At 37.4% G+C, this 144,179-nt stretch overlaps 1 protein-coding gene across 1 annotated transcript; it reads left to right on the forward strand.

Moving 5' to 3' along the window:
- Positions 1–6,496: 6,496 nt before the first annotated feature.
- Positions 6,497–97,315, forward strand: LOC118856468 (synuclein alpha interacting protein). Its single transcript, XM_036766771.1, has 9 exons — positions 6,497–6,563; positions 45,040–45,905; positions 48,531–48,710; positions 58,338–58,451; positions 76,851–76,976; positions 78,320–78,489; positions 84,613–84,705; positions 85,981–87,043; positions 96,700–97,315. The coding sequence occupies exons 2-9, from the start codon at positions 45,351–45,353 to the stop codon at positions 96,703–96,705; spliced, it is 2,307 nt and encodes a 768-aa protein (XP_036622666.1). The 5' UTR covers positions 6,497–6,563; positions 45,040–45,350; the 3' UTR covers positions 96,706–97,315.
- Positions 97,316–144,179: the final 46,864 nt, after the last annotated feature.

Genomic DNA, 144,179 nt, shown 5'->3' on the forward strand with positions numbered 1-144,179 from the left:
CATCTCTCAATAATCAGCTAGCTAAAATTATCTCCCTTGTTGAACAACATGTGGTAATTTGGCATTCTTGACATTTTTTTTCTGTTTCTACTGCCATCCTTCCTCTCTCCCTTTTTAAATGAGGGCTATTGACTTCTGAAAAACATAGTGATTTAAATGTGTGTTCATTTAAAAAATAACATTTGTGATTGTCTTAAGGACTCTATTTATGGAAAACTGTGTTTTATGGGTTAAACCACGGAGATGATTGAAGGAAGAAATTCTCTATACTTAAAAGGAAAAATAGTATCTTAATCAGATACATATTTCATCCTAACCATCTTTTTCCTATTTTATAGAGTCTTTGATTATAGGAGTAATCCAAATGACTGACATCAAATCTAATCCTGATAAATCATACTGTTAACATGAAAATCTATTTTAACTTTTTATTTCTGGGGAAATTATTCCCAATATCTTATGTTTTATTAATTATAACCCAATTCTTCTAGTAATTTTTATTTAAATTTGGTATTTTTTCACCCCAGTTTTTTTTAAATGAGATATTCATTGACTTTTTTTAAAAAAAGCTTTATTTTTTCTCTTTTCGACCATGTCCCCAAAATACCCTCAAGAGAATCTTTCCTTGTAACAAAGAAGTACAGTTAAAGAAAAAACAAACTTGATCATGACCGCATATACCTCATTCCCTACCATTGTCATCAATTCTTTCCCAAGAGGAGGAAGGCATGTTTTATAGTCAGGCCTCCAAAGTTGATATTGCTCATTGCATTTCTCTAAATTTTGATGTCTTTTACTGTTGTCTCCCTATGTTATGTCCATTGATAATTCCATATATCACTGTATTTAACATATTTGCTTCACACTGCCTCAGTTCTCACAAGCCCCACTTTTTTTCTTATGGAACAATGATTAGCTAATATATTCATAAACTAGAGTTTGCCCAACCATTCCCCAGCCTGTGGGCAACCAATTAATTTTCAGGTCATTTTGCTAACATTAAAAGGAATCCTTTGTTTCTGAAATTAGTATGAATGACTCTCAAATATTTATTTCCAATATCATAGTATGTCATATTTTTCCAGCTCTTCCAAAGAACATCTGTACCTGGATGACCTGCCAGTAGCTCAAATTCTACACTTCTGAAGTGGAACTTTTCATCTTGTCCCTAAATTCTGTTGACTCCCCAACTTCTATAATACCATCCTTCTAGTTACTCAGACTCAAAGCCTCAACCGTATTCAACTCCTAACTTTTTCTCATCACTCACATTCTCTCAATTCTCAGATCTTGTTGATTTTACCTTTGAAATATTTCTATACTCATTATCTGCTTTCTACACCCCCACCCTCTTCACCTTTCATCTTGACAACTGGAAGGAATCCTAACCTTTCTCACTCTTTCCAGTCTTTCCTCCTTATAATTGATTCTCCATACCACTACCATCCTAATGAACAGGTCAGACTGTGTCACTCTTCTGTTTAAGAAACTTCAATGGCTCACTGTTACATAAGGAATAAAGCATAAAATAGGTCCTCTGAAATTTGAGGACATACACAGACTGGTTCCAACTTACCTTTCCAGATTTATTTCACAGAATATTCCCCACCATGCACCATATACTCCAAACAGCTGGTCTGTTCTCTGTGCCCTATGGCTGTCCTTTTCACGGAAACACAGAATTTTAGAGTTGAAAGGGTGCTTAGTGGAAAAATAGTTGAACCAATGCTACAAAGAAATTCCAGTTATACTCAACAAATGCTTATCCAATCTTTGCTTGAAGACCTCCAATGATGGGGAGCTCACCACTTCCCAGAACATTCCACTTCATTTTTTTGTAGCCTTCCAGACATCAAACCTAAATTTGCCTCTTTGCAATTCCCAACCATTTTTCCAAAGGTTCTTCCTTGTGGGACCAAGAAGAACAATTCTAATCCTTCCCACACAAGACAGCCCTTCAGATATTCAGAGACAGCTCTCATTGTTTACCCAAATCTTTTCCTCCTCAAGCTGAACATCACCATTTCCTTCAAAACCATCAGCATGTGACATGAACTTAAGGCCCTTTTGCCATCTTGATTGCCTTGATTGTCTAGGAAATCCTGGACACTTTCCAGGTTATCAATGGTCTTCTTAAACTGTGGTTCTCTGAACCTGACAAAATATTCCAGACAAAGTCTGATCAGGACTATAAAGAGATGATATTATCCTCTTATTACCTAAAGCTATTCTTCCATTAATGCAAGTCAAATGTGTTTTATTTGGGTGTGGGGGGGCAGTCCCTGACACACTGCAAATTCATTGGGCTTGTAATCTACTAAAGCCTCCAAATATCTTTTGGACAAATTGTTTTCTAACCATACCTCCCTCATCCCATGCCTGTGAAGTTGATTTTTCAAAACCAAGTGTAAGACTTTACATCTGCCCCCTCTGAATTTCATCCTCTTAACTTCAGCCTAATGCTCAAGACTGTCAAGATGTTTTCATTTTTGTCTAATGTGCTAGTTACCCCTCTCAAATTTGTGTCATTAGCAAATTTGATGAGAACATTACCTATATCCAAGTCACGGATTAAAATGCACAGTGCCAAACACAACTCCCTGGAAGACTTGATTGAAGACCTCTAGCAAATTTGACATTTAACCAGTAATAAGGATTCTTTGAGTCTGGCCATTCAACAAAATCTGAATCCAGCTGTGAAAAATATGGAGAGATGTGAACTAGAATATTGTATTATCATACAATACATTATTGCATTTTCTACAAGAATAGTATAAGATGCTCTATAAAATACTTTTCCAAAATCCAGGTAAGCTATCACTACAGCATCCCTCTAATCCAACAGTTTAGTAAACCTGTCAAAAAAGAAAATAAGATTTGTTTGGCATCATATGTTTTTGATAAAGCCATATTTGAACTTTATAATCCTTGCTTTCTTTTCTAGAAATTTTTTCCATCAGCTCTTTAACAATACATTGAATTAAAGCTCACTGGCCTATAGTTTGCAGTCTGTATTCCCTTTATTTGAAAATTCTGACTGTACTTGCCCTTCTCAAGTCCTGTAATGTCAATTTCCCATTCTTCCAAATATCATTGGCAAAAACAAAATAAATAAAAAATTTAAATTGAATTTAAAAGAGACTGTCTCTTAAATTTAATAATTTTGAAATGGGAAAAAATAAAATTTAAATTAAAAAATAAAAGAGAGTGGTTCTGAAGTCACATCCACCAGTTCTTTCAATACCTTTATCCCAGGTGACTTGAATTGATCCAAAACAGATAAGTATTTTCTTACTACCTTACGTATTTTAGATATCAATTTCCTCTTAGTCATTTTTGTTCAGTCATTTCAGTGCAAAGACCATTCTTCTTGGAAGTGAAAATAAAACTACTGCAAAACAAAAATCAAGTAGCTCTGCCATCTTTTTATTGATACTTTTCATCACAGCATCTACCCCACCCAGGAATATTATTACTTCCCTTTCTCCCAATGTAACTAAAAAATCCACCCCACCACTTTTTTGTTTGAACTTTCCTCAGCTCATTCTGTGCTTTTTCAAGAACTTTGCAATTCTCATATAATCATCCTCTATTACCTGTCTTTGTTTCCATTTTAATCATCTTTTTATTGTTCTGTGTTTTGGAAATATTTATTTTATTCCATAAATTTAAAATAACATTAAAAATAATTCTATATAAAAGAGTTGGTTGGTGAATTCCCTGTCTATACACTTTAGGCATTTCAGATAACTCCCAATTTCTCTAATTATTAGAATTGCTTCCTTTTATGTGTTCATTCTTGATCATCTCCCATCCCTCCTGGGCTGACTGCTCTTGTAGAATTTAGTCCTTGAGGTCCTATCTATTCTTTCTAGTAAATCTTTGAAATCTGTGTTCCCAATATCTAGGTGGTATGTCAGACTATGTCACCTTCTTGCCTTTATCATAAACTCTAGGAGAAGGTGGTTACTATCTTCTAAAGGTTCCCATAATTTCCATTACATCAACCAGTTCTTCCCTGTTAGATCTGATTTAGAAATTTCTCTTTTAATTCCTCTATCTTTTGAAGGATGAATATCATTAAGGGAAGTCAAGAAGTTATTAGATGATCTGCTTGGAGCAGAGAAAGAGGAGAGAGGAGAGAGAAATGGGGAAGGGAAGAGAGAGATTGACAGACACACACACATGCACACGCACACACACACGCACACACACACACACACACAGAGAGAGAGAGAGAGAGAGAGAGAGAGAGAGAGAGAGATTTAGTAGATGTCTGGATAATTGAAGTCTCCCATCACTTTTGTGTTATTCTTCTATATCAACCTTGTCAACTTATTTCCACAACTTCTCATCTGTTTCTATTTTGTCTCAGTTGTCTGTTCTGTATTCTAGTGATAAAAAGTGATTTTATTTCATTCCTTTGATTTTCACCCAAATGCTTTTCATCATGTTTTTCTTTTGTTCCTAGATTTCCTGATGAGGACACTTTCTAAATAGATAATGATGTTCACCCTCCCCATTTTACCTGTCCTATTTCTTTGAATAAGTATACCCTTCTATAGCCACATTCCAGTCACAAATTTCATTCATCCCTTCAAATCTCAGTGATACGTACCTTGTGAGGTCAAATTTTCCTTCTTGTACAAAGTCCTCTAGTTTATTAACTAATCTTTTGGCATCCCTATATAGAAATCTGAGGGCACGGATTTTACAATTATATCCTTTCCTGGATTGTCACCTGTGAACTTTTTGGGAGACTCAACAGTTATTCTTCTTTACTAAACCTACCTTCTGTGGTATCCAGCTTAATAGATAAACATAGACAACTCCCTCTAGCCCTATCCTTCTTAGTTGTAAGCCCTTTTAATTAGATTTGCCGAACACATGGCAAAAACAATTTTTAAAACTTTCTGCCAGTTTTTGTTAGTTGCAGTCCATTCCTGACCAGGAGTTTGTCATCCCTATATTCTAAGTCATGGTCCAATAATCCAAATTTTATTCTCAGATACAACGTTATTTACAAATGTTCATTTCCTTAGTCAATTTTTTTTTCTTTTCAGTACCCTTTCCTTCAGTGGACCACAACAAGGAATATACAGCCTGTGCCCCTATGGTCTTTAGTTCCTTGCCCAACACTTTGTGATTTTTGGCTGTACTTTTTGTGCTCCTTCTGGCAGTATAAGTGTGCCCATATGAATCACCAGAAATCAGTAGTAGTCATCTGTTTTGATAAGTCTTGGATGGTTATTTGTTATGGCTCAGATGCATACCCTAGGAAGACAACAGACTTCTCAAATGTTCTAAGGTCAATAAACAGATGCCTCATTCCCTATGAGCAGTAACTGACCAAGCACCGCTGCTCTGTACTTTTTCCTGTGACCTTTATTTAATGATCTCATCTCTTCTTTTTCTGTGTCTTTGCTCACACTTATTTTCTGTAGATTCTATTCCCTTTCGCATTTCCACTTGTTGAGAGTTATACTTGTAATGCTTAACTCAGTTTCTCCCTCCTTCCTGAAGCCTTCATTCACACACACGCGCGCACACACACACACACACACACACACACACACACACACCACCCCCACCTCCAAATAAAAGTGACAGTCTCTCTTCTCAGAGAATTTTGTTTTGATCTCTCCTTTGCATTTTTTACATTCTGTCTTGGATTATATCTCTTCATCTACATTTCTTACACCCCATTCAAATAAGAATATAAGCTTCTTGAAAGTAGAGGCTGCATTTTAGTTTATCTTTTTGTGTGCCCGGTGCCTAGCATATTTCCTTGAATCTAGAAGATATTTTTTAAAATGAAAAAAAAATTAACTCAGTTAATTCTAATATTATCTTGATAGCTGGTCACTGAGTTGATTCCAGGCCCTGGCCTACCATATAACTACTTAAAAATATGAAACCTCCTTCATGTGTTATGAAACAGTTCAAATAGATGTTAGTGCTCTGTAGCCTTCATCCTATTGAATATTTTGTTTTACTTTTACAGTGGAGTTTCTCTCACAGGTTAAGACTATACAGCAGGACAGTTTAGAAAGTCAATGCCAAGATGGATATCTAGACTGTCCATAGTCCTTCATGAGGTATCCTAATTCTTTATTGTGCATGTCACTTAAAGTTTCTCGTGAAAGTTTCCCAACTTACCTTTTGGTGGTTGGTATTTTCTGTGGGAGCATGAGACACAGAAATACTCAAAGCTGAGCAGCACCCAGATTGGATTAGGTACAGAGGCAATATTATTTTCATAGGCCACACTCTGGAGCAAAATGAAGTCAGACTTTTGTTTCTCTGTCCACCTCTGTGTTTTTTTAACACTGAAGATTCTGCTAAATCATCCAGGTGATCTGAACCACCCCATACAGGGAATTATGTATCACTATTTTTGTCCTGATTTGTGGCACTATTTGAGCAAATAAACTAATCTACCTTTTTATTATCATTTTACATGTCCTTTTTCCTCTGGTTTCCCATTTAGTACTCGGTAACATCACTCAAGACCATCCCAGAACTGTGCCGGAGATGTGATTCACAGAATGAAGACAGATCAGGTATGCCCTTCAATCTCTTGTGCTCCCTCCCCTTTTATTCTAGATGTGCTTTAGTCAGTATAGGCTTCTGGCAGCTTGCTGTCTTCCCCTTGTTACTTTCTGTTATTTTATTTTTGCACTGCTTTCCTCCCTAAAGGTTCCCCATTCCTTTCCCTCAGTTGTTAGGTCATCAGCAAAAAGCGAAGGGATGGGCAGGACCTAAGAGAATTGGCCATGTATTTATAAAGGTAGGAGATCATCTCATCAGCTCCAAACCACAGTATATGTAACAATTTACTGAAAATTGGAGAAACCATTGGTGACAAGACATAATGATACAGGCGCCAATGAAAAAATGTTGGATGCATTTACTACCCATATGGTAATGGACAGTTTGAAAGATGGGGCTTTGCCAAAGCCTGAAACCCTATCAAGGAGCTACATGATAGAATCTACTATAAGGCATACTGTAGCAGTTAAGATTAAAGCAAAGCTTTTGAGTCTAATAGTGTAAACTAAACAGAGAATCATGGCACATAGATGAGAACCAGCTGGATGAACTCTCCTCCCTGCTCTGCCTCCCTCCTCTGACAAAAAGTACATACAGTGTTGTTTTTCACTCTGTAAATCAAATTAAGCCTCTTTGTTTTTCTCTCTCTGATGGGAAAAAAAGGATCGGTGGGGTGTGAGTGTAGCATTGAGCTATGACATATTTATTTTTTTTTCATGTGATGATTTGAGAGCATTGTTAAATCTGGAACCTCAGTGGTAGCCATCTGAATCCTTAAATCCATGGGCGATGTAAGACTTGAAATTATGTTCAGATTATTTGTATCAGGTTTGGCATTGAATAAATTAAAGTTCTTTACATATAGTGCTACTGATATATTAGTTTATTCATATTAAAATGATTTTTATAAATCCTTATATATTTTTCCACTACACAGAGAAGAAGGGTGGTTAAATTCCTGGATGTGGAGTCAGGAAGACTTGAGTTCAAATACCTCCTCACTTAATAACTATTTGACCCTGAGCAAATCACTTAACTTTTTGGTGCCTCTGTTTCTTCATCTGTAAAATGAAGAAGTTGGAGTTGATGGCCTCTAAAACCTCTTCCAGCTCTAAGTCTATGATCTTATTATGTTATGGGCTGTTTATTTTTGACATTTGTTTACCTTAGGTGAACTTGTGAAAGTGCTTAGTATTTCTTGGTTTTGATTATTACTGTAGACCTTGTGATGAGAACTGGTTTGGGTCAGAAACAACATGGACAGATATACTCAATTCAACTAAAGCAATTTTTTATTTAAGCTTTTTTTTAAAAAAAAATCACAAAAATGGCTTGGATTGTTTAATGGAATCTCTTGGTTACAGAGTCTCAGCTTGAAACTTAACATCACACACAGTTGGCCTGTCCTTTTAAGAGATCACCTGGGGTGAAGTTGAACCAGTAAATCACTAGATGCATAAATCACTTGAGTGAGGAGAGGGTAGGAAGGAGGCTGTAGAGACAGTAGAGACAGCTTCATGGTGATACCATATCTTAAGCCCTACCCCTCAAACATGTTCAATTCCTCTCAGGGGTTCAGAAGTAAATTTCATTTATCTATTTATTTAATAAAATCTTCTCTCAATTACTAAGGTAAATAGCTAAACAGAAGATTCCAAACAACTTCTCCCAGTATATTTGTTACTGGTTCAAAGCAAATGCTTTAACCTTCTATCCAGAACATTATCAAAAATCACTAATTTGAGACAATTAAAAATGAATGTATTTGGCAGAGGGAGTTTCCCACCCAGTCTAGGTGATGAAATCACAGATGAGGCAGAGATAATGAGGTGCCAATCTAGCAATTCTGTCGTTATCGAAAATGAATTACGTCTTCTCTCTTTGTTTACCCTCAGTGGTTCTTGGTGATCACCACTTCATTCTCTAAATATTAATATATAACATATCTATAATTTTGCCAATATTTGAAGTTTAAAGGCCTATAATTTGAAGTATCCACTTTCTTGGTGAAAAATAGGGCATCATCTGCTCAACTCTAGTCCTATAGCATCTTTTCTTTCCTTTTTTTTTCCCTTAATAGTATTTTATTGTTTTCCAATTACATCTAAAGATAGTTTTGAAAATTTTGAGTTTCAAATTTTTCTCCTTCCCTTCCTCCCCTCCTCCTTCGCCAAGACAGCAAGCAATCTGATATAGGTTATACATACATAATCAAGTTAAACATATTTCCACATTACTTATGTTTTGAAAAATTGAATCAAAACAAAAGGGAAAAAACACGCATCTCTCTTTTTCTTAACAATAGTTCACATACCACAACCCTGTGCGGTAGTTTATTCAGTCCTGGTAGCTTGAACTCAATGAAGACAGATAAGCACTCACTTTTTTTTACCTCTCTTGAGTCTTAGATCCCTGTTAACTGTTTTTGTTTTCTACTTCCCATTATGCTATATCATTATACATTATTCATTAAATGATTCTGTAACACTTCTTAGTACCTTTTCCTTTAAGTATCATAATCCATGCCCTTCATTCAGAAGCTTAATATTTAACATTTAAATCTAAATCATCTATACGTTTGTATTTATAAGTATTTCTATAGTGATGTATATGTACATATACATATATGTACATATATGTGTGTATGTATAGACTTGACTTTAACTAGGTGCCTAGGATACAAAGATAAAAATCAACATAGTTTCATCCTTGTATATGTGTGGTATGTGTGTCTTTCGTGCATACATAATACATACACACGTACATATACAGGCATATGTGTGCATTTACACACTTAAATATATATATATACATCTTCATATATACACATATGGATATACATATATGTGACAAACATGACAGTTGACCTTTGGAAAGTGATTGTTTTGAGAATATGAGTCTAGATCCAATTGTCAAGCAGCAGCCTAAAGCTGGAGTAGGTTTATATGAGATTTCAGGGTTTCAGGAAGACCCCACCCTACCTTAAAAATCTCTCCCTGATTAACAGTTATCTTCCCAAATGACTAATTATTTGGCCAAAATTCCACCATAAGATTTTAAGGCTTTTGCCCAAGGGAGAAGTAAGACTTTAATTTGTTGTCAGTTTACTGTGAATAAGTCTCCAGTCTTTTTAGAGAAGGAAAGTTTGCTTGGGAGAAATATGCCAAGTACCTCAAGGTTGTATCATCAAATGAGAACAGGATATATAACTAGGAAACTGAAAAGCCCTAAGGACAAACTTCACCTGCTTCATACTTTTGCTTAGAATCATGGCTGCAGAGTAGGCTCAGGGGCCCCTGAGTTATTCACTCATTCTACAAACATTTATTTGTTTAAAAAAAATATCAGTTCTGTGCTATGCACTGTTCCAGGCTCAGCGTAAGGGAGAATACAAAATTTGGATAAAGCATTGGCCCTGATCTCATGGAACTTTTCAGTCTAGTAGGGGGCCCAAGTAGACTTGTAAAAATTTGACCAGCTTAGAATCCAAGCAACATAATGAATAAGACTAGTTCTGGGTCAATGAAAGCTGTAAAAGTAAAAGAATAATGATTTGCAGTGAAAAGTTTGATTTCTTTATGGGTATTGCTAAATACTTGCTATCTTAGACCTAGTAACCCACAAAGTAGTGTACTATATTTCACTTTGTGAAATTATAAAGTGAAATTATAAGTAAACATGCTATTCAAATAAAATATATTCAATTTAATTTAGTTTGGGAATCATTTTGTTGGCTTCCACATATTCAGGTATGCATTCATTTTAATCTAAGTTAAGTTCAATTGATTGTTATCTTTAAAAAGTAGCTGCTAAACTTGTATGCATTTTTTCATAAAACAAGACAAAATATTTTTTGATGCAAAATTCAATATCATGGCTGAAAACTTAGATACACTGAAGTAGAAAAATAACATGACAGTTTGTATGTAAATGTTTTTAATTCATTTGTTTAACAAACATTTATTAAATGCCTATTATGTGTCAGGCATTATGCTAGACATTAACTATACAAAGAGAAAAAAATTAAATAGCACCTGCCCTCGAGGAGCTTGCATTCTCTTATGAGTAAACAAAACATAAGCAAAAAAGTATAAAATATACACAAAAGCAGTACTAAATAACTTCATGGCACTAGCTGCTGGAGAATTTAGGATAAACCTCCTGGAGGAGGTTTCATTTTAGCTGAACTTTGAAGCATATAGATCATAGAAAGTAATACTTTTTCTCAGTGGACCCAATTACAGCAAATGGCCAAACCATAAGTGTTTATTTGCTTTTCAGTAAATGCCATCTTGGAGGTATATTTATACTCTTGGCAACTGTGTTGTGCTTATTTCCAAGTATTTGCCAATGTTGTGACGAACCTTGAACTTATAAATTTGAAATCTATGGTTTCCAAAGATTTCTGTAGGCTTTAAGCCAGCACTTAAAATAATAAATTGACATGACAACCTTATAGGAAACACTGACATAGCTGATGATGCTAAATATATAAATCTTCTGTTTTCAATTTAAATAAATATTTAATGGCAAATCACATAAAAAGAAGGTTATGTCTCTGATTCAACTGAAAGTACTTCATTTTCATTCATTATTGCTGATAATCCATTTATTGTAAGGTTCTAATACAAACTTAATCCCAATGGGTTTACTCCTAATTCATTAGTCAAGAATGTGGCCTAGGGTTTAGTCCCATTTACAATCTGGCTATTAGAATAGTTTCTGCATCTTTCTGTTCCACTGAAGAAAGCAAGAAAGAGAAAAAAGGAAATATGCAGGTTTTCAGGGTCCACCCATTCCAGTACACCATACTTTAAGTGCCTTTATTTCTATATCTCCCAGACACAAAATGACTGTCTCCCCCTTTCCCACAGACCTTCATAAATATGTCCTCTGTCCTGGATTCTCTTCCCTCAAATTGAAAAACAACAGTAACAGTAAAAACAAACTTAAATAGATACGAAATACCGGGAATCAAATAAAGGTTAACATTAAGACTTTGGGAAATAAACAAAGAATAATAAAATGTCTTAAATGGTCAACATTTCATGGGTCACCTGTGGCCAGAGCAATAACAAATTTGGCCATAAAAGTGGGTAGGCACATAAATCATGCCTTCAGTTGAAGTGAAGTATGGCATCCTGTACTGCTTGGTTCCTATTTTAATTTATTATTCCTGTTAAATAGATGCTAACATTTGTTGTTTCTGTGTTGAGGAATTACTTTAGGTGCTGGCATAGCCTTCTAAGTTTGGTGTTGGCTAGGTTCAGCACCCTGGGCCAAAGTCCTAGATATCCCACCTCAGCTTTGTTTTGTCTAGTGGGGCTTCCCAACCAAAGCAAGAATTCTTTTCATTGCCTCCCTCCCTAACCTAAATTGCTACTACACCTACTAAATTAAATCTCATTAGATTTCTGCCTAATGCACTATTATGTGGAGATCTTTGGGGATTCCCACTTTCATCCATACGTGCATACATAATGCATATATATGTATATATTATACATATGTGTGTATTAATACATGTGTAGAGAGAGCAGTAATACATACACACACACATACATACATATACACACACACACACACACACATATACCTTCACCACCTTACCGATATTTTTCTTAAACTATCATGACCAGAACAGAACCCAGGACTCCAGGTAGTCTGATGAAGGCCAAGGAGAGTGGGACTGTCACTTTGTTTCTGGAAGTTATGTATCACTTAATGTAGCTCAAGATCAAATTAGCTTTTTTGGCGGCTGCATCATATTGCTGTCTCATATGGAGCTTGTAGTTCACAAAACCCACCAGTTGTTATCAGACAAATTGCTGTCTAATCATGCCTCCTCTATGTTATACTTGGGAAAATGATTTGTATCTAAGTATAAGACTTTATGTTTTAACCCTACTGTATCAGTAAGGCAGTAATAACAATGTAGATGATAATTGTCAAGATGCCTATGTAGTTCTATATCACAAAATGTGCGAGACTCTCCACATAGAAGTTAGAAATTAACCATTTATTCAGACACCAGAGAACCACATCCCACAAGCCATTTATCCAGTCTATCACAGTAGCAAAACATTCCATACACAATGTCACAACTTGGAGCCTCACCATCCCAAAACCTCTCCGACCCCCCTGCTGGGGTCTTCCCCAAACACAAACTCACAGTATAGCTAAGTCAGCCTGTTCAGTTCTAACTAGCACGACAGTGGCCATTAGCAACCATAACTCTCTCTCTCTCTCTCTCTCTCTCTCTCTCTCTCTCTCTCTCTCTCTCTCTCTCTCTCTTTCTCTCTCTCTCTCTCAGCATTTCCTGTGAAATAACTTCTTCTTCCTGTCAGGAAGCTCCTCCCATTACATGCGACTTAGGCTTCCTGTGTAGTAAGCAGGTCACACGGCCTATTAATGGGTGGGAAAGATATTTAAATCTAAATTGATACTACACCTACTAAACTAAATCTCTTTAGATTTCTGCCTATTGCGCTATGGTGTAAAGATCTTCGGGGACTCTGACTTTCATCCAGTTTGCTAGCTGGATTATAATGAAGCCTGGTAGTATGTAGATAGACTCCAAGATAGGTCTTGGAGTCAGGAAGACCTAAGTTAGAATCCTGCCTGAGACACTTCCTTGGCTGTGTGTGCCCCTAGGCAAGTCACAGCTTCTCTCAGCCTCAGTTTCTTCATCTGTAAAGTGGGAATAATAATACCACCTACCTCATGGGGGCTGTTGTGAGAAACAAATTAAGATAACATATGTAAAGTGCTTCTCAAACCTTAACAAATCAGACAAATACAAACTACTAGATATTATTAGCTCCCAGGCTTTCTATCATCATCTGCAATTTGATGAACATGCCATATAGTCTTCTATTTTGGTCACTGATAAAAATGTTAAACGTCATATATCCAAGCACAGATCTGTGGGTCGGGTACTTTACTGTACCTGTTGACCTTGAATCACCCACAACTACTCTTTGCCTAGTTATCTTTGTTCTGAATCACTTAATTATGTTATTGCCTAGTCCATCACTCTATATTTTCCTTAATAAAAATGTGAGATCCTTTATCAAATACTTTATTAAAATCTAGATAAACTAGATTACAACATTCCCTTCAACTCTGGGCTTAATCATTCCATTTAAAAAAAAAAGGAAGTGAGGTTAGTCTAGCACGGCCTATTCTTGACAAGGCCATGCTGGCTCTTTGTAATTACCACGTCCCTTTCTAGATGTTCACCAAACATCTCTTTAATTATCCACTCTTGGATGTTTCCAGGAATTGAAGTTAAGCTCACTGAGAGATAGTATACATGAAGTATTTGTAGTAAATTATAATGAAGGTGACCAGATTTTTTTTTTACTCAGACATATGATTTCATTAGTGTAGGGACCTTCTGTATGGAAACTACACCCACAGATTCAGATCAAAAACATCCCTGAACCATATGGTCTTTGAGAGTTTTCAAGAATCCTGAAAATCTGACTGGATTGTCTGTAGTTACACATTCTACCAGCTGCTGTATGTACCAAAGGCAGGACTAGAATGCAGAATTCCCTGACTCCAAGATTTGCTCTCTATCCAGTAAGCCTTCCATGATCAGTTGAGGACTTGATTTAAATGAGAACATATATTTAAATTGAGCTTGCCTTTGCATGAATATTTCTGTAGGTAAGGAGTTCATCATATTTCTTACATCTGTGATGGTACTTGGTAATTCTGCTAATTGCTTTCTTACCATCATCATCTCTTCAATTCAGCTCAATAAACACTTATTAAGCACCACCGTGTGCCGGACAAGACTATTGTAATAGCCTCCTCATTGGTTGTCCATATACCCTGGAAACTGTTAGAGATATTTGATACAAATTTTTTTTTTTCACAGTTGACCATTTCTCTCTTTATCCAACTTGCATTAATTTTTTCATGTACAAGCTTTTGAACTACATTCAATCAGAATTAACTGTTTTATCATCTGTGCTTACTTCCATTTCTTGCTTGGCTAAGAATTCACTGTCTAGTCATAACTATGAAAGATACTTGATCTGTTTCTGTTCTACTTTTTAAAAATATTATGACCTTTATTGTTATCAAGTCTCCATTTTGAATTTATTATGGTGTATGAGGTTAGTCCAACCCTAATTTCCGTCAGTCTGCTTTCCAGTTTTTTCAATGGTTCTTGTCAGTTAGGGCATTTTTCTCTAAGTTCTTTATGTTTTCAAGTTTTCCAAACACTAGGTTATTGAAATCAATTGTTTCTCTAGGAGCTTTGATGATTGTTTTTTTTTAAATATAATTAGAAGTGTGGAAGTGCTTTTTTTCTTTTATTTTGGTGTTCTCCTGTCCTCAACCCTGATATTATAGATGTTTTGTTCCTCCAAATGAATTTTTTTATTATTTTGACTAACTCTATTATCCCTTTGGTAGTTTGATTAGTTTAGTACTAAATCTATAAAGTAATTTAGGTAGCATTTTCATTTTTATAATATTAGCATGGCCTACCCCTGAGTATTAAATATCCCTCCAGTTAACTATCTGGAGTGGTGTTTTGGTTTGTTACCACCACCCTCCCACCCCTCCCCCAACCCCAGCTCTCTAGCAGAGTCTCTGTAGCAAGAGGAATGGAGTCCTAAGATAGGCTCAGCACATGCTTGCCTTTTAAATTGTGTTCCAACTGTGTATACATGGAGGTTGGTGGAGGTGAGGTGCTGAATAAATGTTTTAAGGTTTAGAATTAATTTGTAAAACTTTTTCCTGCCTCAATACTAGCCTCCTAGATAATCCATGAATATCTTTCTGCTTCATTTTCTCCATCTATAAAGTGGGCATAGTAATAGCACCTATCTTAAAGAGTTGTTGTGAAGATCAAACAAGATAATTTATGTATGAAGAAGCTTAAAGCACTATTTAAATATGATGATGATGATGATTATAATGATGGCAATGGTGACCATTATCTCTGTAAGGGTTCTCTCTTTTGTCTCCAATGGATTTAACTACAAATATGCTGTATCTGACAATTAATCTCCCCTTTTTGGAGGCTAATAGAGTTGAAGGGGCTCAGAGAAAATGAGACATCCACCATCTTGCTTTTCATATGACCTGGAAGTCTTAATCTGATTTCTGCTGTTTTCCACTTTTCCCAGAAGTTCTTATCAAAAAAAGGAAGTCCTTTCCCCAGACAATTTATGTTCTTTGATTCATCAAACACTGGACAAAAGTTTTCAATTGCTTGTATTTTTGTTCATTTAATCTGTGCTACTCTTCTACTTTTCTGGGTTTTTAAAAAGGAAAACCATATAGTTTTGATGACTGCTGCTTTAAAATGTAGTTTAAATTCTAAAAATGTTGTGCCTTCTTCATGGATACATTTTCTCATTATTTTTCTTGATATTCTTGATTTTTTCCTGCCAAATGAATTTTGTTATTATTTTGTCCCTTGGTAGTTTGATGAGAATAGCATTAAATCTGTAAATTAGCTTAAGTACCATTGTTATTTTTTAATTAGTGCAATGAAACCATGAGAAAATTAATCTTCCACCAATTATTTATGTCTTCCTTCATGTCTGCAAAGAGTGTTTTGCATTTGTATGTATAAAGTAGTCTTGAATGTTTATGGGTAAGTAGACTCCTGGATATTTTATACATTTTTTTGTGATTAATTTGGATGGGATTTCTTTTTCTATTTCTTCTTGCTGGGTTTTCTTAGTGAACATTAAAAGGCTAATAATTTTGTGGATTTATTTAATATCCTGATATTTTACTGAAATTACTGATTGTTTTTTATTAGTTTTTGTATTCAATCTCTGGGATTTTATAAGTAAACCATCCTATCATTGGAAAATGGTGGCTCCTCTTTACCAGTTCTTGTTCCATAAAGTTCTTTATCTTGTCTTATTGCTTGTTTTAGTCTTGATCTTTTAGGAAAGGCTTCTATTGTATTTTTTTAACAAAAAGTTTTAGATAGTTACTATTTATCATTTTAAATAAAGATCTACTTAGCTATTTATTTATTTTTAGTATTCTTAACATAAAGGAGGGCTGTGTGTTTAGGGGTGTTGTCTTTTGAGGCATTTTGATAGAAAGATGTGTTTTTGTTGTTTTTATATATTCTCTCCTATTTATAGTCCCTAATTTTGAGCCATATCTGAATTCTTGATATAAATCTAACCTGGTCATAGCAAATAATCTTTCAAATATACAGTCATAACAGCTAATATTTTATTCATATTTTACATCGATATTTATTAGTGACATTTATCCAAAGTATTTTTTCTCCTCCTTATCTCTCCCTGGTTTGGGGAATGGGACCATAATGAGAAGGAGTTTGGTAAGGTCAATTCTAATTTGATTTTTTTGGGGGGTGGGGGAAATGTAATATATGAGCTAGTTGTTCTTTGAATACTGAATCTAATTCACTTGCCAGCTCATTTCATCCTGTGACTTTTTACTTTGAGGGTTAATCTGTGGTTTACTTGATTTCTTTTTCTGATATTTTTTCCCTCTATTGCTTGTTCTGTTTATCTAGGTATTTCTGTAGCCATCCATTTTATTTATTTCATTTCTTTGGCATATAACTACATATGATAATTTCTAACAATTTTCTTTATTTCCTTTTAGTCTCTTGTGAATTCCCATCCTTCATTTTTTATTCTAACAATATGGATTCTTCTCTTTAAAAATAAATTTAATTAATGGAGTATCTTTTATTAGCCTATTCAAAAAAGAAAAGCTCTTGGTTTTATTCATCAATTCAGTAGATTTTTTGCTTTTAATTTTATTTCTTCCTAGATCTTCAGAATGTCTACTTTTATGTTTACTCTGGATCTTTAATCTGTTATGTTTTTTCATTCCCTGCTCAATTCATTGTATCTTTTTTCACTTTTGTTGTGTTTAGAGATGTAAGTTTTCCTCTCAGGATTGCTTTGGCCCTCTACCAACATTTTGGTTACATTATATCACTGTTATTATTTTCTTTGATAAAATTATTTGCTGTTTCTTTAGGGTTATATTATTTATTCTCCATTTCAAATATGAATTATTTCTTCAAATTCACCTTATTAATAATGATTTTTATTATGTTATGACCTGAAAAGATATATTTAATATGTCTTTTTCTGTATTTGTCTATTAGTTTTATGCTCTGGCACAGTGTCAGTTTTTGTTAGTTACAATGAAGAGTAGAGAAATATGAATTTTCATTCAGTTATTCTTAGACATTTATCATATCTTTTTTATTATTGTTGTAAAATTAGTCAGGTAATTAAATTCTTTTAAAGGGACAATGTGAGTATACAGTGAACTCACCAACTAACTTAGATATAAAAAAGTAGTAAGGTAATGGAAGTAAAGCCTCATAACAAAATATAATTTAATAGTTTATCACAGTCCTGTAAAAAATAGTGTTAGGAGTGCTAAAGTTTGGAGTGATCTGAGGCTGGCAAAGACATTGAAGGCAACAGAAAGAGTAGATTTTAAAAAATAAACTACATTGGTAGAAGTAAAGATCAAAGGATGGATAGAACCATTGCTTGAGGTTAATCAATGGGAAAATGACGAGTGGCAGCAGCGAGGAGAGTCTGCTCAATTTTTATTTTATTTCTATTTTTTTGTTCCAAGAAGAAAAACCTCCTACTGGAAGTGAAAGAAAAAAAATGGCTAACAGGGATTTGGTATCAATGTAAGGAGATAGTAAGAGAGCACCCAGCAGCCCTTGATGTATTCAGGTCATCTGATTCAGATGAACTATGTCTGATACTGAAAGAATAGGCAGATATGATTGTTTAACTACTGTCAGTCATATATGAAAGAATGTAGAAAATGAAAGTGGTACTACAAGATTGGAGAGGGTAAATGTACTGATTTTCAAGAAAAGGAAGAAAACAGAGTATGCTGGTGAATTTGACTTTGATTCCTGAGATACTCTAAAGTGATTTTTAGGGATAGTTAGTAAGCTAGTTAGAATGTGAAATGGTAATTAAATAGAGCTGGCATGGCTTCAACAAGAACAAATCATGTGAGATGAAATTTATTTCCTTTTCATACAGGGTTACAAAACTGATAAATGAGAGGGACATTATAGATCTTTATTTGATAAATCTCTACCTAGATTTAAAACAGCATTTCACAAAGTATCTGATACTTGAAATAAGAAGAGTTATGGGCAATACAATAATACAATTAGATGGATTCAAAATTGGTCAGATGACCAGAGTAATTGTTAACAATAATAATTGCTAGAATTTATATAGAGTTTTAAGGTTTGCAAAGTACTTTACAAATTTTATCTCATTTTTATCTTACAACAATCCTAGGAAGTAGGTGCTATTTTCCTCCCTTTCACAGTTGAGAAACCTGAGCTTGACAGCCCAGAGCCACCTAGCTTGTGTCTGGGGTGGGGTTTGAGCTCAGATTTCCCTGACTCTTAAGTCCACCATCATATGTGTTGTGTTACCTGTCCAATGGCTCATTGTCGGTATCTCAGATAGAGTCCCCCAAGAGATCTATGCTTGAATCTGTGCTGTTTAACCTTTTTATCTTAGAAAAAGACACAACTGACATGCTCATCAAGTTTGCAGATGGTACAGATCCAGTAGGGATAGCTAACACGCTAGATGATAAAGCCATTATGCAAAATGCTTAGATGATATGCCATCGGATGCTTGTGTGTATAGTTTACCTATTTACCTCTCTTAACCATGACCATTTCTGGTGTCATCGCAATTTTTCAGATTCAGTTAAGACATAATAGATTTTATTGCAACTCTTCATTTTAACTCAGTATGAATCTTTATGTTTCAAGTATAATTCTTGTAAAAAGGTTTTGTTTTCTGATCCATTCTGCCAATCACCTCCATTTTATGGGAAACTTTATTCCCTTCCTATTAATTATCATGATTATTAGACTTGATCTTCTTTCCATCATATCTTATTATCATGTTTCCTCTCCTTCCACCCACAAGGAAAAATAAGGCAGAGACAGGAAAAGAATGAAATAGACACTAGAATATACAATTGTAAAGGTCTGATCACCTTCTCTCCCCTCTTCCACTTTACCCAGCCAAGACCCAGGTCACTAGGTGTTGTCCTTTCTCACTCTCTTCTTCATCTCACCTTTGTAATCATCACCCTGATGTAGAATTAAATTAGTAGAATTAGGAGAAAACTTTATGTGATGATGATGTTAATCATTTTGGGAAGACAACATGCACATCTAAAATAAGTATCTAGATACCATATGAGGTAGTTTGAGAAGAGAAAGTACTGGCAGTTGGGGATGGGGCCAGGGAGAGAGGTGGATCAGCAGATCTTTCATCTAGAAGGTGGAACTTGAACTAAGTTTTGAAGGAAACCAAGGACTTCAAGAAGTTGAGATGAAGGTGGAATGCATTCTAGGTAAGGGAGACAGCCAGTATAAAAGCACTAACACAAGAGAAGGAACATCACTAAACAGAAAATATATCAGCTGGCTGTCTGATAAAATGTGTAGAGGGAAGTAATGAATAATCCTGGTAAGGTAAGATAGGGCTAATTTTTTGAAGAATTTTAAATGATAAGCAGAGAAGTTTAGGTTTCATCTTAGAGATTACGTGGAGCCACTGGAGGGGAGGGGAAAGTTATATGGTTAGACCTTCACTTTAGGAAAATCACTTTGGTCCATGTGTGGAAGATGAATTGTAATAAGGAGAGACTTGAAGCAGGAAGACCAATTAGGAGGTGATGAAGGTGATAGGGACTCAAACTAGAGTGGTGGCTGGATGAGTGAAATTAAAGGTTTGGATGTATATAATAGGGGTTGTTGAAATAGAAACAAGATTTGGCAACATATTGGATATATGGGAGAGTGAGGAATAGAGGTTGTGAACCTAGGTAACTGGAAGGATGGTGGTACCCTCAATAGAAACAGGGAAGTTTGAGCAAAGGGTGGTTTTTGGCAAAAGATAATAACTTGTGGTCTGGGTATGTTGAGTTTGAAATGCTTATGGAGTATCCAGTTTGAAATCTCCAATAGACAGTTCATGTTATAGAGAATAGATCTGAGGCTCTGGAATTGACTATGTAATGAAATGGGATCAAAATCACCCCCCCACTTATATTTATCACATGTAATACATTTGTCAGATGTGAATATACCTTGATTAAATCATTCAAACTAGAAGTGTGAACAAGACCTAAATACCTCCATTAAGTAAAGTAAACCAGTCAATCAAAGACTTCAGATGCAAAAAGTCTTTGGCTGAGAAAACTTGGTCATGACTGTTCCATCCAGTTCAGGCCCAAAATATTCCAATGAGGCAGAAGAGAATTTTCCAGCAAAACCCCTTAGAAGAAACTGCTTAGAGAGACAGGGAAGAAGAAGGCTTCTCAGCCTTAACTTCATAGTAGGTCTCTCTGTCTCCAACCCCACCTTGACCAGAGGAGAATCTTACAAGCCTATAAGTATCTAAAGGCTTTTTGATTTTCTATCAATATCCAAACAGTGTCACAGGAATAGCTGGTGACAAAGTAGAGGATAATGGAGCTTTGAACTGCCTCACCAAAGGCTCAGAATTGGAAAGGGAGAAAAGTGTTACCAAAGTAGGGGTAATGGCCTCATAAAGTACTGAGAGGTGGAGGAATTAATCAGAGGTTATGGTGAAGACTATGGATATGTTTAAGAATAGGTCATGGGGAAAATGGAATGATAGGAGATCATTATTGGATAAAAGAATATGGATGTGCCTATCTCTATATGAAACTGAGGTAGAGTGGAGAACTAAGTCATGAGAGTTGAGAAATGAGAGGGAACACAAACACAGTTCTTGAATTCCCCTAATATGAGGACAAGAGTTGGGATGGAGAGGGAGACTGTAAGTCAGGCACTGAATTCATTGAGAAAAGAGGAAGAATGTTTTGGGAGTCAATAGATAACAGCCACTAAGATCTGGATTAGGCAATAAATTTGACAGAGTGAACTTCAAAGGAGGTGAAGCTACTGAGGGAATACAGAAGAGGCACTTATTTGGAAGTATTCCAAAACCCCTACTAGGACCAGTGAGTTGAGAAGGTTGGGTATGAGAGAAGGTGCAACTGTCAGGCTGGAAATCGTGTTAGCTGGCAATGGAGGGCACCAGGTCTCAGTGAAAGCCAGAAGATGGAATATGAGAGGAAGATATCTAAAATTAATAAAAATTTGTTCAATATAATTCTAGGAAGCATAATAAAAGGTAAGGGAACAAATAGAATGAGGCATTGAGGGTAGGGTTGAGGTGAATGGAGACAAGAGGGCCCACAACAGTTGTTGGAGAAAGGTATTTGTTCTTTGGCAGTTGGGGACATAGTACCACAGGGATGGGAGGGTAATAGGGAGAATATATCTAGGCAGAGAAGAGGCAGGAAGGAAGAACTCTACTGATGAAGTCAGCTGAATAGAATGTTCAAGGTCTCTGTAAGGTGTTTAACCTCTCTTCTTTGGGGATTGCTGGCAAGGTTCCCTATTTGAATTTTCTTTTGAACTTCTAAAATTTTTGGAGTTGTTGTCACTCTAAGTCCCTTAAGGTGGTTGGAGAGAGTGGCAAGCAACTACAGTGAGCTCTCAGTGTTCAGCTAGGAATAGTACAGCCAACAAAACTGACTGTTCATAGCTTTTTAGCCCCATCCCTTCCAAAGTCTTGGTTTAAGATACTGAAACAGAGGCCATGGTGGCAGAAAGGGCAGCTGAGTTTGAGATCCTAATAGTATCTATGCACTGCCCATTGCTGCAGTCCTAGACTAGAGTGTTGAACCAAAGCCAGGGTGTATCCCTTCCCATAGTCCTAGATGAAGTAGCTGAGCCCAGGTCTTCTTCCTGTTGAAGTTCTGAAATGGCATCCTCAACTGGACCTAGATCCTATCCCCTACTCTAGTCCTGGATAGGCTGAAGTAGCTAAAATATCCTGCGTGGGAGCCTTAAAGCAGAGATCCTGGTCTCTTGTACCTGCATCCACCAACATTTCTTGATCAGGCTGTCAAGGGCAAGATTGAGTGAGAACTCATTGCGGCTCAAATTTGGAGCACATAGCATTTCTCTTTCTCTCTCTCTCTCTCTCTCTCTCTCTCTCTCTCTCTCTCTCTCTCTCTCTGTGTGTGTGTGTGTGTGTGAATTACCTCACTTGTATTCTCTCTGGTTTCTTGACCCTTTGCTTCATTTGGTAATCTTTTCCACTTTGCCTGAGGGAACTGCTGTTAGCTAGAATCTTTCTTTTAGATCTCTTTGCCAGAAGTCTCAATATTATTAAATTTTATTGTTGCCTTATTGTTTATCATGAATGCACTTCCCGATTTTAGAGTCTCTTAAAACACAATAAAGTTTATTCCATCCCCTCATCTTTCACTCTGTATCTTCATATTTTAAATGTGTTTATTATCTGAAACAAATTTTTAGATTAAAAAAACATTCTTCCAATCTCTTTTTATTAGGAAATTTAATCTATTCACATTTAGAGTTACAATTCTGAAGTTTATGTTTTCTTCTATTAAATGTATGTATGTTTCTCTTCTTTTAAAGTCAGCACTTAATCTCTGGGGTTTGTTTTGCTAACCTAATCTCTTTTTCTTCCCCATCAATTCCCCTGTCCTTTGTTACCATGACAAATTCTAAACTCTTTTTGGATTTACTTTTACATTCTCTCTCTCTCTCTCTCTCTCTCTCTCTCTCTCTCTCTCTCTCTCTCTCTCTCTCTCTCTGTCTCACCCCCCCACCAATCCTTCCAGTTCCCATAGCTCCTCCCATCTTTATCCATTCTTCCATTTCACTGATACTACATATAATGAACCTTTCCAAATAAATGCTGTTATCTACCATCTTATTGCATTTACTTTTTAGACTACTTTATGTAATCCCTGTCCCAAAGATTGGTATGGGACTCTCTCCTCATTGGTGGAGATAAATGCCCTGCCCTGCATGACAAGTGGGGCAGAGTTGATGAGAACTGGAGAGCTCCATCCTTCTTAGGTCCTCCTTAGGTATTCTTCAAGCATCAAATCTCTTTTGGTGTTTCTGGCTTCCACCTTCAAAAGAGAAGATGAAAGAGGCCAATCCCACTAAAGGTTGCTGAAGGAAAAGATTCTGGGAAGACATGAGAGGAGCTGGTAGTCTCTATCATGTCTTTATCTCTAGCATGCTACACTAGAGACTTTAGTTTTCCCTTGGGTGAGATCTAGAATTCTCTCTCCTGGTTGAGTTGACGTATCTCCCTTCCAGTGGGAGAGCTCCTTCACTTTGTATTGTCTGGTATATATTCTCCTATACAAACCTTCTCTGACTCCTGTTTTACTATAATTTGGATAAAATGATTTCTTTGCTATTCACTATGCATGTTCATTGTGAAACTGGCATTTGGTGGGAAAGGGGTCAAACCTTGGATGTAGAGCTTGTAGTCCTCCTTCCCACCATAAATGACATAGTGATCAGAAGTTAGATTGAACCTGATCATATTCCCTAGACTAACAATATTTAAAGATAGCAGATATAATTCCAGCTGGTTATCCCCTCTCTCTACAGAGAACAGAGTAGTGTTCAGCCCCAACTTCCTGTTTCTCCTTCCTAGCAGGAATGAAAGTCTCTGTTGGAGAAGAGCTTGGGAAGAAGGGGCTAGAGATGTCTATTCTAACTCCCTTCAAGTCATACAAAGACACCCCTATGCTATGGTCTAGGGGACAGCCCTTGCTACCCATGGGGTCTTGCTATATGGCCCTCTGCATTTATAATTTCTTCTGTAATGAATATTAATTTTTCATGGAAGCATAATGTGTTATGGGGAGTCTTCTGTTATCTTGAGTCCAGGGAGACCTATCTTGTTCTTCGTCTTCTCCTTCATCACTTATTTCTTTTCATATTACCCTCACTGAGTCATGTTCCCCTTTGATCCTAATCAATCCCCTGCACCTCTAGTTAAAATATGTATTACTGTACATGACTCCATCTTATAGAAATCGATTTCTTTAAGTATTCTTACCCCCCAGCATTGTTCATTGCAAAATACCTGTTTTGCTCCCTACCACGTTGTAAGGTTACATTGCTTTTATCCGTTTCTGCTGGTGGTGTCAATCTCCCACTTCTCCCTTTGTGATTTATTCTACAGTGACTTCCCCTTACCCTCCTGTCACCCTAAAACATGTGAGTGTGTGAGGAAGGACTGAAAAGTGTCTCATGACGTTCCTTATCTAGTTCTGATCATTTTTTAAATTTGTGTCTCACTGTCTAACTTCATCCTTTCCCATTACTATATTATTATATTATCCCATTACCTTTAATGCTGGTTTACTAATGAATGAATGGATTTTCTCCTGAAATATTCTTCTCCTTCACCTTTTCTCCTGAAATTCCACATTATGTCTTTTGTTTCATAGATTCTTTATCGCACTGATGTTTCCTTTGATTTCTCATTGATCTCCTTTGATTCTCATTGTCTTTCAGACAATGTGCTTTTTTCCTTAAAGAAAATCAAACAACAAACAAAAAACACTCTCCCACTACATATTTATGACTTTGTCTAGTCCTAACTACATGAAAACAAGCATTTTATTTCTTCATCTATTGATCTCTGAAAGAATTTAACTTTCTTCTGTTTAGTTAGTTTGCATATTGATATTGCCACATCCTGGTCCTTTTGAAGAAGTGATTCATTTTCTTCCTTTTAGCCAAACATACAGTTTTTCTATTATCAGATAGGCTGCATAGGCTCAGTTTTGTAGGATATGCTTTGGGGGGAGTACCAAACTTTATTTGTGTTTCAATTTTTTTCCCTTTCAAGTTTTTCCTTTAATTTCTTGTAAATATGGGCTGTTCTGTGTTATTCTAATTTAGTCATAAATGTGAAAAAAATTAACTTTGTTGCATGCAAAATTTTGTTGTAGTTCTGATGTTTCTTGGTTTTTCATATAATTTCTTCCATTTATTCTCTCAATATATACCTTGTATTCTCTCAATATATACCTTGCTTCTTGCTTCCAATATTTCTGGGCAATTTTTCTGTGTGATTTTTCAAAACATGGTATTTAGTTTTTCTTTTTTCGTGATGATTTTCTGCAAGACCTTTAATCTTAGATTATCTTTTAACAGTAGATTATCTTCTGCTTTCATGGTCAGTATTCTTGAATAGTAGAGCTCCTGTGTGTTCTCTGATCTTATTTTTTTTTTAAATTTTCTTCTATTTTTTTCTGCTTCTCCATTTTGCAATGCAGTTCCACCATTTTTCCTCAGAGAATCCTTTGTCATGGAGTCTTTGTCTTTTGTTCTAAATTTGATTATCTCTCATTCAAGTTCCTGATTTCTTTCTTAGCTTTGACTTATATTTTTATCCCTTTGATATTTTCACTTAATTCTTCGATTGCTTTCCTGAACTAATATGAATATTCATGAAGTTTTTTCATTCTTCATGAAGTGGCTTATAGAACTTGGAATATATTCACTTTTTTCAAGGAATGTTAACTCGGTTTCCTTTGCCATAAAGCATTTGTCCATTGTGATGGTTCTTTCTTTCAGTTATTTGTTAATTTCTTCTCTTCATTCAGTTTTTATCTATGTTTATCACTATCTTTTCTGATTATTGTATTCTTGATGTTAATATGCTTCTCTTTCCTCTCTCTTCTGAAGGCATGACATAATTGTGCTCTTCCCCTCACTCTTGCTTCCTATTCTCTGTTTTCACAGATCTCTGGGTTAGATGAGATCCAGGGAACTAAAGAAATGAAAATGACCTCCTGTAGAAAGATGCCAATAATCTACTGTAGCTGAAGCTCTTTTGCATTTTTCTGAGTCTCATTTTCGGGGAGGATGATTGTACCTTCCTCTCTAAAACTGATTGCTTTAGTCCCTAGGATGATAGGAAAGGGAGAGGGAAAGATATTTCAGAATGGGTTAGGGCCAGGGTAAATTCAGTCAAAGGGCTGCACTTGAGGACCTAGAGGGCCACAGGTTCCCCACCCCTGGAGTAGGTGAAGGTTCCTCTATGATATTTCTGGGCAGAGTAGCACAGTAGTAGTTCTGAAGATCCTTTGAAATTTGGTGTCTTTGCCATCCTTTTCTCATTCTTACCACTAGCTACCTTTTTCCATCCTATGTGGTATAAAAACTTGTAATAAGTGCAACACATCTTCCTCTTCAAAGTCTCCTCCCCTAAATTCCACACTGTTACACATCTGCCCCCTTTTCCTCCTCTCAAGTCATATTCACAGGCCTCAGTCTACCCAAGAAGTGGGGCCCACCTTGAGATGTTATCAATGGATTAACTCCAAAAGTTGGTTACCATGAAGAAGTCAAAGCCATCCTGGACCAGCACAGTTATAGGCTGGAAGAAAAAAGCTATGGTTGGAAATTGCAGAGGAAAAACTGAAATCTAGGATTCATCTCATTCAATCATCTCTTAAGTTAATTTAAAGCTATAAGCATTAAGGGCAAAACGGAATGGAAAGTTCTGCCTTCCAACTTTTACTTGAGAGAAATTATTACTTTTTTTCTTCCATTCTTTCTCCTCAATCCTTCAACCCCCCCCCCAATTTTATAGTATTTGCCTACTAAATTCTGGACATGAAATAGGGCTCATTATTCAAATCAATTACTCCAAGCCCACCAATATTGTTGTATTTTTAAAAAGTTATTTTAAAACCTAAATTAAGATAGAAATTAATAAACATTTTGTTTGTGTCACTGGTTCCTGGGTTCCATTTCCATTTTGGCTAATAAAGTAGCTGATTATATGACCCTTCCAGTTCTGGTAAAGGGGAAGTCAGTCAGTGAATAAATATTTACTAAGTGTCTACTATGTGCCAGGCACTGTGCTAAGTGATAGAAGTGTTATATAACAGAAAGAACATTGAACTGTGTGTCAGAAAAGCTCAGTCCTGGCTCTACCGTCACTAAGCTTTATAACCATGTCATGCAACCTCCTCAGGACTTTAATTTCTTCATATGCCTGAACAATGTGATTATGAGGTTGTAGAAAGGGCATGGAATTTGGAGTCAGAGGCATTGCTATGTACTTACATCAGTCTGGGCATGTCATTCAATATCTCTAGGACTCAGTTTTCTCACATGTAAGCTGGGAGTATTGGACTATATGAGAGCTAAGGTCTTAACTCTAAATCTTATATGTAAAATACTTTCTAAAGTATAACTCATTATGCAGATTACTGATGTATACTATTATTAATATAATTCCTTAAAGGATGGATGTTCAGGGAAATTATTCTTCAAAAGCTTCGTTTTTGAATTCCTTCATAAGCAAGCATTTTAATTTCTATTTTCTTGTTTTTCTTTTTAAGACAGTGTTGCACAGTGGGATAGAGAGCTGGCATAGTAGCCAGGAGGACCCCTCTGGACCAGACACTTACCCTGTCAGTGCTCTAAGGCACTTGTCTAAGACTATAAGTGACAAAGAAGGTGCTGACCTATATTAGGAGAATGGTTTTCTCCTCCGTGGAGTTCCTTTACCAATGAAATCACAGGTCCAGGTCTTATCCCCATTATCGTTTTTATGGTTATTCCTTGTAACTGGATGTGGCCTTTTCTTGAACACTTTTAACACTAAGCTGAGGCCCAGTAGTCATATTCATTTGCTCTGGGAAGAGCCCCTGACCTCCATTTTCTTTGCTTTATTAGTAGTTGCACCTGCATTGCTCTCTGGCCAGTCATCCTGGCTGATGAATATGTTTGCCTGAGATAGATGTTAGTACTGTTGCTCTGTTGGCCAGATGAGAGGAATAATGGAAGCTATAAGCTAATGTCTGCTTCTCTTTAAGACCTTTCTATCCCAAAGACCTTAAACTCATACTTAAAAATGTATTTGTTTAATACCTTATTTTTCCCCAATTACATGTAAAAACAATTTTTAACATTTATTTTTTTTAAATTTTGTGTTCCAAATTCTGTCCTTACCTCCCTCTCTTCACCCCTTCCATTAAGAAGGCAGGCAGTTTGATACAGGTCATACATGTGCAGTCATGCAAAACATTTCTATATTAGTCATGCTGTGAAAGAAAAGACTGACCAAAAACACCAAGAAAAAATTTTAAAAAGTTCTTTTTTTAAAAAAAGTATGGTTTGATCTGCATTCAGACTCCACCGGTTCTTTCTCTGGAGATGGATAGCATTTTTCATCATAAGTCCCTTGGAATTGTCTTGGATTATTGTATTACTAAGAATGGCTAAGTCATTCACAGCTCAACATACAATATTGCTATTACTGTGTACAAAGTTCTCCTGGTTCTGCTCACTTCACTTTGCATCAGTTCATGTAAGTCTTTGCAGGTTTTTCTGAAGGTATCGTGTTCACCATTTCTTATAGCACAATAGCATCATAATCATATACAACAACTTGTTTAGCCATTCCCCAATTGATGGGCACCACCTCAATTTCCAGTTCTTTACCACCACAAAAGGAGCTGCTATAAATATTTTTTTACATATAGGTCTTTTGCTTTTTTGTTTTTATTTCTTTTGGATACAGTCCTAGCAGTGGTATTGCTCAGTCAAAGGTTATGCATGATTTTATAGCCTTTTGTGCATAGTTCCAAATTGCTCTCCAGAATGGTTGGATTAGTTCACAACTCCACCAACAGTGCATTAGTGTTTTGATTTTTCCACATCCCCTCCAACATTTTCATTTTCCTTTTTCTTATATTAGCCAATCTGGAAGGTGGCGGGGTACCTAAGAGTTGTTTCAGTTTTCATTTCTGTGATCAATAGTGATTTAGAGCATTTTTCTTTTGACTATGGATAGCTTTGATTACTTCATCTGAAAACTGGGTGTTCATATCCTTTGACCATTTATCAGTTGGGAAATGGCTCTTATTTTTTTTTAAATTTTACTCCTTTCTCCATATATTTAAAAAATGAGGCCTTTATCAGAGAAACTTGCTGTAAATTTTTCTTCATAGTTGTGATTATTAACTGTGTATTTTCCTCCATACTGCTTTCCTCCCTGTTTATCCATCTTTCTCTCTCTCTCTCTCTCTCTCTCTCTTTCTCTCTCTCTCTCTCTCTCTCTCTCTCTCTCTCTCTCTCTCTCTCTCTTTCTCCCTCTCCCCCTCTCTCCCCTCTCTCCCCTTTTTCTCTCCCCTCTCTCTCCCTCTCCCTCTCCTTCTCTCCTTTCACTCTGTCCATCCTTAAAAGTATTTTGCTTCTCACTCCCACCTCCTCCAGAGCAGCTGGGTGGCACAGTGGATAGAATACTGGGTTTGGAATCAGGAAAATTCATCTTCATGAGTTCAAATCTGGTTTCAGATACTTATTAATTGTGTGATCCTGGCAAGTTACTTAACCCTGTTTGCCTCAGTTCCTCAACTATAAAATTATCTGGAGAAGGAAATGGCAAACCACTCCATTGTTTTTGCCAAGAAACCCCAAAAAAAGAGGCCACAAAGAATTAGACATGACTGAAACCATGGTACAATAACAAATGAGTCCCTTCTATCAGCCTCCCTCCTCTTATTACCTTCCCCTCCTCCTTTCCTATAGGGTAAGATAGATTTCTATACCCAACTGAGTACATATATTATTCCCTCTTTGAGTCAATTCCCATGAGATTAAAGTTCAAGCACTCTCCCCCTACATCCCTGATCTTTCCCCTCCATTGTAGTTCTTTCACACCACTTTAACATGAGATAATTTATCCCATTCTACCTCTCTCTTTCCACATCTCTCAGTGTATTTCTCTTTCTCACCCCCTTTTTAATATTTTTAGCTATCATCTCATCATATCCAACTCATACATGCCCTCAGTATATGTATACTCCTTCTAACTGTCCTAATAATGAGAAAGTTCTCATGAGTTACAAGTATCATCTTCAGAATCACTTCAGAATTTATTTTGCGGCATTATTTAAAATTGTTTGGAGGGGAACTGGGGAGACCTCAGGTGAGTTCCTGCCTTTTATCTTCCATCCCCAACTCATATTTTTAAAAGAACACAGCACTTATAGTTTCTCTGAGGTTGGTGAAAATTCTCATTCTTAACTAATTCCCCAAGCCAACTTCCCTTCCCACCCTAATATTAGCACAACAAAGGATCCCGACATTGCATTTCTTATGGTTCAAATGGTATTGAAACTGTAACAAATACCTCCAGCTTCAGTTGCTTCTCTAAGGTTTGTTTCCCTCATGTAAATAATGCCAGAACTATGTGATGTCTACAAAGGAAGGAATTGTTTTCTCTGTCTTTTGGAATATCTGCATATATAGCTATTCACAGAGTGGGAGAAAAACAGCCCCTATAAAAGGTGCAAATGGAGTGAATACAAGACTTAATTCACTCAGGAGGTTTTGCCAGTGTCATGAACTATAAGGAAGTAAGATCAGGTATATTTTTAGATGACAATAAAAAGAGATAGTAAGATACAATGAGAAAAGCACTATGAGAAGTCAGAGGACCTTTGTTCAAATCTTGGCTTTTATTCCTTACCTGTGTTATCTTTGGCAACTCACTTGATCTTTCTGGAACAAAGTTCCTTCATCTGTAAAATGACCAGTCTAAGGTCTAAAAATAATCTTGTTTTCAAAATATTGCATCTTCTTTTATGATAGGATATTCCCTACGGATGGAAAGTCACTTTTATTTTATAAGGCCACAAGGTACAGGGTCTGGAGTCAAGAAGACTCATCATCCTGAGTTCAAATGTAGCCTCAGATATATACTAACTGTGTGACTCTGGGAAAGCCACTTAACCCTGTTTCCCCCAATTTCTCATCTGTAAAATGAACTAGAGAAGGAAATGGAAAACCACTCTAGTATCTTTTGCCAAGAAAACACCAAATGCGGTCACAAAGAGTCTGAAATGCTTGAAGAACAAAAAAAAAATTATAGCTAGTGCTCAAGTAATTCAGTTCCTATGAACGTTTTCATAAAATAAGGGCACATACACAAGTTGGGAGCATTGTCTTAGCAGGTCTCCAAAATGGATAAGAAATGGGAAAAACCAAGAATTGGCACATACAAGATTATCTTGTTATTTCTTCCCATTAGTCCCTGAAAAGCAAACATTTTCTAAAACTAACTCGAATAACTCTTTTCCTATGTCAGACGGTCTATTGTGATCAGATCATTGGTTGATATTTTCTAAATAAAATTTTAGTCAGTAACTAATAAAAACATCTCCCATATACCTACTCCCTTTCTTTTCCCTCTCTTGCTACTACTTCAGGATTTCCTTATCTGTTGGTCCCTGAAATCTTTGGGAACAGAGAGATAAAGGCAACAGAAGTAGTGCTCACTAGCACTTTCCTACTCTTCAAAAACCCTGCTGAAGGAGTTTTTAATGAATTTCAGTCATAGCCACCTTCCTGCCTTGTCCTCTAACAAAACCAAAATGAGTAGGTGAGGTTGAGCCCTCATCTTCCACCTTTCAGATCCTAAAATAAAGGGAAATGGCATGTGTTGGAAGAGTTCAAAGGAAGATTCACTTAGATTTTCCCTTTCTATGGTAATACAGATTTTCCTTTCCTACTACAAAAGTGCTGACCCCATTCCCTGGATCAAGAGGTAGAGTAAGCCATCTCCAGTCTGAGGTTACTATCTAGCCTTCAGACATAGAAACACTAATTTCCCACTGAGCTCCATCTTCCTCTTCTTGTTTTCAGGTAAAGGTATAAGCCACTTATCACTTCCTTCAGAGCCTGAGATGTTTATACTGAGGTATATTTATAAAAGCTTTGGGAACCTGGAACCCACTATTAAAACTTTCATTAACTTCTGTTACAGACTTAGACGTTCATATAAGAGGAAATACACAAGACTCAAAATAAAAGCATTCACAAGAGCTTAGATTCCCAATGGCCTTCTTGGTAGAGGTTAAAAAGTGTCAATGTATGCTCTACCATGGAAATGATATATTGCTCCTATTGAAGTCTCTGCTTGGGATAGGAATTGAATTCTATATAAAGAATTCTGTATAAAGCAATTTTTGTTTGTGTCAGAAACCAAAATTTTCTTGATATTTAAATAAAAGAAACTTAGAAGGCTATTTTTGTCTTTTTTGACTTCCTAAGCTAGTTTTCAAATATAGAAACCCAAATTTCATATTAGGATGGTAATATAAACAGATGACAGCAAAGAATGGGCATTTTTGGCAGCTAACACTGGCATCAAGGCTTGAAAATAAGACCCACACTTATAGTAGCAAACTGCATATTATCTACATAAGGAAATATTATTTTATCAGTCTCATGAGCCAAATAATTGTCCTCTGTCAGCAATTAACTTAGTCTTAAAATTATAAACTTGTGGAAATCAGATTAAAATCAAGGTTTCAGAAGAATGTGTTGTGTTCCAGCATGAGTCACATAAAATAAAGTATAAATTTGTATGATGTGTATAATGTAGGATCTGTGTAAAAATAGTATAGTTTTCAGTATGACATATATGATTATCCTAAATACCTGCCTTAACTTTTCATGTGTCCCACAATGTTTCAATAGTTTACTAATAATTACCTTGCTTTGTGGTATAGGGAGTCAGGAGAACTGGGTTCAAGTTTTGACTCCACCAAATAGCTTTAGGAGCTTTGGAAAGTCTGAACTTCAATCTGGTCATCTGCAAAATGCATCATGTCTGTTTTAAGGATTAAATAAGATAAAAGTTATAAAAACACTTTGCAAACATTGACACCTTAGGCTAAAGTGAATTATTAGTACATATTTAGCACAGCACTCAGTTCTAAGTCATTAAGTTTTAAAATATATTCATCCCATGTTAAGTGTATATTTGCAGAATATCTTTAATCTGCATGTATATTTTCCCCAGACCAATATCACAGGACAGATTCAAAATAAATACCTTCCACATCATGGGGGTTAGAAGTATAGTGACCCCCGCAATCTGGAAAATCTGCTTAAAAGTTTTTGGCCCTCTCTTCGTACCAGAGAAGAAGTCTCATTTTTTTTTCTTTCTTTTATGGGGTGTTTATAGTACCTTATTGTAAAATTTGGGTTAAGTTATTTGGTCATAGGCCATATTATACAATCTTATATCTATATTTTATGCATTTCTGAGTTTCTAAACTTTTTCTGTGTCTCCTTTTGGGCTTCACATGTCTTCTGTGGCTTCTGCAAAACACTCCAAAAATTCCTATTAGATTTCTCATGCTAACCTGCATATCAAGACTGCATTGGGGAAAATTGAGATGTGGAAGAGATAACTATAGATGGTTATTCCCTGTAAACATGTTATATCAAAACAAGAGAATTGTTGTGTCTTGGACCAGCTATAGAATATCCACTATCTTTAATTTCAAGAATGTAGGAGAGATAAATTATCTGATATAGTGGGTTTGGGGACAAGATGGGGAAAAGAGGACATGAAAAAGAAAAGTTTAACTGATTATGAGTGATAACTTTTAAAATATAAAAAATTTCAAAAAGTATAGAGACTCAGACATAACTTACTGAACAAATTCACTTAGATCAAGTATTAGTAAATTCATTACATCAATAAATATTTATCATTTATGTGCAAAACATTATGCTAAGCACTATAGGAGAGTACAGAAGTAAGATACAGTTGCTTCCCTCAAGGACCTTAGATTAAAACTCCACTAAAGTATACAATTTTATTTTCCAAGAAATTTGTGAAAGTTTGATTAATGTGTTATTTCTAAAATTAATTTGGGATTTCTAAGAAAAAAATTTGTGGGAAGACTACTGACAGTGGTTAATTGGTCCTCTATTTCTGTATATTCTAAACAATTAACTAGTATTCTGTTATTTGAATAAGTGAGATTTATGACAAACATTTTGGAGACTGGACTTTTAAAAGGAGAGGAGCAAGCATTCTGCGAATTTATCTTGAATTGCACTTAAAAGTTGACTATCAGTTTATTCAGTCTTTGACAGTTTAAGAGAAATCAGCATGTTAGGGTTTGGAGGATTTTTTGTTGGGGTATATAGCATATGTAAAGAAGCACCCTCTCAAAGAATGGAGAATCTGTCTTAAGATCAATAACTACTGGCTGTTGTTGTTGGGAGTTTTTCTTCATCAAGTCAAAAGACAGAATAGGAAAAAAATTTCTTTTTCAGCCTCAGACAGAATAATAGATTTGTGAATAAGGAGAGTGACAACAAAATCAAAATGTTGATGCTTCTTTTGCAATGTCTAGACCCTTCTGTAGCAGGAATTATTTTCATAAGGCACAGACAGAATCCATTTCCATGTAGAGTTCTTAATGGTTCCTGTCAGAGCAAAATAGCTAGGAAACATATGGTATCCATTTCCCTGTATCACTTGGAAAAAATTTCACATGTAAATAAAACCAACATAAAAGTGTAGCCCTTTGAACCCAGGATCTTATACAATACGTAAATATATTGGTACAATGTGCTCTTTGTGTTGACCCACTGAGTTACGTGCTTTTAATTTTTTTTATTACATCCTGAGATGCACATTTTCAAGATTTTCCAAAGACATTAAAGTAGTTGGAAGCATTTGTTATAAATCTTTAGGTAGAAATATGTATGTTAGCAATGTATGTGAATACCATTTTCCCCTATAGAAAATGGGGAATATATTATTGTTGTTGTTCAGTTGTGTCTGCCTCTCCACAGGCCTGTTTGGGATTTTCTTACGAAAGATACTACAGTAGTTTGCCATTTCCTTCTCCAGCTCATTTTTCAGATGAGGAAACTAAGGCAAAAAGGGTTAAGCGGTTTGCCCAAGCTCACAGTTAGTAAGTGTCTGAGGCCAGATTTGATCTTGGGTCTTCTTGACTCCAGACCTAGCACTCTGTGCACCATGGCACCACCTAGCTAGGGTACATAAACTGTCTTTAAGTTACAGGCCACAAGCGTCTTTGAATGCTGTGAATTAGATGATGCTGTTATGAGAGATAGCATTAAATAGGGAAAACATACCAGATTTGAATTCAGGAGACCTGGGTTCAGATTGCAGCTCTGCTGGTACCTGTCTATATGTGCTAAGGCAAGTCAGTTAATTTCTCTGTCTCTCTTGGTCTCCTCTCCTTCTAGGCATTTTCTTTCTTCTGACTTTTCATAGCACTACTTCCTCCTGATTTTCCTTCTACCTTTCTAACATTCCTCCTCAGTCCCTTTTGCTGGTTTATCATCCAGATCATTCCTGCTAACTTTAAGTTTACCCTAAGGTTCTTCCTTGGACTCTCTCCTCTTCTTTCTATACACTCTCTCACTTGGTTACCCTAGCAGCTCCCATGGGCTGAATTGTTATTTCAGATCGATATTACCAGCCCTAGAGATTCCTCTCAGATCTAGTTCCATATCACAAACTCCTTATTGGACTTTCTGAACTGTGAAAGCCTCACAGGCATCTCAATCAGCATGTCTAAAACACAACTGATTATCTTTTTAATGTTTATTTTTGTGAACTGATTTTTAAATGTATATAATAAACTCAACATGCTCCTTTTTAAAACTGTCTTGCTTGTCTGTATTTCCCTCTGAAATCCTTTTGTTCTCTTCCATGCGTTGTAGATATGCATCGATAACAGTCTTGTATTTAATTTCCACCCTTTTGTTTCTTGTTTTTTTTTAATTTTTTGGTTTTAAATATTATTTTATTTTCCCCAATTGCATCTGAAGAAAACTTTTAGCATTCATTTTTACAAGATTTTGAGTTCTAAATTTTTCTCCCTCCCTCTCTCCCCTTCCCTCTCCTGAAAATGGTAGACAGTTTGATATAGCTTATACATGTGCTATCATGTAAAACATATTTCCGTATTAGTCACAGTTGTGGAAGAAGAAATAGATCCAAATTTCCTCCCTTTTCTGAGCAACACTGTTACTTACTCTCCAATACACACACATACATCCAAGTCTCCTTCTCCATCAATAAGGAAAAAACACAATCCAAGAAAAAAATAGCCAAATCTCATTCTATGCTTTGGATCGCTCACCAGAACTCATTACCTGAGTGGCAGTGGATAGAGTGTGTGACGTGCAGTTAGGATGACCTGAGTTCAAATTCAGACTCAGTTACTAGCTGTGTGACCTGTAGACAAGTCCCTTAACTTCTCTCAAATTCAGTTTCCTTGTCTGTAAGATGGGGATAATAATAGTACCTACATTCCAAAGCTGTCATGAGGATCAAATAAAATAACTTATGTAAAGTGCTTTGCAAACCTTAAAGTGCTAGTTATTATTAATCCCCCCTTTCCCCCCCAAAAAAGCCACTCCTCTTCCAAATTTCTTTTTCTTTCAAGGGAGATTCTTCTAATTTCCCTGGTTTGCAACCTCATCATCATCCTTGATTCTTTATTCTCCCTCATCTCCCATATTCAATCAGTAGTCAAATAATGTTGTTTCTTAATTTCACAAGATCTTTCTTTCTTGTACATCCCTTCTCACTTCTCACACACCCACCACCTTATTTCAGGTCCTCATCACCTCTCAGCTGGTCTATTGGAAAGATCTCTTAATTGGATTCCCCACTTCTAGTCTCTCCCCACTCCAATACATCCTCCACACAGTCACTGAAGTTATTTTCTTTTTAGAGTTTTTCTTTTCATTATGAATTTAATAAACATCAACAGACGTGAACATATCGGTATACAAAGAAAAAAGAAAAAGGGGGTTATGTGGGAAGCTGTTTATCATGTTCAATTTAGTTTTTCCCTGCTAATTACAACTTTTTAAAAAATTCAAACTTGGCATTGTAGTTTCAACCCTGCCATGCTCATATGTGTCCCTTTCTAAGCTTCATTTTGCTCCTTTTTTTTTTAATAATTCATTAATGATTTTTCTTTATTTTCTTCCCACTACCGCTATCCCTAAATTCTCCCATTCTCCCCAAAAACAGAAACACGAAAGTTCCACCTTCTAAAAATTAATCAAACTCACACAGAACAAATTGTCCTTTGTGTCTGAAAAAGTATGTGTCACTTTGTACCTCTAGTCCATCTCTTCTGAGCCAAGTGGGATGCATTAGGTCATTGTCAGTCTCCTGAAGTTGTCATCAGTCATTGATTTGATGATAGTTCTTAAGTCTTTCACAGTTGTTTTTCTTTACAATGTTATAATTGTCGTACAAACTGTTCTAGTTCTCACTTGATTTTGCATGAGATCATACAAACCCATCCAAGTTTCTCAGAATCTATCCTTTTTGTCATTTCTAAAAATGCAAAATAATTCCATTTCATTCATATCTCATCATTTCTTAAGGCATTCTCCAACTGATAAGCATTCCCTTAGTTTCCAAGTCTTTAATATAAGAAAAAGTCCTGCTATAAATATTTTTCTACACCCAAGTAATTTCCCCTCTTTCTTTGACCCTTTTGAGGTAATAGTCTAATAGTGGGATTGCTGGTTGACTTTGTTTTCCAGATAGACTGGATCACTTCACAGTACATTAAAGTGCCTGTTTTCCCATAGCCCTTCCAACAACCATCATTTTCATTTTTTGTCATCTTTGTCAATGTGTTTTGTGGGAAGGGCAACCTCAAAATTGTCTTAATTTGCATTTCTCTTATAATTAGTGATTTGAGGCATTTTTCCATAGGATTGTTGACAGCTTACATTTCTTCTCTTGAGAACTATCTGTTCATATTCCATTGGGGGAATGGCTCTTCTTCTGTATTTGTATCAATCACCTATATATTTTAGATATAAGGCCTTTATTTGATAAATTCCCTACAGTGTTTCCCCCTCCCACTAGCTGTTAACTATTTCTATTCCAGTTCTAACTGCACTGATTTTATTTACACAGAAACATTTCAACTTTATTTTATCACTTGTAATCCTCTCTATCATTTGAGAACTCTTTCCCTATCCACATTTGTGAAATTTATCTCTGTCTATGCTCTTCTAATTTGTTTATGATATGAAATTTTATATATAGACCTTGTATTCATTTGACATTTGTTGTGGTACATGGTGTGAGATATTGTTCTAATCTTAAATTCTTGTAGATTGTTTTCCAGCTTTCCCAGCACATTTTACTCCAGTATAATTGGAGTTCTTGGGCTTATTGAAAAATATGCTGCTATCTTTAATAACTTCTAGGTTAATAACTTCTAGGTATTTATTCCACTGATGAACTTTTGAGGGGGGTTAGCATAAAGATAGGGACAACATCTTTATAAGGTCTAGTTTTATAGGAAACTCCTAGATAAAGAAGCTCACTCTACCAATGCTGATTGGCACCTTCTCTACAATTTAAAAATCTTAGAGAGTTGCTTAGAGAGAAAGGATGGAGAGGTTAAGTGACTTGTCCAGGGTCACATAGCCAGCATGTTCCAGAGGTAGGAAATGAAATCAAGTTTTCCTGGCTCTTAGGCTAGCTCTCTATTCATTGAATCATTTGTAACATTAACGTTGCTAGCAGCTGCTGTGGGGGCATAAGACCAACAACACCAGGACACAGAAGGGCTGCTAGCACAGGTTCTTTGATCTGCTTTTCTAAGGAAATCAACTTTAAGGGGTTAACAATTTCAGTTTAATTAAACATACGTATATCATTCACTTAGTTCAGAGAGAAAAGTCAGCACCCTGAACTTCAGAGCAAATATAAACAGAAACTACAAACAGATCAACAGACAGGCTTTGTCTGTTCAAAATAACGTGTACATAGTTATCAAAAAGAGAAGCACCAACATCTGGGTTTTCAAAGCCAAGGGGCTGCTTCAATGGCTTACCCAGAGTCTCATCACCAACACTCTTTTGATGAATGTGCCACCAAAGGCAAAATGCTAACCTCTGATCTTATATATAAGTTTCAGCGTCAAAGGGTGTCACAACCATGTCACTAAAACTCATGTGAACTAGGCCTTCCCTTGATGTAAGCAGATCATCAAAGACTCCCTGAGAAACACTCCAAAACAGACAACAAAAAGTCTACTTTGCTTGCCATTACATTTGAAAGGCAAGACTCATCAATGGTACTTGATTACCTCAGCATTCCAAAAGAGAAAACAGTAAAAAAAAAAAAGTCCTACCTTAATTTCCATAATATCAGTATACACTATCTCATTGATTTGTTTAAAGTAGTACAAAGGTTTTGATGATTACTATTTTGAAGTATAGTTAGAGGTCTGGTGCTGCTAGGACCCTTTCCTTTCTACTTTTTGTAATTATTTCTCTTGAAATTTTGAATTATATGTTCCATTAAATGAATGTTGTTATTTTTTTTAGTTTGATAAAGCAACTATACCTGGCATTTAATAAATACTTGGTGACTTGATTGGATAGTTTAATTATTATTATTAATTATTATAATTCATTTAGGTAATATTATAAAATGTACTTTGTTGGCATTGTCACATCATGAGCAGTTAATATGATTACTGCTTTGTAGTAGAGTTTGAGGTATAGGCCTACTGGGCCATTTTTCCATTTTTTCTCATTACTTACCTTGTGATTCTTTTTTTCTCTGCAGAATTTTGTTTTAAAATTGCAAATGGTTCAGAAGTGAATGAGAGGAAAGTAAGTGAAGGTAATGATTGTAGAGGAAAAAATTTTTCCTAGGATTTTGATGGAGAAAGAGAGGAGAGCTATAGGACAATGACCTGAGAGGAAAGAAGGATTTAGCAAAAGATTTTTCAAGTATGGAGGAAGACCTGAGCATGTTTGTGGGCAAGGGAATGAAAATAGGAAGAATTTGAAGACATTAAACACAATTTTAAAAAATGCTATATCCGAGAAGTAAACCCAAGAAAAGATAACTCCACAATGTCTAGAAACGCATGCTGAAATGTGAATTGGAAAGAAATGAAGCAAGAGGTAAAAGGTGAAATTATAACTGAAATAATAGCTATGGAGGGAAGAATTAGGAGGATTAAATAGCTAAGATAAGAGTAGAAGACATTACAAAAATGATTATTCAGTTCCATTTGTTCATATTCTCATTTTCAGGATCTCTGTTAGTTCTTTATATATAGAGTAGATGTTAGTAATCTAAAAAGAGAAGGTGTGTAGCTGGCAGGGTGAGAAAAGGTTTCCTATAGAAGATGGAATTTGTGCTGAGTCTTGAAGGACACCAGAGAACTAAGAGGTAGAGGTCAAGAAGCAGAGCATTCCAGGCATGAAGGACAGGCAGTACAAAGACCCAGAGATGAGAGATGGTTGTTGTTTGTCCTTCGTTCTCGAAGAGGACCATAACATCACGAAGATGATGTCATGACTTGCAAGGAAACTGGATTTAAGTGAGTCAGGGTTGTGCAAGGTCACCATCCTCACTTTCTTTTCCAGAGCCATCTGGGTCCAGTGGCCAGATATAGAACAAGACAACTGGAGATGGCCCCTGATGAGAGATGGAGTGTCTTGTTAAAGGGGTTGCGAGTTGGTTGGCACAGTTGAATCATACAATTCATGAAAGGGAATAACATACAAGATGACCAGAAATGTAAGAAAGGGCCATGTTCTGAAGGGCTTTATATACCAGAAGTTTTATATTGGATTTAGGAAGGCAATAGGGACCTACCAGAGCTCACTGAGCAGCAAATAAAATGATCAGATCTAACTTTAGAAAAATGGCCTTGGAGGTAGAATGGAGGATATATTGCAGTGGGAAGATACTGGAAGCAAGAGTCCAGCTAAAAAGCTATTGCGACATTTCAACTGAGAGGCAATGATGGCCTGAATTAGGATTGTCATTGTATGAATGGAAGGAAGGCAATGTAGATGAGAAATGTTGTAATGGTAGAAATGACAAGATTTGGCAATGAATTAAAATTTGAAGTGAGCATGAAGAGTTGAGAATGACCCTAAGGTTTCAAGCTTTGGTGACAGGGAAGATTATGGTGCTAACAGCAGTAATAGGGAAGTTTGGGAGGGGAGGGTTTGAGAGGAAAGTTGGTGAGTTTTGTTTTGGGCATATTGAGTTTGAGATGCATATAGGACGTATACCTTTGGATGCCCAAGAGGAATTTGGAGACATGTGAGCTACATGTGAATGTAGCTCAACAGAGAGACTAGGTCTCTTTCTACATATTTGGGGAATCATCTACATAGTGATGATAACTGAACCCATGGGAGCTTATGAGATCACCAAGTGAAAAAGTACAGAGCAAAAACAGAAGACTTATGACTTCTCATCAATACCACAATCAATCATGACTCCAGAAAACAAGTGATAAATAGCATCCTTCCAACCTCTTGACAGAGAGGTAATGGACCAACAATTTAGAATGAGACATATATTTTGTGACATAGCCAATGTGTGAATTTACTTTCTTTTTTTGTCTTTTTTTTGGTTTGTTTTTTGGCAGGGCAATTGGGGTTAAGTGACTTGCCCAAGGTCACACAGCTAGTACATGTGTCAAGTGTCTGAGGCCGAATTTGAACTCAGGTCCTCCTGACTCCAGGGCCAGTGCTCTACTCACTGCGCCACCTAGCTGCCCCTTTATTTTTTTCCTTATCTGTTAGAATGGAAGATTTTTTGTGAGGAGGAAAAGGAATACGTAGAATAGTGATGCCCAAGAAAAGAGAAGTAAAATGTGTGTCAATGAAACAATTAAAAATTGTACTGAAGAGAACAGAAGGAAGCTCAGAGGGTGCTTCAGACAAGCATAATGGCCTTGGAATTAATACATTAAATTTATTATATACCTTTTAAAAATAAGTTCTTCATACTAGAATTTCAGTTTCAGATCTTTTTATATGGAAATGTTTGTGGTTGTTGATGTTGGTCATTTGGAATAACTTAGAATTAAAATCCTGAAATAAAAGAAAGAAGCTCTCATTAATTTTATATAAGGGCAAAAGGCTAACTTAGGTACCAGTTTGCAAAGTTGAGGAGGCCAAAGTCACAGGATAACACTATGATGTGAATCTTTTCCCTATGATTTTTCCCTCCTAGAACGATAGTCCATGCCTCCCCTAAACCATTCCTAGAATCTCTACTTGATCTAGAATGAAGCTAAGAAAATCAGTCAATTAATGAACATTTATTAAATGACAATGTGGCAAGCACTGAACTAATTCACATCTCTTGTCTTTGCTTCAGAATTTTTCTTCATTTTTTAATGGGTTAGAAAAGTACACAAGAGGTCACTCATTTCACACTTATGAGATTAGAAAGTGCGTAAGAATTTGTGCAGCAGTACTTACCCATAGACTGAAACTATCTGTCTCTAGAATCCCCCTCAGAACTGGGCCCACACTCTCTTTGCTCTTCACACTCTGTTGCTCTAAGTTTTGAAGCACTAGCCGTGGGTTACATAGAATCACATGTTTGAAATGGACCATGAAAGTTTATTTATTGAATTATTAACTCAGAAAACCTTCACGTTAGCCAGGTTTAGAAACAACATAGAAAAGCTAGCCCAACAAAAAGTCACAATCTGCCTTTCTCTTCATGATTTTATCTTTCATTTACTCCCTCCAAAAGACTGATAGGTATCTAGCTCCTATGAGGGCAAACCTAAAGAGTTTGTCATGTTCTGTCTTGTTTGGGCATTGTACATGATGGAGATGTAGCCATGTCTCTGGGAAAGTTGTTAGTTCTTTGTCCAACTTTATCCAACTCCCCACTTTGTCCAAGTGAATTTAAAATAGCCAAGTAGTGGTAACTATCAAAACCTCACTTGTTATGCTTTTCTCTCACTAAATCATTCATCTTTTGGTAGTCCCAAATCCATTAATTCCACCCCTTATTCTGCTTGACTACTAACTCAGAACCTCTAGTTCAGGGCAAAAGAGGAGGGAACTGTTCCCAAAGAGAGACATTGTCACACAAGGATGGCAGCCACGAGAGAAGAATGTATGCCAACAGAGAACAGCATCAGGGGAGCTCCCTCCCCATTATCCTCACCACCATAGACAGATCAGTGACTCAGATATTTAAAAAACTGGGCACTCCACAAGCCACTCAAGACCCAAACTTATATAAAGTTTGAGAAAAAAGGCTGATGTAGTTCTGATAGGAGACTGTTCTATAATTCATGGGGCAAGGCAGCTGAGCAGTTAAGACTACTGAAATCAGGATTTTTTTCTGAGATACTTGATAAGGAATAAAGGAATGAGGAACAGGAACCCAGGAAACAACTCTATGCTACAGCAAGCAAAGTGGCTGAGGAGAGAACAATTCCCTGTCTCCAACTCAGTTGAGCCTTAGCATACATGCATAACAGTGGTGGTGCCATATTAGTCAAAGTGATTCTTGCCAACTCACATACATAATCATAGATTTAGAGCTGGAATGAACCTTAGACTCTATCTCAAGGGGGTGGGGGAACCTGCTAATTCAGCTGCCTCCATACTTTGCAGATGAGGCAAGCGAGGTCCAGAAAGATAAAGTAACAACTAGGTCACACAAATGTCAGAAATGGGATTTGACTCTAGGTCTTCTGCATCCAAGTCCATTGCACTTCTTACTATATCACACCATTGGTTATATATTGCTTTCTAAATATTATTGTCTCTTTAGGGTGTGTACCATTTTTTTTCAAATTAGATTATATATTTCAGGACCATGACAGTCCGAGTCTTTTAATTCTAACATGTATCCTCCTTCTTCCAATACTTAGAATAATAGTCCTCCACCAAGTGCGAGTGTACAATAAATAGTGTGAAGTGACCTAATACAACCTTCCAAAATAGATAACCAATTAACCTATTCTTAAAATCTCTCTATTCGCAAAATCCCTCTTCACGTTTTCTCTGTTAAGTGATTTGGTCCACGAGCAGGGTGTGTGTGTGTGTGTAAGTAACAACAATGCTACTAGCAGATGCTGTGGCTGTGTAAGGCCAATAACACCAGCACACAGGAGGGCTGCTAGCATAGGTTCTTTGATCTACTTTTCTAAGGAAAGCAACTTTAAGGGGTTTACAATCTCACTTTAATTAAACATACATATATCATTCACTTAGTTCAGGGGGAAAAGCCAGCACCCTGAACTTCAGAGAAAACACAAACAGAAATTACAAGCAGAAATTATATAAATACAGCAAATAACACAAATCAGCAGACAGGGCTTCTAATTGTCTGTCCATAGCAATACATGCATAGTTACCAGAGAGAGAAGCACCAACATCTGGATTTTCAAAGCTGGGGGTGGTCCTTAATGGCTATCCAGAGTCTCCTCTGGTCAAATTACATGAACGCTCTTCCAGTGAGTGAGCCCCCAAGGCAAAATGCTAACCTCAGAGTATATATACACTTCTTCAGGGTCAGAGGGTGTCATGACCATGTGACTCAAACTCATGTGACTTAGGCTTTCTTGTGACTTAAGCAGGTCATCAAAGACTCTTGATTCAAACAAAGGCAAGTCTCAATCAAAGGCACTTGATTACCTTAGTGCTGAGAACTAGAACTCCAAAAGAAAAAAGAGTAAAACAAAAAGTTCTACTTTGCTTGCCATTACAGTGTGTGTGTATGTGTGAGTGTGTGTGTGTGTGTGTGTGTGTGTGTGTGTGCGTCTTAGATGGTCTCTGAGAAGTATTCTCCCACGAGACTTAATCTTGACTTAAGTTTAATGGGATATGTGTTGGTCAAGATGTATTTAGGGTACCAATGTGACAGAAGCAAGAAATGTTGTGTTCCTTCTAATAACCTCTCTTTAATATTTTAGTTTCTAGTTCTAGTTGGAACTGTGGAGTTTCAACTCTTATTGCAAATGCACAAAAGCCAACAGGAATCGCAGATGTATACAGTAAGTTTCGCCCTGTGAAGAGAGTTTCCCCCCTGAAACACCATCCAGAGACCCTTGAGAACAATGAAAGTGATGACCAAAAGAATGAGAAGGTGGAATACCAGAAAGGGGGAGCTTTTGATCAACCACCTCCAACTGAAGAACTGTGCCCTGGAGATGGAGAGACCCTTAAAAGTAAAAGCCTTGAGCCTAGTGTTTTATTGGGAGAGCTGGAGCATTATGACCTTGATATGGATGAGATTCTGGATGTGCCCTACATTAAATCAAGCCAACAGCTTGCTTCTTTTACCAAGGCAGCTACAGAAAAGAGGATTTTGGGTATATGTTCAACAGTCAATGGCCTCTCTGGCAAGAGCAGCTCCACAGGAAATGCTGAGAGCTTGACAGCTAGCATGACACCCTTTTGTGTCTTGTCCCCAGTAAAAAGCTCTCACTTGAGAAAAGCTCACTCTCTCGTTCTTGATCAGCACAAGCATTCTACTGAAGATTCAGAGCTTTCCCCATCTCTGGTTACGTGCAACTCAGTCCATGAACCTGAAACCCAGAGCAAGGGCTTCCTTAACAAGGCATTTGCTGACCCCACCATGCTCAAAGTTGAGAACATCATGCCCAGTAGCAGCCAGATCAGGACTTTACACCTGCAGTCCTCAGCCACAGAACCCAAACTGGATGAGCAGAATAGCCATGGGAACTGGAACTCAGGAAGCCCAGAAGAAAGGAGTGAGGATATGAAAAAAATTAAAAGCATCTTGAATATTGTTAAAGAAGGACAAATATCTCTCTTGGTAAGTGCTGTCATCTCCTTTTTAACATACATAAACAGATTATGAATTGTATTTAGTGGGCTAAGTTCTTTAGCCCCAAAGTTAACAAGCATATCATTTTGATTTTTGTTTTGATCTTGTAGCTCTAATTCAAAGACTTAGGTTACTCAGTTTTCAAAATAAGTGGTTTTAGGTGAAGACAAGGAAAAAGAAATCCTGTGCCCAGTTTATTTTATTTACATATAATCCCACCATTAAACTGAATTCAAGCAAAATGTATTTTTTTCTGAAAATGGCAACAGTATTTTCATAAGGTTGAATCTTAAATCTCTGCCTTTCAAAATGTGAGCAATTCATTCATTTATCTGTGTTGATGCTGACTCCTTCTAATGATAGACCCACTAAAGGAAGAAGTATTCCAAAGTGTACCAGGGGTGGGGAACCTGTGGCGTTGAGACCACATGCAACCCTCTAGGTCCTCAAGTACAGCCCTTTGGGTGAATTCGGGGATGCATTTGAGGACCTGGAGGGCCACATGTGGCCTTGAGGCCACAGGTTTTCCACCCCTGGACCAATTTGTTCAGTAAACACTCTTGAACAGAAGTCCCCCTCCCTCCTTGCCCAAAGCTTGATATTATACCTTGACTTAAAGGAAATTTTGCCTTAGTTCCCTTTTGTTACTAGAAACTAGAGAAAAAATACTTCCAAAATAACTAGATTTAAGGCAACTTTGTGGTCAAAAATATCTAAAATGAAATAGCCCCATATCTGAATGCTGTGTTCTATGCTGGCTTCCAGATTAGGGTTAAACTTCAAACAAGCACAGTTGTAAAGTGGTATTAATAATGTGATGTTATAGAAATCACATTTAAATCCTTCAGTATATAGCCTGGCAATGTGTTTCTACTTAAGCTTTTCATGTCACTCTCAGTAAGATTAGATTTATCCATTATCAAAGATTATATTTTTGCATACGGTTCATATAAAAATATAATTATGCACATATAATTATATAGGGAGATTTAATAAAAGACATATCAAGTAGTAGACATGCCGTTGGATTAAGAAACAATAGACATGACATTTCTGCTACTTATTGGGTATGTAATAGTGGACAAATCATCTGAATTCTTTGTGTTTTAGCTTTCTCATCTATTAAATGAGAATAATCATACCTGCCCCATTTACTTCACAAGGTTGTTGTGAGAATCATATAAGATAATGTATGGCAAAGAATTTTGAAAACAACAAGGTGCTATATGAATATTAGATATTATCATGTAATTGAGTAAATAAAATATGGGCTTCTACCCGTAAAAACTTCCTCTCTTTTTCCTTTATTCCCTTCATTTCTCTCTCCCACTCTCTTTCCTCCCTTTTCCATGTCTCACAAATGGAAGACCCTCTTTAGTTTATGTATCAGTTCCTCTACCTCTGTCCCTGATAGCTGTGATAAATCAATATATATAGGCAACATATTCACACTTTGCTGAAGAGACAAGATGACAGACTGCTAGAATGACTGGAACAGGGACAAATTAATACTTCTTGGTCTAGCAGTAAAGGTTTGTATGTGCCAAAAAGCACTGTGAAGAGTATGGATGGCCAAGACCATGGTTTTCTTGGGTGTTCATATTCAAAAACAGGAGTTCTTTTTTAAAAAAATTATATTTTATTTTCCCCAAGTTACATGTAAAGACAATTTCTGACATTCATTTTTAAAATTTTTTGATTTCCAAATTTTTTCTCTCCCTCCCACATCTCCATCCTCCCTGAGATAGTAAGCTAGGTTATACATGTTCAGTCATGAAAAACATATTACCATATTAGTCATGTTGTGAAAGAATACACAGACCCAAAGGGGAAAAAAGGCCATGAAAAATACAGAAAGAAAAAATAGTATGCTTCAATCTGCATTCAGACTCCATCAGTTCTTTCTCTGGAGGTGGATATCATTTTTCATCACGAGTCCTTTGGAATTATCTTGGATCATTGTATTGCTGAGAATAGCCAAGTCATTCACAGTTGATCATTAATCAGTATTGCTGTTACTGTGCACAATGTTCTCCTGGTTCTGTTCATTTCACTTCGCATCAGTTCAAATAAGTCTTTCTAGGTTTTTCTGAAATCCATCTACTCAGCATTTCTTATAGCATAGTAATACTGCATTACAATCACATACTACAACTTGTTCAGCCATTCCCCAATTGATGGGCATCCCCTCAAATTCCAATTCTTTGCCACCACAAATAGAGTAAATCAAGGGTTCTTAACCCCAACAAATCTGTGGATAGATTTCAAGGGGTCTGTGATCTTGTATGGGGAAAATAATTGCATCTTTATTTTCATACAGCTCTAACTGAAATTTAGCATTCCCTCCCATGACTTAGAAAAAAACAAAACAAAACAAATTCTGGAAAGGGGTCATAGACTTCATCAGACTGCCAAAGCAATCCATGCCACAAAGAAAGTATTTGATGAATTAAATGGAACTAATCACAACTTGTGGGCAAGGTTGTAGAACACCAATAGTCATTACAAGAACACAGCCTCTCTGCTACTACCCACTTTTCATAACCTTCCTTAGGGAACTAACATCTCATTTTGACCATTTGGATAATTTTTCTGCCTTTTCTGTTTGCATAGCCACACCTCGCTGCAGACAACCTGGATAAAATCCATGATGAAAGCGGGAACAATCTGTTGCACATTGCAGCCTCCCAGGGACACGCAGAATGTTTGCAACACCTTACTTCTTTAATGGGAGAAGACTGCCTGAATGAGAGAAACAATGACAAACTAACGCCTGCTGGCCTAGCAATAAAGGTATGTCTGTGCCAAGTGCTCTGGACTTACTCATAACCAATGTTGATAGAACTCAGGTTTTTGTTTGAAGAATTCCAAAATTTCAGGAACTATCAGGGCTTGGTGGGCAATCGCTACTGATGGACCCCTCACAATTCAGCTAGACAGTTCCTTGGACAGCAGGCATAGCCTATCACCAAAGACCAAACTTACATGAAGCTTTTCCAGGGTTCAAGGGAGGACCTGCCAAAGCTTGTGCACTTTGCTGGCCCAGTATCCAAGAACCCAGTGTCATCTTCACCAAATAATGAGGGACCAAAAAGCATTAGAGTACAAAGAGCAATGAGCAAACATACCTTATTTTTCTGAATGTGCTTTTTTTATAAACAGAAATTATAGATAGCTTGCATTTAGCCAATAATTACACACTAATGTGTAATTGAACAATTGTACTTTTTCTGAAGATAGAAAACTTTGGTGACAAAAAAATGGATAAAGTGTCTCTCTGTATTGAATGTAATGTAAAACAAAACAAAACCCCGTTCACAGGAACTCATTTAATGTGGGTACTTTTTTAATTAATTTTCCCTGAGTGAATGCCTATACTTTTTTTTCCTCTTTTCCAAAGACATCTCATTTGGGGATGTGACCTATATTTGGACCAATGTGATAATATTTACACAATATTAGAACTTTCAATCTTTACAATGAACTATTTTTGTGGAATTTTTTTTGTCTGAGGTCTGCTTTCATATCAAGTATATTTTAAGAGATGATAGCACTCAAGTGCTTCAGAGAACTAAATGACCTCTTAATGGACCACATCTGAAGTTTAAATGTCTTGAGTATCAAGAGCTGTTGAGAGCATCAGTACAGAGCTCTTGCAGAGCACAGCATGCGCTTTGTCAAAAGCTACACAAATTAACATCAATAGGGAAGAAGTTAAAACTTCAGCAGAATTTGCTTCAAGAAAACAGCAATATAGTGCCTTAGTTACAGGAAGCTTAACTCTTCAATCAGTCAGTCATTAAACATTTATTAAGTGCCTACTATGTGCCAGGCGGGCTAAACAATGGAAATACACAAAGAAAGGTGAAAAAGTCTCTGCTCTCAGGGAGCTCACAACCTAATAAGGGAGACAACATGCAATCAGCTATGTAAAAAAAGATATGTACAGGATAAACTGGAGATAGTCTTGGAAGGCACCATAATGAAGAGGGATCAGAAAAGCCTTCCTACAGAAAGTGGAAATTTTATTTGAGACTTGAAAGACACTAGGGAAGGATTCATAAATATGAAATCAATCACATAATTAAATAATGAAATACAATAAACCAACTGCTTTAAAAGATATACCTTGCTTGATACATGAGATAATACACCTATCATCTTTAAAAAAGAAAAAAGAGAAAGAGAGGAAGGAAGGAAAGGAAGGAAGGAGGGGAGGAGGGAGGAAGGGAAGGAAGGAAGGAAGGAAGGAAGGAAGGAAGGAAGGAAGGAAGGAAGGAAGGAAGGAAGGAAGGAAGGAAGGAAGGAAGGAAGGAAGAAAGAAAGGGAGAAAGGGAGGAAGAGAGGAAGGGAGGGAGGGAGGAAGACCCTGGACTTATCTTGCTCAGTTTGGAAGTGCTAGGTCTATTCACCATCCAAGTCCAACTCCAGGTATAAGAGCTTTAACCTGCTTCTTTATGAGCTTGGCTGATTCATTCTTCCTTAGGCAACCTGCTGCTGTCCCCCTACTCCCACCTTTCCTGAGGGCTCACCATATTAATGCCAAACTTAGTGTAGACACCTGACTTAGCCTACTGTAATGCAGAACTCCCAAATTCAAAAGATCCACCAGCCTCAGGCTCCCTGAAAGCACAGATTACAAGCATACCCTACACTACAGCACCAGTTTGGAAATTGAATTTTAAAAATTACTCTTATTTAAAGTTGCCATGGAGTCTGCTTTTTAAATACATTCTATTATGCATCCTTTCATAAAGCAAATCATCCACTCTACCATCTTGTGGAAATATAATTCTAGATTCTGGAAGGCTCTGGCAGAGAAGTTCAGACAGTCTGTACCTGTGTCTACTATACTGGGAGGTATTTTAATGGTGCAAGCATAACAATGGACTGCGTGTATGTTGTCCTCAGGCTAACCTAGTTAAGCAATATAGATTGCTCACCAAGTGATGGATTTTATTTTGGCCATTAAAATCTAAGAAAGATCAATTATTAAAGGGACAAGAAGAGGTTGAAATCTGATGAGGGAGAATCCATGTCAATCCACAAATCATAAACATTTCTGTAAAAAGAAAAGCACAAACACACACACATTCAATCAATGAAAAACATTCCATAAGTGCCTACTATGTGCCAGGCACTGTACTAGGTGTTTTGGGATACAAGTACAAAGAACAAAATAATCTCTACTCACAAGGAACTTACACTCTAACTCTCTTGCTCATTTGTGTGCGCTTTCTCTGTCTCTCTCTCTCTCTGTGTCTCTCTCTCTCTCTCTCTCTCTCTCTCTCTCTCTCTCTCTCCCCCTCCCTCCCCCTCCCCTTTTCCCCCTCTCCCCCCCTCTCCCTCTCCCTTTATCATGTTTCTGTCTGTGTCTCTATCCAGTATATTGTTGGTAAATCTGGATTTCCATGTATTGTACTTCTTTAAATTGAGGTGGAGCTCTCTTGGTTTTGGTTAAAAAAATTATTTGAAAACATCGCAGGGACCTTTTTTTCTCTTCAATAGAAGGAATGCGTTTCTTCAAGTTCATATTGAACTTCTAAGAATGCATGAGGGATGTTTTTGCTTTGATTATGAGTGAGACCTCTATAAGTGAAATCTGATCTATATATTATATTCATAAGGAAAAGGAGTGTTAACATGCAAATTCAATTCCAGTTTACATGATTTTATTTCCTCTACTCCAAACTGTTCCAAAAAACCTTTGATTTTGACTGCTTTTGTGCCTCTATTAAATAACGGATATTTTCCATTACTGAAAGTCGATGAACAAGTGAAGTTTTTCTCGTAGGTGTAAAGTTGCAGAATGATGAATAGTCCTTTGGCTTTCCCTGAAAGATGCAGATACAAAATAGTATAGGTCAGACGAATGATATTTTTCTATATTATCCTTAACAGAAAAATAGAGACTCAGAGGCCAATTGACTTGCAAAAGATGCCCAGGTAGTAGAAGAATTCACATTTGAACCCAGATCTTGTGTCCATGTACTCCCAGCACTTCTTCCCACAGTGATCCACAGTTTAAGAAGTACTAAAAGAGGTTGTGAATGGAAAAAGTTTAAGAAGCCTTATTCTATACTATGATACTTTTTATAAGACCACTGCCATTGTGTAGCTGGGTGATCATGAGCAAATCCCTCCCCTGTTCTGGAACTCAGTTACTCCATGTGTAAAATAGGGAATTGGTTCAGGGATCTTATTGTCACATGAACACAAATTTGGAGCTGAAAGGAACCTTAGAGTGTATTGAGTCCAACGTTGTCAGACGACAACTAAAGGACAAGCAGTTAGAAAGTGCCAGAGGCAAGTTTCTCTGAAGTTCTTTATTATTCTAAAATCTGTGATTCTATGATCATTTTGTATGAGATGACACTCCCTAAGCAGAAACTGCAAACTTTTACATAAGAAGGATCTCCTTCTCTTCAATTCACCAAGCTTCAATTTGATCATCTATAAAATGGGCATGCTTCCTATACTTTGGGCCACATTGGCATTATTTTGAGGAAGGTGCTATGTAAACCTGAAAACATGATAGAATTATGAGTTATTAATGCTTAATATAAAGTAGAGAAGGGTAGCAAATGAGGGAAAGTGAAATAGCTTAGGAGGAGGGAGGCTTCAGCCATGGTTCTGTCCCCATAAATTTTCAGGCTGAGTGGATGAACAGGTGGTTCATAATGAAACTGGCTTGTCTTCATGATTAAGTAGGAGTAAGCTCCTGGTGAGTTATGAGTAGATTCTTTTTCTGTGGAATTAATATGTTAATGTATTATTAATATGTGGAGTCTTAGGTTATGAGAAGGCCCTTTCTCTGTGAAATATCAATCCAATTCCATTTTGACTGTCTTAATTCATGCCCCTCTAGCGTTTTAGAAAACTGTGTAAGGTCCAATGTTACTTCATTGCTAAGAAAACAAGATTTTGATTTTGGTGTTATGACTAAAATGAAATTAACTTCTGTTGCAAACTGTAACTTGGAATAAATTTTTGTAAACTATATCTGAGTATTTGGGATATGAGACTGATATCCATGTTTCTGGATCCTGTGCTCTTAGCACGGTGCCTGGCGCATAAGTAAGTGCTTAATAAATGACTGACTCACCGACTGACTGATGATGGTATTTCTTCTACCAATATATGTTGCAACTCATCCATCTCACCTCAGTCCTTCCATAAATTATCCCCTAAGGATTTATGGATGTGTTACTCATTCACTGAGCTCCTCAAAAGCCAGGACTGTCTTTTGTCTTTCTTTGTATATCCAGCACTTAGCCTAGTGGCCGGCACATTGTAAATGCTTTATAAATGTTTATTGGCTGACTGACTGACTGACATTGAAACATACATACTTTTAGTAATGGAGCTCTTCCATTATTTAATAGAGACACAAAAACTCTACAAATCAAGGTGTTTTATTTGTTGTTGCTATCGACCTTTCTTTAGATCCTTTAATCATTTGTTAATATCAGCACAAGAGTCAGGGTGCCCATCAGTTTTCCCTCATTTCCATAACCTATCTGCCCTATCTCCTTTTTTAATTACACATGTCCTTCATATTGTTATTGCTTCTGACATGTAAATTGTAACTTATAATATGCTACAACCTAGTTATGCGCACTGTGCATCTATTCATTTTTCTCTTGATTCTTTGGACATCACTGTGTGATTTGCAATCATGTGTCATTACTAGCATTACTGGAAATATATTATTGTTGAAACTATGGGCCTTAACTGTCACATGCATAAAATTAAACTTGCATCATTATAACTAATGTAAGTCAAAATTTTAGGCTTTTTCTTGGACATTTTCTAGATTTTCCATTGTAATCACCATGTAAATGTTCTGTTTCCAAAACCTTGATAGACTGGAAAGGGGAATTATGGTTTTTTTATTTTCTAAGTAAAAATTATTTGATAAATGGAATAGATCTTATGTTTGTTTATTATTTCTGGAATTATATGGCTTTAAGTCTTTCAGACCTACTGTCAACGACTCTAGGAACCTCATTACTCTTGACCAACCTCAGCCAAATGAATACTCTTTAAAAGACACTCATTCATCAAGGGTGGACTTTGATATCTTTTAAATACTCAATTAAGTCCTTTGCCAGATTCTTCTCATTTAGGACCTTGTTTTAATCTTGGTTTCCAGATGGTGTTTTTTTTTTCACATAATTAATAAGGCTCTGCTGGGAAAGTCACACAAACTTTGCACAAAGGATTTAGAAGCTGCTCAGATGATCTGAGAAAGTTGAATTAATTAGAACATCAAATTAAAAGTAATTGAGAAAGAGATATAGGAAGGTAGCAGATGATAATTCTCTCACTCATAGAGTCCTTGCCAAAGCAAGAAGGCCCTAATCTAGGCTTCTGAAATTTATGATTATTGAGTGCCCTCTTGATGCAAATACTGAACTAATGCTATTAAAGTTATCAAGGAAGTGAAATCTACTTCACAGGTCCACAAGAAGTATAGAATTAGATGCCTTCTGGATACAGTTAGGCAGTATGGAAATCAGGTTGAGTATCTGTTTTTAAAAATCAAAATATAGTGCCACTTATTCATTCATCCATTCATCCATCCATCCATCCATTCATTTTTTTAGGCCAGAAAAGGTGATGTGGTGAAAATAGACTCTGATATTTACTTTTAGTAGCATCACTAACTTGCTTTGTGCCCCTGGGGCACATCACTTAATCTCTATCACAGTTTCCTTATCTCTTCAATTGGGATAAGAAGACCAGACCTTTCTAATTCACCTGGTTGTGACAAAAAATAGCTCTTTATATACCTTAAGCCTCTATAAAATTTGGAACTTTTTGCTTTTTTTTGGTCAGGTTAAAATGAGATAATGAATGTGGGAAGCATTTAGAAAGCATAATCACATGCTATATGTGTGAGATATCATTATCACTATAGTGTAAATCTTTTTCAAACTGTAATATTAACAAGTGCATGCACAGAGAAGGACAGATGTTAGTAATGGGAGTAGGGGGAGGAGAAGGTGTAAAAGAACACAGCTGGATCTACCATGTTCCAGAAATTAATTCAACCTGTTACAAAGGAGAGACTATGTAGACTGGATCAACAATATAGTCAACACAAAGTGTACCGATGACAAAGCCAACCAGCATTTTATGTTATTCAGGCAGAGCAGGCAGAACTGCAAAGAACCTGCAGTAAGTAGCCTTGATTGCACTTGTCTGGCATTTTTTGCCTTCCCCTCTGCATTTAATTCCATATGGTTTTGCCCATACAACCTCTGGAGGGGTTAGTAGGGGCCTCCTGTGTCATGTCTGTGCTATGTAATTTTAGGTTGGAAAAAGCAATGGAGGCAAGGAAAGAGTAGGAGAGGCAGCCACATCACCAATTCCTATCAGCTCTCTGTGGGATGGCTTGAAAAAATCAGTCTCCTCTAGATATGGCCTCACACTATTCCATCTGGCTTGGGTGGCTGGCACTGTGTTAGAGCCATGTCTGTGGCCATATTGACCATATCTGCTGCTTCTCCTCTGTATCCTCTTGCTCAGATCATCCAGTTAAACTCAAATGCTCATCATGTGCCCAGTGTCCTCAATCACCCCAGGCTTTACTTTTTAAGATATTTCTCTTTTAGGGTGAAAAACGTAAAACCAACACTATTCCTTTAACGCTTACTCAATCCCTCTTCCCTACATGGATCCTGACAAAGTCAAAGCTTCAGCATGTATTACTCCATGTCAGAGAGGTACCAGGTTACATTCTTACCTGGGGTTAGGAATTTTGTGGTCCCATTCAAAATCAGCTGCCATACACTTGACATCTGGAATTACACATCACAGCAAAATAAACATCATCACTTAATAGTACAAGGAGTCACAGCAAATATATATATATATATATATACATTTATATGTATATATAACAATAAATACAATAGCAAATGTACATGATAAGATTCATTTGTCACCAGCTGCTCTGCTGTTCATTAGAGATTGCTACACACACCTCATCAGTACTTTAAGTTGCTTCTGATTGGAGGATTGGAAGGCAAAGCAAAAACCTTCTCCTGCAGTCTTCTTCTACAAAGGGCTCAAAATGCCAGCCATCTCTTCATTTGCCATTGCATGCTCCACTTGTTTTAGACTCTACGATCCTTTTCATCATACCCCTTTGCCAAGTACCCTTTGACACTCATCTCTCTTTTCTGCTTCCCTTTGTGTATTGTTCCCTCCAACTTCCATTTAATAGGAAGCTCTTTGGGGGGCAGGGACTGTCTACCTTTTTTCTTATTTGTATTCTCAGCACTTAGCACAGCATTTGGCACATAGTAGGCTTCTTATAAATGTTTACCTTAGTAGATTAAAAAATAAGCATTCTGAGTCACTGCTATTTAATAACCATTTTTAAGCTAAAGAATTTTATTGTTCAGTTGTGCCTGACTCTTTGTGACCCCATTTGGGACTTTCTTGGTAAAGACACTAGAGTGGTTTACCATTTCCTTCTCTGGCTCATTTTACAGGTGAGGAGACTGAAGCAAAAAGAATTAAATGACTTGCCTAGGGTCACACAAGTAGTGTCTGAGGTCAGATTTGAATTCAGGATGATGAGTCTTCCTGACTTCAGGCCCAATACTCTATTAACTGTGCCACTTAAGCTACCTTAAACTAATGAATATTATCACTGAAAAGTCTTCAGCATTGAACCTGGTCCTTGTAAACTCAAAGCTCCATTAGTGACTTACAGGTTCCTGTAATAATAATTTAGATTTGAAGATCTTTTCCACCCATTAATAGGCCATGTGACCTGCTTAAGTCATAGGAAGCCTAAGTCACATGTGGTAGGAGGAGCTTGCTAAGAGGAAAAGGAAAGTGTGTCATAGGAAATGCTCAGGGAGAGTAGTTAGAGCTGAGAGAGAGAGTATGCTGTTCTGTGAGTGATTGCTGGTGGCAAGGCCCCAGCAGAGGCTGGAAGGTTATGGGATGGCTCCATGCTTGATATTGTATTTTAAGTTCCTTGCTGTTATGATAAAGTGGGCTTATTGGTTTTGGGAGATAGGCTGGTCTTATTGGTTATGGGATTTGGTTCTCTGGTGTCTGAATAAATGTTCTACTTCTTCTACCTTCTATATGGAGAGTCTCTCATATTTTGCGATACAGAATTACAAAGGCGTTATTCACAATTATTATTGATGTTATGTTTATTGCCTTGCTAATACAGTTCCACTAATATGTAAAACAAAGTAATACATTTCCCTGGTTGAATTCATTGAGTAGTTATAAGAGTAGATATGAACTTTGATATAAATAATTATTAAAGTGAATATAAATATTGAGATTGTTAGAAAATGTTGTTTCCTCATTTATGAACAATCCCTAACTAAAAGACTGAAAGAAGACCTCTTTTATGATTTGTTGTTTCAGAGTCCTTAATATCCCTATCAGGAAAATATTTTAACAGCAACATATCCATACTCTGAAAAGGAATTAGGGTGGAGGGAAAGGTATCATGTGTTTATGTATATGTATGTATTATATAATGTGTACGTATATGTTATATATATGTAAATATATAGTGTGTATTCATATGCATATCTGTTTATATATACACATACATGCATATATACAATATTTCTATGCTCATGTATATATTGCATATTATACAAATGTACATGTGTATATATGCATACATATAATATGTCCCCCCATCACACACACACACACACACACACACACACACACACACACTTTGGTCTCCATTATCTTCTTTTCGTAGCAGCACTTGCTATTCTGAAGAATTCCTAAATACTTAATAACAATGTAAGTTCTAGAGTTTGGCAACTCTAGAACCATAAAATAGGCACTTAATGAAATATATTTGTCAAGGAAATGATAATGAAATATTTTATTTCCATGCTGTAACTGTAAGTTACAGCTACAGCTGATCTGTGATAGAAATAGCTCATAAAATTTTAAGTGTTTGAGGGAGTATCATTTCAGTGGAAGTTGTACAGCCAAAGATTAGAATAAACATTGGAGCAAGAGATCCTAGCACAGTCCCATTCACATATTTACCTACACCTGTGTTGTAGTGGCAAGAACCCTGGTTTTGGCATCAGAGGATCTCGGTATAAATCCTCATTCTGCCACTTATTACATGAGTGATTTTTAGCAAGAGTCTTTGCCTCTCTGACCTTAGTTAACTAATCTATAGTGAGAGGTTTGGATTGTCTGTTCTTTAATGTCTTTTCTGGCTCTGAATGCTATGAAATATGACCAAGACCATGAAGCAAACTTAACAGTCTTGTAAATAAACTAGGCCACATGCAAAAGCCATTGTTCACAAATGATTTCTTACAGAACTAAGTTTACCATTTTTGAAAAGTTTTTCAGATTAAAAACCACTCTAATTTCTAATCTTCCTTTTTCACCATTTAGAATGGCCAGCTTGAGTGTGTACGATGGATGGTGAGCGAAACCGAAGCTATTGCAGAATTAAGTTGTTCAAAGGATTTCCCAAGTCTCATTCACTATGCAGGCTGCTATGGTCAGGTAGGCTGGTTATTATAAGTTATCATCCTTTTTTTTATTTAAAGTAATAAACCTTTAAAAAAAACTTTCACTCAAAATGCATGTTTATTTTCTTATAGGTTATCTTCTTGAATGTGAAATGTATTGGTCTAACTATAATGAAAACTTGCTTTTCTGCAGATAAGCAAGTGTATGTCTATTTAAGACCATGAGTGACATGAGTTTTCTTCTTTGGAGACTTATGAAGCCAATAGCAGACCTGTTGCCCATATTGCCATTCTGAGTCTAGTGATGAAACTCATTACTTTCTTTTGAGAGCGGTACATTTAAGCTAGCCAGGGAAAAATGGAACTATAGAATGCTGAGCATCCCAAAGCAACAATTCATTTGAATAGATTTAAGCATATGTGTTTATGGCAAAAAAAGAAAAAAAAGTATGCTTTTTATATGTGAAATCCTATCTTTTCTGACTTCATGACCATACCCCATAAGAATACATTGTGGTGTTGTCTCTAACAGATTAACATTTCTGAGCATAGAAATCTCATATTAAATATGTATATTTGAACTGGAAAAAAAGTCATTATACTCAAGTTTAACTGTGCCACCTCATTATTTTCCAGTGGAGATTCTTTCTGGTTCACTGGTGGTTCTTTCTGCTGAGTCTATTTTCTTTTACCACAATGGTCTGAGGCATTTATTTGCTGTGATCCACAAAGGTCAAGAAAAATGTCCAATTTTATGTAAAAAAAATACCATGAAGAGCCTTTTATATTTTATTTGGTTTCTGTTTGGGTTACCTTGCAGACTTCACTGGTTCAGTGAGCAAACTTACTGAGTTAATGAAAGAAAGAAAGGAAGGAAGGAAGGAAGGAAGGAAGAAGAAGAAGAACTAGAAATTTGCAGAAGCCCACTGTCCTCGGCATGTGAAAGAGTAACCATGTTAGCTAATTTACATTAAGCTGTAGAAGCAGTGATAGATTGAGCTGACAGAAGAGATCTGGGATGATGATCATGGTGATGATAGTTGCTATCATTTATAATTGTTAGTAATAGCTAGCATTTATTTAGTACTTTAAGCCAAGTAGTTTGTATATTCTCACCTGATCTTCATCTATCCTATGAGGTGGGTGATATTATTATCCTCATTTTGCAAATCAAGATAATGAGACTGAGAAAGATGAAGTGACTTGCCCAGGATCCCAGAGCTGATAAGTTTCTGAGGCAGGCATGATTCAAACTCAGGTCTTCCTGATTCCAGGTCCATTACATCATTTTATCTGCCTAGTGGTAAAAGTACTGGATTTGAAGTCAAAAGATCCGGGTGTAAATCCTGCCTCTTCTGTTTATTAACTATGTGGTGTGGAGTGAATCCTATAACTTCTCTGGGTCTCAGAGAGAGCTGGACTAGATCCCCTCTAAGGTCTATTCCATCCTTAAATCCACAATGCTTTATGATCTGAAGAGATTGATCATTGAACATCAGTAATCCTAGCATACATTTTAGAATATGTGATATTGCCCTTTTTATAGTAGTTGTTTGTTCTTAGTGTGAATAGCAGAGGTAAATGTTTCAATTTTCCATTTCACTTTGTCTACATAAATACTAACTGAAAATTATACACAACTTTGGAGAGATTTTGGCTAAGGCTTACATGAGAAAAGGGAAGAAAGCCCATAACTATTTTGAGACTCTTAAGTACAGTAAGTAAAGAGGCATTTGGCATTCTTCATCTCATGGATGTGACTTCTGTAGGTCATGTTCAGTGTGAATAATGAACATTGTTTCTAATTATTTTGAAGCTATTGGGAAGCAATGGAAAGAAACTACTTTTTTGAGACCTATTTGAGTAATGGTGAAATATCTTTGGCTCGATTTGGGAAAATACTGAAATTAAAAGGCTAGTTGAAGAGGTTATTTTTGTTTTGTTTTTGCTTCAGACTATATCAGTTTTCAGGTTGTTACTTCAGAGGAAAGGGAAGGGAGTGAGCACTTATTAAGCTCCTAGTATGTTCTAAGCATTGTGCTAAGCACTTTACAAATTATCTCATTTGAACTCAAGAACATTAAGGACCCCTACACCATAAGTTACAACCTGGAACAGAGCACATAAATATTTGGGGGGGGGTCATTACCATGAAAAAAATATGACAGGAAAAATAAGAATGTCCATTACATTGGTGAATTCTTTTCAACCAGTCTAACTAAGCACAAACCACTTATGCACCAGATAACTTGTGGAAATGCTGATACTGGAAAGAGAGCAAGGAAAATATTTTCACAAAGACTATTCTTGGGCAGTTTTCTAATGGATTCAACACAGGCAAGTTCTTCCTACAATAGGCATTTCAATGAGCTCCTTCTGATGTTTTTTTTTTTCAATAAATACTTCTATAAGAGATGGTAAAGGGAAAATTCCTTTCTTCATTAATTTTGCTTGTCCTCTGCCTGTCATATACATTCTTAAAGAACTGACGAGACCTGATTTGTATCTTTATAAAAACTAACTTTAAAGACTCCATGGTCGTTAAACATGGGGTAGCTAGTAGTTTTTCATGATCTGCTATGAGTCATCTTCTGGGTGACGGCTACTGATTTTCCTCATCTTGACAAATGATGTCTCAGAGGATGCAATTACTTCATAGCCTGGTTGTGCAGAGTGGAACTAGCCAAAAGGGAAGAGAAAGCAGAATCTTCTCAGGGCCTTCAAGGAACGAGTAGGTTGTGCTCTTTGCCAGTTTTTCCCACTCTACATTATCTGTGTCCCTTGAGATGCTTGGTTGACCAAACAATTGGGACAAAAGCCACTTTAGTCAATTAAGTACACTGACTGATGAATCATTCTGTTACTCATTAAACAGCTTAAGTTTATGCAGGCTTCATGCTCATTCTCTTTGCAGCATGGCAGGGAGAGTACAAAAACACAATGAACTGAGACCCAAGATACCTGGATCCTTGCTCTGCTACTAATTAACTGTGATCTTTAGAAAGTCACATCAGCTCCCTGGGCCTGTCTTTTTTTAATCTGTAAAATAAGAGATCTTGGTTGGATAATCTCTAAATTCCCTGATTTTACCATTCTGTGACCTTCTTCCTGCTGTTAAAATATCTCCTTCCACATTGTCCTTAAAAATCTTCATTGGGAAAGTGGACAAACTAATGGCTTGCTTGTGAATTAAAAAATTTTGGGGGGATGGAGCCAAGATGGTGGCTGGAAAGCAGGGAATTCTCTAGGGCTCTCCCCCCGGACCCTCCAAACAACTATAAAAAATGGCTCTGAACAAATTCTAGAACTGCAGAACTCACAGAATAGTGGAGGGAAGCAGGGCTCCAGCCCAGGACAGCCTGGATAGTCGCTGGGTAAGGTCTATCGCACGGAGCTGGGAGCAGAGTGGAGCAGAGCCCAGCGTGGGCCACTCCCGGACCAATCAGACCCAGGAGTCAGGTTGAACTGAATCAGTGAGCTGCGGCAGTTACCAGACTTTTCAACCCACAAACACCAAAGACAACAGAGACGGTCAGTGGGAAAAACTGCGGGGAAAGAGTGAAAAGAGTCAATTGTTCAGCCACTGCCCCGGGGCCAGCAGAGGTGGTGTAGCTACAGAAATACAGCTGCAGTGGCTTCCAGCCCCAGGCCCACATGGTGGGAGGAATTAAGCGGCAGATCAGAGCGGGAGTGCAGAGCCTGCTGAAGATCTGAGTCCGGTCCTGGTTGGCAGTTCTTGGGGGAGGAGGAGCGCTGGTGTGGCAGAGCTTGCTGCGTAGAAATAGCTCTGAAAACAACAGCACATCCCCTCAAGCTTGGAACAAAGTACTCTCTACTCTACAAGACTGTCATACCCCGACAAAAAACTCAAGGGTCAAGTACTTGGCTGGGAACATGGCCAGGCAGTGAAAACGGACTCAGATTCAGACTCAGACTTTGCAATCTTTCTTTGCTGATGAGGAAGACCAAAACATACAGCCAGAAGAAGTCAACAAAGTCAAAGGGCTTATATCAAAAGCCTCCAAAAAAACATGAACTGCTCTCAGGCCATGGAAGAGCTCAAAAAGGATTTGGAAAAGCAAGTCAGAGAAGTAGAGGAAAAATTGGGAACAGAAATGAGAATGATGCGAGAAAACCATGAAAAACAAGTCAATGACTTGCTAAAGGAGACCCAAAAAATACTGAAGAAAATAACACCTTAAAAAACAGACTAACTCAAATGGCAAAAGAGCTCCAAAAAGCCAATGAGGAGAAGAATGCCTTGAAAGGCAGAATTACCCAAATGGAAAAGGAGGTCCAAAAGACCACTGAAGAAAATACTACCTTAAAAATTAGATTGGAGCAAGTGGAAGCTAGTGACTTTATGAGAAATCAAGATATTATAAAACAGAACCAAAGGAATGAAAAAATGGAAGACAATGTGAAATATCTCATTGGAAAAACCACTGACCTGGAAAATAGATCCAGGAGAGATGATTTAAAAATCACTGGACTACCTGAAAGCCATGATCAAAAAAAGAGCCTAGATATCATCTTTCAAGAAATTATCAAGGATAACTGCCCTGATATTCTAGAGCCAGAGGGTAAAATAGAAATTGAAAGAATCCACCGATCGCCTCCTGACAAAGATCCCAAAAAGAAAACTCCTAGAAATATTGTTGCCAAATTCCAGAGCTCCCAGATCAAGGAGAAAATACTGCAAGCAGCCGGAAAGAAACAATTTGAGTATTGTGGAAACACAGTCAGGATAACACAAGATCTAGCAGCTTCTACGTTAAGGGGTCAAAGGGCTTGGAATTTGATATTCTGGAGGTCAATGGAGCTAGTATTAAAACCAAGAATCACCTACCCAGAAAAACTGAGTATCATGCTCCAAGGCAAAATATGGATTTTCAATAGAATAGGGGACTTTCAAGCTTTCTCAGTGAAAAGACCAGAGCTGAATAGAAAATTTAACTTTCAGACATAAGAAGCAAGAGAAGTATGAAAAGGTAAACAAGAAAGAGAAATCATAAGGGACTTACTAAAGTTGAACTGTTATGTTTACATTCCTACATGGAAAGATGATGTGTATAATTCATGAGACCTCAGTATTAGGGTAGCTGAAGGGAATATACATATATAGAGACACAGAGGGCACAGGGTGAGTTGAATATGAAGGGAAGATATCTTAAAAAAATCAATGAAATTAAGGGATGAGAGGAATATATTGAAAGAGGGAGAAAGGGAGAGATAGAATGGGGTAAATTATCTCACATAAAAGTGGCAAGAAAAACCAGTTCTATAGGAAGGGAAGAGGGGGCAGGTGAGGGGGAATGAGTGAATCTTGTTCTCATCAGATTTGACCTGAGGGGGGAATAACATACACACCCAATTGGATATTTTACCCCACAGGAAAGAAGAAGGAAGGAGATAAAAAAGGGGGGACGATAGAAGGGAGGGCAGATAGGGGGAGGAGGTAATCAAAAGCAAATACTTTCAAAAATGGACAGGATTAAGGGAGAAAATTGAATAAAGAGGGATAGGAAGGAGCAAAATATAGTTAGTCTTTCACAACATGAGTATTGTGGAAGCGTTTTGCATAATGATACACATGTGGCCTATGTTGAATTCCTTGCCTTTTTAGGAAGGGGGGATGGGGAGGGAAAAGGGAGAGAATTTGGAACTCAAAGTTTTAAAAGAAGATGTTCAAAAAAAAAGTTTTTGCATGCAACTAGGAAATAAGATATACAGGCAATGGGGCATGGAAATCTATCTTACCCTACAAGAATGCAAGGGATAAGGGGATGGGGGGGGGGGTGACAGAAGGGAGGGCTGACTGGGGAACGGGGCAATCAGAATATATCCCATCTTGGAGTGGGGGGAGGGTAGAAATGGGGAGAAAATTTGTAATTCAAACTCTTGTGAAAATCAATGATGAAAACTAAAAATATTAAATAAGTAAATAAGAAGAAGAGAAAAAAAAATTTAAGGATAATATTTACTAACCTAAATAGCTCTTGGAGGGAAGATTTTGATAAATTTAGTAGAAAAACGTATCTTCCATTTTCTCTTACTATTCCACAAAATCTAACTCAGAAATATTTGTTATCAAACATATTTACTATAAGGAAGAAATGAAACAAGCATTTATTAAATGCTTTCTATGTGACAAGTACTGTGCTTAAACCCCTTTACAAATATCTCATTTGATCTACAATAATCCTATTTCCATTTTATTGTTATCCCCATTTTATAATTGAGGAAACTAAGATAGAGGTTAGATGACTTGCTAAGATCACCCAGCTGGTAAATGTACAAGCCCAGATTTTATCCTGACTCCAGGCCCAGTTTTCTACCCATTGTGCCCCTCACTAAATAAACATGATTTATATCACAGGATTAATGATTTTACTAAAAAGCAATTTTTCTTTTGCCATTTTGCTTTAATATCAAAAATGATCATTCATGTTTCCATAGTACTTTATAAACCCTTTGCTTACAACAAACTTTTGAGGAAAATAGTGTAAATATTATTGACCCCATTTCATGGATGAAGAAACCGGAACACAGAAGCTAGGCCATAGTCTTCTCTAGTAAGTATCAGATCCGATATTGAAACCAGATTTTTTTATTTAATTTAATTGTTTTTGGAGGTGGGGAGGAAGGGCAGTTGGGGTTAAGTGACTTGCCCAAAGTGACACAGCTAGTAAGAGTGTCAAGTGTCTGAGGCCAGATTTGAACTCAGGTCCTCCTGACTCGAGGGCCAGTGCTCTACTCACTGCACCACCCAGCTGCCCCCACAACCAGATTTTTTTAATCTGAGTCTCCTTTGTTTATTTTTTTTTCCTACTCTACTATGCTCTCCTGATGGAGAGCATTTCAATAAAGGAAAAACTCAGTACCCCTTCCTGCTAATCATATGAAGTGATAGGGATGTGAGGGATTTGTTCATAAGTGGGTCATGAATTTTTTTGAATAGCTTACAGAAAAGAAAACCTTTCTTTGTACTGTTTCATGGTCACATTTCAGGCATGAATCATTAATGCTGTCCATGTTTATCTTACATATAAAGCCAGAGTAAGAATCATCTTTTGATTAATGTATGAGCACTTCAGTCTTCAAGAACTAGTTTTTCAGGAATCTTATTCACAAAGTTATGTGGTTCCATAAGCTGACATGGCAGTTGAGTGTGATTCCCATGATCCAGGGAATGAGGGGGAAACTGGTTTTTTGCAGTTACATATCAAAGGATAGTAACAGAAGAACTGGTATTTATGTGGGCTGATGGGGTCTGTATAATATTGTTTTATTGCCATTTATAGTACCACTTCTTTAATATATACATGATCTTTTTGTATGTATATATACATATATTTGTATGTATATGTATCTAACATTATATACATATATTCATGCAAATATAGATACATGGCATCATGCTATAGTGTCTAGATTGCCAGGCTTAAAGTTTAGAAGTCCTAGGTTCAAATCCCACTTTAAACCCTTACTGGCTATGTGACTCCAGGTCAGTCATAGGATCATAGATTTAGAGCTTGAAGGGACCTTAGAAATCATCAGACCCAACTCTCGCTCCCCATTTTGAAGAAGAGGAAACTGGGGCCCAGAAAGATGAAATTGCCTATCCAGGGTCACATAGATAGTAAGTCACTTAACCCCTCTGAGCCTCAGTTTCCATATCTGTAAAATGAAGACAATAGCATCCTCCTCACAGGATTGAGGCAAAGATCAAACGAGAGAATATATGTGTGTATGTATGTATATATAAAAATACATAATACATATAGATTTAAATACATGTATAACACACATACACATACATATATGTATATATGTGTGTATATGTAGTGCTTTGTAACTCTTAAAATGCTATGTAAATGTGAGTTATTATTATTATCAACAGTAACATCTCATTCTTATCTTTTCTGATGATGCTCAAAAACCATCTAAAGACAAGTTACTACTAATATTAATTTAGATTAAATTTTCTGAATATTATTGCGCAAATAAATTAAAATGATCACTCTTTGTGGCTGAATAAGTGTATTGCATGAAAGCCCATCTTCTGTAGTTATTCACTAAAAGCATCTTCAGCACAGTCCCAGGAGCAGATAGGACAACAGGAATGACAAAGGTTTTGTCCTCTTCCCACACTGTTTTAATTTCTTCTGGTGGGTCTCTATATTTTGAAAGGCTTTTTATTCCATGTATTTATGAGTACTCAGTTTGGTAATTGAACATTATTCTTAAAATTTTTAGGATGAGTTATGTCTGGGCAGTTTTGGGAAGACAGTCACTGTGCCTCTAATGATGCTACAATTCCAATACATTTCATTTGCTAAGTTCTGAAGTATATTTTGGGGGATGGGAAGATTTGTAATATGGGGATTTCTCATCTGTTCATTTAGAAAGGATAGTGAGCTTCTGGTGTATAACTCTAGGTGCCTAATTGTGTCTCTCTAGGTATCCATTAGATTCTATATTTTTGGAACCTGCAGTTATGTTGCACAATATCCACCACTTCATTCTATAATTTGCACTGATTGATAAGTGCAAGTTCTAGAAGAATAACTCTTCTGTAATTTCTGCAATCCTGAATCATCATTGTAAACTTTTCCATTGCTATAAACAAGTCTGTATGATTCAGCCATTTGTTCTACACTTCTTTGTCAACATATTGTTGGTGTAGTTTATATGGATGTCCGTGGAGTCTTATGATTCTACTCTTGAGTCTTAGCCATTCTATTTAGAGATAAACTACTTTTAGTTACATTCAGTGAATCCAGAAGCAAATACCTAATTTAAACCTCTGTTATTGCTCTGTGAAGTGAGGGTTGTTTGTTAAAACATATATATGTAAATTCTTAACCTGTTTATCATTTGCTCTAAAAATATCTATCCGTCCTCTTCCTCCTTTTTGATGAGAAGTTATTAATCTTTCCATAGCTACCTTGGGAAGATAAGCCTTCCACTTAATTAAAATTATATTGTGGTTTTGGGTGTTTTGGCAGGGGGGAGGGACATATTCTATAACTGTTGCTGTACACTTTACTATGCCAAAATTATACAGTAGCGCTAGTATTGCATAAGTGTTAATTACTCTGGCTTTGACTTCATAATGTTAGTCAGTTTCTCAACATAATTATCTCAGCTTTCTACTTGATAGCCTTATGCTCTGCTCAGGCTAACATCATTGTGGTATTTATGAAGGCATGGCAGGTACGTGGAAGAATCAGCCAGTTTGACCCCTACACACACACACACACACATACACACACACACACACACACTTCTGTATTGTACATTACATACCTCTCTTTTACTTCTGCATCTTTTCTTTTCCATATACTTGGAGCTATGCCTGGAGTCAGGAAAACCTGAGTTTAAATCAGGCATCAGACACTTCCTATCTGTGTGACCTTGGACAAGTCACTTAACCTCTGTCTGCCTCAGTTTCTTCATCAGCAAAATGGGGATAATAATAGCACCTATGTTGTTGTGAAGATAAAATACAAACATTAAAATATTATATGAATGCTAATAGTAATAATAATAATAACAGACTATCACTCTATATCTATCACTCATATAATGGTTTAAGGTTCACATTAAAATAATAAGAACAGTCATCATTATTATTTTTTAAATAAGGAAAATAATTCCTTCAGCTCCTTCCGTTTTACGCTTCATGGTTCAATTGCAGTACAGCTAAATCATTATTTCTAATAAGCTGTTGAGTCTGAGGTCCTGCACAAAGGTTATGAGATAATCCAAATAGCTGGTCTGCTATTTATAAGTTCAGGATTTAAATAAATATAATGTATAAATTCAGCTAATATCTAGAAACAGGGATAAGCAATCAGCAGCTTATCAATTAGGTTACTCTTTTTAGTTCTTTTGAACAGCCATCATATCTTCATTTAAGCAGGGCCTTCCTTATATCTTCACTTCAACCATTTCCACCAACAGGAAACACATAATTCACTTGGATTTGTGAAACTCAAGGGCATTATCTTTTACTGGCAGGTACTAATAAGCATGAGAGTTTAGTTCAAATAAACAAATAACTAGCATTGACAATGTAAGTAAAGCCTTAACTAATGAATTCATTGATCAATCTTCACTTATATGTAGAGGCTAAGCTACTTAGGAAGGAAGAACAATTATTACACTGATTTAAATAGAGCATCATTTGTAATTCTTTCATCAACTCTAATAATTTGAACTGAACTCTTTTTCTTTTCTTAGTTGTTTGTACCTGTTAACAAAATAACTTTCTTGAGTGCCCATAGAGTTTAAAATTCACACTGTTACAATTCCTGTCAGGGACCCTGACTTACTCAACATTTGCACATATTAAACATGAAGCCAGTTCTTAAGGTTTTTTCTTTTTTGCTTTTTTACCAAGCCTGGAGGAATTCTAAAGCTTTCTGACTGGTAACCATTTCTATTTGGGATTATTAGATCATAAGTAACAATTATTAGTAGACCTTATGAATGGGTCAGCCAGGCATTTTCTTTTTTTTTGGAGGGGGGGAGGGCAGGGCAATTGGGGTTAAGTGACTTGCCCAAGGTCACATAGCTAGTAAGTATGTCAAGTGTCTGAGGCCAGATTTGAACTCAGGTCCTCCTGACTCTAGGGCTGGTGCTCTACTCATGGTGCCACCTCGCTGCCCCTAGCTAGGCATTTTCAATAAACATCTAGCTGGTACAGCCTATATCATTAGATATACCCATAGCATATAAAAAACTTACATTTATTATAAATGGTAATATACTGTTTCCTTACTCCATTTATAAAAAAAAACAGCAAATTTTTCAAATGAGCTTTAAAAATGTGGAAGAGACACATCCACTCTGATCCTAGATGGGGACTCAAAAATCTACATTAAACATAAATGATAGTGGCAAAATGATTTGTTCATCTACCTTAATAATCACCTGACAGAGATGGGAAATGGTTGAGTTCCAAAAGATAATGCATGAGAGTTTAGTTCCTTGGCTTGATAAAAGATAAAGTCAGAGTTGCAGAATTCAAGAGTTAGTACGGAATTTAATGGTCATCTAATCTAACCTATACATGAAGAGAATCCCCACTATAACATCCCTGACAAATGATCATCCAACCTCTGCCTGAAAGAGCTCCAGAGAGGTTACCCATCAAGCCCTGGAGGTAGCCCATTTCACTTTGGGACAGTTCTAAAACTTTTTCTTGATTTCAAGACAAAATGTGCCTGAAGACAAACCTGTCTTCATCACTCCAGGTTCTGGCCTCTAGAGGCAAGCAGAACAAGCCTAATACCCACTCCACATGATAGCCCCTCATGTATTTGAAAACATTGTTGGGGATCCTGTAACAGCAAGCACCCTGGCACACTCAGGATGGCCTGCTACCACAGGCTCTGCTTTTCTTAAAGGAAAGCAACTTTTAAGGGGTCAACAGTCTTACTTTAATTACATTCACTAGTTCAGGGGAAAGGTCAGCACCCTGAATGTGGAGAAAATACAAACAGAAAATACAAGCAGAGAAAATACAAGTAGAGAAAATGCAAGCAGAGAAATTATCATGAAGACTAACAGACAGGGCTCCAGCTGTCTGATCAAAGTAATACAACCACCTATGTATATCACTGGATAGGGGGAGCACCACTACATCTGAGTAGCGGGGGTGGGAATGGGGGTGCTCTGAACAAATGGCTACTCAGAGTCCTGTCCAAGGAATCAAAAGGTCCTTCTCATAAGCAAACCCTCAAAGCAAAATACCAACCTCAGAATATATATACATTTCTCAGAGCCAGAGGCATCACAACCCTCGTGACTCAGTGCCTCATTAGTTTAGTACCAAATGGTATGAAAGTCTTCCTACAAGCAAGCCTCACATAAGCAAGCTACTCCTTTGGTAAGTTCCTTCCCCAAATGGGCTTATTATTATAATTTGCAGGCTCTGTTCTACTGTCTTTTTTGAAAATCAGGACATTTGCCCTTCTCAGACTTTGCGGTGCCTTTCCTGTTTTCCATGATCTTTCAACTGTTACTTACAATGATTCCATAATCATTTCTACCAGTTCTTTCAGTACCTTCCTCACAGCATTATCTTCTTTTTCTGGATGAAAAAAATGAAAATTCAGAGAAGTGAAATGACTTACAGAGCATCACACAGCTCATTAAGTGGCAGAAATGAGATCCTGTGAAAGTATGATCTCTAAGGGCCCTTCTACCTCAGTGAATCTGTGATTTAACATAAGGGGACAACCAATTGATCAGGAGGACTCAAGTTATATTTTAATCATCTTGGGTAGCCCACCCTTCATCATTTGTAGTCTCTCACTTGTCAGTGGATAGTGGGTAAAACACTGGTACTGGAGTCAGGAAGACCTAAGTTCAAACCAAAACATTACTAGCTATTTGACCTCGGGCAAGTCACTGAACCCTAGTGTGCCTCAGTTTCCTCATCTGCAAAATGAGAATAGGAATAGCACCCATCTCTCAATGTTGTGAAGATAAAATAGAAAATAATTGTAAAGCTCTTAGCATACTGCCTGGCACATAGTAAGAGCTATGCAAGTGTTATTATCATTACTTGGCAATTTCATTCTTTGCACACATACTTATTAACCCACTGAATCTGTGTCAAACGTTGGGCTAGCTAAAGGATAAATAAAGTTTCTAAAGGTTCTTTTTATTCCACTTGAAACTATTTAACACTAATTTTTTTTATCACTAGAGGCAACATGATATGGTGGATAGAGAGCTGGCCTCTAGGCCAGGGTTTCTGTCCTGCCTGTCTGACACATACTGACTGTATCATCCTAGGCAAGCAAGTCAATGAGTCAATAAACATTTATTAAATGCTTATTATGTGGCAAGCACTGTGTTAGGTGCAAAGCTTTCAAAAAGAGGCAAAAGACACTCTTTGCCCTTAGGGGAGTTCAAAGAAACCAAGTGGCCAAATATCTACAAATAAGCTACACATAGGAAACATTCTTGTTTGTCCTTCATTTTTGAAGAGGTCCAACAACACCATGGGTGACGTCTTGACTTGTGCATGAACTGGATTTAAGTGAGGCTGAGTTGCACAAAGTCGTCAGCCTCATTCTCCCTTCCCGAGTCATCGAAGTTCAGTGGCAAGACAAAAGTCAAGACAGCTTGCAATATCCCAGGACGTGGTGGATGACCTTGGTGTCTTGGATGCCTGACCAAGCTTCTAAGCACTCCACAGCACTCCCCTCAGCCACACAGAAAAAAACAGACAGTAATTGAAGGAAGGGAAGCACTGGAATTAAGAAGGGTTGGGAATGGTTTCCTGTTGAAGATGAGATTTTAGTGGAAATTTAAAGGAAGCCAGTAGAGAGAGATGAGGTGGCAGAACCTTCCAGGCCTGGGAGACAGCCAAAGAAAATCCACAGAGACACGAGATGAAGTGTCTTGTTCATGGAACACTCAGGAGACCATTGTCACTAGATCAAAGAGTACTTGTTAGGGAGTAATGTGTAAAAAGAATGGAAAGGCAGGAGGAGGCTAGGTTATAAAGGGCTCTGAATGCCAAATAGAGCAATTTATATTTGAACTGTAGCCAACAGGGAGCCGCTGGAGTTTATTGAGTTAGGGAGGTGACACTGTCTGATCTGTGCTTTAGGAAAATCACTTTGGTGGCTGAACTGAAGGATTAATTGGAGTGGGAAGAGACAAGCTAACCAAGCAGCAGACTATTGCAGTTGTCTAGGTGTGAGGTGATGAGTGCTTTGAGGCAACTCTTAAGTTGCAAAAAAAAATGCTGATGAAAAATGCTGAGGAGGTTCCTTACCACAGGTTCAGCCCTTCTCTCTATCCTTCATAACATTGCTACTTACCCAAAAGGTACAGGAAACTGTTTGTTATGTTGCGTTACTCTAGTATAAGTATAAATCCTTGCACTTGAGTTTTCAAAATTAATTACAGTAAAATGATAGTTAGAAAACAATATATGTGAAATTGTTCTTGGGGTTTTAGTTTGAATCAGCACAATGAGAAGGCATCCAAAATAGTTAAGGTAATCTTGGAACAAGGAAGACTGTAGTATTACAGATCAATAGCTGAAAGGGACCTTAGAGTCTTCTACCAGCTCTTCTTAAACTCCCAGTTTAAGAAGTGCTGAAGGGAACAGCAGTCATCAAAACTACTTGGTTCTGGCTAAGAAATAGAGGGATAGATCAGTGGAATAGGTTAGGTACACAAGACACAGTAGTCAATGACTGTAGTAATCTACTGTTTAATAAACCCAAAGACCCCAGCGTCTGGGATAAGAACTCACTATTTGACAAAAACTGCAGGGAAAACTGGAAAACAGTATGGCATAAACTGGGCATAGGCCAAAGTCTGACACCGTATACCAAAAGCGTCCAAATGGGTACACAATTCAGGTATAAATGTTAATACTATAAACAAATTAGGGGAGCAAGGAATAATTTATCTGTCAGAGTTAGGGAGAATGGAGGAATTTATGACCAAACAAGAGATAGAGAACATTATGAAATGCAAAATGAATAATTTTTATTACATTAAATTGAAAAGTTTTTTCACAAACACAGCTAATGCAGCTAAGATTAGGAGGGAAGCAGAAAACTGGGAAAGAATTTTTACAACTCCCTGATAAAGGCCTCATTTCTAAAATATATAGAGAACTGAGTCAAATTTACAAGAATACAAGTCATTCACCAGTTGATAAATTGTCAAAGGATATGAAAAAGCAGTTTTCAGAGGAAGAAATTAAAGCTTTCTATAGTCATATGAAAAAATGCTCTAAATCACTATTGATTAGAGAAATGCAAATCAAAACAACTCTGAGGTACCACATCACACCTATCATATTGGCTAACATGACAAAACAGGAAAATGATAAATGTTGGAGAAGATGTGGGAAAATTGGAATACTAATTCTTTGTTGGTGGAGTTGTGATCTAATCCAACCATTCTGGAGAGCAATTTGGAACTAGCCCAAAGGGCTATAAAAATGTGCATACCCTTTGACCCAGCAATACCACTTAAAGGGCTGTATTACAAAGAGATCATAAAAATGGGAAAAGGACCTACATGTACAAAAATATTTATAGCAGTTCTTTTTGTGGTGGCCAAGAACTGGAAGTTGAGGGGATGCTTATCAATTGGGGAATGGCTGAAGAAGGTGTGGTATATGAATGTAATGGAATACTATTGTGCTATAAGAAATGATGAATAGGCAGACTTCAGAAAAACCTGGAGAGATTTATATGAACTGATGCAGAGTGAAGTGAGCAGAACTAGGAGAACATTGTACACAACAACAGCCACAGTGTGTGATGACTGACTTTGATAGACTTAGCTCTTCTCAGCAATGCAAGCACCTAAAACAATTCCAAAAGATTCATGACAGAAAATGCCATCCACATCCAGAAAAAGAAACATGGAGTCCAAATGCAGATCGAAACATACTGGGTTTTTTTTTGTTTTGTTTTGTTTTATGTTTTTCTTTCTTGTGGTTACTCCTATCCATTCTAATTCTTCTATACAACATGACTAATGTGAAAATATGTTTAATTGGGGGCAGCTAGATGGCACAGTGAGCAGAGCACTGGCCTTGGAGCCAGGAGGACCTGAGTTCAAATCCGGACTCAGACACTTGACACATGTACTAGCTGTGTGATCTTGGGCCTTCTCCCCTCAAAAAAAAAAGAAAATATGTTTAATAGGAGTGTATATAGAGTGCTTGTATCGGATTGCATGCTGACTTGGAGAGGGGGAGAAAATTCAAAACTTATGGAAGAGAATGTTGAAAAAAAATTTTTAAATAGCCTGAATAAAAGTGCTGAAGGAATATCAAGCAGGAAAAGTTTAACAAGCCCTGAATTTTCTAGTCCAGCACGCCTCATTTTAAAGATGAGGAAACTGAGGTCCAAAGAAGACAATAGCTTGTTTAGCATCTCTGAGGTAGTAAGTGACAGAGCCAGGATTCTGATGCTTTTGCACTTTGCCCTTGTAAAACCCCATCTGAAGTATCCTGTTCAGTTCTGTGCCCAGAATCTTTAGATGCCAGGGCTTGATGAGCTCAATGTCCAAAAGAAGGCAACAAAAATGAGGGGAAGAGATAGGTTGAAAGAATGTGATATCCTTAGCCTGGAGAAGAGAAGACTTAGGAGAGATATGATAACTGCCTTCAAGTATTTATTTGAAGGAATTCATGTGAAAGAAGCATTCAACTATACAACATGACTAATATGAAAATATGTTTAATAAGAATGTATATGAAGAGCCTATATAGGATTGCATACCATCTTGGGGAGGGGGCAGGAGAGGGAGGTGGAGAAAAATTTAAAACTTAGGGAAGTGAATGTTGAAAACTAAAAATAAATAAATAAATTTAAAAAAAAGAAGCATTCAACCTCGACCTCTTCTGTTTCTAGAGGCCAAAACTGAGATGAAATAGGGAGGGTGGAGAGATGGGAGTGGAACTATAAGAAGGCAAGATTCAGTTCAGTATAATGAAATGCTTCCTAAAAATTAGATGTAAACCCTATGTCCAAAAATGGAATGGGATGCATAAATAGACTATGAATTATGACTTAAGCAGATAATAATAGCATTCACCTCATTCTCTTGTGCAGATTAAATTACAATATACATAAAGCACTTTGCAAACCTTAAAGCACTATATACATGTTAGTGATGTTGAGGATAGAGATGCTGTAGTGGAGAGTCCTGCTTAGATTTGGGGTGAATCTGATGATTTCTGAGTTCATTTCAGTTCAAAGATGCTGTGATTCTTACTTTCCAGAAGCTACTGATCACAGCATATAAATACTGGCTGTCAAACCAAAGTATTTCCAAAAAAGAAGAAAAGGAAGCCATCACATAAAGATATGCTAGGAAAAGTTATCTCCCCAAGCATGTTTGTTAGCTATCACCTGGTCCAAACCAAAATCAATTATTTCTGCCTTTCCACTGAAGAAAGGAGGTTTAACCTTATGATTCCTTCTCTAACCCTTCTTGAAACCCCAATCTCTCATCCCTTATGCCTCACCTTCACATGGCCTCTGTAGGGTCTCAGTAGGGCAGCAGCATTTTCTGTGCCTTTTTTGGCTTACCAACACTTAACTCTCCTTATGTACATTCATAGCGGGTTTTCGGTACTGTGGAAGTCATTATAATTTTCTTTCTCTGTAGGGGACCTCACTTCCCACTTGCTCATTTGGAAAAACTCCAGTGCAAAAATGTTCAGTCCATTTTTGATGTTTTGCCCCTTTTCAAACACTGACCCATTCCCCTGCATAAATGACTTTAAAGGAGTTTGCTATTTTCATCCAACATTCCTTTAGCAGATTAGTTGGCATGTTCTGAAGGTGAAGACAAATTTAATCCAGAAAAGTATAAAAGTTCATGACCAGTAAGAACAAATAATGGGGGGGAGGGTGTAGAAGGAGAAGAACCCAAAAATAAAAAGAAGTTCAAGGTTGTTTCAAATGCACAATCTTTTAAAATGTCAAACTCCACCCATTCAAATGTGGACTGTTGTTCTTACCCCTTTTATATTTATTTAAACTTTATATTTAATTTTTCTATTTTAAACCAATGTAATATACTCTCATTCCCCTACTTTTTCTGGGAGCCAAATATAACATAGAAATACCACAGAAATGGGTTATAGCAAAGCATTCTTACCATCTTGCCTGTGGAGGCTGATGTTCACAGCTTTGGTTTACCCTACTTTGTAATGGAAATTTTTTAAAAGTAAAAATAACCCTTAAAATAACACTGACATTCAGTCTAATGAAATCACAAGGGATTCCAATTTGTTATCCCTAGTGATTTCTTACATAACCTGTTTCTCCAAGACATTCTGGTCCTACTCTTTCTAGTGTTCCTCTTAACAGTGGAAAGAAATGGAGGTGGATTTCAAGTGTAAATATAAATGACACTCATCAAAATAGAATTTGCTATTTTTCACAAGTTTTGTAACATTCTCAGAAAATTCTTAAGGCTTTTTTGGAGTAGTTGGAAAACAAAGAACTAGGAACCAGGAACCCTAAATTTTAAGCTAGCTTTCCTACTAGGAACTATGTAACTTTGGGCATATTGTCTTACTTTTGGAGGCTTCTGTTTGTTTCTTCATCTGTAAAATAAGAGGATTCAACAAGATAAATTCTGAGATCTCCTCTAGCACTGAAGTTCCTTCTCAGGTTTTAACTTGGATTTTTTTCTAAATTTTCTTACTTATTCAAACAGGGATACAGGACTCTTTAACTCTCTTCAACAAATGTTTATCAATTTGCAATTCCAACCTCATCAGAATATTCTTTTGTGACACAAAACTTGTTTGTTTCTAAGTTTCTCTACATGGACTTTTGTTTTTCCTTTTCATTATTTCTGCTTATTTTCTTTACATGTGATCTTACTAATTTCCATGTGACTTGTTATTTTGTAGGAAAAAATCCTTCTCTGGCTTCTTCAGTTTATGCAAGAACAAGGGATCTCTTTGGATGAAGTTGACCAAGATGGTAACAGTGCAGTTCATGTAACATCACAGCATGGGTACCTAGGATGTATACAGGTAGGCCAGGTTCTCACTTCAGGGTTTCTTGGAGGGAGAGAGAAATCTATCAAATAATGAAAATCAGTGTTGAGAATAAGAAGCAAATAGTTAACATAAGAATGAGGGGACAATATGTGGATTAAATTAACATTCCTAGCAAATGTGACAGAAGACAATAGAGTATATGATCCAATCACTTCAAATCTGCACATATGATGTGCTCATATATGTGTAATGATGAGTGTAATCTATATATAATTATATTGAACTATGTGTATATATGTATAATGGATTGTGGATTGTTTGCCAAAGAAGTTTGTATTTTTCCTAGAGGCAATAGGAAACCACTGAAGTTTCATAATCCAAGGAATGAAGTGGTCAGACTTGTGCTTTAGGATTATCAAACTCCTCACTGGGTGGAAGATACATTAGGGAGGGGAGATGGGATACATATGATCCAAACCAGAAGTTATTGTAGTAGTTAAGGCTAGAGGTGATGAAGGCTTAAACTAGAGTTGTCATGTACATAGAGAGGAGCAGATGCATGTAAGAGAGGTAGTGGATGTAGAATTAATTATGCTGTGTCAATTGACTGCACGTGAGGGATGAATGAGAGTAGACTTGGAAAAGAACCAAACACTGCATCAACCCTTCAAAAACTTGTAGAGAATTATAGGCATACTTCCCATAGTCTTTAAAAATATATATATTGAGATGAAATTCAAAGGAAATAAATCAGTATTGCCTACTAGATGTGGTCTTTTACCTCTAGTAAATTTAAAATTAATCCCCACTAAAGAGAAACAATTTCTCTTCTTGGACTGTTTAATAACTAGCCCTCAAGTTATGAAAAATAGCACTAATAGAAGAATCTGAGAAGAGGTGGTTTCTAGATTGTAAGAGAGAAAAAGAGGGCAGGGACAAGCAAAATGGCAAAAAGAAAAAGAGATGACCAAGAAAGCAGACAAAGGGGAGAAAGTGCTAGAATAAAAAATTCTGAGGTCAGAATCAGTATGGAATTATGGTCACCATTGCTCCTTCTTTCCACACTCTTTGAGGTGGGTAAGGGGCAAGTGTTGGGTTCACCTTTGCATAGTGGATGATCATAAAATTGAGAGAGAAAATATTCTCCCTTGATGAGCTTTGATTTTTAGCACTCTAAGAGTTAAGAGACCAGAAGTTGTGTTTGGCAGATAGAAAAATTACAACACATTCAGGGGTCCTGAACTAGGACAATGCCCCACCTAATGTCAGATGTTGGTGGTTGTTAACAGATGTTAGTGGAGGACAATTATGGTGATGACAACAAGAGAGTTTTGACAATACTTTTCCAAATAAATTTCTCTGAATTTTTTTGGCAGACTTTGGTTGAATATGGAGCAAATGTCACGATGCAGAATCATGCAGGAGAGAAACCCTCCCAAAGTGCTGAGCGGCATGGGCATACCATGTGTTCCCGTTACCTAGTGGTGGTAGAGACGTGCATGTCTCTAGCGTCTCAGGTTGTAAAGTTAACCAAGCAACTGAAGGAGTGAGTTTTGGTTTCTTTTCAGTAGGAAAAAAATGATCACCTTGAATTGCTAATCCAAAGAGTTATTGAAGTGCTTTTTCTTCTTGTGGGTCATATGGCTAATTTCTAGGATCTATTTCATTTTTGTATGATTTTATATTAAGGGATGGGGACTAGACCTGTGATTTTACTTACACAGACAAGCAACCTGGTTAGGAAAGTCACCTTACCAATGCTGCTCAGCATTTTCTCTGCAATTTTTTAAAGATGGAAGCTGAGGCCAAAAAAAAAAATCGGTGACCTACCAAGTTCCACTGAGTCCAAGTTAAGTTCACTTTCTGCAATACCACGTCTTACTCAGGCTCATGTACTGCCTTCATTGCCCAATTCATTCCCCATGTTCAAACCTTTAAGAATGTGGGGAAACAACTTTGTAACATAGACCACCAAACTATTCTGGTGAGGTTACAAGACTAACCGGAACACAAATTTTCCATTCTCTTCATTCATTAGTCTCTCTCTTATAGTGACTGGGTAAGTTTAAATGCATAATCATTTTAAAGCAGTTGTATAGTGGAGAGAATGTTCTGTTTGAAATCAGTGAGAATTGGTTTCAAAATAGCTGAGTAACCTTTGGAAAATGGGTCACTTAACCTCTATGGGCCTCAGACAACTTTCTAGGACTTATCAGTTCTTTGTACCACAAATCAAAGATCTTTTCCAAGTTCAGTCATCATTCTTCTTCAAATGAGTAATTTTACATGTAACAAGTTCAAAGGAGAGAAAAAATACAAATTTAGCAATTACTATTTGACTAAGCTAATTTTAACTAGGTAAACTGGATAATCTAATATGTACACAAATACAAAGAGAGTTTGCCCAACTTAATATTAATTGAGTTAATTAATTAAATATTAATTCAGGACTGAATATAGTCTTTTAGAACTGGAAAATGAGAGACTCTGGGAGTCATGTGGATAGCAGTGATAATTGAATCTATGAGAGTAGCTAGATATCATCAAGAATGAAAGTATCCAGTTAGGGACAGGGACAGAACATTGGGATATTCACACTTGGGAAGTAGAAGAAAGACTAGAAACTCTCAGAGAAAACCAGAAAGGAATGCTGAGATAAATAGGAGTTGAATCAGGATAGAACAATGAACTATTGATTGTGGTTTTTAGAATTCCATGCATAAGTCCACCAAAATACATAAAAGAATTCATCCCTTTTCTTTGGTGAAACGGGGAAGAAAAATAAGTTTTAGAATGACAGCAATTTCTCTTTAGTGTCTCCTTTAGACTGATCCTCAGAGTACATGATGCATAGAAATCACCTACTAAAGAATTCAGGATGCTGTCTTAAACTTTTATTTTTTGGCAAACGGCCCAAGTTCAGCAACTCAGTTACAAGCTTTTGTCGATAGCCCTCGGCTAAAATATATATGCACACTAATGTGATGCAGTACTTCAATTCCCCTCAGATCTTGTTGGTGAGAACAGCTTAATAAAAGTATTTAAGTGAATGTAGCCAATGTTATGATAAATCAATAGTAGAGGCTCTAGGCTGACCCCAGGGCCTTCTCTAGATGAATAGTTTTATTACAGTATACTACAGTCAGGTTTGGGAAACCTGAAATGACTTAAAGCGTTGAGCTTAATGGGCATAACTTCAGTCCCTGTGGCCTTGTTTTTCCTTGATCTGTTGTATGAGTGCTGTAGTTGGCTATCTCTTTTCTTTAGTTCCCATAGACCTAATAAATAACCTTGCATGTGGGGGTGAATAGGGAGGGGGGTCAGGGGAGAGGTAGGATTCCTACTTTCCCTATAAAAGGAATTGATGGAAGTCCAAACAAGGGTAAGGGGCTAGAGACAAAGGAAAGGACCTTTGTGGCTATTATTTTTTTACTAGATGCCCATCCCCCATTCAAGTAAGCCTATTTAAGAAATACAACTCATAAATTAGTTTGGGGTTAGGCCAGTGACCTCTTGTTCACAGAGTAGGTTTTAATACTGTGAAAGGATTAGGATCATGATCCCTAAGGAGCATGGGGAATCTCAATTTTGAGATAGGATTAAGTGGACCAAGTTCAGCTTGGTACATAGCAGGCTTTCAATGGGCAATATATCATACAAGGCAATGGATAAGCAGTATTCTCTTATTATAATCCCTAGCAGTTTACAGGGAAAATTAAACTTAAAATAATTACTTTGTAAGGAAATTTGACTCTGTGAGGAAACTGAATCTAGCACAAAGTGGTTCAGATAAAAAGGGTAGAGGGAGGAAAAGAAGAGGGATATCAGCGTGGGCTTGGGAATAGTTGTATATAGACAGAGTTGAGTTATTTTTGGAAGCACAGTAGGGCGCATACTAGAGAAAAAAACTACCAAATATATATGTCATGAAGTGTCTGAGTTGCCATGAGTCCTTAAAGACTAGATTTGTCAGAGTAGGGGCACAGATTGTGGGGAACAAGAATTAAAAATGAATGGAAGTGATAGTTTGAAATGATATCTTTCCATTTTGACAAAAACTTGATGCATAAGCACAGTACTTTTTTCTGCCAAGATTTGTCTTTTGTCCATTTGTAATTAACTACATTAGTCCTTTTTAAATTCTCTTTTTCAGATGGGAAAAGTGAGTAAACACTGTCATTCCTTTCTAAGGTTTAGCCAATGTCTTTAGATGCCATGTTACTACTCAACACAATTATTTCTGACTATTTTTTTTCAGAAAGTCACAAGCTCCCAAGAACTACCAAATATACCCTTTGAAAGCAGATCTGAAACTCCCTCCATCACTCACTCATTACACATTTTCCCTAGCAGGCCTCTTGTCTATCACCACTCAGGAACAGAGAAAGGATGCGAAGAGAAAGCATAATCCTCTCATGCTTTCTCTGACCTTCTGTCCTTTCTGTAACCAATTAGGTTTTCACCTTTGGTCTGCTCCAGCAGCAGATGGGCTTGGCAGAATGAATAAGAGAAAATGAGAACAAGCTCATACTCTTCTTAATCCTTCATTACTGGGACAGACTCAGACTCACTACCTCCGGAGAATAATAGCATTGCTATGGGGTTGTGTTTATTAGGTTAGCTTTCATGGCACTAGATTTGGGTAACCAGTAATTAGTGTTAATTGGCTTTAGAACAGAGGCAAAAGTGGCTTCTAAAAAGACAGAGTCTAAAGTTAGCCACTAGGAAAGTGAGAAAAAGCTTTCTTCCCCAGGGAAGGTGCTTGTGTTTTAGAGAAGCGATAGATTTGAGTCAGAAGGCTTGCGCTCATGCCCTGGTATCACTTACTAATTGTGTGACCTTCAGAAAGTCACACACAAACAAATTTAATACCAGAAAGAGCCTTAGGGATCATCTAGTTCAAACCCCTGATTTTACAGAGAGGGAATTTGAATCCAGATTCGATGATTCCAAATCCAGGGCTCTTCCCATTATAATGCATGGGCCCTCTCTGAGCCTGTCTTCTCATCTTTAAAATGGGGGTGGTAATACTTCGGTTCAAAAACAGTTATTAAGCATCTATTGTGTTCTAGTGTAAGAATAAGGATCATCGATTTCTCAATGAAATCAATCAGAGGCATCAGCTGGGTGTGAACAAGACCTAGAGGTCCCTACTGAATCAATCACTCCCCCTCACCCCAAAGTAACTATCACAATTGAATCGAAGTCATTTAGACCACATTTGAGAAGTCTTTGAAAGAAATACACTGGTGGGAATGGAGAGATTCGGCACAGGAGCTATATTTACATTGGCTGAAGAAACTCCTTCACATGAAGTGGGTGTTATGTAAAATAGAAAGCCTGTTTAAAACCTCCAAGTATGGGAATATCTGGCAATATAGAAAAGATTCTAGCCAAGCCCCTGAGATAGATTTTCTGGGAAGCAGGGAAAAGAGAGAGATCCTCTGTCACCTCTCTACCGATCCTTAATGAGAGGAAGACCTTGTGAACGTTAGAGGGCTGCATGGTTTGTACTTCTCAGCAGTGTCCTAGTAATGTTCCTGGAACGACAGCAAGCAAGGACAGTATCTGTATCAGGAGCTGAGGGCAAACTAGACATACCGAAGAAAAGTAACTTCAAGATTTAAGTGTGAGCAGCAAAGCCTTGCTAACTCAGGGGGAAAAAATGTCTAAAGTGCTTGTCTGTACGTGGAATGGTAGTAGTGGTCTCCAACTTACCTTTTATAGGGAATATGTTTTTAAAAAAGCAATAAAACATCAGAAAATGACTACATATCTAAGGAGAACTTCCTGAATACCCTACAGAGGGAGAAAAAAGGACATACAGAAACCAGTATCAGTGAGTTACCCCTTTGCCACATGTACTGTGTAATTTAGAGTCCACTTACCATTGGATTCGGTATATTGCCATGGGAAAGTATCTTACAGAGTTTGGAGGGATGTTTTGTGTCCTTTCTTCTTCATATTCTCCCCTTAGTGAATATCTGTTTCTAAAAACTAATTAAATCTGGCTGACTAATTTATATCAACTGATAATCAATGGGAGAAACACACCAGTGGCAGCTTAAAATCTACAATACATATTACCTATATATCTATAGATATATTATATATATGTATATGTGTGTATATGTATGTATGTGTATATATACATATATATACATGCATATATATGTATATATGTGTATGTGTGTATACATATACATATACATATACATACATATATATATATATAAATCTGTAATCTCCCAGAACCTCAGGGTCCCCAAGAAACTGACAGGCAATATAGTAGCCGCCCTATGTAGACCTAGCCTGCCAATGTTAGGAAAGTAGCTTCAGAGTACATGTAAAACAATGTTTACCCTCAAGAAGTATATGGTCTAGTCGAGGAATATAACAAATGTAGATAAGAATTATATAAATATATGAGAGATGTGCGGAGTTCTATGTAGGAACCAAGGGAGAAAAGATCATTACCGACCAGGGGAATGGCTGCCTATAGATGTGACATTTGAGTTAGTCTTTAAAACATGAATTCAACAAGTGGAAAGGCCATGAGCAAAGGCCCAGTGGCAAGGTAGGATATATGTGACCAATAGTCCAGTTTGGCTGAGCCATCAAATATGTGGTAGGAAAATAGTATGAGATCAGACAAGAAAAGTAGGTTGGTGCAGATTGTGAAGGGTCTTGAACACAAGACTAAGAGGTTTGGACTATATTGGGTAGTTGATAAGGAGCTTTTGAAGGGTTGTTGTCATTGTCATATTTCATGCAGAAACCTGTGCCTAGGGAAGGTTAGTTTGGCCACGACATGAAAGATTAGGATGAAGAATGCGCATACTGAGTATCTTTTATGTGGCTGTTATAATAGCTAAAGAGAGGGGTTATGAGGGTCTCTCTTAGGGGGCACACAGTAGGAATAGAGAAGAGGAGCTGCAAGAGACATTGCAGATGCGTAATGAAGGTGACTTGGTAGCTGATTAGTTATTAGAAGTGAGGGTAAAGAAAGAGATAATGCTAAGTTTTCACATGTTGATTCCAGAATGTAAGGTGACACCGTTTGCCAAAATAGCATAATAAAAATAAAGAGGAAGAAGAGGAGAAGCATGTTTAGGAATAAAGATGATACGTAGTTGTATTTGGGCATGTTGAGTTTGAGGTCCCAACAAGCATTCAAGTGGAGATATTTTGGGCTGGAGATGCCCATAGAATTCCTTGGTATAATTTGCCACTTACTTTGCACTATTTGGACTGCTTTCACTTCCCTTTTTTTGAGGCAATTGAGGCTGGGTGGCTTGCCCAGGGTAACACAGCTAGTAAGTATCTGAGGCCAGAGTTGAACTCAGGTCCGCCTGACTTCATGCTTTCAGTTGATGAGCCATATCAGTAGACATTGACTACTCTTGCCTGGCCACAATCAGTCTGGTTCATTCAGTTCAAGTACCATATTTTACGGTAATTAATATGATATGAAAAAATGATTCACAGATTGATTTGACTTCTTATAGCCAGTGGCTTCCCTGCATCTCTTAACTTGAAGGGAGTTTTTGACGTCATTTTTGACAAGGCAGGACATAATAGAGTTCAGCACCCAGTTTTCCTCTAAGTGAGAGAATATCAAGTACCATAGAGGAAAAGTTTTAAACAGTACTTTTTTAAAAAATTTCAGGCAGACAATGGAGCGTGTGACACTGCAGAACCAACTCCAACAGCTCTTAGAAGCACAGAGATCAGAGGGCAAGTCCCTCCTTTCTTCCCCCAGGTAATAGCAAAAAATGTTGATATTTGGAATTCTTTTGTTGTATGTGGTTCCCAACAAAAAGTTCTGTCCGACTCTTTGTGACCCTAGTTGGGATTTTCTTGGCAAAGATACTAGAGTAGTTTGTCATTTTTTTTCTCTAGCTCATTTTACAAATGAGGAACTGACACATAGGGAACTAAGGCAAACCAGGTTAAGTGACTTGCCCGGGGTCACATAGCCAGTAAATGTATGGGGCCAGATTTGATCTCAGGAAGATGACTCTTCCTGACTTCAGACCCAGCACTCTATTCAGTGTACCAGCTAGCTGCCCCAAATTCTTACAGACATTTTTTTTAAATCCCTACTCTCCCTTTTGTCCTTCACTTCTTTAAAAATTACAAGGGTAGATAATTTTCTTCTTTTAAGGAAGAAAGGAAATAGCATTTGAAGCTGTCAATCTCTATAGTTAACCATTTTCAAAGTCAACAAAAACCCCAAAGCTTATACAATATTATTTCAGTCTTGGGTTTGTGATGATTCAAAATTTCCAAGAGACAGAGTTTTTGGACAAATTGTAATCAATTTTATTGATTACTGATTATTCCCATCAGTAGCCAAAGAGACTGAGTCTATTGAACCTTCTGTATTTATAAAGTCTTTTGAAAAGGGGTGCACCTGAGGGTGGAAATCAATTCTGATTGCTTAACAGATAATGAGTGAATGAATATTATAATGAGAGGTGGGCTTATTCCAATGAAGGTTTTGTGGTACAGAACACTGAGCACTCAAGTCTTTCTCAAAGAGATTTATCAATATCCATATCACCAGTCTGACAAAAGGGAGACCTGAGTAAACACGATGAGCAGGAATCCTCCCATTGATGGAGTCCTAATAGAGTTCCCTAAACTTAGAATTTCTTTACTGTCTTTGATTAGATCTTAGCCTTCCTGGCTGGGTAAATTTTGCCCGATTTCCCACACTGGTTGATCACTGAATGAGGAAGTAGAAAAGGGGAAAAATCTTGGTCCTTATTCAATAACTGATTATTAAATACAAGAGAGAAATAGTCATTTCTCTCAGATTGTAGAAAACAATATTTGATATTTTGCTTTATTTTTCATAGTGAAGGGTCAAATGAATAACTGGTATTATGATATATTGGCAACATGCCTTAAAGTAATTTTCATTGGTTTTTCTTGTTATACAGAAAAGAGCCACTCAGTGTCCTTAACATGAGTCATTATAATTTATAAACAAGATATCATACCTCTCTTTTTCTTTTGCCTTTCATTTTAGTTCACCATCTTCACCAGCTTCTGGAAAATCCCAGTGGAAGTCAAATGATGCAGATGAATTGTGTATAACAAAAAATAAATCAAACACCCAAGATGGGATTCAGGTTCTTGGAAGCATATCAGCCTCCAGCCGTACCAAATTCAGGGCAAAAGATGAAGACTCAGATAAAATCCTTCGCCAGTTACTGGGGAAAGAAATTTCAGAGAATGTCTGTACCCAGGAAAAGCTGTCCTTGGAATTCCAGGATGCTCAGGCTTCCTCAAGGAATATGAAGAAGATTCCACCAGAGAAGAGAGAACTGAAACTTGCCCGGCTAAGGCAGCTGATGCAGAGGTCACTGAGCGAGTCTGATACAGACTCGAACAATTCTGAGGACCTCAAGAACACTCCTGTGCGAAGGACTGAAAAACCAAGGCCTCAGCCCATTGTGGAAAGTGTGGAAAGTGCCGAAAGCCTACACCTGATGATTAAAAAACATACTTTGGCCACAGGGCGAAGGTTTCCTTTTAGCATCAGGGCCTCCAAGTCTGTGGATGGCCATAGCCCATCCCCTACTTCAGAAAGTAGTGATCTGGACTTAGAAACCCCGTATACAACATCTGGGAGTACACCTCAGGGCCAGTCAGCTGGGGATATCACACAGTCTACCCCTGACAGTACTACTGCTCAAAAGGTTGCTACTAGCCCCAAAAGTGCCCTCAAGTCTCCATCTTCCAAGCGCCGAACTTCCCAAAATTTGAAACTTCGAGTCACCTTTGAGGAGCCAGTGGTGCAGGTGGAGCAAACTGACCTTGAACCTATTGGGGAAAAGGACAAAGATCGGGGTAAGGTCCTTCAGCGACTTCCTCCAAATAATGAGACAAGTGATCAACTGAAAAGGCCTTTTGGAACTTTCAGGTCCATAATGGAGACACTAAGTGGCAACCAGAACAATAATAATAGTTGTCAGACTGTCAACCAGACCAAGACCTCATCGACACTGCCCTTTACCTCACTAGGAAGGAAAACTGCAGACGCCAAGGGAAACTCAGTGAGCTCTGCTAGCAAAGGAAAGAATAAGGCAGTGAGTGCTATGTGCAAAATCTCTTTCACTCTCTCATTAATGTTTTGTTTCTTATTCAGCATGGAGCAGAGTTTTGTCCTGTGTCACATTAAGGGAGTCCTTAAAGTGTTTGATACCAAGATGAATAGATAACAGATAATGTTTAGAATTCATGGGGGCTTTTTATTCCTCTTTGGCAAATGTTCTGAGAGAACAAGTAAATTCATCAGAAATCAGATTCAGATTCTCTAGTCTACCAAAATGGCTTAAATCCAGGGAATTTATGAGCTTTTCCCCCAAGAATGACACACATTCAATTCATATCTACAAACCTTTATTAAAAGCCTGCTGGGTGCAGAGTAGTGTGATAGCTGCTGGAAAAGATACAAAATTTAGATAAGACACCTTCCTTGACTTCAGGGAACTTATAGTCTAAACTGCCTACCCATGAAAGCTGTCTTCTTGACAATGATTCTTCCCTTACATGACCAACTGACTCAAGTCCAACAGATGAGAACACAAATAGAAATCTAGTTTCTAAAGAATTGTCTATTAAATGTGGCTCTGACTTTTGAGGGAATAAATATATAAATATTATTCCTATAAATATATTTATATATCTAATATGTAGTAATTATAATCTAATATATAAAGGAATACTATCTATCATATTTATTTTTATTATTTATTTTATATGATATTTATTGTTATAAAAATATATATTGCTAAAGTGTCTGCATTAAAATGGAATTGCAGCAGTGGTCTCCAACCTGCATTTTAAAGAGACCATGTTAAAAGTCTCAGTTCACTTTTAAGCTATTTAAGCTTAATAGGTTAAGGCTTAAAATTGTACTAAGGCTTTTGGGACACATTAATGTGTTAGAATAGATTCTTACATATGTTGTGTTGCAGAGGAGGCTATGGAGAAATGAAAGTTTGAGATCTTGAACATTGTGTAAGGAAACTTTCTCCAAAACATCTGTGTATACCACTGAGAAGGGACAAAAGGCTAGAAATGAAATTCAAGCAATAAAATCAGTTTGTAGTAACAGAAAGTCTAGATAGCACATATAACTGAAATCACCCAGACATCATTTGAGATTCTGGTACAGACAGTTCTGCTGCCCATGCTCATCCAGAGTTGCACTTCAAGTGGTAAAAAGTTAAACTAGTTAATGTTTCACCTTCTTTTCTTGTCCTTGCCCAAATTTGGTGGAAATGCTAATTAGGAATGAAATGTCCCCAGTGGAGAAGTCCGAAAGTATCAGGGCCCCTGAAGGGGAGGTCAGACAAGGAAAAAGTAGGAAATCAAAGGATCTAAATCAGCCACTAAGTGAATAGTCACATCCTGAATAACTGGATGTTGGCTTTCCAAATTATTGTTTAAGCCGAAAGATTACTAAATCTGTTAGTAATGAATTGAGTTGCATTAACCATTATTCTAAATAACCATTGTCTGGAGCCTGGATTGTCTCTTAGGGTGTGGATTTGTACATCATGTGGTACTGTCGTGGTAATGGAATTTTTCTTGAATTTTAATCTATGTGGAATAACATAGTCCTTGAAATGGCCCCAAATAGACTTTTGCCTTTGCTTAAATGTTGCATCAAAACTTAAGACACTTCCAAGTGGTATTTATCTTAGTAACTTATCAATTTGTGCCCCTTATTGTGTCCCTTATGACATCTCCAAAACAGCCCAATATTTCCAGTATTAAGCATGTACCTCCTGACCTTTCAACTTTGTGCATCACATTCAAAGCTCCCTGAGTTTTGTGCATGTGCTCAGATCATTGCATGTTTTCACTGACTTTGACATTATACTTCTCTAGGGGACTTACAGCAGCAGCTGTACCAGTCTTTCCTCTAACTTGCTGCTTGAAGAACACCTGCGTAACTATGCATGGTATGTGCATTATGAAATGAAATAACCCATTTTTCTCTTGCCTTAATTTTGAATTGCATGAGCTCTTCACAAACCATCCTGGACCTCATTTATTCAGTAGCTGATGCCAGAGAAAGATCAATGACCATTGCATCAGTCCCTCCAAACGAATGTATAACTGCCAATCAAGCTTTGATCAAGGTTGCAAATGATGGAGCAAAGAGGCTTAGTTGAGGCTGTCGACGGACACAGGCTGCACAAAAAGCAGCCCAATTCTTAAATTGCCTCTGTTGCTTAGTTGCTTTTGGCATAACTTTCAGTCTCTGATGAAAGAGAGTCAAGGGCCAGAAGAGTATGGAAATTAAATTTCCTGTCATGCATGAAGTGAGCCAGCCTCCAGTCAGAACCAGAACTTTCAAAAAAAAAAAGGCAGTGTTTATTTGATTGCCAGTTAAAGATTGGAAGTGTTCTTTCTCACCACGATGCTATCTTAAGGAGTAAAAAAGCTTTTGTTATGTTAAAAGGGTTTTTTTTGAAGTTTTTTTTTCCAGATCATTGATTTCAAAGTTATAGAGAGCTTCCAGAAGGAAACTCCCTCTACCAATGTAGATCATCAATATTTCTTCAGTTTAGTCTTGAAGTTACTTGGGGTGGTAACTGACTAACTTGTTCAAGGTCAAACAGCCAGTGTGTGTCAGAGGTAGGACTTTAAACACTGAGTTTCTGACTCTAAGGCCAGCTCCCTAGGGATCCACACCATAGTGCCTAACTTCTTTTGCTATATGCATTAAGATTAGCAAGTAAACCATAAAGCTTTAGCATTGGAAGGGGACCTCAGAGGTCCTCTAGTTCGATTCTCTCATTTTCTAGACTAGAAACCTTGTCTTACTCATTGTATTCTTTGATCCAGTGACATTGGCCTCCTCGCTGTTCCACAGGAAAGAAACTTCATCTCTCGGCTCCGGGCATACTTTCTGGTCATCCTCACTGCCTAGAACATTTCCTCCTCTGCTCCAACTGCTGACTTCTCTGACTTCCTTTAAATCCCAACTAAAATCTTATCTTTTACTGGAAGACTTCGCCTGACCTTTCTTAATTCTAGTACTTTCCTTCTGTTAATTATTTCCTATTTATCCTATACATAGTTAGTTATATATTTGTTTGCATGCTGTTAGATTGTAAGCTCCTTGGGGCCAGGGGCTATCTTTTGCCTATTCTTGTATCCCTGGTGTTTAGCACAGTTCCTGGCACATTGTACCAGGTGATTAATAAATGTTTATTGATTGAAGCCAAAGCTAAGCATTCATCCAAGAAATATTTATTAATCATGTGCTATGTGCCAGGCACTTGTTTATAATAAAGGAGAGAATTGTTCCATAAGAAATATTTGTAATGAAAATACATGTGTTCTCATAAAAATTGAGATTCACTCTTCCAGAAAAATGTTTGGAGCAAAGGAAAATGTTTACAGTTCTATCCATTGTGACTCTGTCACCTCCTGGTGGCTGGGAAGCCAAAAAATACTCACTGTGGTTCCAACTCCTTGGAAAAAGGCCCAGTTTCTCTACATGAACAGAAATGAGGAGAGATATGAAGAGCAAGGGAAGGGAGATAAAGCATTTCCCAGACATTATACATCATTCTCCATGTTAAATTATTCCTCATTTCCCATCTGGACTCTTGATTCTTAAGGGATTCATTTCAGCCTTTAAGCTTCCTAAAACTTTTACTTAGAAAGTTGGAGGAATGGTTTTCTCATCTCCATAGTTGGAACTGCTAGAGAAGGATAAGCTAGAGTCTTATGACTGAATCCTGACCAAAAGAAAGAATTTCCCAGGCTTGTTCTTAGAATCCCGCTAAGGAAAGGGAACATTGCCTTAGTTAGATACAGAGTAGAGGAAGCTTTGTGTTCCAAGATGAACAGGAGATTTTTTAGAGTTCAAGCCAAAGTGAGCAATTGACAAAGAATAAATCAAATGATTAATTCACTTCTCAGCTTCATTTTGCCTGTTGAACACCTGTCCAAGGCAGCAGGAAGAAATATCTATTTCTCTCCACCTAGTGATGTGCCTCAGGCCTAAGGGCCTCAGATGATGGCTAAAATGGCTGCAATTAATGAAGGCCTTCTGGATTTCCATGGTAAATTTTTCTGAGTTAAAAATAATTCTTCTGTACTTAGAAAGCCAGAGCTAAGAACTGTGACTATTTTCTCATGACTTGGTGATGGAGAAAAATACTGTATAAAATAACAAAAGACAAAAGAATTTGGTGATTAGTGTGGTCTGTAAGAGGAGGAAGGGAGGCTAGAGGAAAGCAGCTTTCAAACTTGGATTCTCTTAAAACTTGGAAATTGAATTAAGCCCAATCTGTGGTCACTCTAGTGAAAATCTTTACTGTGACCATGAGAAAGAATTATCAGTGGGGAACCCTCTGCCAGGAGTACACTTGAATTGGACTTGATGTTCCAAAGAACATCTCTGTCAAAAGAAGAAACAGATACCCTGTATCTGACTGTTAAAAGGACAATGAATATACAATTAAAACAAATGTCAACTCCATGAGGAGGTTTTTGTTTGCTATTTATCTTTTCTAAATTGCTCACAGCTTGAGAACAGAGGGGGAAAAAAATTCTCTTTACCCTTTAGAAATCAGCTTTACAACTGAATAACTACAGTATGTTTCAATTGCAGAGGATGACTTTTACACTGAGCAGATAAATCTTTTTTTTGTTTTGTTTTCTAAAAGAGCAAGTTGGCTTTGTATTATTACAATTTGAAAGGAATGCTGGCAATTACCTTTTTCTTCAAATGCCAGTGAAACATTGATTTAATACAGTTTAAGTCAGTCTGTGACCTATAACAGTGCCAATTCCCATTACTGATAAGGAGTTTAGCATTAAACCTTGGCCACTAGGTTTCTTTCTCTTTTGAAGGCACAGCTTCAGTACCATACCCAGGGATTTAGCATTCAGAGAAATCCCTCATCCTAGCACCAAACAATTAATTGTGCAGTATTTTAAAAGGCATTTTCATTAAGCAGTGGGCATCAGTGCAGTAGGTTTTCCTGCCAAGAAATTAACCACACTGGGAATTATGTATTCAGAGCCAAGACTTAGACTATCCAGTATTATTTATAGATTTCAAAGTCTGATCAACAAAAATTTCTAGAAAGGGGTGATGATTTGAGGATATCAGAAAATCCTCTACTGATACACATGGGAGTCAGAGTTTTACAGATATAGATAGATAGATAGATAGATATATAGATAGATAGATAGATAGATAGATAGATAGATATACATATGTATGTACGTGTGTGTGTTTCATACTCTGAGAAGTAGTGTCAGAAAAATTCAATTATAATAGATAAAGGTGTGGTGGTTTTGAGAAGACTTCAGGGAAAGGACTGGAATGAGGGCATGGCTGAAATATGCTTCCCCTGCATATTTTAGGAAAAGTGTCATCCTCAAAAGGTGCCTCTGACCCCATTGAACAAGCCTGTCTTTCTTTGCTTTGCCAATAGCCTCAAATTGTCTGGTACCCAGTTGTATTTGGTGATTAGTGATCCTCATTTTTTTTTAATACTGGGCCTTTACTAGGCACAATAAATTCTCTTTACTAATTAAAAGATATTGTATTACTAATTAAAAGATATCAGAGAGAGATATATGATCAGAAAAAAAACATTCATGTACTTGTTATGCCTCTTTTGAGAGACCCATATGCTGCTGTGGTCCTTATATATTTGCAAGAGAAATACAAGAAGACCCCAGGACACCCCTCACAAACACACACAATGGAGAATTTATTTATAGACATGGACAATAATCACACAGGATGAGAAGTATTGCCATCTGCACAAGTGGAGGGAGAGAATACCACTCCATTTAGGTACTAAAGTACTATAATGTATACACTTGGCTCCAGCAGACAGCTGTCCTTCAACGAAATCCAGTGAAGTGACTGTGATCAACAACAGATCGCTTCATTGAGGATGTAGGTGAACACAGTCTCACTAAACTCATTCTTATGAACTAGAATTTTAGAAAAGATAAGTGACTCAATTGTAAGCCACATGGTACTGAGAACAATGCCTGGCACATAGTAGGTGCTTAACAATGCTTTTGGAATTGATTTGAACCAAATACAAAGAGGCAGACTCCATTCATGAAGCCAGATTAATTTTCCATTGACTTTTGGATTCTCTATATAGAACATTGTATCATTTGCAAAAAGTTATAATTTTATTGTCTCTTCACTTCTGTTTGCTTCCTCAATTTCTTTTCCTCATCTTATTGCTATTGCTGGCATTTCTAGTGTTATGTTAAATAGTACTTGTGAGAATGAACATCATTGCTTTATCCTTGATCTTTTTGGAAAGGATTTTTACCTTTCTCCATTATGTGTAATTTTGTCTTTTGGTTTTAGAAAGATACCACTTACCATGTTAAAGAAGGTCCATTTATCCCAATGCTTTCTAGTATTTTTAACAGAAATGGGTGTTATTTTGTCAAAATCATGTTGTATTATTTTTGCCATCAATGTGGTCTGTTACGCTTATAATTTTCCTTTTATTGAAACAAACCTACGTTCCTAAATAATAAATCAAACCAGGCCATGGTGTATAATTTTTTAAATATATTGTTGTAGACTCTTTGGTAATATTTTATTTAACATTTTTGTATTAATGTTCATCAAGGATATTATTCTATATTTTCTTTCTCTGTTTTATCTCTCAGGTTTAAGTATCAAGACCATATTTGTGTCATGGAAAGAATTTGGAAAAATTCCTTCCTTTCTAATTTATATGTAAATTCAGTTGTAAAGCCACCTGGCACAGTCTCCTGTCATCCCACTTAGGTTTTGGTTTTGGCTCCTTCACTGTTTGTTTCTTTGTGTCTCTGTTCTGAGCTTCTACAGGATTCTGGCAGTCTTTTGTGCAGTCCTAGATCAGATGAAGCAGCTTATATCTTTTTCTTTTTGGTTTTCTTAATCACTGTTCCTTCTGGTGCATTATAAGAGCTTTTGCAGGGTATTTCTGGGGCATCAGTCTCCTCTAGGTCCTAAAACACTTCCATCTTTCCACAATTCCTCTGTCAAATGCTGTTTGTTTGTTTGCTTTTGATTAATAGCAAGCAAAGGGATCTTGACCTTTCAGTCATTTGTGTTATTATAAATGTGTGGTCTGCTCTATAATATTCCTTATGAAAACCTCCATTCTCATCAAGAATACTCTCTCTCTCTCTCTCTCTCTCTCTATATATATATATATATATGTATATGTATATATATACTTTTAATAATTACATATATACATATATATGTAATTATTAAAAGTTTTTTTAGACATAAGAAAATTATTGATTATTTCCTTTTTCCCCAGAAACAACAAAACCCATGATTTTCCAAAGCATGCCTACTCCTCTTTCAGGTATATTTAGGCAATCCCTCACCATCCTCAAAATTGTGTTGCCTTCAGCACATAAATCTTCTGTATACACTTGGTCTAGCACAGCTGCTCAAAGACAGAATATCTTCGTTTTCTTGCTATTTCTACTTCCTCATGAAATATAATGAGGGCTACAGTTGTAGAGTTCAAACGTGGTTGTTCCTCTGTCAGATGTAGAAACAGGTTTGTTATGGAACTGACAGTTCTTTCCCCCTTTTTTGTTCAATCCATTGTCCTTGCAGGTTCACTCTTAAATGCTCCCAAGCTGTTTGACTTAACTAGACCTCTCATTGAACTTACGATAAGCTTGCTTTTCCTCCAAGCAATATTACTCATCATCTACTGCCATACTCCACCATAAGATTTTATAAAAGAGTTTATATTCTAAAATCCTGTTCTCTTGGCTGCTGTAGCTCTCTGCTTAGCAAAGAGAGCCAGCATTTCTAGGCAATTTCTTAGTTCTCTTGGCTCTCTAGGTGATTGATTTATTTAGTTAAACATCCTTAAGAAATAACAATATTTCATCTCCATGTCTTTATTTTATCCATTACTCATTTTTGATGCCAACAGCTTGTTAAATAGAAATGTTGGAGCTTTGTTAATTGCATGTCTCATCTTCTCACTTTTGTTCTTCTAATTAGGCATTTTTTTCCATTGTTACTCTAACAAGTCACTGTTCTCATGCCATACAGAGTTTCAAGTGTCCCATGAAAGATTTCTTATTGCTTTTGGATTTCAGGATAAAATAGAGTAATGCCAATTTCACTGACTTCTTTATTTGCTTCTTTGAGGAGAACCTATGAGTCATCCTTTGATTTCACTTCAATTTCCTTCTGTTTTCTGGATTTATTTATAGTGAGAATGTTCTACATGATACACCTTGAAAAGTTGCAGACATTGGTTCTCTGATCATTACAACATCCCTCTGAGGGAAGCAGGAAAAATATTCTTCTTGCCATTCTATCAATGAGGCTCAGAGGGGCTAAATGACTTGCCTAAGATTGTTCCATTAATAAATTGTAGAGATCACACTTGAATCCAGATCTTCTGCCTTCAGCACCAGTCAATGTACTGTATGAGATTTTCTGCTTAATGGTTCACATTTACATAACATTTTAAAGTTTGCAAAGTGTCATTTCAAATTCTTCTCAACCTGGTCCCTTTCTGCCTTTCCATCCTTCTTACAATTTTGTTCCTTCCACTTTCTCTATAATCCAGCCATGCTGTGTTATTTGCTAATCCTCACATATCCTATTTTGCATGCCTAGAATGTTCTACCTCATCACATTCCTGGCTTCCTTCAAGATTTAGTCACAAATGCCACCTTCTACAGGATACCTTTCTTAGTCCCCACAGATGGTCCTCTGTGATAGAAGCAATATCCTAACTCCTACCTCCCATACAAGTTAGGCTAATTTTTGCCTAAAAATATTGATACATTCTTTAAGACTTGATTGACTCGGGATTAAAGATTCAGACTGCTGGCATCACTCCCTCATCACATGAGCACAAAGCAGCTAGAGGCACACTAGAGGCTGGTGGATCACAACAAGTAACTCAGGCAAAGGAGTTCCATTCAACTGAATTAACTCAGGCTGTCCTCAGAACCTATCCTTGTTTAATATCCTTCTTGTGCTATGGCTAAGTAAATATCTTTTATTGACTCTTGGATAGGGATGACCTAATTAAGTGCTCATTTTGTTCCAATTATCAGACTCCCAAGACCTGAAACAGGTCCAGCCCAAAACATTACCCCCACTCCCAGATGCTAGAGAATCTCTGAGGTTCTCTTCTCTCTACTCTGCATGTTATATGTACTTAATTGTTTGCATGTTGTCTCACACACCAAAATATAATCTCTGAGAGCAAAAGCCTTTCTTTGTATCCATGAATTTAGCACAGTGCCTGGCTTAGTAAATGCTTGTGGACTAATTGACTTCCAATTCTCCCATAATGGGAGCCAGGTTTCCTTGAGAATATAAGGCAAATCTATGCCATGTAGACACTGTCTGAGTACTTCTGGTTTCGACTGGACATAGCAGACTGCATTGTTACTCACATCCCATCTTGTTCTTCTGAATGTTGGGAGCTGGAATTGCTGTCTATAAAGATGGGAAAGTGCTTCTAGGACTCTTAGGGAAATATGTATTGTTGCATGATTCTTGCTTTTATTGTTCAAAAAGGAGTTTATATGAAAAAGTAATTTGGTTACTGGAATATTAACTATGTGGTTATATGAAGATGATTAATTTACATCTGGGGCAGACTGGTTTGGGCTCAGCATTTTTTGGTAACATAACCACAGTGTTCCCTAATGTTGAGAATGTGCATTTTTCTCTCCACAGGCATAGTGACATAAATCGGAAAATTGAGAAATCTCAAAGCAAAGAGAGTGTTGATGAGCCAGAGCTACAGGAACTCTTCTTGTAATCACACCTCATCATGTCTTACTGCTGACCTTTGGACACAGTTGGAAATCCCTTAAATATCCTTTGTGGAAACAGGACCATAAGAAATAATCCTCACCAGCAAAAGAATGGATTATTAGGATGCCTTAAATTTGTAGCAGTTAGACTATATAAGAAATCTTTTTTTTACACTATGTGTATATACAACTTGTTTTTAAAGATGTACGGTTTAAAGGCATGACTGAACAAGCAATTTTTTTAAAACCATGTAAAGGATACGACAAAACTCTAGAGTGTTCATCTGACCATTGATCCCATTTTGTTTTCATCAGGTGCATGGGTATATAAGTATGTTAATTGGTCTTCCCTTTCCCAGTGACATAAATTGTTTGGGCTCAGGTCCTTCAAGACCAGTGGTTTTATTTTATTTTTTGTCAAGTATAATTTGTCTGTCATTTCTATTTTTTTGTAAAAGGAAATAAAACAATGTTAACAGCCATCTCTAATCTCTGAGTGCCTCCCTTTCCAATAAACTTGTAATATTTTGATTTCTAAGGAACTTTTAGATTATTTCAGTTTTTGACATTACATATCAATTCAATCCAACAATACTTTTTAGTTGTTAATTTTCATTGATCTCTTTTATTTACATTCCCTTCATTGCTAAATATGTCCCTGCCACTTCCCAACTCAATGACCAGTCCCATTTAATGAATAATAAAAAAACAAGGAGTTTGGCCAAACTAATCTACATATCAACCAAATCTGACAGTATTTCCTATGTTCCATATCATAATACTTGACTTTTACCAAGAGCAGGAGATACATTTTCTCATCTCTTCTCCAGGTCCAAGCTTGGTCTTTATAATTGCATAGCATTCCACTGGGTGTTTTTGTTGTCTCCATTTACATTTATTAAGCACCCGCTATATGACACACACTGCACTAGGCACTGGGGAAACAAAGACAAAAAAAGTCCTTGCCCTCAAGGAGAATACGTTCTACCGGGAACATATGATGTGATAAGAGACAGAAGAGATAAGAGCTCCCAAGTACAAACTGCCCAATTCAAACATTTCTCTATATGGAGTCAAATACAAACATTCATATGTTCCCGACTTCAATAAATACAGTTATCCTTTCCACATCACAAGGATTAGGGGCCTGGTGTCCCTTTGAGCTGGAAAATCCACATAAAATTTTTTGGCCCTCCCTTTGTACCAGAGAAATCTAAATTATTATGGTATTAAAAGATAAAATATAGTGATATTATACAATACTATACATATATTTATGCATTTCTGAGTTTCTAAATTTCTTCTGTTACCTGTTCGTTGGCCTTTGCATGTCATCTGCAGCTTCCACAAAACTCCCAAAAAATTCACATTTAATTTCTTATGCCAGCTTGCAATATATCAAAAGCTTCATAAGTCACAATGTGTAAGGGATAACTATATCAGGTTATCAGACAAGTGGAAAGAAAGTCAATTGTTTCTGCCTTCTCAATTCCCCGAGCTGGCATGGGAACATGCTAATGACAACCAAGGATATGTCCCCTTCTTAAGACACTTTGATCTGCTGCTAACACGTGACAAGGGGTTTCTAATCCTTAAAGTGGACAGTGTGGAGCCAAAGTTCTCAATGATAATAATTTACAAAAGCAGGATTTCTGACACTTTCTAGTGACAACAGAATCATTTTCACTATGTCTCATGTAAGGAAAAAGCTCCTAAAGCCCTTTTTTCATCATGTAGAAAAAAAAAATTCTGGAACCACCAAGAATTTCTACATGCAATGGAAGGACTATGCCTTTTCATTTAGGACAATACAAAATACATGCTAACCAATGAAACACTCTGAGAAGGGGAAAAAATGTACACTAAAACATGTTGCAGTTAGTGTCTGGTCTCCAATACAAGGTCATTATATATCCTGCAAAGCTGAGATAAGGAACCAAAATGAGATAATCCTGTGTATGTAAGGTATCCAGCAATTCTAGGTAGAAAAACTCTGCATGAAGAGAGCTAATTAATGCAATAAAAAGAACACTGAACAGGAAAAAAAGGAAACCTGGATTTTAGTTCCTATAAAGCCAACATTTATCAAGCATCTATCATAGATGTGCAAGGCAGTTAGATGGCATAGTAGATAGAGTCCTGGGCCTGGAGACAGGAAGACCTGAGTTTAAATTCAATCTCACACTCTTCCTAACTCTGTGACCCTCTCTCAGCAAGTCTTTACACTGTTTGTCTCAATTTCCTCAACTGTAAAATCAAGATAATAATAGCATCTATCTTCCCAGATGGTTGTGAGGATTAAAAAAAGATAACCTTTGCAAAGCAAAGCACTTAGCATAGTGCCCGTAGGTGCTGTAAAAATGCTAGTTGGTGGTATTGTCGGTAAAGCCCCTTTCTGACTCCACTTTTTCAGACTTCTGAGTATCCCATTCAAATATTTAAACTTTTAGTGGCCTTTTTGCATATGAAAATGTTAGAAAGGAGCTTAGGAGTTGTTGGCAACAACAATAGGTTTGCCTATGACTTCACTCACTTGCTGATGTGAATAAATGGGAGAGAGTGAGAGCATAAAAGCAAAGGAGTCGACACTATTTAGTAGTCCAGCTTGAATCAAGTGCCAGGACATCAGCTAAGGCCAAACTAGGAGGTAGTAGTATTTACGATAGTGAAGTAGCATCCAGCAGAGTCTAGGAGAGCAGCATCTGAAGGCGGCTATGCGACCAAGATTGGCAGGAACAGTAAGAACATGACAGCAGCCCTGCAGCATCAGAGGCATGAGTTGTCTCTCCTCACTTGTGCCTTGAACACAAGTGTTCTCTGTGTGTGTGTCTGCCTGTTGAGGTTTAGGGGTGCTGGGACCCCAAAATAGCAACATGCAGGTGTTGCCCAAATGAATTCGACCCAAGCCTTCTTTCAGCCAAGGAAAAACAAAGTTTATTAAAAATCCACCATATTGGCCAGCCTCTTAAGAAATATCAGCATTGGCTAGACTCTTAAGGAATCTGAGCATTTGTGATGCTTGTATTGACAAGCAGGCCAGATTGAATTTGAGCACCTTCATGGAGGCAAGATAAATCTTATGTACAGAAAGACTGTGGGAGGGATCTAGGGGTGGCCAAGTAGTCTGGGGTGATGGGAGGAGTGGTCCAGGGAAGATCTTGAGGAGGAGTCTAAGTTGGAGTTTGATAGCACTGGGGTGACTAGAGGTCAGATGCCTGGAACCAAGAGAATTGGATTTTGATATGATCAAGGGTGGGAAGTAACTGGAAGCAATCCAGAGGTAACAGACATGGAGGGCTAGGCTAGGTTAAGGATAACAGATTTGGGCATAGTGATAATGGAAGGCTTATGATCTCAGGTGAACACTAGATCAAGTGGGAAGATTCAAGGAGAGTTCAAGGGGGCTCCCAGAGCCTATACCCCATCATACCCACTTGTGAATTCTATATGTGTCCCTTCTTCCCTCTAATATGTGTGTTTGTATTTGTGGGATAGTGGACCCTAGCAACAAAAAATTGAATAGATTTTTTTTCGTTGCTCTTAGTCTTGGTATGCCATTTCATTAAATGCTTTTGCTTTGAGCTAGTTGTGTCCACTAACTGGAGCCAGATATGGAAGGCAATTGTCATGATGTCATTTCCCATTCTCACCACACACACACACACACACACACACACACACACAGACACACACACACACATCCATGCTAAAGAGTTCTATCTCCCTCAACTGATTCTCATGTTACGGGCTCTAGTCCTTGCATCATCCTGGTCATCCTCCTCTGGATATTGGCATTGTCTTTCTGAAAATGTGGTACTGAAAATAGTATCCAGATGTAGTCCAATCAGAACAGAAAACAGTGATACTATCACTTCCCTAGTCACTCCCAGTCTTCTTTTAATACTGCCTAAGAAACAACTAGCTAGGTGGTACAATGACTGCAGAGATGGACCTCAAGTCAGGGAGACCTGAGTTCAAATCTAACTGTATGACCCTGAACAAGGCACTTAACCTCTCTGCCTCAGTTTCTTATCTGTAAAATGGAATTTATAATAACACCCATCCACTGAGAATGAAATAAGATATTTGTAAAGCACTTTGCAAACTTTAAAACACTATATAAAAGTTAGCTATTATTAAGATCGCATTCAGCTACTGATGCATATTCAGGAGGTACGTCTTCCTCCCCACCACTCTGAGAAACCTAAACAGCCTACCTTGAAATCAGAAAGACTTGGGTTCAAAACACATTATGACTGCATGCCCTTGACCAAGTCACTTCACTGCTCCAGCAGTCTAAGACTATAACTTCTGGAGAAAGACCTGATATCCATAGTTCAAGGAAGTTTTCTCTACCTGTGCCAATGAAACCATAAGTTTAGCCTCTTCCCCTCCCAATTTGTCCCTTAATACAATTTCCTACCACAAATGCCTTACAACTTAGAGGTATGATGTAAAACATGACAGTAGCAGGTAGAATGTAGTGCCCTGCCTTGAAAGTCAGGGAGAGCTTAAATAAAGTCTCTTTCTCTCCAAGCTGGGCCATCTTTCCCATTTAGCAGCACAGAGAAGCCTGGGACAACAGAGGAATGAGCCTAGCAAACCCCTGAGGCAAGGATGTGTATGTTGAGAGCACTATGAAAGCAGGGTGGCCTTAAGAATGTACTTTCCCTACTCCCTAAATGTTCTCTTTTCATCCTTAGATTATATATTTAAACTTCAAAACTATGTAGTGAAGAAGACCAGCAAAGCTTTTACAAGCCAACTGAGGAAAAACTGACAACAGAGCACAGGAAAGTCTGAGTGTTTGAAAGGAAACATGATGCTAAATCTCAAGCCAGACAGTGACAATCCAATTGTGCAAGGAAATGGGTGTGTCATTAGCATGTCACATATGGCAGTGCATTAACTACTGAGATTCAGGAAGAAATATATTAAAACAGAGAGGAAAGTAGCAACTGCAGATCAGCTTCCCTGAATGAGAATAGTGATATCATGAGGATAACATTATAAATACTGGCATTTCTATAATAGATTCACATACTTTTCAGATTTAATTTCCTATGATCAGGTTACATTTGCTTAGAGATTGTGAAAACAATTTTCCCAGCAATTAATACTTGTGTGCATATTTTATACTATTCATTTTCCTATACAATGCAAAATGATTTGTGATATTTTTTTCTGTATGTGTGTGTGTGATTCTGTGTTTTTTGAGGCATGAGAGAGAAAAAAAGAGGATGAATTTTCCCTTAGTAAGCAGAGCTGCAGGGGATAGTAAAATAAAGGTCTATCTCCATGTATAATTATGAACAGCAGGGTGGGAAATTTCACTCCATTGTAAAATATATCAAGATAACTGTCAGAATATTTTCAAGGCTGATTTCTTTTCCATGGTTAAAAGGACATGTATTGTCAAAGTGCGACACATCAAATTAAGAGTATATCTTGTAAGTGATAAGAAGCTCTAATTCCCCATGCTAGATAGGTTGTATTTTTTCTGGTAAGAATATTAGAGTCAAACTTCCAACCCAAATAATATTCATTGATTGTGTGTATTTTGTACCCACTCTCCCCTCTTCTTTCCCCCAACCTTCTACCTTCTACCATATCACTCTTTTCTTCCATCAACAGGTCCCAAGACTTGATGGTGCTGCTCCCTGTCCTGTACCTGCCAATATGTCCTTTCTCTAGATTAAATTTCCAAGTGCACATCACCTTTGGGTAAAAGCCTAGGCTTTGCCTACCCCTCCTCCAATGAGAATGAGAGTTAGTTGTGGTTCTTGGAAACTTGAATTCAACTGAGTGGTCTCACAATAAACCTAATGCAAAACTGCTTTGTGTACTGTTGCTTAAATGAAGAACATCTGTCACAGCCAAAGACCAAACCCTGGCTGTGTCATCTATTTGAAAGCAAATAGTATCCCTTCTGTGTTAACTCCTCCAATTTACATTCACATTGACAGTTTGAATCCCCAGAGCAGTATGTTCCATGCCTCTATCATACTCTTCTCGCCACGTTGAGCATGTTTTGGTTGTTGGAGCATGCATACACATATTCCCTACCTAGTTCTAGTCCATAATGTGGAATTTTGGGGCCTGCTTCCAGACATGTGTAACAGAGGGGCCTATACAGTGTGATAAATAGGATTTCTCTAATTGGCTGCTGAGCTTTCCAAAGGAATGACTCATGGGTTGCTTAGCCAGAACTCAGTGGGTATACAATAGGAGTAACCCATCCCTCTGTCACCCATTTGTAGTTGTGAGTGAGGAATGACTATTTTGGGCTGCCTTCCCAGAGCTGCTTTGTTTTCTACATTTCTGTGATGGTTATGTATGCACTGCCAACTGTCTTTGGGTTCTTTCCTGATCTTAGGTGAGCACGTATCCTGGGATGGAATTGTTCAGAGACCTCACAATCTTTAAAAGGTCTGAGGGTTTATGGCTATAGCAGTAATAAAAGTGCACACTACAACAGTAGTGAACAACAGCCATGGAAACTCATACATTGGAAGTGGAAAGACCTACCAACAATAAACAGATGGGGAAAGACTAATGAATATTTTATTCAATTGTTCTTACTATACTATCTTTAGTAAATCTTTTGCTAAAAGTGAATCGAGCCTATTGGCTGATTGTTAATGGAAAACTCACTGGTGGGGGCTCAGAAGCTCCAGTGTTGGGAGCTCCCATAGCATCACTCTTAAAACAGTGACTAAAAATAGCCACCCTCTGAGGAACCCCAACTGTGAATATGAGTGCTGGATAGGAGAATATCCCAGAGGGGTTGCTACAAAGTGAAAAATAAGCTGCTAATCTAAATGACCTTGAAGCTTATCACCTTGTTAACTTTCATTAAAATGCTTTTGTACTTCTTTGAAAACTGAGAAAGAAGAGATAGTCTCAACTCAAGCAATGCTCAATTTAATTGTATCCCCTAAATTTATTAGTCAGTTGTCTGAAACTACAAATATATTTTCCATGAGAGATATGACATATTTAAATAGAGTATGTCACTGCATAGAAGCCTATCTAACCTATTATATATTTGAAATATCTTACTAATAGTATATTTTGAATATTCCTAAACAACCTGTATAACATTGCTCTGTGGAAAATGCAGCCTTAACCTCGCCTAAGAACATATGCTCCATCCTCTCCCCATGGCCCACAATGGCATCAGAGACAGGGGCTCTCTTAAGAAGAAAGAAAGATGCATTCTCCTGAATACCATTATCTTGTTAACTCTCTATCTCTCAGCATCTGCCTAAGAGAAGTCATCCTTTCCATGTCAAGCATTCCCTACCCACATCTAGGTGCTATTTTGGGAACAAAGGGAAGTGGAAGAGGGAATAGAATTTAGAGACTCTAGCATACCTGACACCTACCACAAGCAGTTTGTAAGCTAATAACTGCCTGTCTTGAGGATAGCTAATTCTGGGTGGAAGGTTTATCAAACTGGGTAGAGTAATACTGAAATAAAAAGAAAGAGGATTCCTATATTATACTTGAACCACCTTTCTGGTAGTATGGTAAACTGTGAGAGAAGATACCCCTACTATATAGATATATGGCAGAAGTCATTCTTGTTGCTTTTCTTACTATTTAATTAATTGGCTTTTGCTTGAATTTATTCTTTGGTTGGATGGCAAAAGAAAAAATGTCTGTAGGACCTTATGAACTGTGGTTTTGCATGTATCTTGCCCCATGCCCAAGATGTGCCTTGAACCTGAGCTATTATTTGAGAGAAATAAATATGAGGGGAACTCCAGGTACTACATGGATTTTTGTTAACAACTTTTATCATTAAATACACCACACAATTTCTCAAAGAAGTAGTTATTGGGGAAAATTCAGGCACCACAGTGACTGCAAGATTCATTCCCAACACTGACTTTTAAAAATTGATCTAATATTTATTCAGTGTAATTAATAGCTAGCTGCATATGTGGAGGGGAGGGTCTGGCAGGACTTTTTTTCTGTCTGTAAAGCTGCTATTCAATGCTTTTCTTCTTCTCTACTTTTTCCATCTGCTGAAACTGTTACCTGCTGCTACGGCTTCTTTCTTAGATGGAGAGAGTATTACAGCTCCTTTGCTAGCCTTGCCTTAGTGATTAATCAACATCTTTTCAGCTCCTTCATTAGACCCATAGACATGTCCAGCAGTACAGAAAAATTTCAATACTCTCCCTACCTGCCACCCTTCTGCCTACACTCACCCAAAGACATCATTCCTCATTTCTAGCTTGGTCAAGGCAAGTCTATTTTTATTGCATATGTTATTTATTTTTATTTTTTCTTAATTACATGCAAACAAAAAACATTTTAACATTCTTTTTTAAAATTCTGTGTTCCAAATTCTCTTCCTTCTTCCCCCACCCCTCCTTGAGAAGGCAAGCAGTTTGATATAGATTATACATGTAGTTATGCAAAACATTTCCATATTACCTATGTTGCAAAAGAAAACACAGTCCAAAAACATTTTAAATAGCAAAAATAATCAAAAAAGTTTTTAAAAAGTATGCTTCAATTTTCATTCAGACTTCATTAGTTCTCTGGAAGTCGATGGCATTTTTTTTGTCATAAGTCCCTTGGATCATTGTGTTCCTGAGAATAGCTAAGTCATTCAATTAATCATTGTACAACATTGCTGTTACTGTGTACAATCTTCTCCTGGTTCTGCTCATTTCACTTTGCATCACTTCGTGTAAAGCTTCCCAGAGTTTTCTGAAAGCATCTTGCTCATCGTTTCTTATAGCACAATAGTATTCCATTACATTCATATACCACAGCTTGTTCAGCTATTCCCAACAGATGGGCATCCCCTCCATTTCCAATTCTTTGCCACCACAAAAAGAGCTGTTCTAAACATTTTTGTATATAAAGATCCTTTTCCTTTTTCTTCGATCACTTTGGAATATAGCACGTCTATTTTTTTACTTCTTCCCCAAATCGGTATGGACAATTGATGTGTTACTTGCCTGGGATCTTTCTGAGAATAAGGTTAAAACATTCACTGACTTTAATTAATCCTTTTAACTCCCATCAGGTGTGGTGGCTAATGACCTGGTTATACAAGCTGCCTCAATAGTCTCAAAAATGCACTTAGTAACACTAAAAGAGGAAGGGCAGACCCTGTGAACCTTAATCTGCCTTCCTGCCATCATGGCAAAAAATCCTTGTTGCCCCTCCATCCTTTTACTTCTCTTGTTTCTTTAGAATAGAGAATACTATCCAGAGCCACATTCCAATGACTCCCACCCCACTATTTACTCCATTGTGTCTAGTTCACCTTTTTTTTTGTTTTTGATACTTGGCTCATTTATGTATAAACCTATCTGAGGTCATAGAACTTGTCTCCTGGAAATTTCTGGAAATTTCTAAGGCTATTCTTCTTTCTATATTGTAACTTCACTGGACAGTATCCAGCTTAATGGATCTATATAGGGATTTTTTTTTCTCTTTTACATCCTTTAGGAAGCCCTTTTAATTAGATTTTCTGCACTCCAGTCAAATATATTCTTACCAACCTTTGTTAGGTGTCTTCCATCCTTGGCCAGAAATCCTTCATTGTTATATTCTAATCTATTCTCAAGAAATTCAAATCTCATTCTCAGACACCATCTTCTTAACTAGCAAAATCCTTTACCTTCTGAAACCATTTCCTTTGCATCAGTGTTGAAATTACCACTTACACTCCTAATGTCTTTAGTTTCTTGACCAAGACTTTATAATCTTTAGTGATGCTTTCTAGTTTACTTCAGGCAGTATCATTTGTAACCATACAAATCCACAAGAATGGATAGTGGTCATCAGATTTGTGAAATCTTGAGTTCAGTCCTGGATTCTGCTTGAATAAACAAGTCAGCCTAGTCAGTCCAGAGTCAACAACCAGCATTTTTGTCTTCTTTCATTGACCTTACTCAAGGGAATATTCTCCCACCATCATTTCTTAAAGAAGAAGCAGCTGCTTCCTCTAGTAACTTGTAAAATCTCTGTATATCTGCTTAAAATGCACTGTATAGGTCTTGTTTTGGGGAACAAAGAGTAATAAGCAAGGGACAAGAGTCCAGGGATTTTAGCATCTCTGACCCCCATTGTTGTGAGTTAGAGACTGCTTATATTTAGGATAACTCATTCTGGGTAGAGAGTTTGATAAGTTGGAAAAGGTAAATATATCATTAATCTATATAGAGAAGAGTTCCTATACTATGGGGAGAGGATCTTTACCTATGGTAGATGCCAGCAAAGTCCCCCATTTTCCCCCTTTTTTATTTTCCGTGGGTTAGAGTGAGTTGCACAGGATGAATAGATATAGATGGGTTGCAATCTGTACCAACAATCTCATTAGAAGCTTCCCTATTACTCTTATGGGCATGACCATCCTTCTAGGGTACCCAGGATGACAACAGCAGCAGCATCCTGCAAGAAAATTTTATGCATTGTTTGAACCTAGTCCTCCAATGCCGAGAAACCTGACCTGTTGCTTAGAGATCAGATTTGTTTAAAGCTTAAGTCAGGACCTAGGTTATGCTGACCAGAAACTTTTCATATCTGAAGACTGATGAGAGGGATTTCTTCCTGCTAAACATCTCAAGCAAACCTCCATGTCTTATCTAGACGCTGTCTCCCCGAGAGTCACCCTGCTACTGTTAACTCCTTTGTTTGAGCCCTACATAATGTGTAGCTTACAGATACTCAGGAGGAGCTGGCCACCCCTTTCATAGCTTTCCTTTCTGCCAGACAACTTAATAAACTTTTTCCTAAGTTATTTCAGTTTTTGATTTTGTTCTTTGCCACATCAATCCTCAACTCCTTGTTATCCTTCACCTCACATACACAAAGATTGTATACTGTTGCCAAATCTTGTCATTTCTACCTTTACATCTCTCAAATTTTTCAGTGAATAAATATATGTCAAGTCACTGTGCTAAGCACCAGGAATACAAAAAAAGGTGAAAGACCAAAGACTGTCCTCTTTTAGGAGGCCACAGTTTAATGACAGAGATAGCATGCAAACAACTGTATACAAACAGACTAGATACAGGCTAAACTGAAAATAAAGAACAAGGAGGAGGCAATAGAATTCAGGAGAATTGGAAAATTCATCCTGTAAAAAGTGGGATTTAAGCTGGGACTTGAAGGAAGGCAGGGAAGCCAGGAGACTAAGATGAGGAAGGAGAAACATTCCGGGCATGAGAAACAGCCAGAGAAAATGCCCAGAGTCAGGAGATGGAGTGTCTTGTTTGAGGAACAGTAAGGCACAGTGTCAGTGGATCACAGAGTATGTTGGGGAGGAGTGGTATGAGTTGTAAGAAGAGAGGAAAGTAATGGGTACTAGGTTATGAAGGGCTTTGAATGACAAACAGAGGCTTTTTGTAGTTGATCCTGGAGGTAATAGGGAGTTTGTGGAGTCAGGGAGTGGGAGAGGGAGAGGAAGAAGGTAATATGGTCAGATCTGTACTTTAGGAAGATAACTTTGATCATTTGGTGAAGGGTGTACTGTAGTAAGGAAAAGTTTGTGGCAGGGAGACAAAGCAGTAGGCTATTACAATAGTCCTGGCATGAAGTGATGAGGGACTGCATCAGGGTAGTGGTGTCAGAGGAGAGAAATGGGATTATGAGATGTTACAAAAGTAAAACCAACAGGCCTTAGTAATAGACTGGATTTGGTGGGTGAGAGGAAGTAGAACATTAGACCTAGATTGTGAGTTTGGGAGAATGGTGGTATCTTTGACAATTATAGGGAAATTCAGAAGAGGGAAGAGTTTGTGGTAGAGGTGGGAAGAAAGATAACGAGCTCAGTTTTATACATGTTGAGTTTAAGATGTCTTATAGGACATCTAGTTTGAGATCTCTGATAATTGCAGTGCAGGACTAGAGGTCAGCAGTGAGGTAGTTAAGTAGATTTGAGAATCATTAACATAATAATGATAGTTGAATCCACAGGAACTTATAAAATCACCAAGTGACAGAGTATAGAGGGTAAAGAGAAGGCCCAGAACAGAGCCATGTTAGCAATTGTGATCTGGAGGAAAAGGCAGCAAAGGGGACGGAGATGGAGTGGTTAGATAGGTTGTAGAAGAATCAAGAGCAGTTAATGTCATGAAAACCCAGAGAGAAAAGAGAAACAAGGAAAAGTGGGTGATCCACAGTGTCAAAAAATGACCTCTCTGTAGAGAGGTCTGGAAGGATAATGTTTGAGAAAAGGCCTCTTTTCTCATTTACACATACCTCTCAACTGTAGTATGACAATAGCTTCCTGGATAGGTCTCTGTTTTCCAATCCAGCTTTGTACCTAGCTACCAAAGTAATTTTACTAAGGCATAAGTCACAGGCTCTTAAGACAGAGAATAGAACCACTTGGCCAACAGTACACAAAATGCTCAGCAACTGATTTTTTTGATTTGGTCATCTAATTAAGTAAATGTTCTTGCCTCTGGGAAACTAAATTAAAATAATATTGAGGTCTTTATGCCATCCCACAAAAGAAAAAGAAGTTAGAAAGCAAGGCTAATGTCCTCTATTGTGTAATGATTATTTAGAAAACAACTTTCAGAAATATCCTCAAGTAACTACTAACTTTTTCAGAGAAGCAAGTTTATACCCCTGATCCCTATTCCACCCTGCACCTGCCCTGATGACCTTTAAATGTTCACTTTGATCTTGTCAAGCTCTGAAAATGAATGACCAAAGAGCCACGGAGTTTCTGCAACAACTGTTAACTCTGAAAATACTAAAGAGCTCGCAAAGGTTATACACCAACTGCTAACTCTGAAAAAGTAAAATAAAGAGCCATATAGGTTATTACATCAACTGTCAACTCTGAAAAATAAAACCAAAGAGTTCATGGAAGTTATAAGTGAAAAGCTTTCTTTTTTACTGTTGGAGGAGGGAAACTAGACATTCATGTCAGAGTCTCCTCTAAGACCAAGTAGACCCAAGGCAGCAAGGCTAAACCTTGATATATATAGTTGTAGCTAGATAAAGAACCAAACAATGAGGTTCGGGTATAGCGGTGAGGGGTAGCAGAAACAATGAGATAGCTTGCCTAATGAAAAAAGTCTATTCATAGCAGATCTTCATGACTACAGGAGTTTGTCTAAGCTCAGGTACTACCTGGTGCTGGCTTGAGCCAATTCTGTGATTTAGCTGCTGCAAAGTTCATGCAGAGAGTGAGTGCAAAGGATTGTTGTTATGCCAAGCTCAGGGCACAGCTTGCTTACTGGGCCTTAGCCCTGGAAAACAAGGTGTCTCCTAATAGTGAAAGGAGAAGAGTGGTCTTGACATGGAGATCCTGACGATCTGTATTTATGCTCAGTGAAGCATGCCAATGCCAATATTGCCAGAAATGATCATTAATGACATGTCTTTATCTTATCTCTTCTTTTCTGAGTATACCTTCCTGTTTTCTTAGGCTACAAAGTCATGTGAGGGTTCAGAGTCACAGGACATTAAAACCCCTTGGAAGGCTCCCTGATCCCCACTTGCTTTCTGGCAAGACCACACTTAGACCACCCAGGACAAATTATTGTCCAATCTACTTATAAAGAGCTCCAAAGAAGGAAATACCACAACTCCTCTTGGTGACTTCCTCTGGAATATAACCACCATCATAGCTAGATATTTCTTCCTATGAGTTAGCCTAAAATCGGATCTTCCAAACACTGGATCTTCAGGGAACCACTGTCTTAGAATGAAAGTCATTAGTCCTAATCATATTCTGGATAACCTCAGTTTTTTCTACTGGTTTACACAAAACTCAAGATAGACAACTCTTTAGAGCTATAAAAATAATAATTGTACTAAATTGCTCTTTATCCTTAAACTTGAGCTACTGTAAAACAACAGATAGGTGTTCAGAAGGGAAAAATTATTAAGTTTATATATTAGTTTACAAACTTATAAAGCACAATACTTAACATATCAGACAAGAAAGCCAGTTCTCAGTGGCAAATACAATCATAGATCCCCAATTCCTTGAATTAATTAGACATGTGGTGGGTTCCCTTATGTATATTTAACATAGTGCATTTCAAATCTACTTTAAATAGGATTGTATTTTCCCAAAAGAAAATAGTCCATTACATTAAAATTATACCAATTTACTTCCATATTAGTGTGTGTGATAGACAATATAACCAGTTAACACAACATGCCACATTTTCTTCATTGACAAAAATGAGGTACTTCATGTAAATTTTTCCATCTTTTACAGGGTCTTAAATATGTGATTCCCACAAATTCAAGTTGGAGATTTGCTGCTGAATATATAACACCTGCTTTGAAAGCTCACCACTGCATAGTCTTCATCCTGAGAACAGGTGATGAGCCATAGGATCATAAAATCATATATTTGAAGCTGAAAGGGAACTTAGAGGCTGTTAAATCTAACCCCCTGATTTTATAGATGATGTAATAAAAGCTGGGAAAGGTTAAATGACTTGTCCAGGGTTATATAGCTGGTAAGTTTCTGAGGCAGACTTGAACTCAGGTCTACCTGACTCAGGCCGGCCAGCATTTTATCCATTTTGGCCCTGAGCTGCCTCAGGCAGAGAAGTGGGGGTCTCTAGAAATAAAATGTTACATATACTATTGGATACAATCCCTGCATTAGCTCTTTTGCTTAATTTTTGCTTAACTTTTTCAGCTTTGAAGGGAAAGTTCAGTGCTGGGAAGATGAAAGGGGAGGGGTGGGGCGCGGTATAACTGGAAATAACTGTGATATAAAAAGAAAAGGCATCAATGCAACTTTTTTTGAAGCCTCACCACATTGTTTCCAGGAATGCCATTAAACAAAATGCCCTGCAGCTTCTGGAGACATTACAATGAACAGTAAAATGTCAACAAATGTGGAATTTGAGCATCAAGCCCATCTGTCTCCAAATTGCCTTCTTTCCTTTGAGTTGGCAGGCTTTGGGTTTTTTGAAGAGAAGTAATAAACTCTAACACTTCAGCTGACCTGAGTTATGTTTCAGAAATCACATTCCAGCGCCAGAAGCAGTAATACCTCTAACTTGGCCTCCCTGCTTCATAGAACCATGGAATGGGAAATCTAAACACAGAAGAAGAACAGACATATATGTCCCCAATGTCTGGGTCTTAGACATCTGACAAAGGGCATACATGAGACACCAGGCCATAAAGAACAATAAATCTGGAACATATTTAAAGAGCTTATCTGGACCACTATTCCATGAACAGCAAATGTATATAAACAGAGCTTAGGATATGAAGGCTAGAAGCAAGGAAGGTTAATTCAGAAGGACATTTTAACAGTACCACTCATTAAAACTGCAAGCCAGGACATCTCTATCTCAGACTTAGCCTTGAAAGGGAGGGCTGCAAAGGTGGATACAGAAAGGGGCTTTATGTGGACTTGTGATGCTAATAGAGCACTTAAAGGATCTGTGTTTATGGAATCACAGAGAAGTCTGTTTCCACACCAATATTCTGCAAAGTAAAGTTGAATCTCTGAGGGAGAAACTGGTTTTCTCCCATGACCATTGAACATGAAACATTCTGTCCTTTTCTATTCTTTCTGACTGATCTTAGTTGCCAATGTTTATAACAAGACATTTGCCTGGTAATCCTAAAAGTAAATCCTTCGGTTTTAGAGGGAAGGGCAGAGCAAGGTACAGGCTACAGGTAGATTGTTAGAAAATCCCCAGAGGGCATAGCCCTCATTCACTATCCAGAAGCAAAATGAACTCTGTTTCACTGTGGAGGCCCACCTCCAGCCTTTGTCCATTCCTCTCAAGAAAGTTGCTTAAAATTACAGCAGAAAATGGAGTCAAGATGGTGGAATAGCAGGAAGAAATACAGCAAGCGCTCCTCAAAACTCCTCCAAACAGACATAGAAAATGCAAAAGATGGGGGTGTGGGGGTGGGGCAGAGCCAAGATGGCAGCTGGAAAGCAGGGACTTGATTGAGCTCCCCGCCAGGTCCCTCCAAAAACCTATAAAAAATGGCTCTGAACAAATTATAGAGCTGCAGAACCCATGAAATAACAAAGAGAAGCAGGATTTCAGCCCAGGAAAGCCTGGATAGTCGGAGGAAGGGTCTATTGCCCAGAGCTGGGAGCAGAGCAGAGCCCCGTGTGCACTGTACCAGGACCAACAAGACGGGGGGCCAGGTGGAACAGGCCCTAGCACCCTTAATCATTGAGCTGTGGCAGTTACCAGACTTCTCAACCCACAAACACCAAAAACAACAGAGAAGGTCAGTGGGAAAAGCTGCCCAGACAGAGTGAAAGGAGTTCACAGTTCTGCTACCACCCTGGGGGAAGCAGAGGAGGTGCAGCTCCGAGGACAGAACTACAGCTGCATTTGCTTCAGGCCCCAGGCCCATCTGGTGGGAGGAATTAAGTGGCAGATCAGAGCAGGAGTGCAGAGCCTGCTTAAGATTTTCATCAGGTCCGGGTTGGCAGTTCTTGGGGCAGGAGGAGCACTGGTGTGGCAGAGCTTGCTGTGTAGAAAAAGCTCTGAAAACAACAGTGTAGCCCCTCAACCTTGGGACAAAATACTCTATACTCTACAAGCAGTCATACCCCACTGAAAACCTCAAGGGTCAAGTTAGTTGGCTGGGAACATGGCCAGGCAGTGAAAACACACCCAGATTCAGTCTCAGACTTTGGAATCTTTCTTTGGTGATAATAAGACCAAAATATACAGCCAGAAGAAGTCAACAAAATCAAAGAGTCTACAACAAAAACCTCCAAGAAAAACATGAACTGGTCTCAGGTCATGGAAGAGCTCAAAAAGGATTTGGAAAAGCAAGTTAGAGAAGTAGAGGAAAAATTGGGAAGAGAAATGAGAAGGATGTGAGAAAACCATGAAAAACAAGTCAATGACTTGCTAAAGGAGACCCAAAAAATGCTGAAGAAAATAACACCTTAAAAACTAACCCAAATGGTAAAAGAGCTCCAAAAAGCCAATGAAGAAAAGAATGCCTTTAAAGGCAGAATTAGCCAAATGAAAATAAAGTCCAAAAGACCACTGAAGAAAATACTACCTTAAAAATTAGATTGGAGCACATGGAAGCTAGTGACTTTATAAGAAATCAAGATATTATATAATAGAACCAAAGGAATGAAAAAAATGGAAGACAATGTGAAATATCTCATTGGAAAAACCACTGACCTGGAAAATAGATCCAGGAGAGATCATTTAAAAATTATTGGACTACCTGAAAGCCATGATCAAAAAAGGAGCCTAGATATCATCTTTCAAGAAAGTATCAAGGAGAACCGCCCTGATATTCTAGAGCCAGAGGGTAAAATAGAAATTGAAAGAATCCACCGATCACCTCTCGACAAAGATCCCAAAAAGAAAACTCCTAGGAATATTGTCGCCAAATTCCAGAGTTCCCAGGTCAAGGAGAAAATACAGCAAGTGGCTAGAAAGAAACAATTTCAGTATTGTGGATACACCATCAGGATAACATAAGATCTAGCAGCTTCTACATTAAGGAATCAAAGGGCTTGGAATATGATATTCCGGAGATCAATGGAGCTAGGATTAAAACCAAGAATCATCTACCCAGCAAAACTGAGTATAATGCTCCAAGGCAAAATATGGATTTTCAATAAAATAGGGGACTTTCAAGTTTTCTCAGTGAAAAGACCAGAGCTGAATACAAAATTTGACCTTCAAACACAAAAATCAAGAGAAGCATGAAAAGGTAAACAAGAAAGAGAAATCATAAGGGACTTACTAAAGTTGAACTGTTTTGTTTACATTCCTACATGGAAAGATGATGTATGTAATTCATGTTACCTCAATATTAGGGTAGCTGAAGGGAATATACATATATAGAGACACAGAGGGCACAGGGTGAGTTGAATGTGAAGGGATGCTATCTAAAAAAAAAAAACAAAATTAAGGGATGAGATGAGAGAGGAATATATTGAGAGAGGGAGAAAGGGAGAGATAGAATGGGGTAAATTATCTCACATAAAAGTGGCAAGAAAAAGCAGTTCTGTTGGGAGAAAAGAGGGGGCAGGTGAGGGGGAATGAGTGCATCTTGCTCTCATCAGATTTGACTTGAGGGAATAACATACACACTCAATTGGGTATCTTACCCCACAGAAAAGAAGGAGGAAGGAGATAAAAAGGGGGGGGCAATAGAAGAGAGGGCAGATAGGGGGAGGAGGTAATCAAAAGCAAACACTTTTGAAAAGGGACAGTGTCAAGGGAGAAAACTGGATAAAGGGGGATAGGATAGGAAGGAGCAAAATACAGTTAGTCTTTCACAACATGAGTATTGTGGAAGGGTTTTCAATAATGATACACATGTGGCCTATGTTGAATTGCTGGCCTTCTTAGGGAGGGTGGGTGGGGAAGGAAGAGGGGAGAGAATTTGGAACTCAAAGTTTTAAAAGCAGATGTTCAAAAAAAAAGTTTTTGCATGCCACTAAGAAATAAGATATACAGGTAATGGGGCATAAAATCTATCTTGCCCTACAAGAAAGTAAGGGAAAAGGGCATGGGGGGAAGTGGAGTAACAGAAGGGAGGGTTGACTGGGGAACAGGCCAAGCAGAATATATGCCATCTTGGAGTGGGGGGAGGGTAGAAATGGGGAGAAAATTTGTAATTCAAACTCTTGTGAAAATTAATGCTGAAAACTAAAAATATTAAATAAATAATGATTTTTTAAAAAAAGAAAATGCAAAAGATAATCCTGATCCTGCAAGAAAAAGTCACATTGAGTCTATGTAGCCCAGGCCAGCATATGGAGACAAATAGAGAGATCTATGAACTTAAAGTGTAGATGCTATATGCTTATAGGTGTTACATACAAATAAACACAATCAAAATGTCTGATGAAAAGTATGTCATGTAGAAAACTCCAGCACAATGAGAGGAAAGAAGATGAGGTCCCAGTCTCCAACTTATATGTGTGTTACCAGGTGTAGGGTAAGGGAACAAGGCACCAATTGTATGCTTTGTCAGCTACTACCTAGTTTTTGGTCACAAATCCAGGGTAAACTGAGAAAGGGCCTGAAGTCAGGGAGAAATCCCAGCCCCTGGCCTGTGTACCAAGCAAGGAAAACCTTCAAAATCAAGCAGTGGTAGCATGGTGGCTCAGTCAGATGCTAGGAGCAGATCAGGCTCTCATTTCCAACTTCTAGAACAATCTGAAGCTTACAAAGGAATAAATAGGGCATGAAACCCTACCAAAGGGAAGCCTACAGCTCTGTCAACTCTGAACCAGCTTCCTAACTGGCTGAGTCCAGAAGTCTACTGTTGCTTAGACCCAAATTCAGGTCAGGAACTTACAGAGCTCAGACCTTGGGGGAGGGGGAAGCAATTTGGGGGGCAGGGGGAGATGCAATGCTGTAACAGCAAGAACACTGGCACACCTAGGATGACCTGCTAGCACAGGTTCTTTGATATGCTTTTCTTAAAAGAAAGGCAACTTTAAAGGGGTCTACAATCTTACTTTAATTACATTCATTAGTTCAGGGGAAAGGTTGGCACCCTGAATGTGGAAAAAAGTACAAACAGAGAAAATACAAGCAGAGAAATCAGCACAAAGATCAACAGACAGGGCTCCAACTGTCTGATCAAAATAATGCAACCACCTACATATCCCAAAGGATCAGGGGAGCATAGATACAACTGAGTAGTTGGGGGGAGTGGGAGGGAGGCTCTGAACAAACAGCTTCTCAGAGTCCTGTCCAGAGGACCGAAAGGTCCTTCTCATAATGAACCCCCAAAGCAAAATCTCACCTCAGAGTATATATACACTTCTCAGAGCCAGAAGGCATCACAACCTTCATGGCTCAGTGCCTAATTAACTTAGTACCAAAAGGGGTGAAAGCCTTCCTATAAGCAAGCCTCCCCCTAAGCAAACTTCCCCTTTAAGCAAGTTCTTCCTTAGGCAAGTTCCTCCCCCAATGGGCTCTATGTGATTCAGGATGTTTCACAGCTGTGATTAAACACATGTGGTCACATAGGCCTATTAATGAACAGGGAAGATCTTCCTATTCCATTAACATTACAAGTGCACAGCAAACAGACTTTGCCCTAGATCAGACCACTTTAGAAGCACTCAGAAATTCCAGGTCCCCAACCTGAGCCATCTCTGGAATCCTGGAGTAACATAACACTCAAACCCCCCAAGAAAATAGCAACAGAACTAGCATAGACCTTCATTCAAAAAGTATGAAGAGCCTGGCTCTAGTATAAAGTCTAAGGTCAGAAAGTAGGCTAGAAGAATGAACAAATGAAAAAAGAATCCTACACAGCAGAGAGAAGTCAGGAAGTTACCTGAGCTCTCTCCAGCTTCCCTCAGAAACAACATTAAATCAAACCTCTAAATGGATTCCAGAGCAACAGTACCCATGAAAAGATGATGTGAAACAATTTTCCAGCTTAAGATACCTTAGAAGGCCTTCAGGAAAGGTCAGCCTAACTTGGGTAAGAGAGGAGCACAGCCCAGCACAGACTGTGTCCAGGCAAGCCAGCAGGAGGTTCTTAGTGGTAGCACAGATCAACAACCAAGGCCCCTTAGTCCTGACTTGTCAGGCAGGCTTGAGGCCTTCAGTCCTATTGCAGAAGGCAAATTGTGAGCCCAGAACCCTGCCACAACAGACACAACTAGGCTGGGCCACCCCGACACAGTGAGCAAGCCAAAAGCCCCTGACGCCCCGGTGTGGAAAGCCAGTGACCAGGCCCCTGGCCTCCATTATAAGAAGCTAGAGAAAGTGCTTCTGTGCCCCAGGAACAGAGATCAACTTTAAATGTCACAAAATAGGGTGGAAAAATGAGTAAGAAACAGAAGAGAGCCCTGACCATAGAAAGCTATATGGTGACAGGGAAGATCAAAGCACAAACTCAGAAGAGGACAACAATGTCAAAATGTCTACATGCAAAGCCTCAAGGGGGAATTTGAATTGGTCTCAAGCCCAAAAAGTCCTCTTAGAAGAGCTCAAAAAAGATTTTTAAAATCAAGAAAGAGAGGTAGAAGAAAACTTGGGAAAAGAAATGAAAGTTATGCAGGAGAATTATGAAAAAAGAGTCAATAGCTTGGAAAAGGAAGCACAAAAATTGACTGAAGAAAACAACTCCTTAAAAATAGAATTGGCCAAATGGGAAAAAAAAATCCACTGAAGCAAACAACTCCTTCATAAGTAGAATTGGCCAAATGGAAAAGGAGGTATAAAAGCTAATAGAAAAAAAATCCTTAAAATTTAGAATTGGGCAAATGAAAGCTAATGACTGTATGAGACATCAAGAATCAGTCAAACAAAATCAAAAGAATGAAAAAAAAGAAGAAAATGTAAAGCACCTCATTGGAAAAACAACTGGCCTAGAAAATGGATCCAGAAGAGATAATTTAAGGATTATTGGACTACCTGAAGGCCATGATCAAAAAAAAGAGCCTATTCATCATCTTTCAAAAAATAATCAAGGAAAACTGCCCTGGTATTCTAGAACCAGAGAGTAAAATAGAAATTGAAAGAATCCACTGATCACCCCTTGAAAAAAAATCCCAAAAGGAAAACTCCTAGGAATATTGTAGCCAAAATCCAAAGTTCCCAGGTCAAGGAGAAAATTTTGCAAGCAGCCAGAGAGAAGCAATCCAAGTATTGTGGAAAAACAATCAGGGAGGGCTTGCTGGTTTTATAAAAAAAATCAACAAAATAGATAAACATTTGGTTAATTTGATTTTTTTGAAAAAGAAAGAAAACAAATTACCATTATCAAAAATCAAAAGGGTGAAGAGTCATTTAAAGCAGTAATTAGGAGTTATTTTCCCAACTATGTGCCAATAAATCTGAACATCTAAGTGAAATGGATGAATATTTTCAAAAATAAAAATTGCCCAGAAGAGGAAATAAAATACTTAACCCCATTTTAAAAAAAAAAGTGAATAGGCCACCAATGAACTCTCTAAGAAAAAAATCTCCAAGGCCAGATGGATTTGCAAGTGAATTCTACCAAAAAATTAAAGAACAACTAATTCCAATACTATATAAACTATTTGGAAAAATAGGTGAAGAGGAAGTCCTATTAAATTCCTTTTATGACACAAATATGGTGCCAATACCTGAACCAGGAAGAACCAAAACACAGAAAGAAAATTATAGACCAATTTCCCTAATGAATGTTGATGCAAAAATTTTAAATAAAATATTAACAAAGAGATTACAGCAGTTTATCATAGCGCATTATCAATGCACTATGAGCATGTGGCATTTATACCAGGAATGCAGAACTGGTTCAATATTAGAAAAACTATCTGCATAATTGACCATATCAATATTAAAACTAATAGAAATCATAAGATTACCTCAGGAGATGCAGAAAAGTCTTTTGACAAAATACAGCACCCATTCCTATTAAAAACACTAGAGAGCGTAGAAAGAGAAGCTTTCCTTACAATGATAAGTAGTAAATATCTAAAACCATCAGCAAGCATTATGTGTAATGGGAATAAGCTAAAAGCATTCCCAATAAGATCAGGGGTGAAACAAGGATACCCATTATCACCACTATTATTCAATATTGTACAAGAAATGTTACCTTTAGCAATGAGAGAGGAAAAAGAAATCGAAGGAATTAGCATAGTCAATGAAGAAACAAAACTATACCTCTTTGCAGATGATATGATGGTATACTTAAAGAATCCTAGAGAATCAACTAAAAAACTATATGAAACAAGTAACAACTTTAGCAAAATTGCAGGATATAAAGTAAACCCATATAAATCATCAGCATTACTATATATTACCAGTAAAGCCCAGCAGCAAGAGATAGAAAGAGAAATTCCATTTAAAATAACTGTAGACAATATAAAATATTTGGGAGTCTACTTTCCAAGACAAACCCAGGAATTATATGAACCCAATTACAAGACACTTTTCACATGAATAAACTCAAATCTAAACAATTGGAAAAGTATCAGTTGCTCATGGATTGGCCAAGCTAACATAATAAAAATGACAATTCTAACTACATTAATCTACTTATTCAACACCATGCCAATCAAACTACCAAAAGATATTTTATAGAGCCAGAAAAAAATAATAACAAATTTCATCTGGAAGAATAAAAGGTCAAGGATATCAAGGGAATTAATGAAAAAAATGTAAAGGAAGATGGCCTAGCTGCACCACATCTAAAACTATATTATAAAGTGGCAATCAGCAAAACTACTTGGTATTGGCTAAGAAACAGAATGGTGGATCAGTGCAATAGATTAAGTACACAAGAAGCAGTAGTAATGACTATAGCAATCTATTGAGATAAAACCAGGACTTCTGCTCTGGGATAAGAACGCACTACTTGACAAAAACTGCTGGGAAAACTGGAAAATAGTATGGCAGAAACTAGACATAGACCAATGTCTCACACCTAAAACCAAGATAAGGTCAAAATGGGCACATGATTTGGACACAAAAGATGATACCATAAGCAAATTACAAGAGCAGGGAATAGTTTACCTGTCAGACCTATGGAGAAAGGAAGAATTTATGACCAAACAAGAAAGAAAGAACATTACGAAATGCAAAATGGATAATTTTGATTACATTAAATTAAAAAGCTTTTGCATGAACAAAACCAATGCAACCAAGACTAGAAAAAAAGCAGAAAACTGGGAAATAATTTTTACAGCCAGTTTCTGATAAAGGCCTCATTTCTAAAATATATAGAGAACTGAATCAAATTTGTAAGAATACAAGTTATGCCCCAACTGATAAATGGTCAAAGGATATGAACAGGCAATTTTCAAGTGAAGAAATTAATACTATCTGTAGACATATGAAAAAGTACTCTAAATCACTATTGATTAGAGAAATGCAAATTAAAACACCCTGAGGTACCACCTCACACCTATGATGAGAAGGTAGATTTCAGAAAAAACCTGGACAGACTTACATGAACTGATACTGAGTGAAGTGAGCAGAAACAGAACATTGTATACAGTAACAGCAACATTGTGCTATTATCGACTATGATAGACTTAGCTCTTCTCAGCAATACAATGATCTGAGACAATTCCAAAAGACTCATCAACTGAATGACTATAATGCACAACATGACAAAATGTTTATTAAATAGGTGAAAATAAAGTGATATGTAAGGTCTAGAGGTGAAGATCATTACCATATGGGGAATATTAGGGAAGGCTTCATGAAGAAAATGACATTTAAATTGGACTTTTAAAATGCATAGGGAAAAGGCCAGTAACAGGGAGCCAACATGACAGAGGATAGGCTGGATTCTCCCAACATTGCCCTCCAAACAACCTTAAAATAACACCTCAAATCAAATTTTGGAGTGGTAGAACCAACAAATGGTCAGAAGGAGTAATTTTTTCTACCCTAAGGTAACTTAGGAGGTTCATAGAAGAGGCCTTTAACACCAGAGCAGGTACAGGCCCAGAGAAAGGAGCACCAGCAGCGGGCCCTGGAGGCAGCCCTAATAGCTGTAGCAGCAGCACTTCAGGAGCTCTCAGCCCAGAGATGCTAAGGGGATCAGACAACTGATCAGAAAGAGACTGCAAGAGACCCTTTGATGGCAGTAGGTGCAACTGGCACTGACTGACAACTCTGTTGACCATAAGCAAATCTAGGTTGCAGTTCTGCGACGGAGAGAAGAGTATGTGATTGATCAGAAGGAGCAGGGGGCCTGGTCACAGTTACAGGACTAAGAAGAGTGATAGCACTTGCAGACACCAGGGACTCTTTCTGAGTAAAGACCAGAATGCAGACCAGGAGAGCAGTGACCACACCTCTCCCAGGATAACATCACCTTGTAAGCAAAACTTGCAGACCCCCAGAACTAGCTCTGAAAACAGCAACATGAAAAAGCCTAAAGCTTGGCACAGTAACTCCCCACAAATTCAAGAAACAGGCTGAGGAAATGAGCAAACAACAAGAAAAGAATCTGATTAAAAGCTACTATGGTGGCAGAGAAGACCAAGACATAAACTTAAAAGAAGACAACAATGTGAAAACAGCTATAGGCAAAGCCTGAAAGAAAAATGCTAATTGGAGACAAGGCCAGCAATTATTCCTGGAAGATTTAAAGAAAGAGATAAGAGTGGTAGAGGAAAAATTAGGAAAGAAATGACAATGATGCAAGAAAATTGTGAAATGAGAATTAGCATCTTGGTAAAAGAGAACAAAAAAAATACTGAATAAAATATCACCTTAAAAAGCAAAATAGGCCAAATGGAAAAGGAGGTACAAAAATTCACTGAAGAAAAGAATTCCTTAAAAATTAGAATTAAACAAGTAGAAGTTAATGACTCAAAGAAACTTCAAGAAACCATAAAACAAAGTCAAAAGAATGAACAAATAGAAGAAAATGTGAACTATCTCATTGGAAAAATAGTTGATCTGGAAAATAGATTGAAGAGAGACAATTTAGGAATTATTGGACTACCTGAAAGAAATGATCAAAAAAGAGCCTAGGCATCATTTTTCAAGAAATAATCAAGGAAAATTGCCCTGATATTCTAGAACCAGAGGGTAAAATAGAAATTGAAAGAATCCACTGATGACCTCTTGAAAGAGATCCCAAAAGGAAAACTCCTAGAAATATTGTAGCCCACCTCCAAAGTTCCAGGTCAAGGAGAAAATATTTCAAGTGGCCAGAAAGAAATAACTCAAGTATTGTGGAAATACAGCCAGGATAACACGAGATTTAGCAACATCTACACTAAAGAATCAGTAGGCTTGGAATGTGATATTCCAGAGGTCAAAGGAAATAGGATCCAAGAATCACCTACCCAGCAAAACATAGTATAATATTTCGGGGGGGAAAATGGAAGTTCAACGAAAGAGATGACTTCCAAGAATTCTTTTTGAAAAGACCAGAGCTGGGGCACGGAGCCAAGATGGCGGCTGGAAAGCAGGGACTAGCGTGACCTCCCCACCAAGTCCCTCCAAAAACCTATAAAAAATGGCTCTGAACCAATTCTAGAACTGCAGAGCCCACAAAATAACAGAGGGAAGCAGGGCTCCAGCCCAGGACAGCCTGGATGGTTGCTAGGTGAGGTCTTCGGCACAAGGAGCTGGGAGCAAAGCAGAGCCCAGTGTGGAACCCACGGACCAACCAAACCAGGAGCTGGGTGGAGTGCACCCTAGCGCCCTGAATCAGTGAGCTGTGGCAGTTGCCAGACTTCTCAACCCACAAACACCAAAGACAACAGAGAAGAACTGCAGAACCCACAAAACAGTGGAGGGAAGCAGGGCTCTAGCCCAGGACAGCCTGGATGGTCTCTGGGTAAGGTCTATCCCACACGGACCTGGGAGCGGAGCAGAGCAGAGTGGAGCAGAGCCCAGCGTGGGCGGCGCAGACCAACCAGACCAGGAGCCGGGCAGAGCGTGCCCTAGCGTCCTGAATCAGTGAGCTGCAGCAGTTACCAGGCTTCTCAACCCACAAACGCCAAAGACAACAGAGAAGGTTAGTGGGAAAAGGTGCTGGGGACAGGGAGTTCACAGTTCAGCCACCAGCCAGGGGGCAGCGGAGGTGGGGCAGCTACACACTACAGCTGCAGTTGCTACTGGCCCCAGACCCACCTGGTGGGAGGAATTAAGTGGCAGATCAGAGCAGAAGTGAAAAGCCTGCTGAAGATCTAAGTCCAGTTCGTGTTGGGGGTTCTTGGGAAAGGAGGAGTACTAGTGTGGCAGATCTGGCGCATCCCCCCCAAATGTGGAACATAGAACTCTTTACAAGCAGTCATACCCCACTGAAAACCTCAAGGGTCAAGTTAGTTGGCTGGGAACATGGCCAGGCAGTGAAAACACACCCAGATTCAGTCTCAGACTTTGGAATCTTTCTTTGGTGATAATAAGACCAAAATATACAGCCAGAAGAAGTCAACAAAATCAAAGAGTCTACAACAAAAACCTCCAAGAAAAACATGAACTGGTCTCAGGTCATGGAAGAGCTCAAAAAGGATTTGGAAAAGCAAGTTAGAGAAGTAGAGGAAAAATTGGGAAGAGAAATGAGAAGGATGTGAGAAAACCATGAAAAACAAGTCAATGACTTGCTAAAGGAGACCCAAAAAATACTGAAAAATATACTGAAGAAAACAACACCTCAAAAAATAGACTAACTCAAATGGCAAAAGAGCTCCAAAAAGCCAAAGAGGAGAAGAATGCCTTGAAAGGCAGAATTAGCCAAATGGAAAAGGAGGTCAAAAAGACCACTGAAGAAAATACTACCTTAAAAATTAGATTGGAGCAAGTGGAAGCTAGTGACTTTATGAGAAATCAAGATATTATAAAACAGAACCAAAGGAATGAAAAAATGGAAGACAATGTGAAATATCTCATTGGAAAAACCACTGACCTGGAAAATAGATCCAGGAGAGATAACTTAAAAATTATTGGACTACCTGAAAGCCATGATCAAAAAAAGAGCCGAGATATCATCTTTCAAGAAATTATCAAGGAGAACTGCCCTGATATTCTAGAGCCACAGGGCAAAATAGAAATTGAAAGAATCCACCAATCGCCTCCTCAAACAGATCCCAAAAAGAAAACTCCTAGGAATATTGTCACCAAATTCCAGAGCTCCCAAGTCAAGGAAAAAATACTGCAAGCAGCCAGAAAGAAACAATTTGAGTGTTGTGGAAATACAATCAGGATAACCCAAGATCTAGCTTCTGCATTAAGAGATCAAAGGGCTTGGAATACGATATTCCAGAGGTCAATGGAGCTAGGATTAAAACCAAGAATCACCTACCCAGCAAAACTGAGTATCATGCTCTGAGGCAAAATATGGATTTTCAATAAAATAGAGGACTTTCAAGCTTTCTCAGTGAAAAGACCAGAGCTGAATAGAAAATTTGACTTTCAAATACAAAAATCAAGAGAAACAAAGGTAAACAGGAAAGAGAAATAATAAGGGACTTATTAAAGTTGGACTGTTTACATTCCTACATGGAAGGATGATATTTGTAACTCAAGAGATCTTTCCCAGTGCTATGGTAGTTACAAGGAATGTGTGTGTGTGTGTGTGTGTGTGTGTGTACATATACACACACATATATGCATATACACCCACATATACATGTATTATGTATTTTGTGTGTATGTATGTATGTGTGTATTTGTATATGTATGTATGCGTGTACATATGTATGTACATATATGTATATGTGTGTATATATGTAGACAGAGGGCACAGGGTGAGCTGAATATGAAGGGATGATAACTAAAAAACAAAATTAAGTGTTGAGAGGAATGTACTAGGACAAAGAGAAAGGGAGAGGTAGAATGTAGTAAATCATCTCAAGTAAAAGAGGCAAGAAAGAGCTTTCACAATGGAGGGGAAGAGGGGGGAGGTAAAAGGGAATAAGTGAGCCTTACTCTCTTTGAATTTGGCTCAAAGAGGCAATAACATACACACTCAATTGGGTATGGAAATCTATCTTACCCTACAAGATAGCAGGGGGGAAGAGGATAAGAGAAGGGAGATAATAGAAGGGATGGCAGATTGGGGGAAGAGGCAATCAGAAGCAAACACTTTTGTGGAGGGACAGGTCAAAGTAGATAATAGAATAAATGGAGGGCGGGACAGAATAGAAGCCAATATAGTTAGTCTTTCACAACATGATTGTTATGGAAGTGTTTTGCATGACTACACATGCATAACCTATATTGAATTGCTTGTTTTCTCAATGAGGGTGGGTAGGGAGGGAGTAATTGAGAGAATGTGGGACTCATTGCTTTAAAAATGAATGTTAAAAATTGTTTTTACAAGCAACTGAGAAATAAGATATACAGGCAATGGGATACAGAAATCTGTCTTGCCCTACAGGAAAATAGAAGGGAAGTGGATAAGAGAAGGGGGTGAGGGATAATAGAAGGGAGTGCAGATTGGAGGAAGGGGTAATTAAAATGCACACTGCCCTCAGGTGGGGGGAGGAGAAAGAAGGGGAAAAATTTGGAATTCAGAATCTTGTGGAAGTAAATGTTGAAAACTGAAAATAAATAAATTTATATAAAAAAATGATGAGCTCAATGATCTAAGAAAAACTTGGAAAGACTTGCATAAGATAATGAAGCACAAAATGAGCAGAATCAAGAGAACAGTATTATCCCAGAGGTTTACACTCAGTCTTGCAGGATTAATTGTTCTCAGTTGTAAGTTTATCTTTTTTGCCTTTTGGATTAGTGTATTCCAGGTTCTCCTCTAGTTTTTAGTAGAACTGTCAGAACTTGTGTGATCCTGACTATAGTTCCTTGGTACTTTAACTCCTTCTCTTTGGCTGCTTGCCATCTACAAAAACTCTCACCTGTCTCTCACAAGAACAGTTGTATGTACATACATTCCCCTTCTTGTACTTATGAAGCTGATTTTTAAAAATCTTGATTCTCTCAGCATGTGCTTTACTGACACTATAAATAAACAGGACTTTAGTACTTACAGTTCCCTAACCCTATCCTATGCCTTCCTATCTTCGTGCTCTTGCTCACTCTCTGCTGCAGACCAAAACTATCTCCCCAAAACCATTTCTACTACCTGAAGTCCTACCTCACATTCAGGGTCCATCTCTTCCTTGAAGCCTTGCCTTAAGCCCACCACCCCTCAGACAGAGCTGATATTTCTCTTGTAGCACGTCGTACTTCTTTATATTAGGTTTATTTGTGAACTTTCGTTTTCCCTTTACTAGATTATAAGCTTCTTAAGTGTACAGACATGTTTTTATTCATCTTCTTGCAGCCTTTAATGTCTAAGTGCCTTTCACACAATAAATGCTCATTTAATCTTTACTGAATTTAATTAACTGTTTTATGTTACTCTTGTATTCCCCATGTGAGGTCCACTCTCTCTTCAAGGCCTTTTTCAAAAGAAACAGTGTTGAAGAGAGAAAAAAAGTGTTTTGTGTAAAGGGAGAAATTTATATTAACTGCTAAAGGATATAAGGTATTGCCAGTGAAGATTTTGATACCTAATATGAGTAGAAAAAGAACTTTATTTTAATATCCACTGCTGAAATATGTGTATGAAGAAATAGTGTTTTCAGATGGGGCATGGAAAGTTTTGGAGAAAGAAGTGAATCTGTGGCATAGATTTGAAGACTCAGATTTCTTTGGTGAGGTGAAGTGATACCTCATTTTTATGGGAAAATTCAATGTTATAAAGAGTCAGAGAAAGCACTTTTATTTTAAAAATAGAAAAATGTGGTTGAAAAGAAACACAATTTCAAGGGCTCCAAAAAGATGGAGGACCTATTTGGAGACTTCAGAACTGGAAGTCTGATGGCGCCTTCCCTAACTGGCATATATACATGTCTGATAACTAAAGAGGGTAAATCTAAGAAAATGAATAATTACATAAACATTTGGAGAATTAGGTATAATTTATAAAAGGATTATCAGTTTGGTAGGGAAAATTTGGGTAGTTGTGATTTTTAAAGTAAAATTTGAGTTTCTAAGAGTCAGGAGGCTCTCATTTAACCATAGATCATGGAAAGTGTAGGAGTGCAGGAGGAAGAGAGAAGAATTGAAGGTACAACCTGGAGACTGAAAAGTAGTCTATGGGAGCTATGGCAGTTAGAAGCAGTCAAATGATAAAAGGCTTCAGTTAAGTGACTCCTAATGTCAGCAAACTGATTTCCCTGGGGAAGTATTCAAATGAGAGTCATAACCCTTCAGTATTACCTAGAATGGGAGAAAGATAAAGCTTTGAATAATGCCTTGCTGCTCTCTGCTGCCACCTCTCCCTTGAGTGGGAAAAGCAGAGAAAGGGAGGTAAAGAGGAAGGGAGGAAAACATTATTCATTTACTGATTTACTATGTACCAAGATCTATGCTAACAGGGAATACAAATACAAGAAAACAAGATGGTCCCTTCTCTCAAGGATTTTATATTCTAATAAGGGAATAAAAGTCTATAAAGGGGAGCTGAAAAGTAGGAGATGAGGGTTGGAAGCAACACTATTGGAGAGGTGAAGCAGTCTGGAAAGTGAATTGAGTTGGATTTGAAGTTAGCATTAAAGCTAATGTTCCCTCAAGAAAGGGTAACTCTAACTAGGAGACTCACCAATCAGAAAGAGAGGGCCTCACTAGGGCAGCACCATCTCAAGGTAGGCAGGGCAGCTGGTAGACAGGTAAAGGGAGCCATATTTTTGTCAGTTCCATTTTGATTGAAAAGCACAGCATCCAGATAAATAAATAACTGTCTGGGCTGATCTGTACCCTGAGATAGCCAATTTGAAGGGCTTTGCAGTTCTCTGGCTTAAAGAGTACTGCTGTTCACCTTAAGAGCTAACATTTTCTCAGCACCCTTCTAAGGGTCATAGTTAAGTAAAAGAAGTCATAAAAGATATGTGTTTCACAGGCCTAGGTGAAAGACTGAGTCACTGGTACCGTAGCTATTACAACCCCTATTGGATGGGGCCCCACTGTAACTATCCACATTACATTTGGGAGGATTCAGAATAACCCACGTACATTACTAGAGTTGCAACCACAGGCCCTAGGATAGGGCTGTGCACATAGTAAGCTCCTAAATATTTATTTTTTAATTTACTTCACTAGCAGAAAAGACAGCTTTTGGCCATTTCCCAAAGCAAATTTTGTTGTGGGAACAGTCTAATTGCCCTTTCCCTGGGCTGATGGGGCCTCAAGCAATAAGTAATAAATGGCTGCAGATAAGGTAGCACAGGGAACTTTGGAAAACCTGGGAATTTATATTATCCCAGTGTGTTCTAGTGAATTGCCTTAGCTTACCTAGAAATAATTTAGTGAGTGCTGGCACAGTCATCATCCCTGCCTCCTCTCATTCAGTGCTTGGGTTAGGAAGAAAGAGAACATGGTGGGATTTTCTCCAGGACCCTAAACATCTAGGAAATGATACTATGTCCCAGTTAAAAACCACTCTGCCTACATGACAAAGCAAAAGTTGGGAGAGGTGGGACCCAAATATCCTGAGTTCAAGGGGCATCACCATTCATAAAAGCAGAAGCAGGGCTGCGGAGCCTCTTGCATTCTGGATACTACTCTTAGATTATGTCTGCAGGTGGGTCCTGGCATTTTCCCCTCTGCAAAGTTTGTGAGAAGGCACAAAGAAACTCCAGCAATTTGTGATTTCATGAAAAGCCACCTTTAAGAGAAGTGTGTTTTCTTCCTCTCGTTTAAACTATCCTTCAAAATCTCCACTCAAGCTTCCCTGCTTGGCACAAGGCTCAACAATTCTCTGAAAGCAGAGTCCAGCCTGGATTAAAGTCAACTAGCTGAACCCTGAGTGATTAAATATCTGATAATGTTCCAAGGGTAAAGCATTTCCTATATGTGGGCTCTCTCCATATGAGATATGGGCACCTGAAGGCTGTTAATAGTGAGATGGATTGGGGGAGCTTTAAAATCTCAAATGTCATGACATAGTAGTCTCTTACAGGGTAATAAGATTTGAACAGTCTGGGCTCTCATTTGAAACCATCAGGGTGCAAAGCCATTTTCAGCATAATCCCAAATCCCTTAGAATGACTCAGATTTGGATCGAGATACTATTAACAAGAATGATAATTGGGTTGAAATCTTCAAAAGTGAAATGAGTAAGCAGTTTTTGTAAGTTGAACTTAACTCTTGCTTTCGAATCAGGGCAAAAAAAAAAAAGACTGATATTTCCCTCTTGTGCAAAGGGAACATAAAGATGATAACAGTGATCACCAGGGGGAGACAGAGCTTTAAATATTCCAAGCTGGTTTATTCTATACAAAGTAATTTGATTTTTTTTTCTCCTAATGCTTGGAAACTACCATAAGTTTTAGAGAAAGATAGCAATTTCTGGTTTAAATAGCAATAGATCGCATATTCTCCCTGTGGTATTTGACAGGAAACATTAAATATGAAACTAACACTAAATAAATATTTTCAGAAGAAAAAGGCAAAGGAGAATGAATGACTCATTTATAGTATACCTTAAGTACAAAGAGTTTTCTTCACAGCAATGCTGTGAAAAAGTTAATGCAAGTGTTATTTATCTAAATAGTCACCAAGTCTCATCCATTCCACCTCCACAAACACCTCTCACACCTATTCGTTTTTCTACACTCATATGATCAACATTCAATTTCAGACCCTTATCTCCCTCCATGCAATAGCTGTTTTTTATTTGCTTCATTTTAAATAGATTTTTCTTAAAAATGTTTTGTTTTTTATGAAAGGAAAGAAAAGGAAGGGGAAGAAGAAGGGAAAGGGAAGGGAAAAGAGAAAAGGAAGGGAAAAGGAAAAGGGGAAAGGAAAGAGAAGGGGAAAAGGAAAGGGAAGGAGAAGGGGAAGGGAAGGGGAAAAGGGAAGGGGAAAGGGAAGGGGAAAGGGAAAGGGAAAGGGAAGGAGAAGGGGAAAGGGAAGGGGAAGGGGAAATGGAAGGGGAAAGGGAAGGGGGAGGGGAAGGAAGTTCAGCAGAACTGATCCATCAAAAAATATAAGTAATACAGGTATTAACTATTCTTTAAAAGTTTGATAGGGTTCTTCTATAAATCCATCAAGGCCAAGATTTTTTTTCTTTCAGTGTTTGGTTTAGTTCTATTTCCTTTTCTGTAACTGAACTTTTTAAAATCCTTATTTGGTGTTCTATAAATTTGTATGTTTTATATTTTTTGAAAATAGCCCCTTATTTCTTTTGTATTCTCAGTCTTGTTGATATATGTAATGGTGCATAGTAGTTTCTGAGAATTCTTTTATTTCTTCTGTTTTTTTAAATTTTATCTTATTCATTCTTTATTGGTGATTTGATATTCTACCCACTTTTTGCTCATGTGGGTTAAATGTTTATCAAGTTGGTTAATTATTTTAAAGAACTGGATTTTAGTTTTGTTTATAGTTGTTATAGCTTTTTGTTTCCAATTTATTTCTCCTTTAATTTTCAAGATTTCCATTTGTGCTTATCTTGGGTTTTTATTTGCTGGGTTTCTATTTTTTCTAAAAAAAAAAACTATATTCTGCTAATTAATCCTCTTTTTTCTATATTACTAATCTATGTTTTAGGGATGTGATTTTTCTTCTGTGGACTACTTTAGCTACATTCTATAAAATTTCATATGTATCATCATTATTTTTGTCTTTCATGTAATTGTTAATTCTTTCTATTATTTGTTCTTTGACCTAATTATAGTTTAGGTTTTCATTATTAAGTGCTGCATTTAAGATTGAATATTTTGTTTGTGTTCCCTGAAATGATTACTATTTTTATTGCATTGTGTTCTGTAAAGGATATGTAAAGAATTACCTTTCTTTTACATTTATTTAAAATATCTCTGTGACCTAATATATGGTTAATTTTTGTAAACGTGTCGTTTGCTGTTAAAAAAAATAAATATATTCCTTAGTGGTCCCATTCAAAAAACACCCGGTCTATTAGCTCTAAATTCTCCAACAATTTGTTCATTTCTATATTTTACTTCTGATATCTTTTAAATTCGTCTGGTTCTGAGAAATGAACATTTAATTATCCTGTTGTTATGTTATTATCCATAGCTTCTTATAACTCAGTTACTTTTTCACTTATAAATTTCAATGCTATACCATTTGGAACAAATAAATTTCACATTAATGTTGGTTCCTTTAAGCACAATGTACTTTTCTTGTTTATCTTGTTTATTACTGTGATTTTTTATTTTTTTGCTATATCTGAGAGTGTTTTCAACTCCTTTTTTGGGTTTGCTTGATACATTGTAAATTTTGTTCCAGGCTTTCATTTTTATTCTATATATTGTCATTTAATTTTAGCTATGTTTCTTGTAAGCAATAGATTATGACATTTGTTTTATGATCCAATTTGTCCCTCTCATTTCATTGGATTGTTTAATCTGTTCACATTTAAAGTTATGAGAGTTAGATTTAAGTTTATTTGTGTCTCTAGTATTTGAAGTAGCTAAGTGGTACAGTGGCTACAGCACTGGACCTGGAGTTTGAAAGACCTGAATTTAACTCCTCTCTCAAACACTTACTGTGTGATCATAGGCAAATCACTTAACTTCTGCCTGCCTCAGTTTCCTTATCTTCAAAATGGGGTTAACAATAATACCTACCCCCCAGTGTTACAGTAATAAAATGAGATATTTATAAAGTGTTTTGTATACCTTAAAGGGCTATATATAAATGCTAGCTATTAATTTAATTGTTATTTTTTATTGTTGCTCTTTGTCTTTTAAGTCAGTACTTTGCTCCTGTGATTAGCTTTACTTTATCTAATTTTTATGCAACCCTATTCCCACAGGATTCTCCTTAGCCTGCTGCTTCTTCTTATTTGTCAATCTTTTCTCTATTTTTAAAATTTTGTTCAACTTCATTTTTTAAGTTACTTTAGATACCTAATTCTTTTTCTTTTTTTTTTTTTCCTTCTCAGTTAATTGGCTCAAAATCCTTCCTCCTTGCCTCCTTTCCAACTTTTTTGATAGTGGTATCTTCTGATGATATGATTTATGTTTTGACTGTGTAGATTTGGGACAATTGTGATTGTGCTTATATGCCTAGATTGTATTTAAGAACAAACTACAGAGGAGTTCAAATGGGAAGAAGAAAGTGGCTTAGCAATCTCAGTCTCATTTTACTTCTATTTCACTTATGTAAGGGTGTGCCCCTTTCGGATCTTGGAGAGTTCATCATAGGTGGCAAGGACAGATATGATGTGAGGCTTTGAGTAGCTGATTTTGAAGGCGAGGAAAATATAGAACATCTCAAGAATGCCTTCCTGGGACTCTCACTGAGATATCATCTGCACGATATTTCTGTTATGAAAAACTCAACCTTGTAGAAGTAATATCTAGTGCAACATTTAGTGAGAAAAGTAAGGAAGATGACAAACAAAATAAACAGATCCATAGCAACAGCCTACAGAATTTTTTTACCCAGCTTTTTATTTTTGAAAGGGCATGAAGAATACAAGATCAGGTATTCCATCCCTGGGGTCCTTCAGTTAGTTTGTAGAAGATAAGTTTGTAGCATCTCAGAATCTCCGGTTCTTCACCTGGCCATATATGTTGACAGAGGTGTAACAGTTAGCATTTATGAGTATGTAGATGCTGTGCGTTGATCAACCAGGAAAAAGTCTAGGGTTATGTGATTTTGAAGGACTACCTTGGCTAGGGTATTGATATTACTTTATAGGGCCTCAAAATTTTAAAGGAAGAGATTCATAAAATTCTTCAGTGAAGACAGCCTTGCTACCATTGCTTGAAAAATCGCTCAAGCTAAAACCTACTGTAATTTACTTATTACTCACCTGGCCACGGCTGTTCTATAGTAAAGCTATACTTTGTCTTAGTCCTCCTACCTGTCTAATCACTCTTTCTTTGTCTCCCTTGATGGATTCTTATTCATCGCTACACACTCTTTGCTCAGTATACAGTCATTTGGTGACCTTATCAATCCTCATAGCTCCAGCTATCATTTCAATGAGGATGACTCCAAGATCTATATACCCAACCTTTCTCTCCAGAGTTTTAGTCTAGGATCACCAACTAGCTGATCAATATCTTGAACTAGATACCCTATAGGTATATCAAACCCAATATGTCCAAAATAGAATTCATAAGTTTTCCCCAAAACCTGCCTTTCTTCTGAATTTGCCTGTTACATTTGAGAGCACCATCATTCTTCCAGTCACTTGGGACAGCAATTTCAACCTCACTAAATCTCTACCATATCTCTCACATCCTATCATTTCTCTCTGTTCACATAATCTAGTTCAAAACTTCATAACCCACAATCTGGACTATTGCAATAACCTCCCCACTGGTCCCTCCGCCTAAAATCTCTCCCCATTCCAAACTATCCCACACACAATGGCCAAAGTGATTTTCCTAAAGTACAGGTTTGACCATGCCTCTCCTCCCGATACAGTAAATTCCAGTGGCTCCCTATTAGCAATTTGAGCATCTAAAGCTCTTTGCACACTAGCCCGCTCCTATCTTTCCAATCTTTTAAAATATGAATATGCCCCTACCCTCACTCTACATTGTCCAGATATACTGGTTTCCTTGAATTCCTCACACATGACAGTTGGTTTCCCATCTCTATTTTTTACATTGTCCTCATGTCTAAAATTCTCTACCTCTTTACTTCCCACCTCTTGGAATCCCTGGTTTCCTTCAAGCCTCTGCTCAAGTGGCCACTGCCATCATCATGAGACCCTTCCTGGTCCCCATGGTTTCCTGTGCCTTCCCTTCCAAATTTACTTCGCTTCTGCCTTACATATGTTTTTATGCATATATATATATAATATGTATGTATACATGTTGTCTCTCCTATTAAAATGTAAAGGGAAGAACAGTTTTGCTTTGTTCTTTGTGTCTTTATGTACCTGGCATATAGTAGGTTCTTAATAAATACTTGATTGCTTGATTGAATGCATTAAGGACACACTTTCTGAGTTCCTAATCCCTGGCCTTCCAGGAATAACTCAGTGAAATACAGATGAGAGGCATTTTCTGGGTTGGAGTTCCCATTGTCAAGTCTTTCTATTTGCATTTCTATGGTTCTCTGTCTCCTAAAGGGGTTGTAAAATCCAACTCTGACACTGGTCCAAAGGATCAGTTAACATCTATGAACAAGAAGGAGCCAATTGGGGGCTAAAGGTAGAGAGAGACAAAAGCAACTAAAATGGGAGTAGAAACAAATACAATGTTCTCTAGATGTTTAGCTATGTACAAAGCTCTTTATTGCACTTCAATAATAGTCTACAGCTTTAAGTTCACTTGGCCCCTGATTTCCTATTTTATCAGAGAATGGAGCTTTTCAGTTCACCTTTTAGGCCAGCAGAGGGAGATATTGTCCTTCATTGTGGGACAGTAGCATGTTTTTCACTGAAATACAAGAGGCCAATATTCTGGTGTTTTAAGAAATGTTCTTAAAGCAAGGGAGGAAGGTTGATGTAGTGGGAAAGACATTGAATTGGAAGTAAGAAAGCTTCACTTGTAGTCTTGGCTCTGCTACTAATTAGCCATGTGACCCTGGGTCTCTCTTTTAACCTTATTTCTCTGGGCTCCAGTTTCTTCATTAATAAAATGAGGAGGTTACTAAAGAAAAAAGGTTATTTATGCAAAAACATCATGGTAGAATTATTTAAAATAACAAAACCAGATGAAAAATAACCCAAATGCCCAATATATAGGACCATACAAGCCAATTATAATATTAACACAAAAATTAAATACTATAGTGGTATTTTTTTAAAGTATGTGGGTGTGTATATGTGTATGTGTGTATAATAACATTAAATGAAAAAAGGTAAGCCATATACTAATATATTTACACTGATTTCAACTGTGTAGAAATGTATGTCTGTATCTTTTAAAAGGACTTGATAATTTGAAGTAACATAAAGGCTAATATATATACATTAGATGTGTTCTGCTGTAAAGTTCTTTAATCTATTATTTATTAAAATAATTTATCTCTTAAATCCCTTCCAGCTCTAAAATTCTATTATTCAAACATACTTTCTTTGGAGATTGGAAGAGGAATAAATGGCTATGGGTATTTTTAAATGATTGAAATTAGATGATTGTTAACTGAAAATGGGTTGCAATTGTAGAAGAGAGTGATGTTAGTTAGGTGCATGTTTGTTCTATAAACCTCAGAAATGGCAATTTATTTTTCTTTAGCTCCTTTATCTTTCATTTCTCTGTGTCTATTTTTCGCTCTATATCTATATTTCTTAGAAGCATCTTTCAGACTTATGAATGATTCATAAACTACCTTTCTGATCAAGCACTGCTTCTAAGGAAAATCATTTAAATCAAGTACCGTTTCAAGTCAGAAAAAGACATTGTTGAGGAAAATCATAGCATTTGTACTCATATTGCCTTTGCATTCCAGTGAATTTGACCAGAAAGCAAGCTAAATGTTTTCCTTGTGACATTATCTTGATTAATGACTGCCTATATAGTTGTTTCGCAACTGAACAATAACCAGGACTTTTCTCCTGCCCCCAGTAGTAGTCATGGACAGCTTTCTGATCTCCTATCTCCAATTCTTCCTCCCACCTCTCACCCCATTCCTTGCTACCTATTTGATACCTGAGGTCCACTTGCCACAGATATCAGAGCATCTCCCACTTTTTATTGAGATACAGTAATGTTGTCAGGAGCTATTATAGCATTAGGAATCTAGTACAAGTAAAAAAACTCAGAGAAAGAACTAGATAGAATTCTCTCTTCTTCTGCACCTAGAAAGGCAATATTATATATCCTCTCCCAGGCCCAGAGACTCCCATTCTAATTTTTGGTTCCTAAATGATCTTCAGTTTTCTTTTCAGTCCATCGTTGATTCACCGAATCAAGACATCATTTTTCAGAATGATACTATGTTTCTTGGGTCAAGGCCATTTTCCATTCCTCTAATTTCTACTCCCCTCCATTTCATCTCTAAAGACAAACAAAAGTTACTAGGATTCATGGCTGCAAACTACATTAAGGCACAGACTATTTTTTTTAATCTCCCTGGGTGCCTACTGTGCTCTGGACACAGTAGGTGCATAATAAATGTTTGATGAAGGAATGAATAGAAGCAGGAGGGAAAAGCAGCCAAAACCAAGCAGGTTCAGTGAATACATTCTTCCATCTTTTCTTCACCAGTACTTTTACTTCCTTCTGTGCTGCATAAGAAAATATACTTTGTCAAGTAGTATGTACTAAACTTTCCACATCTCAAGGAAAAATCAGTCCTTCGGGTAAAAAGTTGAGATGTTTCCATATTTTGTCACTTAGTTACTCACATTTCAGCAAAATAGAATTTTCCTAAACCTTTCATATTCCAAATGTATTGGAAAGCAAAAGTTTATTATATTCTGAAAGTGATTCCTGACATTAGCAAGTTGTTAGTATAGTAATAATATAGCTAGTAGAATATTCCATAGTTAATATAGCGCCCCTAACTGGAACAAGTGGGAAAAATAAATGGCACTTATTAAATAGAGGGAGAGGGTTTGAACAACCAGGACACTCCACTTCCTACATATTCTATGCAATTTTTAAAGGTACAAACATTTTTACCAAAGAACCTTAGATTTGCTCACTTTCACAAAAAGTGATGTATAATGATGCAAAAGATGTGACAAAGCAAACTGATTGGGTTGTGTCATATGTGGTAAGTTTCATTTGCTCTATTAATTTCATGAATTCTAACACTATGCATTTGCAAGAGGAATCCAAATACGCAAACATCGTAATGTTAATTATATTTTTCTCTCTAGAATTTGTAGAAACTCCCGTAACCCATCACATGGTTCAACATAAAGGGCTTTTCTGGGTCCAATAACCTAGATCATAGAATATTAGAGCTGTATGGAAGAACTCAACTCCATCACTTTACATGGGATTCAGAGACACAAAGAAATGATAGTTTATATTTCACAAAATCCCAGCATTTATAGCATCTCCAAGAAGTGATTTATTCAGTCATCACATGAAAATCTACAATGAAGGGAAACTTGCTCCCTCCAAAGACCGCCCACTCCACCTTTGAATAGCTTTGCTTGTTTAGTGTAGGACATGCATATCACAGGTGGCATGTGATCAAAGGTCCAATCCGGCCAGCCCATCTGGAGAGAAAATTTTTGTCTTCCTTTGGGAATTGGGGGGATGGGGAGTGTGAAATAAGAGCCATGAAAGCTGTGTTGCCAGCCTACATGGGGAGGTAGGGGCAGGCAAGGCCAGGTGATGTCTCCTTCAGGCTCTAAGAGGACTATCAATCTATACCTAGATCTAATTCTACCTATCCATGACCCCTCAAATATCTCTAGTGTAAGGGTATGAGTCTAGGTTTCCAAGGAAAGCTGTTTACCAGATTACTCTTAAGGAGTTAGCTAATACTCTCTAGCTTAAACCCTTTCCACTAAAAGCTGGTTAAGTAAAAGACCATCAAGAATAGCAAATAATGAGTGAGCCCATTTGTCCAAGCAAAAGAGAGGTTGAAGAAATTCTACCCATTAGAATATACAAAAGAATGTACAAAAATAAATGAGCTCTTTAATTGGGAGCAAGGTAAGATCTTAGGTTAAACTGGGAAAGAAAGAATGAGCTCAGCCAGATGAAGTCTACTCTTCAGCATTCTTCAGAGCAGGGATGAGGAACCTGGGCCTTGAGGCCAGATGTGGCCTTCTAGGTCCTCAGGTGTGGCCTTTTGACTGAGTCCAAGTTTTACCGAACAAATCCTTTTATTAAGGGGATTTGTTCTATGAAGTTTAGAGGTTCCCCATCCCTGCTCTAGAGTAACAAGCCCAGGAGGGCAGTTATTTTCCTATATACTTTTGTGGGTCAAAAAATCTCTCTCTCTCTCTCTCTCTCTCTCTCTCTCTCTCTCTCTCTCTCTCTCTCTCTCTCTCTCCCTCTCTCTCTCTCTCTCTCTCTTCCCCCCCCCCCCATCAAGGCAATTGGGGTTAAATGGCTTGCCCAAAGTCACACAGCTAGTAAGTGTGTCAAGTGTCTGAGGTCACATTTGAACTCAGGTCCTCCTGACCCCAAAGCCTGCCTCTACTTTCTGCACCACTGCCCCACTCTCTCTCCCTCTCCCTTTTTCTCCTTCCCTCCACTTCCCCCCATTCCTCCTTCTTCCTCTCCCTCTCTCTCCTTCCTTCTCTCTCTTCAGGAACCACAACTCCGTCCATGAAACATCAGGCTATCCCTCTCCTATTTTACCTAGGTGAGAGTGTTGTTACATTTGAAAAATTTTCCTTATGTAAGCCTAAATCTGCCACTCTGTAACTTTTGTCTGCTGCTCCTAATTCTGCCCTCTTAGGCTAATAAGAAAAAATCAAATCCTTTTTCCACATGATAACCCTTCCAATATTTGAAAACAACTATCATGCCCTCCTCCCTACAAGTTTTCTTTTTTCTAGGCTACATCTTCCAAATTTTTCCTGATACCCTTCACCATGTCAGCCAAAATCTAGATATATTCCAACTTCCCAGTGTTCTTTCTAAAAGGTGACATATAGATTTCAGCAAAGTGTGGTCTGACCAGGGAAGAGTATGTGTTCAGTATACGTGCTCCCTATGGCTCTTTACAGCCCACCTCAGAGCTTAAAGCTTAAGTTTTGGCTCAAATCTAGGGTCTCCCCATAGACAGAAATTCAATGTGTACTCTAAAACAAAAGAAGTGCTTAACACACCATGAGCCTGCCTTGACAAAAAGTTTAAGCAATGATAACTATTCATGTTATATTCTCCTGTGGTGTTGGAACCTAAACATCAAAACATGAAGCAATTTGTGGGATGGTTGAATCAGCATTTCACATTTCACCTGGGCTTCATACTGTACAAACAATCTGTCCAGGTCCAACTCTCCTGGAAATCCAGGACAGGCTTTGAGTGGATCCTACTACCAATGGTCACAATCTACAGGATGCCCTAGAGTTGCCGGGAGATCCTCCCAAAGTACACCCAGCACCTACTAAGCACACAGAAGCTCCCAACCTCTCAATCTCACAAGATTGCTTCCAAATATGTAAATATCCATCTTAGAAATGATGCTCTGTCACTTATACTCAGGAAAGAAGTATAACACCCCTCTATAGGCAAAGGCTAGTGCAGAAAACCTCACACTGTAAATATTTTTTATGACAGCCAAGCTTTTAAGGATGTGTCATCCAGTGGCTTAAAGATCAGTCTCTTCTTAGCTCAGAGAAAATATGAGAGATTATCTTATGGTTTAAATAGCAGGGTGAGATTGAAGCAAGCCTGGGAAGTTTGAGGCTGATGATGTGGAATGAAAGAGAAAGAGAAAAAGAGAGAGAGAGAGAGAGAGAGAGAGAGAGAGAGCGCACATAAATGGATAACCACAAGATGACTATGGAGATTGAGACTGGGACTCTGAGGAAGCTCTGTAAAGGTTATCTTTCCAACTCCCCTTTTGCCCACCCACTGTCTATTTGCTATGTTGAACAGATGCCTTGATGTGCGTTTCCCTGTGTACATTTGGTCATGTTCCTAGTGAGCAAAGGAGATGGCTTCAAGGAAGGTTTATCTCATTGGGCGTAAAAAACTGTTTCTCTTCTACATCTTGGTAGCTAGGTACTTCCTGGGAGCATTTTATGAACTGTTTGTTCTGTACTTTAAAATAACTTTAAAACTTCCAAGCACAGAATTTAAAATGGAACCTGGGGCTTTTCTGTCTGCTTCTTTGATAGCATGAAACTAGATTTGTTTGTCATTTTAACTGGGATATAGTTTACTTAGAATACTAAATTCCTCAGCCTGAGACTAAGGCTAAAGTCCTCTCTTTCTGCTATCCCCACCACAGAAAAGAGCTGGTGGATAGTAGAGGAGATGGAGACAGCTCCTACCTAGCACTAGCCTTAGAAGGTAGAGATAGGATCAGTCTATAAGAATTTTGAGCTTTTTGCAGTGGGACAGGGTGTGAGAACCCAGACAGGTGGTCTCCACAGAGACGCCTAAAGGTTATGGAAGCAAAACAAACAAAAAAAGCATCCAAAGACCTTTCTTTAGATTCATCTAAACAGGGTTGCCTTATGCCATATGCTCACATCTGCCATGGTACCAGAGAGAAAGAGGGTCGAGTCACTCCCTTGTAGTACACTTCTTGTGCAGCAGCCTAGCCTCTTGAGGAGATATCTCATGTTATTATCATGGGACCCAGAGACCAATAAAAGAAATGCTTCATCATCTCAAAGTAATTAAGTCCTTCAGCACTAAGCCAACACATGCTCCATGGGATATACTCCAATCTAACACCATCTACACACATTATAAATGGATTTTTGCTTAACAAAAATATTAACCTGTAGGATTCCTTTAAATAGTAAATTCCTTTGTTGCATTTAAGAAATCCAGAATCTCAGAAGTCATCCACTCCATCCCTATCCCCTCTACACTCTGAGAAGTGCTCATTGACTGTCTGCATAAAAATCATCAGTGTTGGAAACTCAATCCAGCTTTGAATAGAAGGAAATTTTTCCTTAGAGTGAGCTGAAATCTACCTCTATGTAGGTTTTGTTCATTAATCCAAGTTCTGTTCTCTAAGGCCAAACGAAATAGGCCAAGCATTCTTCCTCACGTGTAGATATAAATCCCTGACTAGATTCATTTTTTTAAAAGTCCAACTTGGAAATTTTATAGGCATGAATTTGTTATAAATTGAGATACACCTATATATTTGGGTATGTAGCTGATGATTTACATTGAAAAAGGAAGGAAGGTGTCAGAATGTTACACTGAGAAATAAAACCTCAAAATTCCTCAGAGATTTTCAGGGGACCTGATGAGCTGGTAGAAAGGTATCAGGCCAGGGGAAAACCAAAGAGAAGGTTAAATACTTGTTTTGACTAATGACCTATGCTTTGAACGTTTATCTAAATCCAATGTTTATGAGTTATCTGGGATTTGGTAGTTTGTAGTTGCACTTAATAAGGAAAGTAATGGAAGGGCAGCAGTCTAGCCACACCTCATTCATTTCTAGAACAGGTCTTAGACTACTGAATTTTTGCTGAAAGGAGGAGTGGAATGTCTTTCTAGGAGATATCAGAATCTACCAGGGACCAGATTCCTGAAGACGATGTAAGATCCAATTCCCCTTCAGCTACTTTGCATGAGACTAAAACTTCTCTTTTGCATATAACTATAGAGTTACTACAATAATGCCCAAACAAAGATTAGGGGGCAAAATGAGTAAAGAAAATGTTGTGTAAGTAAATCCTACTTAGTAATTAGGTCTGGGTTCTGCCTTTTCATAAAATCTTTAAAAAATCAGATTGAGAATGTCTGTCTTTATAATGTAAAAGTGGTATGGATAGCCTGGCATTACTTTGTGGTTGGTTTATTTGTTCTTTGCCAATCTTGACTTTAAAAAGGGTAGGATTTGATTTGAAAACAGCATATTTTTTATTATAAATGAAATAGTAAAAAATTGATTTTTTTCCCAAGCCCTAATTGCAAAAATGTCAAATAACATGTCACATTTAAAGGCTGTCATGGGAGCCAAACAGTGTAATTGTATATGGACAGTGTTATCTAATTTAGGCTGGTTTGTGTGATTTACTGGTATATATTTGCTGTAGTTTGCATTATTTAGATCTTTGATAATCTCCTTGCTTCCCCAGTGATCCAAGTCTGGAGATTTCTCCTTGCTTTATAATAGGAGGTCATTTTGTCAATCAAAATAGCTTGATGCAACAGCAACTGAGACAAAAAGGTGGTGGGCAAACAATGCACTAGAGTACAAGCAGGTTCTCTGTGAGCTGATTAGGAAGGTGATGGGAGATTAGGTTCAGAAACCAGTAGCTGGTGTTATGTGGAAAGAACAAATAGGCCAGTCAGCACACTGAAGAGTCTGTTTGCATGTGTTCTGTGGAACCCTGTAATTGTCTGAACAACTAACAGCAACATTTCTTTTCTCACATATCCCCTTTATTTCTTTCACTTTCTTTTCATTGAGAACAATTTTTCTCAAGCAAATTTAATTGCTGATTTGCTGAACTAAGGTTGGGTTTCCCCACATGGACTACCATTTGACTGCATGGGGGAAGCTGTTCATTTTTTGATCAAATTTACCTAATTAATTAGATAAATTTGAAATTGCTTTGTATATATTTTGTATTTACTTATCTGTGCATATATCAAATGCCCTGCTCCTCAACCCTGTGCGCAGGAGAATGTAAGCTTCTCTTGGACAGAAACTGTTTTTGTCTTTGTATTCTCAACATCTAGTACAGTGCCTTATAATCAGTCAAAGAGAATTGCATAAATGTGTCAGGGATTGGGGATAAAAATAAACAACGAGGACATTCTGCCTACCCTCAAGGAAGTTAACACTCTACCAATGCTTTCTTGAATAAGTAAACGGCCAGATACATGTAAAGTGATGGTGGTGATTTGATGGTGGGAGACTAACAATTGGAGGCATCAGCTCCTTCCTAATGAAGTAAGTAACACTTCAGATGAGTGTTGAAGGGAGTAAAGGGCTCCCAGGGCATGAAATGAGGAAGGAGACTATTCAGGTTCAGGGGGCTATGGGTGGGGGACAGCCTGTGCCAAGACAGGAGATAGAATATGCAAGGGACAGGAAGTAGGCCAGTCTAGCAGAGTGAGGGGAGGGAATAATGTAATAAGCCTGACAAGATAAACTGCAATTGCACCATAAGAAATGATGACAGGAACTAATTTAGAGAAACCTCAGAAGATTTGTATAAATTGGTGCAGAATGACATTAGCAGAACCAGGAGAACAATGTATACAACTATTATTATGTACTAGTATACAACATAAAAGGAAACATCTTTAAAAGACTTAAGAGGTCTGATCCATGCCATAACCAGTCATGATTCACAAGACTCAATGATAAAACATGCCTCCCACACCCTTTTGGCAGAGGTGATGGACCAAATGTAGAGAAAGAAAAATAGTTTCAGTCATGTCCAATGTATGAATTTGTTTTGTTTGATTACAGTTTGTTAAAAAGGAGAGCTTTGATTTGGAGGGGAGAGGATTATGGGTAGTATTAGCAAGGCAAAACAAAAGAAAATAGTATCAATTAAATATTTTTAAAATACACAGAAAATAACAAAATGAAATTGCTAAGGGGGTGCAGACATGCAGGAAAATTTTGGTACTCTCTTGTAAAATTTAGAAAATAAGTCTTTCGTAAACTCAGTTTCATATATAATAATATTTTTTCATATATAACACTTTTTTCTGTTCTTTGTAATTGAAATGTTCACATTGATGCTTTTTTAAAATTCATAATAAAGAAAATTAAATTTTTTAAAAAGGAAGATAAATAGAAGCCATATTGTGAAAAGTTTTCCATGCCAGAGGAATTTATATTTTATCCTAAAGGCTGCAGAGATTTACTGGAGCTTCTTGAGCAAGACAATGATATGGTCAGATCGGTCTGTAAAGAAGATTGATTGGAGAAGAGGTAAACTGTATGAAAGGAGCCGAATTAGGATGTTATTGCAATGGACCCATTGCAAGATGAAAAAAGTCCTTAACTAGAGTGGTTGTGATATGAGTAAAGAAGGAGAAGGATGAGAAAGATGTGAGGAGGTGGAAACAACAAGACATAATAACTGATTGAATATGGGATGATGGAGAATGAGAATGAAGAGTTAGGAATCCAAAATTCAGATGACTAGAAGAATGGTGGTGCCCTTAACAGAAAAAGGGAAGAGAGGAGAAGAAATTGTTTTATAGAAAGATAATGAATTCTTTTTTAGACATGTTGAGTTAGAAATGTTTATGAATATTTAATTGGAAATGTACAATAAGTGGCTGGAAATCAGGAAAGAGATGACAGTTGAGAGTAGACATAATCTATGCATATTAACTATGGAAGCTGAGAAAGACATGAGGAAATAAGGAAGAGCAGAAGGCCCAAAACAGATTCTTGGATAAAATAGACATTTAATATATTCTTTTTGAATGAATAAATTAATGCATTTTGAAAGCTTCAAGTAGTTTTTTTT

Source organism: Trichosurus vulpecula, chromosome 1 (genome assembly GCF_011100635.1).
Source record: "Trichosurus vulpecula isolate mTriVul1 chromosome 1, mTriVul1.pri, whole genome shotgun sequence".
NCBI classification, from domain to species: domain Eukaryota; kingdom Metazoa; phylum Chordata; class Mammalia; order Diprotodontia; family Phalangeridae; genus Trichosurus; species Trichosurus vulpecula.

Coding starts and splice junctions, on each gene's coding strand:
- LOC118856468 (XM_036766771.1), top strand. CDS start 45,351: ATGGATGAGATTCTGGATGTGCCCTACATTAAATCAAGCCAACAGCTT. Junction 78,490..84,612: donor TTAACCAAGCAACTGAAGGA/GTGAGTTTTGGT, acceptor AAAAAATTTCAG/GCAGACAATGGAGCGTGTGA. Junction 84,706..85,980: donor TCCCTCCTTTCTTCCCCCAG/GTAATAGCAAAA, acceptor CTTTCATTTTAG/TTCACCATCTTCACCAGCTT.